At 42.1% G+C, this 135,267-nt stretch overlaps 1 protein-coding gene across 1 annotated transcript; it reads right to left on the reverse strand.

Moving 5' to 3' along the window:
• Nucleotides 1-36,235: 36,235 nt before the first annotated feature.
• On the reverse strand, nt 36,236-98,671 carry LOC124622881 (myrosinase 1-like). Its single transcript, XM_047148674.1, has 11 exons — nt 98,488-98,671; nt 87,300-87,433; nt 80,571-80,705; nt 75,637-75,759; nt 70,392-70,575; nt 68,812-68,906; nt 64,030-64,177; nt 61,250-61,398; nt 46,657-46,791; nt 37,065-37,171; nt 36,236-36,362 (listed from the first exon to the last, which is right to left on the reverse strand). Exons 1-11 carry the CDS (start codon nt 98,669-98,671, stop codon nt 36,236-36,238), a joined length of 1,521 nt encoding a protein of 506 aa, XP_047004630.1.
• Between the last annotated feature and the right edge of the window lie 36,596 nt (nt 98,672-135,267).

The raw sequence follows: 135,267 nt of genomic DNA on the forward strand, positions 1-135,267 counted from the left end.
GAGGAGATTGTGGCACAACTTGACTAGAAGGAGGGATCGGTTGGTAGGGCATATTCTGAGGCATCAAGGGATCACCAATTTAATATTGGAGGGCAGCGTGGAGGGTAAAAATCGTAGAGGGAGACCAAGGGATGAGTACACTAAACAGATTCAGAAGGATGTAGGTTGCAGTAGTTACTGGGAGATGAAGAAGCATGCACAAGATAGAGTAGCATGGAGAGCTGAATCAAACCAGTCTCTGGACTGAAGAACACAACAGCAACAACTGTTTCACCTTGAATTTCAATCCTACTCTTGAACTTCTCATTTCCGTCATTGTTTCCCAGGCGTGTGGACTCAATAGTAGAAGGAAAAGACTATATCTCCGTCTTATACCCGTTTTAATTCGAGCACTTCGTTCTTGTTCTTCCACTCTTATTGTTCCCTCTTGGCTTTGCTACGTATTGTATTTTGCCTCTCGTTACGTATAGCTTATCCGTGTTTTTCTATTTCGAACGTCTTCGACCCTTGAGCGCTTTTCCCAGGTCGACATGTCCTATGAAAGGGTCTTGATTTTTCTTCAGTCTTGCTTCCATTACCCACTCCAACGTCATAACTGCCTCTCCGGTGCCCTTACCTTTCCTAAGGCCAATTTGATTGTAATCTGACAATTCGTCAATATTTCCTTACTTCTGTATATCATTCTTGTCAGCAGCTTAGATGCATAAGGTGTGAAGCAGATCGTGCGTAAGTTGTTGCACCTATTTGCTCTTGCTATCTTCGGTATTGGGTGGATAATATTTTTCTGACAGTTGGATGGTAAGTCGCCAGTCTCATACATTCTATACACCAACATGAATACTTGGTTTGCTCCCATTTCCCTCAACGATTTCAAGAGTTGCGACGGTACGTTATCTATCCTTCTTTATTTGACCTTAAGTCTTTCAGAGCTCTTTCAAATTCTTACTCCAATACTGGATCCCCTACGTCTTTCTTATCAACTCCAATTTCTTCTTCTATTAAGTCATCAGACAAGTCCTCCACTATATACGGTGTTACAAAAAGGTACGGCCAGACTTTCTGGAAACATTGGTTCAAAATGGTTCAAATGGCTCTGAGCACTATGGGACTTAACTTCTGAGGTCATCAGTCCCCTAGAACTTAGAACTACTTAAACCTAACTAACCTAAGGACATCACACACATCCATGCCCAGGGCAGGATTCGAACCTGCGACCGTAGCGGTCACGCGGTTCCAGACTGTAGCGCCTAGAACCGCACAGCCACCCCGACCGGCCAGGAAACATTCCTCACACACAAATAAACAAAAGATGTTATGTGGACATGTGTCCGGAAACGCTTAATTTCCATGTTAGAGCTCATTTTAGTTTTGGCCCCATGTTCTTCCACCTACGCTCAATGGAGCACATTATCATGATTTCATACGGGATACTCTACCTGTGCTGCTAGAACATGTGCCTTTACAAGTACGACGCAACATGTGGTTCATGCACGATGGAGCTCCTGCACATTTCAGTCGAAGTGTTCGTACGCTTCTCAACAACAGATTCGGTGGCCGAGGTATTGGTAGAGGCGGACCAATTCCATGGCCTCCACGCTCTCCTGACCTCAACCCTCTTGACTGTCATTTATGGGGGCATTTGAAAGCTCTTGGTTACGCAACCCTGGTACCAAATGTAGAGACTCTTCGTGCTCGTATTGTGGACGGCTGTGATACAATACGCCATTCTCCAGGGCTGCATCAGCGCATCAGGGATTCCATGCGACGGAGGATGGATGCTTGTATCCTCGCTAACGGAGGACATTTTGAACATTTCCTGTAACAAAGTGTTTGAAGTCACGCTGGTACGTTCTGTTGCTGTGTGTTTCCATTCCATGATTAATGTGATTTGAAGAGAAGTAATAAAATGGGCTCTAACATGGGAAGTAAGCGTTTCCGGACACATGTCCACATAACATATTTTCTTTCTTTGTGTGTGAGGAATGTTTCCTGGAAGTTTGGCCGTACCTTTTTGTAATACCCTGTATAGACCTACAGTGTAATCACACCACCTGTTCCCCCTTTCCTCTGCTTTAACAGTGGAATTTCCATTGCACTTGTACTTTTAATTTCGCCAAAGTACGTTCCGACTTTTCTGTAAACTGAATCAGTTCTTTCGACGAGCTTTTCTTTTTCGACCTCTTCTCAATTTTCCTGCGACCTTAGGTGCGCTTCACATCTCACTTATTTCATTCCTAGAATATTTGTATTGCGTTATTGCTGTGTTTCCCCAGTAATTTGTGTACTTCATCCGTTCGTCGATCAGTTGAAGTGTTTCCTATGTTACGCAACATTTTTTCAGAGTTACCTTCCTTATATGTATATTAGTCTGCTCCATGTCTGTGATTGCCTTTTTTAGAGATTTCGTTTCCACTGAACTGCATATTCTGGTCTTCCTTATCGCACTATCCTGAGCCTTAATGAATTTCAGAAGCGTCTCATCACCTTCACGATATCAGTGTCCCACTTCCTTCCACATTGGTTCTTATGTATGATTCTCTTAAAATTCAGTACGATCTTCATCTTTACTAAACGACGACCTGAGTATCTACTCCTAGGCACGCCTTACAATCCAATATTTGATTTCTGAGTCTCTATTTGAGCATGATGTAATCCAGCTGGAATCTTGCTGTGTCTCCAACTCTTTTTCAAGTAGAGCTCCTTCACTTGGGACCGTGACCAGAGTACTCCCTGTGAACATGTGGAATTTATTGAAGAATTAAGTGAGTCTTTGCTATCCCTCATTCCTGCTGCCTCTCCCGTATTCTTCCATAAGACTTTCCACTATCCTTCCACTACAGCCGCACTGCAGTCCATGGCTGTTAGATTTTTATCTCCCTTTAAAAATTGAATTGCTCGTTCAACATCCTCATAGACACGTTCTGTCTCTTCCAATTCTACTAGCCACATCAGCGTGTATACCTGAACTATTGTTGCTGCCGATTTTGACGAGAACAATGATATCACTTAAACTGTACACAGTAGGTCACCTTTCTATTCATAACGATTCCTACTCTCGTTATGCCATTTTCTGCTGCTGTTGATGTTACCTTGTATTCATATGTCTTCAAAACTGTTTTCTTTCCATTTCATTCTGATAACCCCAGTATATCTAGACTGAACCTTTGCATTCCCCATTTTAACTTTTCTAGGTTTCCCACTACGTTTAAACGTCTGACAATACATGCTGTGGCTCGTAGAATGCTCTCTCTTTTTTGGCTATTGAATCATTTTCTCATAGTGAGCTTTTACTTGGCAGTCCCAACCCTGACATATGGATGGGTGCCAGTCCAGGATCTTCTGGGAATGAAGAGATCATCATGACACTTCTTCAACTACAGGGCACATGTCCCGCAGATGAAAATGATGTTTCTTTCATTCAGTGGTTTTCATTGTCTTATCACGACCTTTCCGTCGATCATCTCTGATTGTTCTGCCTTTTGGGAGAAATTGCTACACCAAGAGTAAGTGAGTGGCCTGAAGCATTTTCTGCTCCTGTCCCGTCTCTGACAAGGCCGTTGGCAGAGCGAGAGGGTCTTCTTATGCCAAAAGTCTTCGGCCACCATTGATGACGATTTTTATTCAGAATTTAAGCAGTAGCTGGATTCAAACCCTATAACCACGACGTTTTCATTACTACTCAAAGTCGCTACCCATAGACGAGATCCTATAGAGCGAATGACAGCACTTTTGCCGAAATAATATCTGGCAACAGAAAATGATTATCAGATACATGATGTACGATTATCGTTTGTGGGAACCGATAATCAGGAATAACGAAGTGAATGAGAGAGGTATACCGAGTTGTTTGAACATATTCTCAATGCCCAAAAGAGCATTAACAGAAGAACAATATCCAAACTAATTCACAGTTTACCATAAAAAAGTTACACATACACACGACACAGACCCACTTAGACACATACACACACGGTGAAACACTTTCCCATTCCCAACCTCCCTCCATCCCTATCCTAATACCCAGCTCTACCCCATGCCTCTTGACTACACCGAAGAATAGCCCTAAAGCATGTAAACAAGATTATGCGCAGTACAGGTTATGTGCAAAGATGTGTTTAAGTGTGACACATCAATTGCAAGAAAGTGCATTATCTACATTTAGTACTAAGGTTGGAACTTAAATAGTGGTAACCATTTATTCACAGCCAATACAAAAGAGTTACATGTTTGCACCTGATACTATCCTCCAAAGTAGTCACCAGCGTTGCGTAGAAGCCGTTGCCAGCGATGTGGAAGGCGTAGTATACCGTTAACAGAGGCTAATCTGTTGATGGTGTGAATTGAGCGGTGTACTGCCTGTCGAATCTCTGGGACAATTCTGAAGCGAATGCTACAAAACCAAAACTGAAAGGCCAGTCCAACGAATGGCGTCATTATGGGTCGCTGCGAAGTTGAAAGTACGTCAGAGCCCCAGTATGGTGAAAGTTATGATGATTCTCGTGTACGACAGTGATGGTGTTATCCTAACACATTACGTTCCTTCACGGCAGACCGTCATTGCACAGTATTACTGCTTGTTTTTTGAGCATCACCTGCGACCAGCTTTGCGAGAGAAGCGGCGACATTTTCTGCGCAACCCATCCATCATTTGGCACGACAATGAGCGGGCGCAAACAGCGCAAGCTGTGGGCTGCTCTGTTCGGTCGGCAAGACTACGAAGTACTGTACCATCCACTATACTCCCGGACTTAAGTCCTTGTGACTTTGGTTTCATTCCGAAGTTGAAGGAACCATTTCGTGGCATTCGCTTCAAAGCTGTTCCAGAGATTCGACAGGCAGTAGACAGCTCCATTCGCACCATGAACAGAAGAGGTTCCGCTAACGTTATACTACTCTTCCACATCGCCGGCAACGGACTCTACACAACGCTGGTGACTACTTTGAAGGACAGAAACAGGAGCAAACATGTAACTCTTTTGTGTAGGTTGTGAATGCATAGTTGCCACTATTTAAGTCCCAACCCTCGTATGTATACAGGAACAAATGGATGTATGAATATATAGAAATAAAAATATAGGTTGTAGTCTTACATTTTCTACGTTTATTTTTCAAACTAACGTATTTCAGCTTGTAATCACTTTGTTAACTTCAGACACGTTTTCATCATTTAACACTCCTATCGCTATGGTACATGTTTAAATTTATAGAAAAAGTTTTGTCCCGGACCAGTACAGTACCTAGATATTTGTGTGTCTGAAAGATACTAATACTTAATATGAAATTTTGATTAAGTTACAGTCTTATTATACATGTAACATGGCTCCATTAACAATCATTAAAGAAATTACAGGAAGCGTACCAAATAAAGAACGTGTTCTTTTCAAAATGTGAAAACAAAATGTATTTAGAGAACTGTTTCGGTAATTTTTTTAATGAAATTTGCAGGCAACGTAGATACACACATGTCAGTTGGACAACTGAATGACGATGGGTGGTACGATTAGTTGTTAAATGGAGAACCCAAAGCAGAGACAAGTGATCCATCTGCGTCAACGACGTCTGATCCAGGGGAGACGACGACAGAAGATCCAGACGTGTCGACACCGCCGGACACGGCGGCAGCTCGGTGCTGACTGTGGGGGCGATACTCGTCACGCTGGTGGTCTCCTGGGGCCGGTAGGGGCGACCCCAGCGGTGGCGCCCTCTGTTGCCAGCTCTGCTCTCTCCATCACCACGAGCACCTGTGAAACCCTGATAACGCTACTTTCAGAACATTCATAGAAAGTCTTGTGCCCTCAATAAACCCTCTTGAATTCTGACCTGTATCTCTGCAGGCTCCTCAGGAAATCTTACACCTGCACTTCATTTCAAATATTGTAAATAACTACTATTTAACAAAATATGTTTTTTATACATTAATGTCTACAGTCTTATAGGTGTGGCCACCTTTACTACACTTTTCAAGTGCCAGTCACTAACATTCTGATAGAAATGGTTTTCTTTCAAGGCATGTGAGGTGTGTGCCGCTTACCCTTGAAAATTATCGGATGAAATGACTTTTCCAACTTTTTATTTCTTTCTATTTCTATAGATTCCTTTTTTATGACAGGAAAATTTCAATTCCATTAGTGCGACTAATTCAGCATAATATGCATGTGATTTCCACTGCAAGAAGTAAGGCAGGCTTGCTAATACTGTGCGTGACCTAGTCGCCTCACGCACTAAGCACACAACTGCATTCCAACTGAGAAGGGCGGAGGATAAGATGAAAGCTCACAGCCATAGATTTACAACTATGTAGCCACCACTAAAAAGAGACGTGTAGCTTCCTATGCTTGTTTAAACCGCTTTCAAGGAAAAATATAAACTGTGTAGTTCTCATTACCATACTATAATTCTTTATAATATTGATAATATTTCCCGCCATATCCCCTCTTTTCTCAGTTCAGTAATGGTATCACACACTGTAAATAAAAAAAATCTATCTTTCTAAACTGAATTTTTTGTATGTATCAAACATGTATCACTTACTCATGCTAGGCATCTTGAATGGTATGTAATACAAAGAGAATTATTTAATTATACCTGTTTCGAAATGAGATTACTAGTGATTCATGCTTCATTTCAATGTCACTGTTTCAGTTTACAAATAACAGATTGCAGTTTTTACATAAACTGATTTTTATGTGATGATACCTACATTTTCTTTTAAAAGTCATTTCCTACGTGTAGTACCTTTGGCCCCACATACATAATGTAAACGCTTTAGCAATATCTGCCATGCATTGCCGTAATTTCAACCAAGTCCATCACTATTCTGCTTCCCTTATTCTCTAAACTACACTACCCACAGAGAGGATCAGCATTGCACTTCGCACTCTCAAAAGCTCTCTCCCCAAAACACAGGTCACTAACAGTCCCCAAATGATTAGAAAAATGGAAAATAGTAACTCCTTTGGGACTACTACTGAAATCGCTATACACAGAATGGGGTAGGACAAGGAAAACATAGAAGTGCAAACCCAAAATAGCAGATTCGTTTGTCATTTGAATGGTTACATTACTTTAAGCACCACATCAGAGCATGAATAAATAAATAGGATAATCACAAATATTTCTGACTGATGAGGGGAGGCTAATTAGTTGATTACAGCAATAATCTGCTTTAACGAATGATTTTACCTCAACAAGAGGCAAACATAGTACCTGAATAAATACAAAGCAGCAAACAAAAGTTTCCTTTCCTTATAAACGAGAAAATGTTCAAAGGACAACAGCAAAGACATTTATTGTACTATCTAAAAAAACGTCACTTAAGACCTTCAGAGGATTTTCGGAAAACTAATCACCTTTCTTTAATCAAACAGGCCCTCAACACAAGGGGGAAACCACTGCCAAAATGAGCATAAAATATACTGAAAATTTTTTCGAGTACCAAACCAACGAAATAGATAAAGGGTGTCGACACGTAAGGCAAGTACAGTCCCAGTTTAGGCTCAAACCAGTAATTGTGGTTGAATGATTTGGGAGTATTATTGTAATGTAATAATCAAGACAGTACCCTGTGTTTAAATGAGTAGAAAAAACTTAGCTACCTGAAATTCATAACAAGGGTAATACAAACACAGTCTAAAGGAGATAAATAACTTGAAGTAAAACTTCAAATAAGGTTCCACAGATCAGAACATTAAGTGGTATTGCCTCTACTTAAATTAAAATTTATTAAATGGTTCAAATGGCTCTGAGCACTATGGGATTTAACATCTGAGGTCATCAGCCCCCTAGAACTTAGAACTACTTAAACCTAACTAACCTAAGGACATCACACACACCCATGCCCGAGGCAGGATTCGAACCTGCAAGCGTAGCGGTGGTGCGGTTCCAGACTGAAGCGCCTAGAACCGCTCGGCCACATCGGCCGGCAAAATGTATTACCAGGCAGCGCAAACCAGAGCGCGTAGGCAGCCACGAATGCACCTCAAAGGCAGCCAATGAACACCACGGCGGTGCGGAACTGGGACAACTCCCCACGGCCATTGGCTGCTGGAAACCAGGCCGCGAAGCTCAGAAGATTAAATAGGACTGTTAACAAAAACCACTTAGGTGAAACATAGGCCAAACAAACGTGTTAAGGAAATATTAATGACCACCTTCTCGACATGGTCAGCATAAGGCCTCTTAAAATGACGCCAAATTCAAATGTTTATCTTAAGCCAAGTTTACAAAATATTAAGAATACGTAGTAGTGGCGAAAGCAATGTCTCTTAAATCATTTAGCTGAACAAAATTTGATACAGAAAAACTTAACAAATGCCCAGAAAATAGCAGCCGATAGTAATTCAGCCAAAGCATACGGCAAGGTACCTTCTGTGAAGCAAAAAGTTAAGTAAGGAGAACGATTAGTTTATCTTTATGAGATGGCGTCTTACAAACAATGCTTCCTCCGTGGTCTTTGGACGTGGAAATGTACAACACAATTTTAGTGCATATATTAAGTACAGGAAATTTCTGTTAAAAAAAAAAATACAATAAAACATTGACTGCAAAATCCTTAAAACCCTCAATACCACAATTTAACCAGGAAAATTTTTACCATGGCTTATTGCCGACACGCTTTCCCAGAATACTGCGTCACAAGAAAGCCAAGGGCCGAATCAGTGGGAAATTCTAACATTAAGATTGACCGCTGAATTTTGTCTTTCACACTGTGTATAGCAAATACAAGTATACTGCAATTAAGCTGTCACTGGTACACAGAAATCCCCAAAACAGGCACATTTATATATACAGCCAAATATTATACTAATCAGAATAAATCTGAAGCAATAGAGCCTTAGCTCAGATAATTATACTGAAACAAATATTTCACTAAGCCACCAAATCAGGCAATAAAGGTAGGTGTATTGTAGCGTGAGAAATTCTGACCGTAAAGGCACAATGTGGCGGATATTTGATAATCCTGGAAACATCCAATGCGGCTCCCAGCACGCAGTCTCACACACCATGGAATACCAAAGCTGGCCGTCAGAGGGTGCGAAAGGAAGAATTTCGTACTCAGCTCAGTGTCGTAACTGCGAATTCACCAGTTACACCAAGTGTTGATGCAAACAGAGCTAATGGCCGACTAATCCCATATGTCCGGAACTCAATCCATAATGCCCTCAAGTCCGCTGCTACCCGCTGCCCCACCTACACTGCTCAAGGCCTATTTTAGGACTCGCTCTGCCATAGATAGTCAGCGTCAAGCTGCAATCTATTTGCACTGCCAATAGTAGTGCCAGTGAATAGGGCCTTAAATGAAGTCACGCGAAATCGATTGCGATCCCGTCATGGCTCAACCTCACCACTCAAAGCGAAATAATGCCTCGTTTTCAGGATTGGAGGGAAAAAGAGGACAGGCTGATTAGTCTGTTTCACCTGATTAACATGAACATTAAAATTTCCACCAGTAGCTAGAATGCGAGTGAGTAAGTTGACAGGACACAAAATTCTAACAACGGAGCAATGACCCACAAACTGAGGAGCTAGTTTCCCAGTATTTCCATCATTCTGTTCCCCTCCCACGCTATAGTTCCGAACGAAAACCTTACCCCCATATTCCCTCGAAAGGGGTGTCTGCCTTGATTATAGCATCTACCCTGATGTCGATGGACTAAGTCAGTTTTCCTCGTAATCATTTCCCAGTATAGTTTAATCAGGCAGATACACTCAGGCAAAAGTCGTTTATATTCCACAGATTGGCAAGGGGAAATTAAGACGGTAGGAGAATAGAAGAAACGCTGGATCCACCTTAGATGCCTCATGCTGCTCCGAATTGATCCAAGGGAGACAAATAACTCACTTGGTCTGATGCCTTAAGATTCCGGTTAATCCCTCAGGAGGGCTGAGGCTGATAGGGGGTTGCCGTAATATGCTTAATTGCAATACTAAAACCAAAGTGCTTAAACTCACTAGAAATACAGGCGGGAGCATTATCACTCACAAGAGCCTTAGGTAGTCTAAACCAAGAAGAGATATTAGCAAGATGACGAACAGGGAGTGAAGCAGTGACTCCTCTGCTAGGAAGTAACTGAAAAGACCTAGAAAAACCATCCACTATTACTAGTATGTAATGATATCTCCCCCAGCCCAGGGAAGGGAATTTCTGTTGCGTTTACCATTTTTACACAATTCGCATTAGGAAGGCCAGGTAATATGACAATGCACCTTAGTAAGGGTCTTATGAAGACACAAATGACCACCCAACAATGAGACAAGAGGGTAAACAAATCGTAGCCTCAGGTAACGTATCCATCTCACGACATAAAATACCATTTCTTAAAAACTAACCGGCAACAACATCCCAAACGAACACATGCTATCTAACAAATCCCAAATTAAAATCCTGATCCTGCTCAACCGTGATATCCAAAAAGAGTTGAGGTATCTCAGTTAAAACATATAGACTGGTGAACCGGTCACCAATACACAGCCTTCAGGTTTTTGAGTGAGGTCATCAAACATGTGGCTACGCACATCAGCAGTCTAATTATTGGAGCACCTTATATGACAAACTCTGAAGGCACATGTACGAACGGTCCACCTTGCCACCCTGCCGATCGTCCTAGGGCATGCCAAGAACGAAGGCTTTGTTGTCGGTCTCCAAGTCAAATTCCCTAGGCTCGAGATAGAATTTAAATTTCTATAGAGAAAATAAGACATCCAATGGCTCTTACTCATAAACCGAGTGCTTAAGTTCCGGACCTGCTAATCTCCTCGAGGCAAAAGCTAAATGGCGCGGCACTGGAAGCATCAGTCTGCACTGTAACTCTCCAAAGTCCGGAGTAGCCAATACATGAGGGTTGTTGAGAGCAGTCTTAGTGGCTTCAAAGGGGGATTGTTGATTCTCCGCATAGACAAATTTTCCTCCCTTTTTAATCAGATTATTAAGAGGAACAGCAAATTGACCCAAATTAGGGACCAATTTCCGAAAATACTTTGGCATACCAATGAATCTGGCCACCCCTTTTTTATTCTTTGAGGGAAGAAATTTTCTCAGATAGGAAGTCCGTTCTTGATCAGCCCTAATGTTGTTGTCGTGGTCTTCAGTCCAAACACTGGTTTGGGCAGCTCTCCATGCTACTCTATCCTATGTGAGCCTCTTTATCTCTGAATAACTGCTGCGACGTACATCCTTCTGAACCTTCTTACTGTATTCATCTATTGATCTCCCTCTGCGATTTTTACCGTCCATACGTCCCTCCAGTACTACATTGGTGATCCCTTGATGTCTCAGAGTGTGTCCTATCAACCGAAACCTCCTTTTGTCAAATTGTGCCATAAATTTCTTTTTTCCCGAGTTCTATTCAGTATCCTCTATTAGCTACGTGATCTGCCCATCTAATTCCCAACATTTTACTGTAGCACGACATTTCAAAAGCTTCTATTTTCTTCTTGTCTATACTGTTTATCGCCTAGGTTCCGCTTCTATACATGGCTACACTCCACACACACACTTTCAGAAAAGACTTCCTAACTCTTAAACCTATATTCGACGTTATAAATTTCTCATCTTCAGAAATGCTTGTTTTGCAGTTGCTAGTGTATATTCCACGTCCTGTCTACTTCGGCCATCATCACTTAATTTTCTGCCCAAATAGCAAAACTCTAGTCCTCAAATGCCGTAAAAGTAGGTCTGCCTTTCCTTAACCTATCTTACAAGCTAAGTCACAGTGTCCGCATTGCCTCGCATATTCCTATATTTCTCCGGAATCGAAACTCACCTTCCTCAAGGCCAGCTTCTGACAGTTTTTCCAATGATCTGTAAAGAATTCGGATTAGTATTTTACAACCATGGCTTTTTAAACTGGTAGTTCGGTAATTTTCAAACCCTTCAGCAACTGATTCCATTGTAATTGGAATTATTACATACGTCGATTAGTATTTTACAACTATGGCTTTTTAAACTGGTAGTTTGGTAATTTTCAAACCCTTAAGCAACTGCTTCCATTTTAATTGGAATTATTACGTACGTCTTGAAGTCTGCGGGTATTTCGCATGTCTCATACGTAATGCACACCTGATTGAACAGTTTTGTCATGGCTGGCTCTCCGGAGGCTATCAGTAGTTCTGACGGATTATCGTCTACTCCTGGGGCCTTGTTTCGACTTAGACCTTACAGAGCTCAGTGAAATTATTCTCGTAGCATCTTACGTCCCATCTCATCTTCATTTCCTTCCACTTCCGTGTCTGTAATATTGCCTTCAAGGACATCTCCCTTGTATATACCTTCTATATACTGCTTCCACCTTCCAGCTTTCCCTTATTTGTTTAGAACTGGTTTTCCATCTGAGCATTTGATATTCATAAAGTTGCTTCTCTTTTCTCCATAGGCGTCTTTAATTTTTCCCTAATGAGATATGCCTCTAGATCCTTCCATTTGTTCTAGCCGTTCCTGGTTAGTCATTTTGCACTTCCTGTCAATCTGATTTCTTAAACCTTTGTATTCCCTTTCGCCCGCTTCACTTGCTGCATTTTTATACTTTCTCATTTCATCATTTAAATTCAATTTAAGGATATCTGCTAGGCCTTGTCTTTTTATCTATTTGATCTTATGCTGCCTTCATTACTTCACCTCCCGAAGCTACCCATTCGTCTTCTACTGTATTCCTCTCCCCTGTTCTATTCAACCGTTGCCTAATGCTCTCTCTGAAACTCTCAGGAACCTCTGGGTCTTTCAACTGATCGTCGTCCCATCTCCTTAATTTCCTACCCTTTTCCAGTTTCTTCTGTTTTATTCTACAGTTCAAAAGGAATTTTAAAAAAAGTTCAAATCTGTCTGAAATCTTATGGGACTTAACTGCTAAGGTCATCAGTCCCTAAGGTTACACACTACTTAACCTAAATTATCCTAAGGACATACACACACACCCATACCGGAGGGAGGACTCGAACCTCCGCCATGATCAGCAGCACAGTCCATAACTGCTGCGCCCAAGACCGCTCAGCTAATCCCGCGCGGCCACAAGAAATAAATTGTGCTCAGAGTCCACATCTGCCTCTAGAAATGTCTCACAGTTTAAAATATCGTTCATAATCTCTATTAACATTATATAATTAATCCGAAACCTTTCGGTGCCTCCAAGTCTGTTCCACGTTTACAGTCTTCTTGTGTCATTCTCACAACAAGAGTCAGACATGATAAAATTATGCTCGGTGCAAAACTCTACAAAGTGGCATCGTATTTCATTCCTTTCCCCCAGTCCATATTCATCTACTATTTACCTTCTCTTCTTTTTCCTACTATCGAATTCCAGTCCCCAACCACTATTAAGTTTCCGTCTCCTTTAACTATCTGCATATTTTCTTTTATCTGATCACACTTTCCTTCAGTATCTTCATCATTTGTCGAAGTAAGTGGCATTTAAACTTGTAGTACTATGGTGGTTTTGGGCTTGATTTTGTGTTTATAACCCTGTACACACCCGTTCCTCCTGCCACCGAATTTCATTATCGCCGACTATATCTAACTTCAACCTATGCATTTCCGTTTTTAAATTTTCTGAACTACCCGCCCGATTAAGGGATCTAGCATTCCACGTTCCGATCTTTAGAATTCCAGCTTTCTTTCTCTTGATGACGACATCCTCTTGAGTAGTTCCTGCCCGGAGAGCTGAAAAGGGAACTATTTTACCTCCAGAATATTTCACACAACAATATAGACCATATAGTAGAGCTGCACGCCCTCGGGAAAAATTACCATTGTATTTTAAGATCACCCAACACATGGTCCAAAAGTTGTGAAAGAACTGCAACCCATTTAGCCATGCCAAATGGCAGTATATAAAATTCATACAGAATCCAATCCATACAAAAGCAGTAACGGGCGTAGACTCCTTGCTTAATGCAATCTGATAGTAAGTCTGATTTAAATCATGTACAGTAAAATAGCAAGCACCAGTAAACAATGTGAAATAATTATTGAGATCACGAAAGGGAACTGACTCCAAAATAACTTTTTCATTAGGGGCTCGATAATCGACTGCCGGCCTATAACCATCGCCCTCTCCGTTAGGTGAATCATATGGGGAAGTCGATCACCTAATCATCCCGCAGCATATCACTGGCCTTTCTTCTTAATATTCTCGTCTTAGGGGGTGAGAGACGACACGGACTATACAGTACCAGGATGTCGTCGGCCAGACGGATTTAGTATTAAATTAGGTCTGTTACTCCCAATATATTAGTCAATATATCGGCAAACAGTTGTAGAAGAGCCGTCTCATTCCGAAGGCTCTGCTTTCAAAGAACTGATATTACTGATAAAATGAGAAAAGGTCATTTCCTCAGACGGACGAAATCTAAAGAAAAAGGTATTGCTAGCAAAATCTAAAACCAAGCAAGTCTGTTGAATGAAATCACATCCAAACAACAAGGGAACAGACAAGTTTTTAATGAAAATGAACCTAAGAGGACAAGAAAAATCACAATTAGGTAAACTGGCGCGTACCTCACCCATCAGAGGCAACTCTTGCCATTGGTCACGCAACATCTCTAGGAAGAGGCGCATCTAGGAGGCATCCTACACAAATTACGAAACTTGGAATATCAACCATAGTAGAGGAAGGAAATGAAACTTCCAGAATCTAGAAGTGCGTAAAGGAGTTCCTGGTTAAGCCCAATACAAACAAATGGAAGAGCACATTTATTAAGAGAGAGAATATGCGCAAAATGAGCCGGTAGTTTACTCGGTAGAGGCTTACGCCGCGCCTTATGGCATCAGATGTTAGGTGTAGCACCACGTCTAACCTGGAATTCGGGCACAACACTGCTACTGGCACCACACTGAAAACAACGTTTATCGGTTAATGAATCAGAAAGCAATTGCTGTTGATTACCACTACGGATACAAGGTTCAGACTGAAAACCTTACCCCAATATCGTCGCTCGTCTGAAAATCTAACTACTTCAACAGCACCAATGAACACATTTAACTCAGAAAAATTCGTGGGTTTGTTCGAAAATACAAAACGCGCCACATCTTCAGGTCGCATGCCTTTAAAAATGTTCGAAATAGAGTCATGTGCGGTAACCTTCCTATTCAAACCCGAAATAGCAATGTGAACACGCTCAAGATACTGACTCAATGTCTCGGTAGATGCTTGTACCTACGAATAGTGTACCCGCTCAAGTTCGTTATTGTACGAGTCCTGAGCTGACTTAGAGAACCTCTCCGACAAAGGATAAAGTAAGCAAAGTATCACAGAATGCGATGAGTGCAAGACATCAGCATGAAATTCAAATAGGACAAGTACTGACACCTGTCGAACTTCATCTAAGTAATCAACACATAAATCGGAAATACCACTAAACTATGATTGGGTTAAGTAATTTAGCAAATGCATCAGAGCCCAAACACACAAGACGTCGAGAATCGATCTGTTTTAAATCTAGTGAATGACTGTTGGCTGAACTACGGTGTTCTAAGCTATCCCCTTCACTACCATAATTCAGTGAACCACTCCTAACTTGTAGATCTTTCACTTGACTGACAGCTGCTTAAGCCTCCCTTTGCTGATCACTAAGCTTAAGATAATTGAAATCAGAAAGGCAGTTACTCGAATGAGCCAAATAGGCTTGGATCGTACTCAATTGCCTCTAAGTAGGTTGACTGTCTTCCAAAGATTGCAAATTACAAGACACTTCTTCCAAAGCTACAGAAGCAGTAGAAATACCGGCACCTATCCCTCCAACGGTGTCAGGGGCAGCGTGGAAAGATTTATCCAGCGCTGCGCACAACCTGGCCGCCAGTTTCAGGACGCTGTCTTTCACAGAAACGCACCTTAACTTTAATTCATACTACCCGAAATTCATATTCCAAAGGCGATATACTCCTTTAAGTGAAACTTTAAATAAGATTCCACAGACCAGAACATTAAGAAATATAGCCACTATTTAAAATTTGTTAGTAGCCACGCAAACCAGCACTCTAAGGCAATCACGAACGCGCCTCAGACGCTGCCATTTAACACCAAGGCGATGCATAATAGCAACAATCCCTATCCACCCTCAGTCGCTGAAAAACAGGTCCCGAAGCTCAGAAGACTAAGCAGGGCTGCTAACTAACAAGCATACGCCAAACAAACAAGTTAAGCAAATATTAATGGCCTTCTTCTCGACAAGTGTCACCATAAGACCTCTTAACAGTTCGCCCAGTTTCAAAAATTTGTCGTTAACCAAACTTACAAAATATCAAGAATCCATAGTATTGGAGAGGGTAACGTCTCTCTGGAAAACTTAATAAACGCCCAGAAAATAACGTGTGACAGTAATTTAACCAAATCACATGGAAAGGAACCTTGTGCGAGCAAACAATGTAACGAAAATGACAAGCTTGCCTCTATGACGTGCTACTTAATAACTAGATCTTACAAGCAATACTTCCTTCCGTGGTCTTTAGACGGAAATCTACAACACAGTTTTAACACATATATTAAATACAGGAAATTTCTGCAACAGCAGACGAAATATGAAATATAAATTACAGGCAAAATACTTAAAAACACTTAGGATCACAGTTTAACCTCCAAAAATTTTGCCATGGCTGATTGCCAAAACCGTTCCCAGAATATTACGGCACAAGGAAGCTAACGGCCATATCAATGCGAAAATCTAACACTAAGGTTAACCACTGAATTTAGTCTTTCACAATGCATATAGCCAACACAAATACAATACAATGAAGCTCTTAGTGGTACTCAGATGTCCCCAATACCAGCACAATTATATATACTGCCAAATATTCGACTAATCAGGAATATAAATAAACTGAAATAATGGAGACTTAGCTCAGATAATTTACTGAAACAAATATTTCAGAAAGCCATCAAGTTCAAGCAATAAAAGCAGGCGTATTGTAGTGTGAGAAATACTGACAATAAATGCACGATGTAGCAGATACGTGATAATCCAGGAAATATCCAGTGCGGCTACCAGCATCACACAGGTATTTTGAAGGAGGTTTTCTTTCGATCAGTTATTGCAATATGGTCTACAAATAAGGCACTTGTAATTCCTTGAGTGAAGACTAACTGTCTTTCCATTAGTTGAAGTTCTGTTAATCTTTTGATGAGTAAGAACTGAAAATGAGAGTTATGTAGATCTTGGTTACTCGTTGAAACTGTTCTCAGAGCCATCTTAGAAAATTTCACGTTCATTTCGACCATTTAAATCGACAGAAAATTGCAAACACAGCCATTACTTCAGACTTTTCTTTTGCAAGTTACGGATCGCTGGATGGTTGATTAAAAGAGAAATCTGAAATCTACAGTATCTGTTTAAATCCTTGGCCAAGTTACGGAAAGTAGCAGTAACATTCTAGCAATAGTACAACAGCTGTTTACATTTCATTTGTCCAGTACAAACTAAAACATACCACAAATACATCGCCTAATTGCACGGTCTATGTATTACAGCGTAGTTACGCTACTAATTCTTGGACAAATATAATTATTAGTTTTAGGATCAGCAATTGCCATAATCCAAGTTTATGCCTTCTAAGTTTTAGAAACTCTGTATTTTAGAGAAGTATATTAAACTTGTGCTAACAACTCGCTCAAACCACCCATTTCATCGGTCACAGAGTCAGCCAATAGCAGCACAGAACGCTTACAGCCTAACCTTATTTTGCTACTGAACGTCTGGCATAAGAAGTCACTCTCGTCTGCCAACAGCCTTGTCAAAGGGGGTGGAGGAGCTGGCTGAGCATCCAGGTACTCTTTGGCCCTTGCGGTGGGAAACTGCCCCTACAAAGCACGAGAATTAGAGACGATCAAAGACAATATGATGCATAAGGTGATGGAATTCTCTGCATCAACGACACATAACGTGTATCCATAGGGTATGCTGTCTGAAATGAAAGACTTGTTATGATGACAACTTCTTTGGCAAAAATTGGGAATTAGCGCTGATTAGAGGCTCGGGGAGGAGACCAATGGGAAGTGACAATGAGAAAACGCTAGAATAACCGATGAATCTGCAACATTATACGAGGCGGAGCCTGAAATGTCAGATATTTGAACGTAGTGAGAAATCTACAAAATTTGAAAAGCGAAATGCAAAGTCACAGTCAAGACATATTGGGGAGGGGTGGCGGCGCATCCGGTGAAGTGAAATGGAAGGAAAATATGGATTTCTGGTCAGACGAGTGCCGCCCACAGCAGCTGAAAATGGTGTTACGAGAGGAATAGGAAAGTAGGTCATAGAGTGAGCTACTGAGAATAGATTAGTGATAGGGTTGTTCCTCATCAGCTTCGACAGCAAACCAAAACCTACAACAATAGTACAGGTAAATTCCAAGGTTGCAAACAACAGACGAAGAGACAGAGAATGTACATTAGGTTACTGAATTCACTATGTAAAGGGAAATGTAAATATAGTATCATGGGGGATAGGAAGACGGTCGTAAGAGAAGGAATGGAAGAAAACGTTACGGGACAATATTGGCTTGGCAGTAGGAATGAAAGATCAATCGAATTATGCATAAAGTTTAGGTGGTGATAGCGAATACACTGTTCAAGAATCTCAGGAAGAGGAGGTATACTTGGAAAAAGATCGGACACTAGAGGATTCCAGCTGGATTACGGAATGGTCAGATAGAGATACTGGATTGTAAGGCGTAACCCAGGAGCAGACAGGGACTCGGTTGACAATTTAGTAATATTGAAGAGTGGTCTGTAGTTTAGGAGACTCATAGAGAAGAATCAGTGTGGACGAAAGTGCGATACTAAGGAACTGTAGAATGGTGAGACGAGTTTGAAGTTGTGGACAGTGCAGTAAGGAACACTACAGTAGGCAGCTGAAGGTTAGTGATCGTATATGAAATGGCAATCATTGATGTTACAAGGGTACAAGGAAGATGAATCTGAAGACATATTTGGTAACTAGTCGCTGAAATAAGGAGATATAAAAATATTAAAGAAAATTTAAATACACTAGAGAGAAATAAGAAAGAAGCGCAGGGCAGTCAATGTGAAATAGCTGCAAAAAGACGTGAAGAAGTCGAACAAGAAATGATCGTCGGGAGAATAGACTCACCATAATTTAGAATAAAAAAAGCCCTCGCTAAATGCTAACATTAAGAGGAAAGAGTGGACTGAAGTCTTTATGAGGGGGAGAACTTGTCTGATGGCTTAATATAAAACGAAATAGGAGTCGATAAAGAATACGAGGCGCGGCTAGAAAAAAACCGGACTGATGCTGGAAAAAACATTTATTTACAATTATTTACAATTTCATGTTATCTCCTTCAATGTACTCTCCTCTTCGGTCTCTACACCGCTCCATACGAATTTTCCACTGTTCATAGCAATGCTGCAGATCATTTTCGGTAAGTCCATACATTTTCTTTTACTGCTTCAACAGTCTCAAATCTAGTTCCTTTCAAAGCTGACTTGACTTTAGGGAAAAGAAAAAAGTCACAGGGGGCCAAATCAGGTGAGTAGGGTGGATGATCTAAGATGGGAATGTTGTGTTTTGCCAAAAACGTCTTCACTGACAACGCACTGTGAACTGGGGCATTGACTTGGTGAAGGATCCATGACTTTTTTCTCCACAAATCGTTCCGTTTTCTCCGTACTCGCTCACGTAGGGTAGCCAGGACGCTAATGTAGTAATGCTGATTCACTGTTTGTCCCTCTGGTACCCAATCAATGTGCACAATCCCTTTGATGTCAAAAAAAAAAAAACAATCATCATTGCCTTGAATTTCGATTTTGACAATCGTGCTTTTTTTTGTCGTGGAGAACCAGGAGTTTTCCAATGCATCGATTGGCGTTTAGTTTCGGGATCGTAAGTAAAAAACCACGATTCATCGCAAGTAATAACATTTTGTAAGAAGGTGGAATCACTTTCAATGTTTTCCAGGATGTCAGAACAAATCATTCTTCGGCGTTCCTTCTGTTCAATTGTGAGACACTTTGGAACCATTTTTGAACACACTTTGTTCATGTTGAAACTTTCATGAAGAATCTGCCTAACACCTTCCTTGTCAACTCCTCTTAACTCAGACACTGCTCTGATTGTTAAACGGCGATCTTGTCGAGCAAGTTTACCGATTTTTTCAATGTTTGCATCAGTTTTTGCTGACAATGGTCTGCCAGTGCGAGTGTCATCACTGGTGCCTTCGCGGCCATCCTTAAATCGTTTAAACCACTCAAACACTTGTGTTCGCGATAAACAATCATCGCCGTACACTTGTTGTAACATTACAAACGTTTCATTTGCAGATTTTCCTAGTTTGAAACAAAATTTGATGTTAACACGCTGTTCTTTCTGTACACTCAACATTTTCCGACGCACAGACAAAACGTCAACTACTTAAGACAGACGCCACGGGCAGACTGAGTGCAGGAGGCAGATGAAACTCGAGCAGTAGGCGGAGCGAGAGTCACGTGACAGGCCACGCGACTTTCAGCCTTATTGCATTCGTTTTATTGTTTCACCAGTACTAGTCCGGTTTTTTTCTAGCCACACCTCGTACATGGGGGATCCAGTATTAGTCAGACAATAAAATGACTTGAGATCCAGTGATGCAGAAGGGACGGATCTAAATTTTTAAATGAATTGTGAGAAGTGGCATCTAAACAACTTTTCAAGTTGGTGCGTAGAAACTGTGAGACGACATATCATCAGATATTCAGAAAAAAAATCATCCGCACATAGCAAGGCCAAATAGGTGAGAAAACTACTGCAGAATCAGCTTAACAGCTCATGCTCCAAGCTGCTGACAAGAATAGTATACCGAAGAACGGAAAAGGAAATTGGGGATGTGTTAAGTGACGATGAGTTTGACTTTAGCTTTAAGAAACGCATAGGGTTATTGTAGCAACATTCTGTTCGATACATTGAAGTCGTTTGTGAAGTGCACATTTGGTCATGAAGATGTTATGCGCTTGGTGCATAAGTTAAGTAAATGGCTGTTTACGTTGCTGTCGCCCTCCCACTGAACTAAAACAGAAGAACATGTCGGAAATGTTCCGATTTCTCCCTTGGAACTTCATTTTCTAGTGTCCACAGCTCCAATCACTATCTGCAAATCACAATATATTAACTCAGATACGAACAGTGAACTAAAAAAAAAATCGTGATCGGTAAATAAAGCCATAGCAACAGGAATACCAACTTGCAGAGTAAAAACGCTACTAACTTACGGAACAGCCTTATGTAAATAGAAAGTAGTGTTGCCGGCCGGAGTGGCCGTGCGGTTCTAGGCGCTACAGTGTGGAACCGAGCGACAGCTACGGTCGCAGGTTCGAATCCTGGATGTGTGTTATGTCCTTAGGTTAGTTAGGTTTAATTAATTCTAAGTTCTAGGCGACTGATGACATTAGAAGTTAAGACGCATAGTGCTCAGAGCCATTTGAACCATTTGAAAGTAGTCTTGTCGAATAACGAGTAACTTCAGAATTTTTGATGAAGGAAATTTAATTGCATTTGAAGAATTACTTTGTGCACCAGGACGCACACGACCCCCGGGCGTATAACACGTGGCACATTAACACACTTTCAGTGGAAGATTTAAAAGATATGGAGAAATGCTTAAGTTGTGACAATTCTATAAATTCCGCTACACTAAGCCTTGCAAAACGAAGCAGAAAATAGTCAAACATTTGTAACACGTTATCACTGAATACAAAACAGAAAATGACGCCTTGATATACAAATCAAGCAAGGCAGCGTCTTCCCACATGCGACCCATGTCTGTGTGCGCTCAAACTAAACATCCCCAGTAAAGCTTGCGACGTGTTCGCTCCTGGTTGACCAGCCATAAGCGGCTCATCAAACTGCTTCCTCCTCCACTCAGACCTAGTATTGCAAACAAGAGTCATGTTTTATGAGGTCGACTACTCGCTACATAACATATTTTTACAGTGTCTGACATTTAGAATACACAGAATAAAATCACTTTTGATAGTTACTATAACTTTCAACAGGCTTTCCTTTAATTTTAAGGGAGGTTGTTTTCACTTCACTGTATTCTGAAGTTGTCCTTCCTATGGCCATTTCGTTTTCGAATAGGAAACTGCAGTGCCTGTTTCCGAAGAAGTGCGATGCAATGTTCCTTCGACACCCCCTGATGTACTAAGGAACAAGCACTGTGGCGACTATAACTGCTATGAAAGGCGTGAAATGTATTCGCAGTTGCGAATATAAACCACCTCCAGCTGTATAATGTAATGACGACAGTAAAAATTTATGGCGAACTGGGGCTCGAAACCGGATTTCCCACTTTAATTTTGTTTTGTTCCTTTTTTTAATTTTTTCATAAAATGACAAATTATGTTTTTCGCACCAAATGAAAAATATGCCTCCTCTTCTGCAATTAAGTCTTTTTTTGTTTGATCAGAAAAGACTGAAACTGAGTAGTGCAGTTGTTGCATCAAATTGGGAGCTAAATGCATGGAGGGGACTGACAGAACTTAGTACATAACTGATGACGCAGCAAAATAATGAATAAAGTATGTTGGTAAGAAAGCCATGAAATGATAGAATCCGTACCACCAGTAACGTGTGCATTGTGCCCTGGACTGGAAATAAAAACAGCCAAGTATCGTTCCTCAGTTAACATGAAAAATTAAAAAGGAGCACATACCGCAGGACAGTGCAAATGGTCATGGAGAAACTCTCCCATAACTTTATCAAATGGTTCAAATGGCTCTAACCACTATGGGACTTAACATCTGAGGTCATCAGTCCCTAGACTTAAAACTACTTAAACCAAACTAACCTAAGTACAGTACACACATCCATGCCCGAGACAGGATTCGAACATGCGACCGTAGCAGCAGCGCGGTCTGAAGGACCTAGAACAGCTCGGCCACAGCGGCCGGCTAACTATATCATCCAGATATGACTTCTCATTCTGTCTAAGGAATATCCTACAGTGAATTGTGCACTGTTCTATCATCATCTTTTAATTCTACGCTACTGGCCATTAAAACTGCTACACCAAGAAGAAATGCAGATGATAAACGATTATTCATTGGACAAATATATTATACTAGAACTGACATGTGATTACACTTTCACTCAATCTGGGTGCATGGATCCTGAGAAATCACTACCCAGAACAACCACCTCTGGCCGTAATGACGGCCTTGATACACCTGGGAATTGAGACAAACAGAGCTTGGATGGCATGGCACAGGTATACTTGCCCATGCGTGCAGCTTCAACACGATACCACAGTTCATCAGGAGCAGTGACTAACGTATTGTGACGATCCAGTTGCTCGGCCACCATTGACCAGACGTTTTCAATTGGTGAGAGATCTGGAGAAGGTGCTGGCCAGGGCAGCAATCGAACATTCTCTGTATCCAGAAAGGCCCGTACAGGACCTGCAAAAAGCGGTCGTGCATTATCCTGCTGAAATGTAGGGTTTCGCAGGGATCGAATGAAGGGTAGAGCCACGGCTCATAACACATCTGAAATGTAACGTCCACTGTTCAAAGTGCCGTCAATGCGAACAGGAGGTGACCGAGACGTGTGACCAATGGCATCCCATACCATCACGCCGGGTGATACGCCATTATGGTGATGACGAATACACGCTTCCAATGTGCGTTCACCGCGATGTCGCCAAACACGGATGCGACCATCATAATGCTGTAAACAAAACCTGGATTCATCCGGAAAAATGACGTTTTGCCATTCGTGCACCCAGGTTCGTCGTTGAGTACACCATCGCAGGCGCTCCTGTCTGTGATGCAGCGTCAAGGGTAACCGCAACCATGGTCTCCGAGCTGATAGTCCATGCTGCTGCAAACGTCGTCGAACTGTTCGTGCAGATGTTTTTTGTCTTGCAAACGTCTCCATCTGTTGACTCATGGATCGAGACGTGGCTGCACGATCCGTTACAGCCACGCGGATAAGATGCCTGTCATCTCGACTGCTAGTTATACGAGGGCGTTGGTATCCAGCACGGCGTTCCGTATTACCCTCCTGAACCCACCGATTCCATATTCTGCAAACAGTCATTGGATCTCGACCAACGCGAGCAAAAATGTCGCGATACGATAAACCGCAATCGCGGTAGGCTACAATCCGACCTTTCTCAAAGTCGAAAACGTGATGGTACGCATTTCTCCTCCTTACACGAGGCATCACAACAACGTTTCACCAGGCAACACCGGTCAGCTGCTGTTTGTGTGTGAGAAATCGGTTGGAAACTTTCCTCATGTCAGCACGTTGTAGGTGTCGCCACCGGAGCCAGCCTCGTGTGAATGCTCTGAAGAGCTAATCATTTGCGTATCACAGCATCTTCATCCTGTCGGTTAAATTTCGCGTCTGTAGCACGTCATCTTCTTGGTGTAGCAATTTTAATGGCCAGTACTGTAGCTTCTCCTGCCAGTGATGATCCAGCTGCACAGAGGGTCCTGAAGTGCATTGCATGAATAACTGGAGACGTATTTTCTGGTAATAAATAATTCAAGAACACTCTTAATCGCAGGAGTGACACAAGCAGCAGCCGACCAATGGTGTAAACACCCAGAAGATGACCCCTACGTCGGGATGAAACCGGTTGGCGGTATTATAACAATAATAAAGGAGATTAAGACTGTTCTTGAATTATTTATTAATCATACTAATCGCTGCTTCTCTCCACAACCATGTTGTCCAAAAAGTATTGTCTGTTCTTGAGTTACGTATGATCTTATACTGTCGGTCATGCACATATTTCCAGACGTCCAATGTGTTCTTAGGGCCGTCGTGAAAAAGAAAACAAAATACTCCGCGTGTCTGCAAAACCAGGATCAAAAATGGTTCAAATGGCTATGAGCACTATGGGACTTAACTTCTGAGGTCATCAGTCCCCTAGAGCGTAGAACTACTTAACCTAACTAACCTGAGGACATCACACACATCCATGCCCGAGGCAGGATTCCAACCTGCAACCGTAGCGGTCACGCGGTTCCAGACTGTAGCGCCTAGAACCGCTCGGCCACTCCGGCCGGCGCAAAACCAGGTCACAGCATTAGTGTGGGTAGGCTGGTAATGTGTCTCGTTCGGGAAGAATAGAGTTTTAGGTGCAACATGATTTAGTGTCACTCGAAGAAAGTACACGAACATTATTTTGCTTCACCAAACGTCACACTGCCACCTACGCGACTCAGCTAAGACGGTGTTCATCATTGTTTTGTAGTGAACAGCCGGTGCAAAGTGGTGAACCCGCCATGTGGATCGCGTGTAGCCTCGATCTGTTCATCTGCTTGCCGCTAACCGTAATAAACCACATCGCATTGACGGTGATGGCCAGTGTAACATGATGGATCGTCCACCTCACCACGTTCGAACACAAGTTCGGGTCAGACTGAGACTTTCACACTGCAGCGGGGCGTGCGCTGATATGAAACTTCGTGGCAGAGCACTTGCCCGCAAAAGGCAAAGGTCCCGAGTTCGAGTCTCGGTCCGGTACACAGTTTTAATCTGCCAGGAAGTTTCATATCAGCGCACACTCCACTGCAGAGTGAAAATATCATTCTGGAAACATCCCCCAGGCTGCGGCTAAGCCATGTCTCCGCAATATCCATTCTTCCAGGAGTGCTAGTTCTGCAAGGTTCGCAGGAGAGCTTCTGTAAAGTTTGAGAGGTAGGAAGCGAGGTACTGGCTGAAGTGAGGACGGGGCGTGAGTCGTGCTTGGGTAGCTCAGATGGTAGAGCACTTACCCGCGAAAGGGAAAGGTCCCGAGTTCGAGTCTCGGTCCGGCAAACAGTTTTAATCTCCCAGGACGTTTCACAAATTCGGGTGCTTTCTGTCAACCACGTTATTTGGCCACTCGCACTGCGTAATACTATAGTCTGCCGGTGCCGTCGCTATTCGTGTCGCTGACAGAGCGAGTCGGACATAACGAAGGTCTAAATAAAGGACACCGATGTTCGTACAGCGGTGCCGTTGTTTGACGAACGTGCTTACAAATAGAGCGGCCGCCCTCTCTCGGACATGGACAGGCTCAAGTCCTGCCCTATTCAGACATAGTGTAAGCAGGCTGCTTAGGTTGTTATGTTGGTAACGCCATGTAGCGCTCTATATGAAAATCACCGACTGTGCTGTGTGCATCTGTGGCTGGTTTGCATTGTTGGAATATTCGCCATTGCAGCGTAGGGCAGTTGGCTGTTAACAGCGCGTAGCGTTGCGCAGTTGGAGGTGAGCCGCCAGCAGTGGTGGATGTGGGAAGAGAGATGGCGGAGTTGCGCACGCTGTATTGCAGTAGTTTGTGAGGTAAGTGATTTGTGAAAGGTATAGGTTATTGTTAGTCAGGGACATTCTTGTGTAGGGATTTTTGAAAGTCAGATTGCGTTGCGCTAAAAATATTGTGTGTCAGTTTAGTGTTGATCAGAATAAGTAAAGAGCGAGAGGTCTGAGTACGTTCAGTTCTGCTCAGCTGTTTGAAAATCAAATAACGTAAGGGGTTTACCAGCACAGTCATTCAATAATTTTGCTAAGGGGTCGTTTCAGTAGGATGAGAGCTCGAATCTTATCCTGAAAAGAATACCGGAATTCACAGAGGACCAAAAAGCGAGCTAACTTCATAGGCAGCCCTTAGTAGAATGTCCAGTGCCCGTACTTGATTTGCAGGCAATCCCTGTCCGAACATTTTGTAAAAGTCGTCTGTAGTTTTGAGCAGCGGGTGCGTCGTATATTGTCAGTAAAATCAACGCTGAGGCATTTCTTGGTCACTGAGCAGTAGGGGTGACACTGCCAATAGGCAGCATGACCACGATATTCACAGCCATTGCTTTGGTGACGTTGATACGACTACCCGAGACGATGCCATATGTAGCGACCCAGTCCGCTGAGTTACCCGTATCGTCGCCGTTGCGGATCACAATCACCATGTTGTCCGCGCACGCTTTACATCGGGATGTGTGACATCGTAACATCGTACCCGTTGGTAGTTGCCGCAAGCCGCATAATAGTGGTTCGAGGGCCACAACATAGATCACTGTAGAAAGAGAGCAGCCTTGCCGTACAGATCGACAAATCGTGAGGGTTGGCGAAGGCGTCCGTTGGCGATTACCTTAGAGTTCGTGCCACGGACGAGTCACATCACCACGGTAATAAAAGGCTATGGATATCGCATATGTAGCTTTCAAATAAGACCCACGTGATAAAGGCTTAACTGAAATCAACTGTCGCCAACGCACCCTTCAGACATGCCCTCTCTCCGCGATCAAGTCACGCTATTCATTGAGTGCAGTTTGAATGTTATTCTCATCTCCAACCGACGTTCGGTCGGTTGAAAATGTGTAAAATTTGGCGTATACGGGCTTCCAGCAGTCTAAGAAAGATCTTGAGGTCACAAGTCAGGAGCGTCAGCGGGCGGTAATCTTGTATCCGTGACCCACCGGACGGATTGTTGAATTGGTGTAATCATCCACTCCACAAAGGTCGCAGGGAGCGGCACGTCTGCAGACTTTAGTTCGCGAAGTTCGCGACAGATGTCCGTTCATCGGGTGGCCAATAAACGTTTAAATTTCAGGTGAAATTCTAAGGGAAGGCTGTCATTCCCCGGAAACTTATTTGCTGCTCATTTACCAAAGGAATCTCTTGCAAAATTTCTTGCAGCAAATACGCCTCCATTGCCGGGGTAACAGCGTAGAAGAATCAACTACTAATCCCGATGGATGAGGAGTCTGAGCTGAATAAAGCTCTGAATAACAGTCGTGGAACGCGTTGCCTACGTATTGTTGTGAGGACAGATGACGATAGTCCTACAGTCAGTTGACTGTATCAGCGCTCGTCAGCGGCGTTTAGTTCACGGTCGTTCACTTTCTATTCTGAGTCCTAGATCAGGCTACCGCCACCGCTATGTGTCTTCGCGTACGGGCAATGGTCTGAGCCTTAGCGCGGTTAAGCTGCCGGAGATGGCGTCATGTTACCACAGTCCCGCCGTACCTTACAACAGAAGTGAACCGTACGTCTGCGCCAAGCTGCGTAATTTCGACCATACCTTATTAACGTTCGTCGCAAAGCCGGTTTAGGGTAGTCTAGCCACCAGCGCATCGTCGTAGGATTTGCACGGAGACGGATTACACAAAAATGTCAAATATCCTCAATGGCTTGGCGGTAATCTGGATAAGCCAGGCGAGCGGCGTTTAACTTCTACTAACTCTGGCCAGTCCACACCTGTTGTCGACAAAGGGTGGTGGCCCGTATTTAGGCCGAGTGGTTCAGAAGGCGGCGGGCCACACTTCCGCATCGTACGTCTCAGCGCCGAGAGCACGTGGAACATAAATGCGGTTCATGCGACTGCAAGAGTGACACGTGGAGTGTGGAAACTGAGGTCGATGGCAGCGAATATTTTCCCAAGTGTCCACCATCTGCAGGTCCCGGATTAGGGTCCGAGTTCCAGGCACGGATTATGTCGAGGCATGTGGTCTCTAGACGCTAGGACGCAATCCAAGTCATTCCCGAACATTTCATGGTCATAGCGGCTATGGTAGAGCGACGCGACCTCTTCCGTAAAGAAACATGATCATTCTCGACGTCTGCCCGTTCTATTAGGTATGTATTTATTATTAAGCCTCATATTCAGAACTGTGAGTGCTATTCTTCGGGCCCTGTGGTACAGTGAATGTCGTCCGCCGCTGTACCTTCCTATAGAAGTATAGCAACGCAGTAACCTTCGAGAGAGGCGTGGGACACGCATGTGCTCTAGCCGTACATGCCTGGGAAGTCGTCGACGTATACTTCATGGAGAAAGACTATACGATGCCAGCAGCGATCAATATGTCCTGAAGCAAGGATAACTTAGTGCGTGTCCGTATAGTGCTGATGTTAATAGTCGCCACACGATACGTTTGTAGTCTGTTCATAACACACGTGTTGGCCATCAGCACAACCGAAAGCAGTGTGGGCTCGTTACGTCAGGGTGTCTCACTGCGATCATAGACAGTAACAAGGGATCAACACTGATGGGGTGAAATCACTCGCTTGGTGTCGACGCGACGAGTTATGAATCTTCTTCACAATTGTCCGCCCAATCGACTTGGCGATGGATGGGATATCTCAGCTGTGGCTTTTGGCACAACTCCGCCTGACTGGGGGGTGGTAATTTGTGGGGGATATATCCAAGCGATCCTGCCTTACAGAGCGGTTGTAAGGACTGAAGACGTCGATAATGCGATCTACAAGGTGTGGCGCGATAGCGACCTCTGTATCCCCGTCACCACCGTCGAACTGTCCACACTCTTTTTCAGACGTTCGCAGCAGACAGTCGTCTGACAGAGCTCGCCGCCGTTTCTTGTGTCTCCACGGAGAACGCTGTTCGTAGACGTTTGTTCCAGTATCGAATGTGGGTAGATCTCTGCAACTGTTCTGTTCTCGGGAAGAGAGGATGTATCGGCACCACCTACGTGTCAGTGTCCATCTTCTCATCTGCACCCCCCTGCAAAGTCAGCCGTTGAGTGTCTTCTGAATGGGGCGCCGTCATAGTGGATGAGTCCAGTACTTCTGACTCCACCATGTTCGTCCTGTCGGGAGCGTCTGCCTGATGAGTACGGTCGTCTTCGGATGGGGCGGCGTCCGTGTAACAGCCGCGTGGTTGAGGCGGAGGGTCGTGACCGTAGCAGAAGTCACAGTTTCACCAGTCGGGATATGAGTAGTCCGCTATTGTAGGCATGCCGACCCGTTATGATCTTCTTGGCCACAACCGGAGTAATTGGATGGTAAGTACACGGCTGTCCTTCGAACATAGTAATCGCCCTACTGCAGCCGATGACAAAGAAGAACGGCATGTATTTTGAAAGCTAAATTTTAATCTGTCGTACTCCGTTGACGATTGGATATGTTGAAAAATTGGTCTACTTTTCGGCCATGTGGTTGACTACTTTGCCATAACGTTGGAAATCAGAGGTGATGCTGTCCGCTGGTACTTCGAACGGGAGTTCGTAATCTCGTAGCGTACAGAAGACGAGTTCCACGTGGTCGATAGGGCTTGCCCCAGTACAGCTATCGGATTGTTTGAATTTGCGATTGTTCGTATTTGCACACACGATTCTGTTTCACAGATCTTCACTGACTAACTTGACGTAAACGACACTGCTCACAATAGAGAGGTGGACACCGATTATGTCCTGCGAATCAGTGTTAACGTCAAACTTCCTGATAGATTAAAACTGTGTGGCGCACCGAGATTGGAACTCGGGACCTTTGCCTTTCACGGGCAAATGCTCTACCAACTGAGCTACCCAAGCACGACGCACGGCCCGTCCTCACAGCTTTAATTCCGCCAGTACCTCGTCACCTACCTTCCAAACTTCACAGAAGCTCTCCTGCGAAACTTGCAGAACTAGCACTCCTGGAAGAAAGGATGTTGCGGAGACATGGCTTAGCCACAGTCTAGGGAATGTTTCTGGGATGAAATTTTCACTCTACAGCGGAGTGTGCGCTGATATGAAACTTCCTGGCAGATTAAAACTGTGTGCCGGACCGAGACTCGAACTCGGAACCTTGAAATTTCATTCGTACTTGTAAAGGCACATGTTCTAGCAGCACAGGTAGAGTATCCCGTATGAAATCATGATAACGTGCTCCATTGAGCGTAGGTGGAAGAACATGGGGCCCAATCAAGACAACACCAACAATGCCCCCAAACGTTCACAGAAAATCTGTATTGATGACGTGATTGCACAACTGGGTGCGGATTCTAGTCAGCCCACACATGTTGATTGTGAAAATTTAAAATTTGATCACGTTGGAATGAAACCTCATCCGTAAAGAGAACATTTGCACTGAATTGAGGATTGACACATTGTTGGATGAACCATTCGCAGAAGTGTACCCTTGGAGGCCAATCAGCTGCTGACAGTGCCTGCACACGCTGTACATGGTACGGAAACAACTGGTTTTCCCGTAGCACTCTCCATACAGTGACGTGGTCAACGTTACCTTGTACAGCAGCAACTTCTCTGACGCTGACATCAGGGTTATCGTCAACCGCATGAAGAATTGCCTCGTCCACCTGCCACAGACTGCACACAGCACAGTCAGTGATTTTCATACAGAGCGCTACGTGGCGTTACCAACATAAAAACCTGAGCAGACTGCTTACAAAACTACAGTCTTGGATGATGTTAGACTCTTTATTGTGTGACCACTATGTTCTTACCAGACTTATCTGATGTCAAATACAGTATTTCATGATAAATTAATTTTTATAACTTATTTATGATTACTGCCACCAACATGTTTATACGTCTTCCCAGACAATGTGTCGCCTTACATCGCCCTCAATGGCGGGAGAGATGATCCCTAGGGCCACCCTTTATACATATACAGGCGTCATCATTGACCATTAATATGATTACTTTAGTACATTGTTTGTTTGTCTTTCATTCAATTTGTGCATATATGTTACACTATGCCCATTCGTAGGCAACAGTCTTGTCGCAGTGGATACACCGCTTCCCGTCAGATCACCGAAGTTGAGCGCTGTTGGGCTGGTTCAAATGGCTCTGAGCACTATGGGACTTAACTTCTGCGGTCATCAGTCCCCTAGAACTTAGAACTACTTAAAACTAACTAACCTAAGGACATCACACACATCCATGCCCGAGGCAGGATTCGAACCTGTGACCGCAGTGGTCACGCGGTTCCAGACTGAAGCGCCTAGAACCGCACGGCCACACCGGCCGGCCTGAGCGCTGTCGGGCGTGGCTGGCAGTTGAGTGGCTGCCACGCGCTGTTGCCATTTATCGGGGTGCACTCAGCGTCGTGATGCCAACTGAGGAGCTACTCGACCGAATAGTAGCTGTTCCGGTCAAAGAAAACCATCATAACGACCGGGAGTGCGTTGTGCTGACCATACGCCCCTCCTATCCGCATCTTCGTATGAGGATGACACGGCGGTCGGATGGTCCCTATGGGCCACTTATGAAGTGCATGCTGGTTGATACTCACTCTTTTCTCTTTGATTTATGATTGCATTTGTACCAATTATGACGTATGTAGTCTACTCATGCAGTAATTTATTGGGCCTGTACCACACCTATCTTACCCTAATCTGTGTACAGACCGACGCTAAATTCTAGAGGTAAGGAGGGATCAATGAAAGGTGGCAAACTTTATGGGCTATGCACTGGGGGTGTAACGCCCACATCAATCGCCACTTTGCATTTTTGAGTATTAATTAGGGCAGTAAAGACGAATAGCTCGGAGATGACTAAGGGATCAACAATGAGAATGTACTGCACTGCTTTAAGTGCTAATAATTTTTGTGGATAGAGTTTCGTGCGGGATTGTACTCAGGGTGCTAGTGGCGGGAAGCCAGCAGGGTGAATTTTGCAACCTCCAGCACCCCAGGAGGTGGTTGTTGGCACCGCCAGTTCAGTCTCCGGCGGCAGGGCTTTTATGCCATCCGACAGGCAGGCGTCACTTCCGGCAAAACACTGCAAGGCAAGCGGAATGTCTGTTCAAAGTGAATAACGAATGGAGACGCTGTTTCCCCCCCTCGGCGTGTCGCCCTGGGCTCACGAAATCGTCGCAGGCGACAATACCAGCAAAGAAAGTACCTCCACGAATCCCCCATTCCATATTTTTTAAAAGTGATACAGAGGAGGTGAATGTGTCCGGTTACACACTGGCGCCAAGATAGCGTCTGGAAATTTTTTCAACGGGCGGCGACTCCCACAGGTGACCGCGATTGGTCAGATCGACGTGACGTAAGCGATGTTTCCCGCGCACTCATTGGTGAAAAACAGTTGCGTTTGGACAGCCACAGCAGTGGAGCGGCACGCCGTACTAGACTTTTGGTAGAAATAGGTGACTTGCGTTTCAGGTCTGTTGGATATGGACACAGTACTCTGTACCGGACGATAATTGTGGAGTAGGTGTGTACCTTATCCGGAACTACGGATAATTTCGCGCAATTGTGTCGTATGTGTGCGCCGCTGTAGTTGCAGAGGCATCACACCTGGTTGGTATCACAAAACGATGAGAACAGCCGGCTGGGGAACCTGTCGTGAAGTAGATTAGCAGAATAGGTAACTTACGCAGCTCCAGCAGTAACACGATCAGACTCATAGAAGTTAAACTGGTGGCCATTGAACGACTGAGCGTCGCAGCACATTCTTACATTATTTCTATGATTTGTACTGATGGAAAGAACGTGGCCTAGAATCTTGTGCTCTCGTTCAGTTAGAGGAAAGTGCCAATCCACATTGATAGGTTTTATAGTTGTAGATTAGTGTTATACTCCTTCCTCTTTATTAAGATATTAATTAGTCCACTCTCAAGAGGCATCACCTCATTAATTCAATTTGATAGTATATGTATTCGTTAAATGGAATTAATCTGATTATCTTTCCTGATATTTCAGACTACCTACATTGTCACACCAACCCTATCCTACAACCTAGTCAAAAATTTTGGTGGGGTTAACTTGATGTTAATAATTTACATCCATCACTACTTCCTATGAGACAAGCGACCTAACTCAATCTGATTCTTTAACAGTGGCCTGTACTGCATAGTCAAATGTTACTACGCGCACAAGAATAGGAATTGGGGGGGGGGGGTATTTCTAATTGAATTGCGAGTTCAGTAAATAGGTCATTTGCATATCGCCCCATGACAGCAAAGGAAACTCGGAGGTTGCTTCCCAAGGTACCCAAATCACAAATAAAAAATAATAAATTCTTTGTTCCTATGCAACAATATAAATAAAACCACCGAAGGGAGCGAAGCAATGTTAAGTTTTTAAAACCAAAATGAAATCATTATATCTGTATACCTTAGGCCGGTGTTACATTATCATATTTCTTTGTCAAAGCTGATGTGTCTAATGCTTATGTCAAAAATATCTGATGGTGTAATTGGGAACTTTGTCAGATCTCGCCTGTAGTCAAATAAATATGACCAAATCTAGGGCCTCACAGTAGATTTTGTTGTGTTGGCAGAAGAGCCAACACCGTGTTACTCGTGGAGGCCGAAAAGCACGCGATTTAGCTCACGCAGGTTGGCGTGAGGAGGGAAGGACTATACTTACGTGAGGTCTGGAACATGACAAGAAGTTAGAATTCAGAAAGCGGAATTAATTAGTTTGACACTTAACTTTAATCCATTAATGATGAACGTCGCTCTTGAAGGTACATGATTCACAATATCAATATCAATAGTAACTGAATATGGCGCCTTGCTAGATCGTAGCAAATGACGTAGCTGAAGGCTATGCTAAACTGTCGTCTCTGCAATTGAGAGCGTATGTAGGCAATGAACCATCGCTAACAAAGTCGGCTGTACAACTGGGGCAAGAGCTAGGGAGTCTCTCTAGACCTGCCGTGTGGCGGTGCTCGGTCTGCAATCACTGATAGTGGCGATACGCGGGTCCGACGTATACTAACGGAGCGCGGCCGATTTAAAGGCTACCACCTAGCAAGTGTGGTGTCTGGCGGTGACACCACAGATTTCATCATAAAAGTCGTTCGTCTTCTGTTCAGTGCAATGTGAAATGTAATCGCTTGGATCGCTAGCGTCGCTACAGCTATTTTTCGTCTATGTAGTGTGTTTGCAAACAAGTCTTTAAAGTTGGTTTGTTGCTTCGACTCTTTTTTATTTTTTTTAATAAACTCGCTTCGACTGTGGTGGGGGTTAGCAAGGGGCACGGTGCGTGCTATTAATTATGTGTTCATGGGCAGGTGAAATATGTAGCAGGTGACTTCATGTCCACAATCACAGCTACAGCTAACCATTTCTACATGAGGAAACATCCAAACAGCTTTTTAACGAGGCGGAATAGAGGATGTGGTCACACTCTAAAACAAAAAATTCTTTCTTAGCTTTCCATCCTAGTTTGTCTATTTTTGAACTCTGATTCCCACAAGTTAAAACGCGTTCATCTATTTCGTACCATGTATTAATTTTATATTTGCTGAAACACTAATTCCATTAATTAAATTTAAAATTTACAAATAGTTCTTCCTGCCCATGTAGTGTACAAAACTTTTATTTACCTTCACATATACCCCCTTCAGTACTTTATAAATCACTTCACATGTGTCTGGAATCATTTTGATAAATGTGCAATGTGATATTTGAGTGCTGTGTTGTAAACTAAAGCAGCTCTCTCATGTATTAAGAAACCGCGTGTTGCAAATACACACACAGTGCAATTTTGGTGCTAGAAACTGCAGCGCGTAATAACAAGATGTCGTCCCCATCTTGAAAACTGACGGAAAATATGACGGCAGTGTAATACCCCTTTATAGCGCCATGTCGAAGATTTTTGTCAAAGAAATTTGACGAATGTTTGATCTTATTTCTTTGTCAAAGAAATATGATATTGTAATTACGGCTATAGACAATTCACTATTAGTTTGTGTTCGTAAAGATAAGATTTTGGCGCTTAATTCTGCCTCTGGTGTAAATTTCTGAAAATATATTTGTCACTAAGCTAAAAAAACTAAAAGTGCCATCTGTTGGTTTTCTGGTTTACTGCGCTGTGATGATTAAATCCTGAACTTGTAAGCTAAACAGACGATTTTAGATACCTTTTCCTTCCGTGATCTGGTTTGGATGATTACTCTTAGTTACGCTCGAGACACCTGTGTAAACTCTATGAAAATTTGTCATGCAATTTTGGAGATCAGTGTATCCAGAGAAACAGACAAATACGACAGTTTTAGATAAAATTTTAAACCACTATATCTTTTTATTTCATCATTCAGTTTTGATTAAGTAAAGCCTGCATTTGGCCCAAGCTACACTCAATTTCCAGAATGAGATTTTCACTCTGCAGCGGAGTGTGCGCTGATATGAAACTTCCTGGCAGATTAAAACTGTGTGCCCGACCGAGACTCGAACTCGGGACCTTTGCCTTTCGCGGGCAAGTGCTCTACCAAGTTTGGAAGTTAGGAGACGAGATACTGGCAGAAGTAAAGCTGTGAGTACCGGACGTGAGTCGTGCTTCGGTAGCTCAGATGGTAGAGCACTTACACTCAATTTACCTGCAAAAATCCCATAAAAATTTGTTTCGAATTTTTTGCAGATTAGCTAGTTCAAACAGACAAACAGACATACGTGACAGTTTTACATTTTATTACAGGCATAGAATAACACATGCAATACAACAACAAAGAAAAGCAAACATTCCTTTTGTGTGAAGTTATTAGTTATCAGTGTAGTGGCAGTTAATTCCATTTTTATTTTTGGAGCATTATTACATACATTAAACTTAACAGGTTAAAGACATCGTTACGAATTAGTTAAAATATTCCATTGGTAGCTCATTGCTAGAGTATATTTGAGCTAGGGTCTGAACCGAGTCTTTAGCTGTCCTCGGTCGCGCATCATCATTGAAGTCCACGTAGTAGAGTCCAAATTTGGCCCTGAAACAAAATAAGAGACAAATAACTCTCAAAGATAATCAAATCTCGCCGTTCCCACGAAAGTAGACAAGAATCAAGTCAGTGAAGAAGTCTCAGAAACTGAGAGAAGGTGAATTTCTTCGCTAAGGTCGCCAAGATTCCCGATTACTGGTTTTGGTAAGCATCGTTGCTGTCTGAAGACCTCGATGAGAGGTTATTACGTGTCTCCTGTACCAGCTGTACAAACCCTCTTTCTAAAACATTGCCAGGTATGTGAGGGACGAGATGAACGACGCATCGACAAGTCAGGATCAAAACAACAGTATACAGAATAGTTTTAAACCTGACTTGCCAGCGCACCCCTCCTCTCATCCCTCACATACCTGGCAAGATTTTAGAAATAGTATTTGTACATCTGGTATAGGAGACATGTAATAAACTTTTATCGGCGTCTGAAGTTGGTAATCATGCTTACCGAACCCGGTAATAGAGGATTATTTGCAAGTGATCTTGGCTATGAAGTTCTCCTTCTTTCAGGTAATTAATACAGATTGCTCCTTACCACTCAAGATGAGTAAATTAAAGACTCAAAAAGTTTTGCCCTGTGTATTAAGAAGAAAGAGGAAGGAAAGCGTGTTGCATAACCACGTCATAAAACTGCAGTTTAACAGAATATCGATGGAAATGTCGGTGTAAGTATCGAAGCAGACAGGCAGAACTTACGTGTATCCCCATGACCACTCGAAATTGTCCATGAGAGTCCAGGCTGTGTAACCGAAGATATCGATGCCATCTTCGTTAATTGCCTTCAACATCTCCGCCATATAGCTCTGAAAGCAGTAGTGAGAAAATTCAACATATTTTCGTCGTTTTAAATGACATTTTTCCTTCTTAATGTAATACGACGTACTTTAAATTAATGAATATGAAGTTGAAAAGGAAAAAATAGTTGCGAAGAACTAAGAAAAGATTGCCATAAAGTTTTACGATCATAATTATACAGACAGTGGAGGAGTTCCTAGATAGTAGCGCACAGTATGTCATTCATAACAGAGAGTTATCTTCAAACACAAACAGGTGTACCCAAAGGGAGTATTGTAGGACCACTACTATTCACGATATATAGTGTATAGGTACAGATACTTCAGATATTTCTATTTGTACAGTCGTATTGCACCACTAGGTGGACTACACCTTTTAGCGTCCATGCATCCACCCTTCATCACCCGACCTGTTACCCATGAGAAAATAAACGTTAATGACTTGCACTTGCCAGATGTACTTGGAGGTACTAAACAACCAAAAAACATATAACCTGTAATTAGTAATATGCAAATGACGTAAGTGCTGATGTAATATTGTTCGGTACACTATCCTCAGTCACAAATACAAAAATGTGCACTGATACCTTGTACATAAATGACCTAGAGGATAACGTCAGTACTCCCGCGAGGTATTTTGCGGATGAATACAGCCAAGACGAAAAGCTATAAAACTGTAGCGAAATGCAGTCAGACCTGAACAGGATCGACGCTTGATGCAGGGATTGGCAATTGACCCTCAATAATAACAATAATTAGACAGAAATACTCATTATTGTACAAAATACTTTATTCCGAGATTATATACGACCGGTTCCGCAATATTACAATCGCATATTGAGGGAAAGATTACAATAGCGCGAAACCGCTAACTTGTTATCTTCGAATAGAGTTTTTTCAGTCATCCGTCTTGTGACAGGTTTAATTTGACTTCCTCTGCAGTTTTTACCCACTTCTGCTCCAATTTTAACCACAGAAGTTATTCCGTGATCTCTTAACACGTGAACTACCATCTTGTCACCTCTTCTTGTAAGTGTTTTCCATATATTTCTTTCCTTGCCAAATCAGCCAAACTCCTCATTGCATACGTTATCAGTCCACCTAATTTTAAACATTCTTCCTTAGCACCACATCTTAAATGCTTCGATTTTCTTCTGTTCCGGTTTACCGACAGTCCATGTTTCACTACCATACAACGTTGCGCTCCAGACGCACATTCTGGTTTCAAACCAACAGATTGCTGTTGACAATGAATAATCCATCTACTTCGTGACCACCAATCCTGATATTAGGTTCTTCGGTCCTCTCATTTCTGCTGCTTCTCATTACTTTCCTCTTCTTTCGACTTAGTTTCAGTCCATATTTTGTACTCATTAGACCGTTCATTCCGTTCAACAGAGCCTGTATTTCTTCTTCAGTTTCAATGAGCACTACAATGTTATTAGCGAATATTATCATTGACATCTTTTCACCTTGGATTTAAAATCCACTGTTGAGTTTTTCCATTATTTCCTCATTGCTTCTTCGATGGATAGATTGAACAGAATGGGTGAATAACTACATACCTGTCTTCAGCCCTTTTTAATTCAAGCACTTCGTTCTTGGTCTTCCACTCTTATTGCTCTCTTTTGGTTCCTGTACATATACTATATTACTCACATTTTCCTATAACTTAACCCCATTTTTCTCAGAATTTCGAATATCTTGCACCATTTGACTTTGTCGAACGCTTTTTGCAGCTCGACAAACCCCTTGAAAGTGTCTTCATTGTTCTTTAGTCTTGCTTCCATCATCATCATCTGTAACGTCAGAACTGCCCTTTGGTGCCCATACCTTTCCTGAAGCCAATCTAATAGCCCTCTGACACATCCGCTATATTCTTTCCAATTCTTCTGTACATCATCCTAGTCTGCAACTGGGTGTATAACTGTTGAGCTACCGAGCGAGGTGGCGCAATGGTTAGACACTGGACTCGCATTCGGGAGGACGACGGTTCAATCCCGCGTCCGGCCATCCTGATTTAGGTTTTCCGTGATTTCCCTAAATCATTCCAGGCAAATGCCGGGACGGTTCCTCTGAAAGGGCAAGGCCGACTTCCTTCCCTAATCCGATGAGACCGATGACCACGCTGTCTGGTCTCCTTCCCCAAACAACCAACCAACCAACTGTTGAGCTGATTGTACAATGGCTCAAAGCCAATCTAATAGCCCTCTATCACATCCACTATATTCTTTCCAATTCTTCTATACATCATCCTAGTCAGCAACTGGGTGTTTAACTGTTGAGCTGATTGTACAATAGCTCTGGCACTTGTTAGCTCTTGTAATCTTCGGAATTGTGTGGATTATATTTTTCTGAAAATCAAATGATGTATCGCCAGACTAATGGATTGAACACACCAACGTGAATACTCATTTTATGTCCACTTCTCACAGTGATTTTAGCAATTCTGATGAATGCTATACATCCCTTCTGCCTTATTTGATCTTAAGTCTTCCAGAGCTGTTCGAAATTCTGATTATTATACTGGATCCCCTACCTCCCCTTATAGACACCTTCAATGCACTCTTTCCACCTATCTGCTCTCTCCTCTGCTTTTAGAAGTGGAAATTCATTGCGCTCTTTAAGCCTTGCTTTTAATATGATCGAATGCCGTTTTGAATTTTCTGCATGTCGGATCAATCCTTCTGGCAATCATTTCTTTTTCGGCTTATTCACATTTTGCATTCACGCATTCTGCCTTAGTTTCTCTGCGCTTTCAATTTCTTTTATTCTTAAGTGGCTTGTATCACTGCATTCCTGAATTTCCCTGAGCTTATTAGTACTTCCTTCTTTCACTGATCAACTGAAGTATTTCTTCTGTTATTCATTTTCCTTCTTTGTGCCTACGATTTTTCCCAACTTCTGTGATTGCCATTTTTAGAGATGTCCATTTCTCTTCAAAGGATCTGCGCACTGAGCCAATAATTTGTGGAGTATCCATAGCCATAAAGAAATTCAAGCGTACTTCTTCATTCCTTAGCTCTCCCGTATTCGACTTCTTTCCGCATTGATTCTTTCTGCCAAGTCTCATGAACTTCAGTCTACGCTTCATCAATACTAAATTGTGATAAGAGCTACATCCGCGCCTCACAAGCCAGTATCTGATTTCGGAATTTCTGCTTGACCATGATGTAATGTAATGAAATCTTCGAGTACCTTCTATACTTTTCCGAGTATACATCATCCTCTTGTGATTACTGAACATAGTACTTGTTGTTAGCAGCTGAAATTTATTGCAGAACTGAATTAGTCTTTCTCCTCTATCATTCCTTGTAGCAAACTCATATTCACCTCTAACCCTTTCTTATACTTCTTCCCCTAAAACTACATTACGACCCCCATGACTGTTACGTTTTCATCTTCCTTTACGTACTGAATTAAACGTTCAATAACCTCATATATTTTATCTGTTCATCTTTAGCCTGCGACGTCGGCTTGTATACCTCAACTATCATTGTCGGTGTTTCTTTGTTGTCGATTCTGATGAGAACAACTCTAGCACTTAACTCGCCACAGGAAATCTTTCTCTGCCCTGCCTTTCTATTCATAACGCTTCCTGCTCCGTTATACCATCTGTTGACATTATGCTATACTCACATGACTAGAAGTCCCTGTCTTCTTTAAATTTGACTTCAGTGAACCCCACTATATCTAGACTGGGCGTTAGTATTTCCTCTTCAGTTTTATAACTCCCCTACCACGTTCAAACTTCTGACATTTCACCCGCAGACTCGTAGAACGTTATCCTTTCGTTGGTTGTCCAGTGTCTTCCTGATGGTCGCCTCCCCCTCGGCAGTCCCCTCCCGGATACCCGAAGGGGAGCTCGTCCGGAATTTTTTGCCAATAGATAGATCATCTCAAAAGTTTTTCACTTACAGGCCACATGTTCTGTGGATACACGTTATAGGCCTTTAACGCAGTGGTTTCCATTCCCTTCTGCATGTCGTTGATCATTACTGATTCTTCCGCCTTTAGGGGCAGTTTCCCACCCATAGGGCAAGAGAGTCGCCTGAACCTCTATTCGCTCGTCCATCCTCCTTGACAACACCGTTAGATTTATCAGGATGACTTCCTATGCCGGAAGTCTTCGGCCGTCACTGCAGAAGATTTTTATTCAAACTTTAAGCTGTGGTCGGTAGCGAACCGGGGACCGAGACCATTTTGTTTACTAATGAAAGACGCTTCCCCTAGCCCAGTGGTTCCCAATAGGTGGTCCGCGGACCCAGAGGGGTCCGCAAGATGCTTTAAGAATAAAAATATATATTAAATATATTTCGTATGATAACAGATTTTTCGTTTTGGCCGCTTCCTGCATGACCACAGCTTTAGCGAACGCCAACTTCTGCGTCTAGCTTCTTCCTAGAGTGTAAAGAGACCGGCAGTGAGCATGAGCAACTTCTTATTCATACGGAAGTAAGATGGCTTTCTCGAGGTAGGGTCTTGTCAAGATTTTTTGAACTTTGAGACGAGGTTTGTGTCTCCCTTCTTGACCCAAAGTACGCGGATTTTCTGATGAACTTCTCATGGCTTTGCTCAGTTGCGTTCTTAGCTGATGTGTTTGAACATTTGAATATGTTTTACTTGAGTTTGGAAGGAAAAAGTGTAGACATGTTCAAAGTTGAGGATAAGATTAGTGCTATGGTCAAAAAGTGTCAGATCTGGGCGTCAAGGATAGAAAATCACTAACTAACTTTTCTATTTTAAAACAATCCTTGGCGTCATCAGAGGAGAATTTGCCAGACCAGTCAAGATCATTTTAGCCGAGCATCTACGCAGCCTATCCACCAATTTTAGATAGTATTTCCCTGAACCTGACCCTGACGACAGATGGATTCGGAATCCCTTCAGCTGTGAAGAAATAGACAAAATCCAACGCCTCACTGAATATGAGCAAGATCAACCTGTGGATCTGTCCAGATGTGGTACGATGATAAACATTTTCATCGGTGATAAAATTACAAACTTCTGGGCATCGGCACGGAAGGACTACAAGAAACTTGGAGATAAGGCAATGAAAAATATCCTTCCATTTGCAACCACATATCGGTGTCAGCAAGTAGTTTCTTCCACGTGTTTCATGAAAAACAAACACATCAATCGGCTCGACATGCGGTCAGATTTCAGAGTGAAAGTTTCAAGTTTGGAACCTATTATTTCAGAAATAATGAACTCAAAGGTCAGATTGAACTCATCTCATTAAGAATTGAAAATAAATACTAACTGTATAATGATGGAGTACTCTGTTATAACTGTATTTTTTCAAATAAATAATACTTTGTATGAAATTAGTGTTTTCTTATATTTCACACATGTCTACTCAATGCAATCTCAAGTGTAGTACACTTGAAAGACCAATACCCTCAGTTTAAATTTTTGCCTGTCATTTTCAGTTCATACTCAATTTTTATTTTTTAAGGAGTTTGTTATACTAAATACCCAGATTTGAAGAGAAAGATTTTGAGCAATAATCATAAATTTAACAAAAACAATGATGGCTAAATGGTTCAAATGGCTCTGAGCTCTATGGGACTTAACTTCTGAGGTCATCAGTCCCCTAGAACTTACAACTACTTAAACCTAACTAACCTAAGGACATCACAGACATCCTTGCCCGAGGCAGGATTCGAACCTGCGGCCGTAGCGGTCGAATGATGGCTAAATTGGAAAAGTTTTAAGCTCAATACTTTTTCTATAATCAATATGTCAATGTTCTTTCTAAGTACCAAATATAGAAAACGTAAAAAAAGACTCTTAATTTGGCTTTTTAGGTACTTGATACTTTGATATGACAAGGTACCAATCATGCTCGATGAGGGGGCCCTAGCCCATGGTTGCAAACTTATAAACAGCTAATATGGTTTCGAGAAGTTTTTTAGAAGATTTTAACAAAATGTTTAAAAGAACTTTTTAATAATATCGTGTAGTTACAGCATGGTATAATAATCACTGGAAATGCATAAGGAGCGAGTTCTAGTGGAACGATAACATAAAATTAATAGCAGGTTATGTACATGGTTGACTGAGTTTCATTGGAAGAATCCGCAGGGAGTGTTGTCCACTCAGAAACAAAGCAGATTTTTTTAAATCTCAGACTAGCCTATTAAACACTGTTGTAATTTCAGACCTGCTTGCCGTCGTTTTCTGAACACATTAACTCGTGACTGCCTATGTGAGTGCCATCATACATCAATCATACCTCATTATAGAAGACTTAAGCTGTATTTGCTGTGGATAGGGAATTGTGTGGACTACCATTTTGCACTGAAATAAAATGTTGTTTGAGAGATAGCCCTTATATCGATCTTCTTTCCCTCGACATACAGCTACCTTAGAGGAGAATGATTGAGATAAATGTAGGGTCTACAAGGTGATGGTGTAGAGAACGGCAGTTGACCTTTAACATAAAGAAATGTAATATTTTCCACATACGTATTTGAATATTAACAGTCACATCAATCTAAATGTATAAGATACGTATTACAAACTGTAAGTCATTCACAGTATCCAACGGAACTATGATTAAAGTTCTCCACCTGTCAGCAGGTCCCTTAGCCCATAGGAGGGATGCGGATTATCCAAAGCTGAGCAGCGCGATTTGTCACTGGTTCGTGTAGGAGGGATGCGAGAGAGATACAAAGAGACAGACAGAGGGAGACAGAGAGTTATCTATTTGCTCATCTGATTCCAATGGCGGGCGCTACGAGATATGCTGTACAGGATGTGCTCAAAGTTTTTCCAAAATCAAAAAAATTTTTCCTGAGGAAGTATGTTAGATGCAGGTATGCTGTTTGTTGAAACAGCTAGCTTAAAGCATACAGTTTCTTTTTGTCTTTTTGGATACACTTTCACGTGTGATCCAGCGATTGGCCGTAGAACATATAGGGTGCTCAGTTTCTCTATATGTCTCTGCCTACACCTCTTCCGACACCGCCGTTAGAACATCGCTTATTCGTACCCTAAGAAATTATGCAACAAAAACTGGTGAATCGAACGCCTTATGTTTAAGAAAAAATACAAAAGAAGTCAAGATGAGTTATGTCTGCTGAAACTGGTGGCCATGATGTTCGACCGTCTCCAGTGATCCTTCTGTTTGGAAAGGTTTCATCCAAGAAATGGCGAAAAAATTACATCCAGTGTGCACGGTCGTGTTGAAATACTACCCATTTTTGGAAGAGATAGTCCGCAGCTCGTGGTCGTGCGGTAGCGTTCTCGCTTCCCACGCCCGGGTTCCCGGGTTCGATTCCCGGCGGGGTCATGGATTTTCTCTGCCTCGTGATGACTGGGTGATGTGTGATGTCCTTAGGTTAGTTAGGTTAAAGTAGTTCTAAGTTCTAGGGGACTGATGACCATAGATGTTAAGTCCCATAGTGCTGAGAGCCATTTGCAAGAGATAAAGAAATTAGATGCTTTCAGAATACATGCAGAGGTAAATCCACAAAAACTTGGTGAGTTAGATAACCAACAAACTGTGCCGCTGTATCTAGCATAGTTACATAAATATAAATTTCTGTAATCAGGGAAAGACTTTATGCTCCTTCCGGTGCACCACAATGAGGTTTACTATTGAAATTGCGAAAGTGTGCATGCTAGCTGTACATCTCAAACTATTTGACTATCTTTGTTCCCGTAGTACATGATGGACTTCCATACAGTAAAAATTTTATTCATGGCTGTCAGTCAGCAGCCGGAAAGCACGTTTTAAGAACAGAAATATTCTGTTGTCAGATGCACAAATTTTTTATTAGATTAACTTCTTGACCAATTTCGGCAAATTAATTTGCCATCCTCAGAAGATATTACAATTAAGGTTACATCGGAAAGAAATCGTCAAGCAAATTCTGGAAGATGGAGTCCTTCGTTAAAATAATATGTGATATGTTAGTGTCGGTTGCGCGTGTTCTCACATTTTCAACAGGACTCATACTTTCTTTAAGCACGGAACAAAACGAAAAATTAAATATATTGGGAAAGCAGTTCAAAGAAAAGGGCATCATACGTTATCTATAGCCTCAGCGAATTTCGAGTACATCATTACTGTTACTCCCAGCTTCAGTTTGCAACATTCTTGGTGGGTGATTCTTCCTAAAGATCCTCCTATGCTTCCTCCGAGTTTATGTGTCGTCGTGGTTACGCCTTTCAGCCAGTATATTATTCTGCTGTAATGTGCAGATATCTCGTCATATCTCCAGCATTTTTACAAGTATCCCCCCTCCCCCAGCGATTCTGAGAAATGTGTTAACTACTACTAGCAGAAATTTACACCGAACCTCACTGAGTCTTTCTTATTTCCCACAGTTGTTGCCGACACCGTATTATCCCACAGCGCTGTTATCCGCTACTTCACCTATTACAGTGTTCAAGCCTCCGATTATTAGATTTTCGTATCCATTTAAGTGATGAGATACGGTATCAGTTCCTTCATACACACTTTATATATAGCAGTCTTCTGTTTGTGACTATGCATGTATATCTGTACTACTGTTGTTGGTTTTGGTGTGGATTCGATACTGATCAGGAAAATCCTCGATGAAATTTGTGGCCGGCCGTGGTGTCCGAGATAGGCGCTACAGTCTGGAACCGCGCGACCGCTACGGTCGCAGGTTCGAATCCTGCTTCGGGCATGGATGTGTGTGATGTCCTTAGGTTAGTTAGGTTTAATTAGTTCTAAGTTCTAGGGGACTGATGGCCTCAGAAGTCAAGTCCCATAGTGCTCAGAGCCATTTGAACCATTTGACGAAATTTGTACACTCCTCGTTCAACTTGTTATTTACTGTATACCGAATCCTCCTCCCATAGTAAAATTTTTGAACTGGTTTATTAACCTGTGATGGTATGTCTTTCCATTCTTACCATTTCACTTTACTGTCTGCAAATAGATATGAAATCTATGTTAGTATATCCTTACTACATTTAGACTTTGTAAATTTCGCTCCCACTCTCGTTGAACCACACCCTATTTTGATTTTTATTCTTTTAGTAGGCACTTCTTCCTTTGAAATTCCCTGTGGGAGATAAGAATAGTGAATGGGGCTTTACAATGGACTCGATTGCCACTGGAGAGGCCATCGCGTTACTTTTTAAATTATAGACATGATTTCCGGTGGTTACAACTTATGTATCCTTAACTGAGTGCCTCCTTATGAAATTGATTCTGACTATTTCGTTTTTGTAGGCAGTTTTATAATCCACGACCCCCAGAATCGCCTTCTGATCCTCCGCCCTCTTTGACAATGCCGTTCACAGATCGACGATGGCTGCTTTTACTCTACCATGGTTGAAGATTTTTATTTATAATGTAAGCAGTAGCTGTGTTCGAACCCGACACGCAGGACCTGTGGATTAGTAGTCGAAGATACCATCCCTATATGACGATGAAAGTATTATAATAAAAACGGTCTATAAGGATAAGTTGCAGAACAGAAGAAAATATTTTGAATCTAGCAATAACTTACGGTAATATAGTTGGTACGGTTCACATCGTTCCACTCGCCATTGTCTGAGTATCCATTCTCCGTAACAAATATGGGATATCCTGGGTATTCATTAGCAATCCAGTTGAGAAGCTTACGGAATCCCCAGGGAGCCACCTGTTCAAGGAAAAACAGGAGAAATTTTTGCTAAAGTAAATTTATTACATTACTTAAGATACAGAAAATCAATAATCTTACAATGAAACCCAAAAGACATCTAAGTAGGCTCTCATATATTGTTCACCAAGTGAAACACAAACAGATGGAGGTAACTAGAACCAAATTTTACTGGCGTCTCAGGAAAAACAAAAAGTAAGTTCTTTTTTGCTTGCATTAGGTCACAACTAAATAAGTATCAAGCAACGTACTGTAAATAGCTAAAACTATTCAATACTCACCCCGTGACAATAAATCCGCGTAGTCTATGGAGCGTCTAGATTTTAATGTCGTTTACATTCTTTATATGGCATTTGAACAGGGCGTAAGGGATTGTAGTGAAGGATAGGCGATTGCAAACTGAAACGAGCGGCATTACCCTATTAATCTAAGCAGTCCAATTTAGCGTTCCATTAACATGCAATCATCGCAGAGTGTGTCTGTTAACTTCCTCTAAAGCTTGGTAATATATAACCCGTTGGTGGCACATATTTCAGTTACGAACTTTTCCTTATTATGACGTCTGCTGAAGGGAATTGTACCACTGGTGCAGTTGACCTTATGTACACTATCCTAGGTTTATTACATATTAATTTTCATCAGAAGGAATTACCGCCAGTTCACGGCTTTGAACATTTCGTGAGAATAAGGAAAACTTTGTAACGTACTCACTTCACTTACGTGTAGAACTGTTTTCCTTAAGCCAATAATTTTAATAATGGAAGCCCTAATAGATTTTATTTCAGTTCATTACAACGACGTAAATTAATGTACCTAATTTCTTTACAAATAGCAACAATGCTCTAAAGGAGGAATCATCCCTCACGCTATAAATAATGTATGCTGGAGAGAATGCCTGCCACAAATACCACTCTGGTCTGTAAATGAGTAAACATTTGGAGTGTAAAATGTTATGACCTGATGACTACGGCCTCGTGTCTGAACTTCGCTGTATCACGCACCATAAATTTCTATTTCTGCAATATTTTTGTAATGAACGCTGAAGAAAGCACCTCAGCAGGCATCTAAAACGCAGACTCATATTTCTGGATGAACGCTGTAATGTTTATTGAGGAGTCATCTTGGTTACACGACTAACTTCCACAGAAATAGCCATTTTCGAGTATTTAAGCAGAGAAGTGCCATAGTCATAAAATGGTACCTGAATTACACTGCATACTACCGTTAGCGATGGTTATAACACAAGTGCTGTTCCTCGTTATAGGTCACAAACAATGCACTTCAGACTAACTCTCGCACCCAACTATACGCTGGAACTGAATAACAGACTGTTGCTGATTCTTGACGAATCATCTAACAAATACATACACTTACACTGTCTCAGAATTTAATGAAAATATTTCTAATCTCCCATTTCGACTACGATTTTCGGGATGTTTCCTTTGATCATGAAGTAAATGCTGGAACAGAACTTTTGCTTCCAAACATTCTTATTTGGGATTCCTTCTGCCCCCTAGTTGCAGCCCGTTGGGATATATGGTTGAAAAGATGAAGTCCTACAACACCCCGGCTTGCGGCTACGAGTTGAGAATAAGAGATGTAAACAAAATAAATACAGATATACTAAGATGGTATCTGTTCTTTCGGACATGTCCGAAAGAACAGATAATTAGAATGAAATTACAATGAAATTACAATGTCCGAAAGAACAGCTATCATGTTAATATATATATATAGTTAAGGCTCACCGGCCACTTGACCATCTTCTTCCTCTGTGCGAATGCACAGACAGTGCCCGAACTCTTACGGGAATCGGCAACGCGCTGTGAGTAATGAGTATAATAGGCGGGGGCACTACGAATGTAGTGCGGGACAATACGTTGAGAATGTGGGTTTCGCGGGAGGCGTGCCAGAGATAAATCCTTGCAGTGGCGCTATCCTCTGTGTCCTCGGTGGCTCAGATGGATAGAGCGTTTGTCATGTAAGTAGGAGATCCCGGGTTCGAGTCCCGGTCGGGGCACACATTTTCATGTGTCCCCGTTGACGTATGTCAATGCCTGTAAGCACATAAGGGTGTTCATTTCATTGTAATTTCAAAAGAAATACGTTGATGACATCAGACTGTTTGATTCAAGTACAGAACAAATTTCAACAGCGAGTGTAACAACTTAATTAGGCAAGTTTAAAGAAAGTCCTGAAAATCAGTTATATTAAGAGTACTATAACTTATAGCGACCATATAGAAAGGGAAATCGCACAAATTAATAATGAATTCAAGGAACAAAGTTGAGTTCCATCTCACTCCCCCTCTCTGTCACGCGGGGGCCCGCCATCCGGTGCAAGTTTCTTCAGGTGAAGCCACTGAGGCGACTTGTGTGTCGCCGATGATGAGCGCAATACAACACCCGGTCGCTGATTGGAGAATATCCCCAATCCTGCTAGGAATCGAACCCAGGCCGCTTCGGTTGGCATTAAACCTGGATTTTCCCGCATATAACGAGGAAAACGAAACGTTCCATAGTTCTCCGCGATGCCGTGGTGTCGCGCGAAGTCTCAAGCTCATCTGCAATTCCATGCAATACATACGCTCCTAGCGATTTGCTGAGAGAGATATTCACCATGTGACGTTTTTCACCGTTTGTTACGAAGGAAATTTTTATGAATGAGCCCGAGTCAGTGTTGAGTACTGCTACACTCACAAAACGGTCATCATAATACTCGTTAGCCACGATGCGTGCGATTGTCACTACTCCAGCTCCAATGATACAGGGTGACAGTTATTGAACTACATGAAATAAAATCGTCGTAACATCTGAACGGTTTATATTAGGGCGTACAAACTGCATGGTTGGCCGCGGGGCATGATGGCAATTAGTATGCGCTGTATGGTTTGGGTTTGGGACGAATCCCACCTTCATTTGGTTTTGTTAGTCAAGAATCAAAACTGGGGTATTTGGAGGACTGAGAATCCGCATTTCGCGATAGAGACGTCTCACGGTGACTTCCGAAAGGTACGTGAAGGTTGTGGAAGATGATTTAATCCCCATTGTCCAAAGTGACCCATATTTCGACAAGATGTGGTTCATGCAAGACGGATCTCGACCCGTTCGAAGTAGGATTGTGTTTTGATGTCCTGGAGGAGCACTTTGGGGACCGCATACTGGCTCTGGGGGACCCAGAGGCCAATGGCGTGGGCCTCGATTGGCCGTTATACTCTCCGGATCTGAACACATGCGACTCCTTTTTGCGGGGCTATATTAAAGACAAGGTGTACAGCAATAACGGTTTGTATTATGGTGTTCCAACTGCATGGTTGGCCGCGGGGCATGATGGCAATTGGTGAGCGCTGTATGGTTTGGTTCATTTCTGAGGTGAAAACAGCCATTCAGGAAGTGATCGACAGCACAGCTGTTCCGACACTCCGGCGGGCCATGCAGAACTTCGCTATTCGTCTGCGCCACATCATCGCCAATCATGACAGGCATGTCGAACATGTCATAACCTAAATCCGAAAATCAGTAGTGACGTTTACATGTTGAATAAAGTGTGTGCATGCCTTAGTTTGTAAATAATTTACGTTTTTTTCACATAGTCAATAATTGTCACCCTGTAAGTGCCCTGTACCAATACAACCGTATTCGGAAATATTCCGAGGGTATATCAATGGACTGGTAAACGTAAACAGCTAACAGTTAATACATCACTTCCCTGCTATTCCCCTGGGATTCTACGCAAAGCAAATCAGTGTAACAGTTGATTGAAATGTAGGTTTACAGCAATTCCAGAATCAGTTTTCCACCCATAAGGACGCAGTTTATTAATTTTATTCAGCCCACTTCAGATTCGTCTCTTCCCAATAAATACCTACAGCGATCTACTATATCCGCGACTTAATACGTGGTCACAATACTGACATAAATAAGAGTAAACCTGATCAGAATTACACGCTTCTGCACCATAATGCACATAAGATCTTTTCAGTGTGGAAGTTTCGACCAAAGTGAATCACAAACTTTTGACTTAAGAAGGCTACACGAAAATATATACTCTGTAAGCCCCTGTACAGTAAGTAGCAGAATGCTCTTCGCAACACTATGAACTAAACAGACGAGTCGCGAGTTCGCACGTTTGGAAATGACGCAATATTTTGAGGGTACCGACGCTCCGATGCATTTGCAGACTATGGAAGGTGTAGTTCAGTCCGGAGGTAGTTCTGTGAAGTCTTGGGGTTTTGTGCGTACGATGACTTGTGTTCAGTCATTTAGGTTACAGTGCCACGAACCAGAATGTTTGTTTCAACGTTCTCCGTGGCAAAGTATTTTTCTAGCTTTTGCTACTGATGATGAATAGTCTTCCAAGATGACAACAGCCGAAATCAAATGCCTGCATCCAGAAGTTCCTGGTTTGAGGAACTCCCAAGCACGCTATGGCACTGCAACTGTCCCACTAAACCATTCGATCATAATATGTTCGAGAATGTATGGAAATATATGTAACAGGGGATAGCAAGTAACAGTCAACATATCACAGTCTGGTACCTAATGATCAATGAGTTTTGCGTACAAGGTGGGCAGCAATCTGCGGCTATTTGCTGATGACGTTGTGTTGTACGGTAAGGTGTCTACGTTGAATGACTGTAGGAAGATGTGCAAGACGTCGTAGACAAAATTTATAGGTGGTGTGATGATTGGCAGCTAGCTCTAATATGGAAAAATTTAAGTTAATGCAGATGAGAAGGAAGAACAAACCTATAGTACTCGGATACAGCATTATTAGTGCCTTGCTTGACCCAGTGGAGTCCTCTAAGTATCTGAGAGTAACGTTGCAGAGCCATATGAAATGTAACGATCATGTGAGGACTTTGAATGGGAGAAATTTAGGAAAGTGAGGTTCACCAGTAAGGGCCGGCTGGGGTGGCCGAGCGGTTCTAGGCGCTGCAGTCTGGAACCGCGCGAGAGCTACGGTCGCAGGTTCGAATCCTACGTCGGGCATGGATGAGTGTGATGTCCTTAGGTCAGTTAGGTGTAACTAGTTCTAAGTTCTAGGGAACTGATGACCTTAGAATTTAAGTCCCATAGTGCTCAGAGCCATTTGAACCATTTCACCAGTAAGGGAAACCACACATAGGACAGTGGCGTGGCCAATTCTTGAGTACTGCTCGAGTAGTTGGGATCCGTACTAGGTCGAACTGAAGAAAGACATCGACGCAATTCAGAGGCGGGCTGCTACGATTGATGTCGGTTGTTTCGAACAACACGTAAATATTACGGAGATGCTTCAGGAACTCAAATGGAGGGGAGAACACATTCTTTTCAAGAAACACTACTGAAAACATTTAGAGAACCCGCATTTAAAGTTGACTGCCGAACGATTGTACTGCCTCCAACATACATTGCGGGTAAGCACCACCAAGATAAGATACGAGAAGTTACGGCTCTTGTGGAGGCATATGGACAATCACTTTTCCCTGGCTTTATTTAAGAGTGGAATAGGAAAGGAAATGACTTGTAGTGTATCAGGTACCCTTCGCTACGCAATGTACGGTGGCTTGCGGAGTATCCATGTAGATGCAGAGTGGCTTCAACTAGATGTAGCATGCTTCAAGGAACTTGTCGACTCTCTTGATATCCCAATTTAGGACTCTATAAAGGCTAGGATGTTACATCGTCTTAGTGTGGTGCTCCTGGAAATAACTAATTTCCCTCCAGTGTTCTTAGATTCTCTTTCTTACAAACTTATTTCTCCTTGACAGTTTAGGTCTTGTAATACAGCTACCCCACAAGTGCTTGAAAGTAGCTCGATATTCTAGTAACTGACATGTCACTGTCATCAAAATTAGCCACCCTTGGAACTGTTCATTGCAGTCTACTGGTGATTCATAGTTAACCACCAAATCTCCACTTGTAACTGTTGAACATCTTTTACATCGTTTCCTCAGCTATTAGTCTTGTATGTTACCATCGTTGGTGGTTTATAGGCAACACAGGTGCTCAAAGTAAGTGTAAGGTACAAATTATTTTATAGGCTGACATTACAAGGACTTGAATATTTCGGAGATAATTATTTTAAGAAAACAAGTACCTAATGAAGCACGAGGAAGAGCACTAGAACAGTCATTATGATGAGCTATCAAGCTAATGCAGTAATGAGAGCACGAGGTCACTTCACTCCTTAAATATTCCGAAAATAAATGACAGTGACCTGAAACACAATACCTTAATCTGCTCTGTAATAAATTTTTTGTGTCATCAGTTTTCTAGCTGGTTCGATGGGGCCCGCCACGATTTCCACTCCTGCGCCACGTCTTCATCTGAGAGTGGCAGTTGTACTCAGCGTCACTATATATTTGTTGGGGATATAACAAATATATGTCTTCCTTTACTGTTTTGTTTTTTATGGCTACCTCTTGTTCCGTGACTGCTGTTCTATCATTCTTTCCTTTCTCTTTGTTATAGTTTTCCACATATTCCTCCCACTGATGATTCTGCGTAGAGCCATTTGAGTTCTTATCCTCTCAGACCAGTTCACTTTCAGCACCCTTCGTAACATCACTTCACTAACACTTTAATTCTCTTTTTTTTCGTTTTTCCCTCAGTGCAATATTCACTTTCATGCAATGTTGTGCAATAGACATAGATCCTCAGAAATGTCTTCCTCAGATGAAAGCCACTGCTCGGTACTAGTCTTCTTTCAACGAAGAATGTTTTGTTTGCCTTGCCAATCTGCTTCTTAATTCATCCATGCAGAATTTTTCAACATCAGTTACATGCTTCCCAGGTTTGATGTTAGGTTTACACATAATTGATTTTCCTACCCACCATTACTTTTTTCTTTCTTTCGTTTGCTCTCAATTTATTTTCTGGACTCAAGTGCCCGTTCACACTGTTCAACAAGTCTTTTAACTACCACTCACTAAGAATAATGTCGTTATGCATCTTATGATTAGTATCGTGTCACATTGAACTTTGATTCCACTCCTTAATCTTCCTTTCATTTCCATCATTGCTTCCCCGATGTACAGGTTGTAGGGAAGAATGCATGCGTGCATTACCAATTTTTAATCTGGATACTTGCCTTTGGTCGTCCATTTTGATTGTTACCTACTCCTGCATGTATTATCCGCTTTCGCCTTTAGCTTATATCCATTTTTCTGAAAATCGTTATACTTTCTCAAACTGTTTTTATTTTGCAGACAAATCCCATCAGAGTCTCTGGACTCTTCTTGAGCCTTACTTCCCATTATCAAGCATGTCAGAACTGCTTCATCTGTGCCTTTAAATCACCAAAGAGAGGATAACGTTCTACGAGTCGGGGCGTGGAATGTCAGAAGCTTGAATGCGGTAGGGTAGCTAGAAAATCTGAAAAGTGAAATGCAGAGACTCGATTTAGGTATAGCAGGGGTCAGTGAAGTGAAATACAAGAATTTTTGGTCAGATGAGTATAGGATTATATCAACAACAGAAGAAAAAATGGTTCAAATGGCTCTGAGCACTATGGGCCTCAACTTCTCAGGTCATCAGTCCCCTTGAACTTAGAACTACTTAAACCCAACTAACCTAAGGATAACACACACATCCATCCCCGAGGCAGGATTCGGACCTGGGACCGTAGCGGTCGCGTGGTTCCAGGCTGTAGCGCCTAGAACCGCTCGGCCACCCCAGCCGGCAACAGCAGAAGAAAATGCTATAATGGGAGTAGGATTCGTTATGAATAGGAAGGTCGGGCAGAGACTGTTTTAGTGTGAACAGTTCATTGATAGGGTTGTTCTTATCACAATCGACATACTGACAACGATAGTTCAGACACACATGCTGACATCGCAAACTGAAGATGAAGAGATTGAGAGAGTATATATATTGCAATGGCAATATGAGGATATTGAAAGGGTAATACCATACCTAAAGGGAGATGAAAATCTAACAGTCATGGGGGAGTGGAATTCAGTTGTAGGGGAAGGAGTAGAAGAAAAGGTTACAAGATAATGAGAGAGGAGAAAGACTAACTGAGTTCTGTAATAAATTGCAGCTTGTAATAGCGAATACTCTGTTCAAGAATCACAAGAAGAAGAGGCATACATGGAAAAGGCCGTGTGATACGGGAAGATTTTAGTTACATTACATCATGATCAGACAGAGAGTCCGAAATCAGATTCTGGATTTTGGATTTTATGGGGTATCCAGGAATGGATCACAATGTAGTAGTGATGAAGAGTAACCCGAAGATTAAGAGATTTGTCAGGAAGAATCAATACTCAAAGAAGTGGGATACGAAAGTATTAAGAAATAACGCGATACGCTTGAAGTTCTCTAAAGCTGTAGGCAAGCAATAAAAAGTACTCCAGTAGGCAGAACATCTGAAGAGGAATGGACATCTCTAAAAATGGCAATCAGAAGCTGGGCCGCGCGGGGTAGCCGTGCGGTCAAGGGCGTCTTGCACGGTTCGCGCGGCTCCCCCCCGTCCGAGATTCGAGTCCTCCCTCGGGCATGGACGTGTGTGTTCTCCTTAGTGTAAGCTAGTGTAAGTTAGATTAAGTAGTGTGTAAGCCTAGGGACCGATGACCTCAGCAGTCTGCTCCCATAGTCCTTACCACAAATTTCCAATTTACAGGAGCTGGAAAGAAAAACATATGTACAAAGAAGGTAACTGCAAGGAAACCAATGGTAACAGAAGAAATACTTCAGGTGATCGATGAAAGTTGGAAGTACAAAAACGTTCAGGGAAATTTAGGAAACTGAAATAGAAGTTGCTCAGGAATGAAATAAACAGGAAGCACAGGAAAGCTAAGACAAAATGGCTGCAAGAAAACTGTGAAGAAATCGAAAAAGAAATGATAGTCTTAAGGACTGTCTCAGCTTATAGGAAAGTGAAAACAACGTTCGGTGAAATTAAAACCAAGGGTGGAAAGATTAACTGTGCATTGGGAATTCCTCTGCTAAATGCAAAGGACAGAGCGGATAGGTGGAAAGAGTTTATTGAAGGCCTCTATGAGGGTGGAGAGTTGGATGATGTGATAGAACAAGAAAGAGAAGCTGGTTCAAAAGAGATGGGGGATCCGGTATTAGAATCAGAATTTAAGAGAGCTTTGCAGAATTTAAGATCAAATAAGGAAGAAGGGATCGATAACATTCCATCAGAATTCAAAAATGGTTCAAATGGCTCTGAGCACTATGGGACTTAACATCTTAGGTCATCAGTCCCCTAGAACTTAGAACTACTTAAACCTAACTAACCTAAGGACATCACACACATCCATGCCCGAGGCAGGAGTCGAACCTGCGACCGTAGCAGCCCCGCGGTTCCGGACTGCAGCGCCTAGAACCGCAAGACCACCGCGGCCGGCTCCATCAGAATTTCTAAAATCATTAGGGAAAGTGACTACAAAAGGACTATTCACGTTGGTGTGTAGAATGTATAGGTGTGGCAATGTAACGTCTGACTTTCGGAAAAATATCATCCACAGAATTCCGAAGACTGCAAGAGCAGACAAGTGCGACAATTAACGCACAGTCAGATTAACAACTCATGCATCCAAGCTGCTGACAAGAATAATACACAGAAGAATGGAAAAGAAAATTAAGGATGTGTTAGATGATCCGTTTGGCTTAGGAAAGGTAAAGGCACCAGAGAGGCAATTCTGACGTTGCGGCTGATAATAGAAGAAAGACTAAAAAAAATCAAGACACGTTCATAGGATTTGTCGAGCTGGAAAAAGCGTTCGACAATGTAAAATGGTGCAAGATATTTGAATTTCTGAGAAAAGTAGTGCTAAGCTATTGGGAGAGACGGGTAATATACGATATGTACAAGAACCAAGAGGGAATAATGAGGGTGGACGACCAAGAACGAAATGCTCGGATTAAGAAGGGTGTAAGACAGGGATGTTCAATCTGTACACCGAAGAATCAGTGTTGGAAATAAGGGAAAGGCTCAGGTGTGGAATTAAAATCCAAGGAGAAAGCATGTCGATGATACGATTCGCTGATGACATTGCTATCCTGAGTGGAAGTGAAGAACAGTTATATGACTTGCTGAATGGAATGAACAGTCTAATGAGTACAGAATATGGACTGAAAGTAAATCGAAGAAAGACGAAAGTAATGAGAAGTAGTAGAAATGAGAACAGCGAGAATACATCAGGATTGATGGTCACGAATTAGATGAAATTAAGGAATTCTGCTACCTCGGCAGCAAAATAAGGAATGACGGACGGAGGAAGAAGGACATCAAAAACAGACCAGTACTGGCAAAAAAGGCTTTCCTGGCCAAGAGAAGTGTAATAGTATCAAACATTTGCCTTAATTTGAGGAAGAAATTTCTGAGAATATACGCACAGCATTGTGTTCTAGTGAAAGATGGACTGTGGAAAAATCGGAACAGAAGAGAACCGAAGGATTTGAGATGTGATGCTACAAACGAAAGTTGAAAATTAGGCGGATTGATAAGGTAAGGAACTAGGAGGTTCTGCGCAGGATCGGAGAGGAAAGGAGTATGTGGAAAACACTGACAAGGAGAAGGAACAGGATGATAGGACATCTGTTAAGACATCAGGGACTGACTTCCATGGTATTTGAGGGAGCTGTAGAAGGCAAAAACTGTAGTGGAAGATAGAGACTGGAATACATCCAGCAGATAATCGAGGACGTAGGTTGCTAGTCTGAGATGAAGTGGTTGGCACAAGAGAGAAGTTCGTGGCGGGCCGCATCAAAACAGTCAGAAGACTGATGACTCAAGAAATAAGTAAATAAAATAAAGAGCCGTAACAGCTATTAAATGATCCTGTATTGACGACCTGTTTTCCAACTTATAGCTGCATCCTCAGGTATATGTAACCAATGCATATAAAATCCAGATCAATGTAAGATGGACGACCCAACAGTCTCTCGATTTGTCTCAGAGCGTTCAGTTGTCCATTTAACCCTGATCTGGATTTTATATTAATTGATGATGTATACCCGAGAATGTAGCTACAAGCTGCGAAGACGTTTGTTACAATAAGTAATTGTTTAACAGCTGTTGCTGATCTTCATTTGTCAAGATGTAAATAAGTAATAGCTGCATATTCAGCTGACTTTTACAGATAACTTGTTTTGTATGTCCGCTGTTCTTATTAGAGGTTTGTGCAAGTTCGGCCGTTCATTTACATAATAAAATGGAACACTTACAGTCGTTCTCCCGATGTTATTTATTATATTGCCACCAGTTTCGGTGCTTCAGTACACCATCTCTAGGCCTTAACTGATGCTGAGGGGTGTAACACCTCCGATTTATGTATCCCGCTCGATCGGGATCTGAATAGCAGCCCAAATAAATATTAATTAATGTGACCGTGTACCTAATGGGGCTGGCAATCGGATTTGACTGCTACGGAGTTGTTACATTCCATTTTGTCCTTCTCAGATGCTGTAATAATGAAATGTCCGGTGACAAGAAGAAACGCCAACACAGCTTCACTAATCAAGGACCTACATTCGTCTCAAAAATACAAAAGGAAAGAGACAGCCACTGCCTTCGTCATACATATTTAATTACGGCTAATCTCAGCACAGGCTTCCTCGCTATTCATTATTGTCACACGCAAATTCAATCACTGCAATCCAACACTGCACTCCAAATGATGCCGGCGCGGTAGACGCGAAACCACAAATATCGGCACAAAAATATCACTGATCACTATCGTAATTGTACTTCTTCACTTTCCCGTATTATTCTAACACAAAGGGGTTAAACCGCGGCGATGGCCACTCCCTTTGTCGGTACAGCCTTGGAATATAGCAACCGGCCTCCACACGGCTCGGCCCGCAACCTGGGAACTGACTCCACTCACACTCGCTCTCGCAACCCGACACTATCGATTGTTTTCCCCCTCGTCCTGTGCCGAGTGCAAACTTATAGTAAGGGCCTACGGACCCCTTACAGGGGGTTAACTCCAATCGTATACATGATTCATCTATGGGCAACATCTATGAACTGGTTTTACATACTACCTGTAAGAAATACCAAGTTGTATACGACTGGAGATAAGAAGATGGTGTATTGAAGCACCGAAACTGGTAGCCATGCAAGAAATAAGATCGTGAGGTGTTCCATTTTATTATATTTACTGACATAGGTCCATATTGTAGTATTCTCGAGAGACAATCCACTGCATTCCGCGAATATTTGTTACTGTTACGAAGAAGACTTTTTATAAAGTATGAAGTATTGCTACTGTTGGATATTAAACGTAGTCGTGTACACACGTGAATCAACTGTCCTTACATCTGCCTCCAATGACATAATAACTGTCTGCTTGAATGTAAAACGGCAAAGTAGGCAGTTGTACGCTAAGTGATAAATATACGACCGATCTAGTGTTTCTATAACATCTAATAACCTGCTTTGGCCTCTAGACTGCGGCATGGAGATGCCACTATCTGTGTCTTTGAGACTACAACAGCCATATAAAGAGAAGAAGAGAGGAATATTGAACATCCCGTCGATGATGGCGTCGTTAGACAAGGAGCACATTCACGGATTGGGGAGGATGGGAAAAAGAGTGAGCAGCGTCAAGGCCATTCTTGCATTTGCCTTAAGAGGTGTAGGGAAATCACGGAACATACAGAACTGGATAGGCAGGTGGATATTTGATGGGTCCTCCTCTCGAATACGAGTCCCTTTTCTGGCTGGGCCGTACTGCTAGGTTATTTAACGGTAAGTTCGATCAACATACGGGTATTACGGAAATATTGGGTGATCTCAAATGAGAATCTCAGCAAGGTTGAAGACGTTCTCCTCGCAAAAGACTTTTCAGGATATTTAGACAACTGGCATTTGTTACACATTGTAAGACTGTTCTACTATCACCAAAATACACTCGCGTAAGGACCGCGAAGACAAAATAAGAGATATCATGTTCGTACTAAAGTTCCGTTTTCCAGTGGGACAAAAAGGAAATGACGTGGTACAAGACACCCCCGTCTTGCATCATATAGTGGCTTGTGGAGTTGTATGTAGACGCACGAGCGGGGTTAAATATGTAATGCTGCACAGTTTTTTCCTTGGTCAGTTTCGATTGAAAAGATGCGCAATTTGCTGTGGGACATTGTGGAATATCCCGCTTTACCACCTATAGTTTCATAAATTCCCGATAGGATGATGCACTACGCGTAGATTACGAAATGTCGTCTGTAACGGAGATGCTTTCCATGTCGCTGAATTTCTTTTGCGGGAAAACCAGAGCATCGCAGATATTCTTAGGCGCTTTAGAGACCTGGCCGTGAAAGAAAGCACGGTGAGTCGTTGGGCGAAGTGTCTGTTACTATCGCAACAATGTCGCACAAGCCTACTCGATCTCCCACGTGCCGACAGGCCGCACACAGGAGTGACTCCTGCTTTGTTGGAACGTGTGGACATTCTCTTTCTAGGTGATCAACGAATCACAGTAAACTACCTCATTGCATAGCTTAACGCCTCTATTGGTGGAACTGACACACACGTCCACCAGCTGAGGTAACCACAGTTGTGTGGCCTCTGAGTTCCTCATCGCGTAACAGAAGACCGTAAACAGTAACGAAGCACCGTCTGTTTAGCGCAGTGTAGGCTGCACTCGTCGGCTGAGGTGGCCGAGCGGTTCTATGCGCTTCATTCTGGAAACGTGCGACCGCTGCGGTCGCAGGTTGGAATCCTGCCTCGGGCATGGATGTGTATGATGTCCTTAGGTTAGTTAGGTTTAAGTAGTTCTAAGTTCTAGGGGACTGATGACCTCAGATGTAAAGTGCTCAGAGCCATTTTTAGGCTAGCCTCTGCGGGAAGAAGTGCGTGGATAATGGGGAGCCTATTCTTGCGGCAAGATGTTGGCTCCGACGTCGACCAGTAGGGTGGAACCATGCAGTCGTGTATGTCCTCCCAATAAGGTAGCAAAGGCGGCGTAATGCCATCGGACTGAAGGAATGGTTTTTTGGCCGAAAGCGTGGGGAATAATATGGTGAGTTGGAATTTTGGATAAAACAAACCTGCTTTCAGAAACAAATGTCATGCACTGCTTATTGGATCCCGCTCGTAGATGTACTGCGCCATCTGGTTCAGTGCTTGTAGGTAACATTTTACTAAAGTATTTAGTTCTGTTACCGTTGGATTTTAAAACCTGGTCTCTAGGTAGTTTAGTTTGCAAAGCACGCTTCATTCGAGACGATATTACAAACATCCACAACACACGTTTGGGCTGATGAAAACCACATGCTTCCTTTGATATGGCAGAGACATACTATTTCAGTTTTAGCTTCCATGTGTCCTATTTCACCTGAAGAGTGACAAAATATCTATCTGCTTGTTGCACGACGCAAACTATTTTACCCATCATTCACATGACACTCATAAACGTGGCTGAAGAATTAACAGACAACCGTGCGACAACATTAATTACCTACAGAGTAATGTCAGTTTAATAGATTTGAAATAAAAAAGTAAGAAAACAGCATACCACTAGCCACTCAGTGGCGGCGTGAGGGAGAGACTGGTTGAGGTACAGCTCAACGCCAGTGTCATACTCCTTGGACGGAACGGCACCAACCACTTTATTCCTGGCGTGCGATGTGGCGTAGTGGTTGAGACCGAAGAAGTCGGACGTTCCTGTAGATCACAAGCAGGTTGTTGCATCACACTAGAGGTCACACGCGTACATCAGTAACTGTGTAGTAATTTTATACACTTGTATAGAAACCGGATACACTACACGAATACATAATCTGTACAGTGTGTCTTTCCTAAAGTCGTCAAGCTTGTTTTTTTTCTGGTTTTTCGCCAGATATTTGCAATTTAGTTTTTGCGATGTTTAGCTGTAGTCAGCTGCCTATCAAGTCTTTCGTACGATGCACAGCGCTGACAGAAAGTCTGGGTTTGTTTACAGTTACGAGCAAAATGAATTTTAAAGTGGGATTTTAGTGTCGATTCGAATGAGCGGTTTCACATTACGATAGTACAACACTCATTTTAGCAATACGTTTTAAACACGAAAACACGAAAAATAAACAGCAATTCAGCAGCGACTCAGTTGCGGTTGCAGTCAGCGCGGACCAGGGTGGCGTTCTCACTGCTGGAGTACTGATTATTCTTCGTGTTTTACTACTTCTATTAACACATGTTGATAAAACGAATATCGCACTGGACTAATTTGGACCAATGAATAGAATGGACACGTGAAATTCCGCTTTAAGAAAACACTTCGCTCCTAACGGGAAACAGACAAACAGTTTCTGTGGACACTGATCGTTGCATGAAAGACGTGATCGGCAGTATTTGGTAATATATAGCCCGTTTTTCATTTTAAAATGTATATGGGACCACGCAAACCACTGCAAATGCTACAAGTGGACAGGGCGTTTGCTGTTCTCTCGATAATAGTGTCGTGACATTAACAGTGGTTAATAATGGCACACCTGCACTTGCGCGTACGTCATATCGGGGAAATAGTTGACTTTGGGATCTGTGTTTATTAGGATTATTTGCTTGCTTTATTATTGTCCACCCGCCCCTTTCGTTTACTCCTATAATATTTTGCGGCTGATTTCTGAAAAATTACCGTAAGTACAAGTCAGCCTATTCCTAACGAACTGTTTTACGATCTAAAAAGTAAGTCAAAACGTAAATAACTTAATTACAGACCACTGATGATGCTTTAACTCAATAAAGCGAAACTCGCCTGGTGAAAAAATCACATATTTTTGCAGTTGTAACGACAGACCAAAAATGCCCTCAAGAATTATAAAGCAACTATGTACACAGTGACCACACAAACGAAGAATTTACGAGACGATAAGGCACGCTGTCAGAAAGTGCATCTGTAAGACAATGGATTGTGGACAATAACACATGTGGAATGGGTTGGCCTGCGCATAGTCCCAACATGAACCCACTGTGACACCTTTGAGATGAGTTAGCACGTCGACTTTTCTCCAGACCCCAAAGTGCAGCAAGACTGCCTTCTACAATTTCGTCTCATGATGAAGGACGAGCTGCCATTCCTCCAGGTCATTGAAAGTTTTATCAACTGAATTCAAGTGTTCATAGAGGCGAAGGGTAGATACATCTCACATTAGACTGACGTGACGAAAGTTGTGAAACACTTCCTAATATCGTGTCGGACCTCCTATTGCTCGGCGTAGTGCAACGATTCGACGTGGGCTGGACCCTTCTGTAGCCTTTCATAATTGAGTAAGTGTCCCTGCTACAGGATGTTGTGCGCGAACTGACTTCTCGATTATGTCCCATAAATATTGGATGTGATTCACGTCGGGTGATCTGGATGGTCAAAATATTCTCTCGAATTGTCCAGAATGCTCATCAAACAAACGTGAAAAATTCTGACACATTGTCATCCACAAAAATTCCATCCTTCAACGGCTGCAATTGGTCTCCAAGTAGCCGAACATAACCATTTCCAGTCGGTGATCGGTTCAGTTGGACCCAGTCCATTCCAAGTAAATACGGCCATACCATTATGGAGCCACCACCAGCTTGCACAGTATCTTGTTGACAACTGGGGTCTATGGCTTCGTGGGGTCTGCGCCACACTCGAATCCCACCATCAACTGAAATCAGGACTCACATGACGAGGCCACGATTTTCCATTCGCCTAGGGTCCAACAGATATGATCACAATCCCAGGAGAGACGCTGCAGGCCATGTGGAGATGTTACTAACGGCACTGCTGCCAAAGTCCACTATCGCCAGATCCCGCCGTACTGTCCTAACAGATCCGTTTGTCGTACGTCCAACATTGATTTCACTCAGTGTTGCTTGTCTGTTAGCACTGGCAACTGTAAGCAAACGCCGCTACTCTCGATCGTTAACTGAAGGCCGTCGGCCTCTGCGTTTACCGTCGTGACGGGTACTGCCTGAAATTTGGTATTCTCGGCACAGCCGTGGCTCTGTGGATCTCGGAATGCTGAATTTCCTAACGATTTCCGAAAAGGAATGTTCCACGCGTCTAGCTCCAACTGCCATTCAAAGTCTCATAATTCCCGTCGTGTGGCCACAATCACGCCGAAAAGCTTTTCACATGGATCACCAGAGTACAACTTGAATGCCTTGGGTACGCGACATTATCGCCATCTGTATATGTGCATATCACTATCCTATGACTTCCATCACCTCAGTATATTGTCCAGTAATAGGTATGCGGATAGTTTTGATCAGATAGGGTATATCAATATCAGCAGTGATACACGCACGCACCGCGTAATTACGAAGCAGCAAGCTCACCTTTGATGTAGGCGACCTCATCGGCGGTGAAAGAGGGCAGCCTGGAACGTGGTCTTCCCTCTGCAGCGCTGTTGGCGTCTATCCGCTGCCGCATCACCGGAGGGTAGTCGCCGTCCGAGCTGAAGATGGGGTGCGCGAACTCTCCCAGCTGCGTCAGGAGGAGACACCATTATGAATATCAGAAGCTAATCGATACTTGCTCTCAGCTTTATTGTAAATACAACGCCAATGAGACGACAACGTTCAGCTTGTCATTAAAAACTCGTTGTTAAAACTTTTTTTTTTTGTTACCTCTGAAACTGCGTGAAATCATGTCGTCCAATCAGAAACTGAAGAGATGATACCAGAGATAACACCAGTTAATAACTATATAATCCTGTTGTACGTAATAACAAATCAAGCGCTGAACAAAAAGGAATAAAATGCGCATTAAAAATTAAGCGTCACATGAGGTTGAACGCTCTAATGATGCCTTTCCCTGGTTTTCCATAAGATGAGATCACATGGTGGAGAAGCACTAGAAACTTTTAATGTACGAGTATATACGAAGACTGAAGCAGAAGCAAAACAATCTATACCGAGGTCAGGATTCGAAACTGCGTCTCCTGCTCCCTTGGCAGATGAGCTAAACACTGCGCCACCCTGGCATAGTGGCTTTGCACATCTACGCAGTTTACAATGGCATGACTCCCTCCTCAATTCAAATTTCCATTCAGGCTTCAGCCAACTTCGTATTTCCCCTAAACTCAAACAGCATTGGTGAGACTCTGCAACTATACTGGAACAGCACCTCAGCATGGAATGAAATGGGGGATCTTTCTTGATGCCCAAGTCTAGATGGTTTTATCATATGAGACAATACAGAAAAGGAAGCAATAAGATAACTGAAATACACTCACAAATTCAAGCACTCTTACTGGTATATATCCGTGATGTAACACCGCGAATCCAATTAAATTCGTTGTTCCGTCAGTCTTTGTACTGTAAGTGAAGGGTAAGGGATTCCCAGACCATTCTTCTGAGGTCACAGCATAACTGGCATCTCCTCGTCTGGCTATATGAAGAGACTATAAACATCAAGGTGAGTTGTGTGAACCTTGTGTTTTCCCCAGCATATACGCAGTTCCAGTTGTTTAACAGAATGAATCAAACGGTTTTACAATGGGCTACACATTGTGAAACGATGAAAAATGTATAATCCATAGATACTGGGATTAGATGTACTTTGGTTCCACAGATCTACAGTGAAGGGACCCTCAAAGGTGAAGAGTATGTCATGAAAGTCGAAACGCACAATGTATTTTACAAAAAAAAAAGTAAGTGTACAATAACTGAGGTGCATGTAACTATTCATAGGGTTTCATTAAATGAACAACGTTTATATGAAGTTCCGGTCTGGTTCGACATAACAGTGCAACTAAATACATTGTGTGTGTCTGTGTATGTGTGTGTGTGCGCGCACTCGCCCGAGTGTGTGTGTGTGTTTGTGTGTGTGTAAGATGGCTAAAACGTACATTATCGGAACGTATTTATCATGGATACCACGAGGCAGCGCAATCACCGCGATGAAAGGGCCTTGCTCCAAATCGTCCAGAAAATAATGTTCCTGCAAAATCTCCATCTGAAGGTGAGTCTGCAGTGGCTCTAAAACTAGTTACTGTTGCAATAAATTTCATTAAATTCAACAAGCTAGTGGTGGCATATTACACCCACATAAATTGTCAATTTAAATCACAGTTACAGTTCACCATTCACAATGGACATAATGAATGTCTCCTTTTGCTCTCATGGTCATTTCATAGTCTTTATACGCAAAAAATTAATATGTAGCGCAATTATTCTTGGTGTGTACTCTTTCAGATTTTAATCGTAAGCCTCTCGGTATCGCACAGCGCCACTCTTGTAGCTTTGTTGCTGGAGTTTGATCTGACGCACTCAGGCTTGTTATGGGAATTCGTGACTCGACCACCTGCTCCCCTTTAGATATTTCCAGTTTTCCTCTTTGGTTCTTTCCAGTGGCTACGGTGCTTCCATTTTACTGGTATGCTCCTCTCAAAGATGTTCTTAAAATGTCTTCGCAGCTTGGAGAGATACTTCATGGACCTACGTTTATAGAGATGAGGCTCACGAATGAGACTACTACAAGTCTGGGTTGACATTAGTCTCAGTATGTAGCTGCTCATGGGAGCATTGCTCTCGATCTTCCAGTGTCCGCCCCTCTCTGAAAGGATGCGCACAGTCGTCATATTTCACTTTGAGACAGTAATAAGGAATTAAACTCCAACACGGATACTTTCGTGTTTGGCTTACATCCTGTTTTGAGGCAGTGTCAAGTGATTGCAAATATTCATGATTTTCACTGAAATCATCTTCAGAAATTAAAACTAGTGACAACAAGACAGGGGCAGCAGAGTTAAGAAGTTTCCAGACGACACACTATCTTTTGGTGGGCGTGACAGGCTATCACGGCTGAGAAATTTGCATTTTTACAGCGCTGCGGCAACATAGATTTAATTTCGTGCTTTTCTGTACATATTCGGATTGTTTCACTGGACAGATTGTTAAGCAAGTCATACTGTGACGTAGCTCGTCAGTCACATGTCGCTAAGCGACGGTAAATATAGGTATTGCTGTTTTACTTCTGAAATTTTCTGAACGGAGGAACTGGGTGATTGAAGTCTGGAGTACTGAGCTCGTTAAATTTCCCGTTACTGGAACATGGTGAGAAACGCCTATTGCAAGCTTAGGACGTTGGTTGGCCGAGGAGTGGGTTTTAGAGGGCGGGGTAACGTAAGTCGCCTTTCCAGAGCGGTGTGAAATAGAAGTGGTCGGTGGTGGTAGTCACAAACGCCGTTGGCGTTTCCTAGAAATACACGCAGAGAAACAACCACCGCCATACTATTGTATGCAGTGTAAGAACAAGCTGCATTTTACTCCCAGACGAATTTACAGTCAATTGTTGTGAAAGCCCGTCCAGTACCAAAACCTACAGGGCTTTTGGGGGAAATTCTGTGGCCTTCCCTTGTGATTTTAAATGTGAAGAGAAATTCTCGAATGTCACGGTGTCAAAACTCGGGATTCCTCCCCTCCACCTGCAGTGGGTAGGAGTAGAGAAGAACATAGGAGAGGTCAATCAGAGTCGCGTTCAGCGACGTAGTGTTCGCCGTTCTGGTGACGTCTCGTCGCGGAGATACCACGAGGTGTCCCTCCTAACAAGGCCCTTCTTTCGCTATTATTTTTTAGTGACTATGGGGGGTCAGCATTTGCACTGATTTTGCTCTGGGTAACTCACAATTTTCGTATTTATTTTACGACGCGTATCTCCTTTTTGTAGTGGACTTCTTGTATTGGGGTTGCCAGTGTATCTTCTCCAATATAATTGCATTTGTGTACTGCTCAGACTTTGAAAGATTATTGGCTTGTTGAGTATCAGTCTTCCATATAGCATTCAGATGTCTTCAGAATTTGTTCATTCAGTATAGGCAGGAATTTAGTCTCATGACTGGATATTTATTTCTATTTGTAAATCCATGCACAGTGATTTCATTATCGATGACAAGGTGAATTGTTAGTATAATTTCCCTTGATCTGTGAATCGCATTATTTTTTAATCAATAAGTGAAGGATTAATTTTAACGAATATAAGCGTTTTTCTGTTCTACAACAATTTGATGAGGCGCTAAATAGATATCATACGGCTCTATGCGCTTGAACTGTGCAGTTGCTGCGTCGGCGTTACGGTGTAAAACAAGTACCATTATCCGTAACATTTTTTGATTAACCAGGAAAGATAAGTGTTTAATTCCTTTCGTTTATGAAATTTGGGGGTTTATTTGTTGGTAATTAAACATCACCTGCATCTGCAATAAGCATCGTGAGTGGTTATCATTGATAGTCTCGTTCTGTGGTGTTGTACATCTACAAGGTGTCGAACAGCTCGTAGAATTAATCTTGTGCAGATGCCGCATCTCTGACAAGCAGCTTGCGCTCACAACTGCCGAACACCAGACCGCTCACAGGAACCACTTAAATACCATAATATTACAATACTATTGCAAGACAGGCTTTGCGGCATATCAGGTACACACTGATGTTAATACTAAGAACATACCAGAAGGGGTTTAGTATTTGGTATTGGTATTTAACTGTAGATGGGTAGACCAATGACAGTCATAAATGCTGAGAGAACGCGCAAGAAAATTCCGTCAGTGACTAGCTAATTGCAGAAGCCCAAACAGGCGAAGGATAAGGGAGTAAATCGGCATGTTATCCTACCTATTTACAAGTATGGTGAATCACATCCTTTCAGATCCACTGTCTTCTAAACCACCTGTCAGGTTTGCTACGAAAATCCCTCGCTGCACGGATAAAGTAAAGCAGATAATTGTACGCCACGAGCATCCTAGGCTTCTGCTAAGCATCGGTATGTACCGCTGAAAATTAGCGTTCCTAGGGAGTGTGTCCGAATCTTTTTTGGTTCTCAAGAAATTTCTCGATCACATGTCATTATCGATATCTCCCATCACTAATTAGTAGCAAAAGGGGATTTTTATTAAAGTACTGAACTGCGTGTTTCCTTAAATGGTACGCCACAGTGCGGCTTCAGAATCCATCATATGAATGTGCGGGACTGTAATAGCGCGGGACTTGAGAATTGGTGTCTGAACGCTGCTGCGTGTAGTTTCATATCTCACATGGCAGCTCTCTGCGTGCGTCAGTCTGCAAATATAAATGACAATATCCTTGTATCCTGTAGCTAAAACGAGGAAATTGTAACTATACCTGGAACTGCAGAGAGCGTTCGGAGGCCTCTTGGTCTTCTGCGGAGTCGGTTGACGGCTCAAACCAGTTGCTGTCCAGTGTGATGCCAACATAACCTGTAACATTTGACTCGTTTGTAGAATGTTTGGCAGAGAGAGAATGGATTAATCAGGTTTGATGATGAACGAAACGACCTGAGAAATCGGTTCTATACTCTGTGTACAAATCACTGTTCCCATCACTACAGAGCTTGACGAAACACAGCAATATATAGTCAACCGCACAAACAAAAACGAAGTGTACCTGTGTGCAAAGATCGCAAAGGAGACATAAATATTTAGTCACACATCACACGAGGTATCAAGGGTTAAGGATTGAAGTTTTAGAACTACTGAAATACGATTGGTTCTCATGCAGTGGGTGCTGGGATATGTTAGATAAACCTATATATTGTCCTCGTCATCTTCAGGGAAGTCGCGGTTTGGATGGTGGTCCGTAGCACACGTCACGGACTGACGTTAGTCTTCTTCGTCGCGCTGTGCGCTGCGGAGGCGTGACGACACGTGGGTTTTCAATGCGGGCGCGGTTCGCAAATTCCGGTTGTTGATGTCAGCGGTCCTGTAGTCGCGTTGCAGACGAGTTATTGAATCTCTGCTGAACCGAAAACAGCACTTTGTTGTACATATCCACTGAACGAAAGTAGCAATTTATTGTTCACTACTGGGGTAACGAAGGGTACAAAGCGATGGAGGCGCACCATTCCAAGAATGGTAAACGATTATATTTACAAGTCGCTATCACTTACATCAGTGTCCTGTAATAAGTATGGAAACAACTTCAGATTCACTGCTTTATAGCGCTTACGAATCATCACGTCAATCTTGAGGCAACCATAGCGACTGATACAAAGGATTCCAGAATGAAATTTTCAGTCTGCAGCGAAGATTGCGCTGCTATGAAACTTCCTGGCAGACTAAATTTACGTGCTGGACTGAGACTCGAACTCGGGACCATTGTCTTTCACGGGAAAGTGGTCTACCATCTGAGCTACCCAAACACGACTCACGACCTGTCCTCGCAGCTTTAATTCCGCCAGTACCTCGTCTCCTACGTTTCAAACTCCACAGAAGCTCTCCTGCAGACCTTGCAGAACTAGCACTCCCGGAAGAAAGAATATCGCGGAGACGTGGCTTAGCCACAGCATGAGGGATTTTTCCAGAATGAAATTTTCACTATCCAATGGAATATGCGCTGATATGAAACTTCCTAACAGATTAAAACTGTGTGCCGGACCGAGAATCGAACTCGGGACCTTTGCCCTTCGCGGTCAAGTGCTCTACCATAATAGAGATCGTTGCACTCTCAGCTCTAACTCTGGCCAAAAGTCCGAGTAGAAGAGCAAGTGGGACCCTTCCTTTATCCTGTCCAGTGCAAGGTAGAACCTGATATCCCAAGAAAGAAATGAAGGGCTTATTTCAATATTGGTGCATTATAGGCAGAAAAATGGAGGTAATGGACTTGTACCACTATTGAAATAAGCTCTTCAGATGCAGTCTACATCTGAAAACGGATAGTGAATGTTGTGCGAGACTTATACTCACCTTGCTGCGTCGCCTTATACTGGTCCTGGTACAGATGGTAGACCCGTGCGTGCGACTTGAGAACGGTGTGTGCCGTGAGGTAGTCACCGATTCCTGGGTTCGGCATACTGGGAGCGTGCGAATACATGTTGGCGTAGCCGTAGCAAAACGCAGCCGGCTCATTGAAAGTGATCCACCACTTTACCTGTGCACAAAAGCGCAACCCCACTGAGCGTTACGAGTTTCGTATCAGGAAGCGACTGAACTACACAAGCAGATGTTCAGTGAATTACCTGAATGCTAAAAATGCAGCAGCGAAAGCAACAGAATTAATGATTTGGAACAACGCAGTAGAAGAAGTGGTATGACCTTTACAAACATAAGATCCATAATGCTAATCAATCGCCTTCCCTAGTACCGCACGAACAGAGAGGCCCAAATACAAAGACTAATGAAAGTATCCATGCATTTTTTGGAAATATTGGAGAATAGCCACCAAATGCACGTTATGTGAAATATGTGTAAGAAGGACTATAAGACCAACAGCGAAGGGCTTCAATTAAAAGAGGTGCAAGGCAGAGAAGCAATGTTCAGTCTGTACAAAGAACAAGAAAGTAAGGAAATAAAAGAAAATTTTTCGAGTGGGATTAAAATGCAGAGTGAAATGAACTCAATGCAACATTTGTTGATGTCACTTCTAACTTAAATGAAAGTGAGGAAGAATTATAGGAAGCCTGGAATGAACAGACATCTGAGCACAAAATATGAATTAAGGGTAAACCGAAGAAAGACGAAAGTAATGAGGAGTAACGTAGATGACAGTGGCGCTGAACGTAGTATTAGTATTGGGGGCCTTGAAGTACACGTAGTGAAGGAATTCTGCTACTTTAGAGGCAAAATAATTCTTGTTGGACAGGGCAAGGAGGTGATTAAAAGAAAAACAGCACAGGAAAAGAAGGCATTTCTTGGATAAAAGATGTCTACTAGTTTATGAAACACAGGCATTATTCTAAGAAAGAGAATTCTGAATATGTGTGTTTGCTACACAGCATTCCATGGAAATTAAATTCAGCCTGAGAATAACGCAAATGAGGAGAATGGAACCGTTTGTAGATTTGATGCTATAGAAAGATGTTGAAATTGAAGAGGACTGATACGAAATGAGGATGTTCCCCGTGGAATCGGTGAGGTAGCTTCATTGAAAAAATTCATTTCATTAGATAATTAACAATAAATTACATTAGACTATCTGCACTCTATATAATGAAGACTTAATATTGTTGACGAATTTTTTAATTTATGAAATATCCGTGTCATGTTATCTTGTCCCTAAGCTTATTTGTTTAACCCTGTGGTGCCGTTGTCCACAGCACTGGAAAGCTGTTAATGTCGCTTCTTTGGTGTTTTTAATCAGTTTTGAACACGGCTGCTTGGTTTAGTGACCGTTTATAAATTAAAATTCAAACAAATGAGCCCTCGGCCACAATGTTTTAGTCTTATTTACCAGGTTTGACCACTTCTAAGAGGGCCTTCATCAGAATTTAGACATTTAAAGGGGTCTATAACATAATCACAAATTTATGGGAAGAAAAAAAAAATTTATATAAAAAAATTTAAGTACTGACTAACAATACAAGACAGAGACGGTACTTACATGTCACGTATAAAATAAATAACATACCAGAAGGGCTTTAGTCACAAAAATTTGAAAAGGAATACCTAAATTCTGATGAAGGCACTCTTGGAAGTGTTGAAACCTGGTAAATAAGACAAAAAATTGTGACCGAGGGCTCATTTGTTTCAATTTAAATTTTTAATCGTCCTGAGGGCTGCAAATATTGGCAGAGCACAGCACCAGTAGAGAATATTCACTGGAGTGAACTGCGTGCATTTTCAGCGTCAGGAATGATTAATAACGCCAAGGAAGCGACATTAACGTCTACTGCAGTGGACAAGTGCACCATCGGTTTAGTAGTCTGGAGGATGGCTGTCTGTAACGTGACTCTAGTGTCGCCAGGGTGCTGTCTGATTTTGCCTCAGTTATTTGCCACTATATTCAATTTGTGCAGTTGTCTGATTTGTATGTTTTGACAAGATACGTTGTGTCTACGTCTTTCATATACCATGTTGATAAGCAAGCCAACTGCTTTTCTTGCTGTACTAATGTGTTTATTTGGAACCGTGTTTCGGCTTACTGGGAATAACTGAATAGCGTCCACGGGAGAGACTTGTGCTCAGTAAATCAAACATTAGTTACAGAAAGACTTTGAACAGACGTCCGCCCCCCTAGCTGAATGGTTAGAGTGACAGATTGTCAATCCTCTGGGCCCGGGTTCGATTCCCGGCTGGGTCGGGGAATATTCTCCGCCCAGGGACTGGGTGTTGTGCTGTCCTCATCATCATCCTCATCGACTGCAGGTCGCCGAAGTGGCGTCACATTGAAAGAACGGTCTGCCCGACGGGGGGCCCTAGCCATACGATTAAATAGATGAATTTGAACAGATATAAATCTTTGGCCATAATATTAAGTACGAAATATCGAATCGACCTCTCATCACTCTTGCTATGAGCCAAGCGCGTTCAGTTAGCGCTGTTTGGTCGAAAACTGACATTTTGGGGCCGTGGCTGCTTACGAAATACATACCCATTCTTGCAGAAAATAAAACAGCGACCATCAAATCAACCCCTTTTGACCAAACAACAATTTCATTACGTAACGAAAACACTTGTGTGAATATACAAAATGTATGAACGTTGCACTGAAAATTGTAAGGAACAACCACTGTAATGTATAATGGCAGTTCAACTGCGGTACCAGGTTATGGAAAAGAATATGATCACTGAAACTGACTTCTTCACGTGATATCATGGCCAATAGATTCTGTTTGTGTTGACAGAATCATTGTTTTTAACGTTTGGATTTCCACACAGTATAGTCTCTTGTGGATGCTATTCAGTTGTTTCCTTATGATGAACCAATAAGACGGAAACCGTTTCAAAATGAACAAAGTAGTAGTAGAATGCCACAGTTCGTTTGTTTTAAATATGAAATTGCTTCACCAAGAAGTGGCCGAAAAACCCATTAATATTTTTCACATTTCTTCGCTGATATTAACGATGCATAATGCTGTTTCCTATCCAGTTGTTAATATCGTATTAAACTGACGGAACAAATCGCAACCCCAAAAAGTGATTAATGTAGATCAATTATATTTCGACAATTAATCTGTCTAGGTCACATATTTCAGGGATTAACATTACAAAATCACAGGTTAACGTAAGCGCGAGATAACCCATTGCAAATGTGTAAAGCTGGTACGTTAATAACCGTTGTAGTCGCCAGAATGCTGAATGCAACCACGCAAGCGTGCATGCATTGTGTTCTACAGGTGCTGAATGTAAATTTGCGGGATGGAGTTCCATGTCTGTTGGAGTTGGTCTGTCAATACAGGGGCATTTAATGCTGTTTTTAAATGACGCTGGAATGTCGTTCGATGATGTCCCGTATGTGCTCGATTGATGACAGAACTGGTGATCGTGCTGACCAATTCAATACGTAGACGCTCCTTACAGCTTTTTGGATTACAACAGCCATATGTGGACGTAAATTCCCGTTGGGAATCCCTGCTGGAATGCTGTTCATGGATGGCACAACCGGTGCAATCGCCATATTAACGTATAAATGTGCAGTCAGGGCGCTCGGGAGAAGCACGTAAGAGCGGGGTGGCGCAGTGGTTAGCACGCTGGACTCGCATTCGGGAGGACGACGGTTCAATCCCGCGTCCGGCCATCCTGATTTAGGTTTCCCGTGATTTCCCTAAATCGCTCCAGGCAAATGGCGGGATGGTTCCTTTGAAAGGGCACGGCCGACTTCCTTACCCGTCCTTCCATGATGCGACGAGACCGATGACCTCGCTGTTTGGTCTCTTCCTCCAAACAACCCAACCTAACCCAAGCATCCCAAATTGTCCTCGCGAATTGACACTGGCAGACAGAAGCACGTGAGTGCTCCTACTATCATACGAAATGGCAACCCTGACTGTAACTCCCGTTGTAGGTCCAGTCTGTCTAGCACACGAACAGTTTGCTTGCGGGCCTTCAAGTGGCGTCCTTCTAACCAACACTCGGCCATAACTGGTACAAAAATCATCAAAAAACGCAAAAGACCTCCACCCTGTAGTGCAATGAGCTCTCACTTGACCCCACTGAAGTCCACATTGCGGTGGTTTGGGGACAGCGCAATCCACGCTTCAGGCTGTCTAGCTCGCAGCTGCCCTTGAAGTAACGTATTTTTAACAGTGTCACTGCTGTAGCAATTACTGCTAAAATTACTGCTAAAATTTGTGCTGCAGATGCATTACGATGCACCAGAGCCCTACGCCGAAGACGATTGGCCGGCCGGAGTGGCCGAGCGGTTCTAGGCGCTGGAGTCTCGAACCGCTGGACCGCTGGACCGCTACGGTCACAGGTTCGACTCCTGCCTCGGGCATGGATGTGTGTGATGTCCTTAGGTTAGTTAGGTTTAAGTAGTTCTAAGTTCTAGGGGACTGATGACCTCAGAAGTTAAGTCCCATAGTGCACAGAGCCCTTTTTTTTTTTTTTTTTTTTTTTTTTTAAACTGTTGTCTTCCCTCTCGGTAGCGGTAGTTCCAGGTGGCCGTCCGGAACCCGGTGTTCTTGCGACCGTACATTCTCGTGACCACCGCTGCCAGCTATCATGTACAGTGGTTACTATCCTGCCAAGTCGTTCTGGAATATCGCAGAAAGAAAACTCCGTTTCTAGTAACCATGTTACATGACCTCGTTCAAACTCAGTGAGGTAACGATAATGGCGTTTCTGTCGCCTTGAAGGCATTCTTCGGTAACATCAGTTCACTTTGTCCAGTATGAAAAGCAACTAACGCTCACGACCGTTACAGCGTTTCTTTAAAGCAAACCTAATTTGCATTCTCACAGCGACGCTGCGAGCTCCATTCTTATGCGACTGACGCCAAATGTGAACAGATATCATTTTTAAGATGTAAAAACACGCCTACCAAATTTCGTTTAGGTCGCTCAACTCCTCCTTGGTGTTGCGACTTTTTTCCGTTACTATACTTCCTTCTCTCATGTTTTACCTTTTTGACATGACGTCATGATAGCGAGTCATCAGGGAAAACTGTAAAATGATGTAACTGTTATCTTGACAAAAATTCTGTGTGTAAATGGTAAAACTGGTCGTTCACCTCTATATGGACTTTACGTCCTATATTGTATGAAAATGTTACCCTGTCTCCAAAGTTATCGAACAGCACTCTTGCGTACTCGACGAAGTAGTCAGCCACAACGGGGTTTGGCCATCCTCCGATGTACTGCAACATCTGGGGGAGGTCCCAATGGTACATCGTCACCTGAAAAAACGTGCCAAATGGAAATATGTTTGCTTTCTCTAAGTTCCATAGCTTACGAATGTAATATAAAAGGTACTTACTGGAACTAAAATTCTAAGAACGGTCTGAACTTAGCTGTATACCTGTGTTACTGAGACGATTCTGTATTTTATTATTTATCGTACGATTTTACAAGTACTCAAAAGTATCTACAATCAAATGGAAATGTCCAAATGTGACAACCCGTCCAGAGCACTCTGAGTCACTCAGTGTAGAGTCCTCATATCAGCGTCAATGCTCACAGTGGGCATTCCTTAAGAATATGTTCTATTATGTAATTCTACAGGCTTTCGTGGCCGTTGTCACTGAAGTTAAAATCTTCTGGATTATTTGGCCGCGGCATATTTCTACTAACGCGATCGACGTTTCGATCCCTCTGATGCGATCTTCCTCAGGATCCTATGGTGTCCACTTCTGCTAGAACACTGTTGAGATCGACGTTCTAGCAGTAGTGGACACCATAGAATCCTGAGGAAGATCCCAGCAGAGGGGTCGAAACGTCGAGCATTTTAGTAGAAATACGATGCGGTCTAACAACGCAGAAGATTTTAACTTCAATGTTCTATTGTTTGCTACTCCAAGCCGCCGTCGCAGTCAACAGATCAACGGAAACCCGACTTCTTCTGGCCTTCATTCTGTGTACCTTGTATATCCATGAAATGCCAGACAAGGACTTCATGAAAATCTCGCATGCAGAAGACTTACTCCCAGAGTAAAGACCTTATGCAGTGTGAGAATGTGCTGATAAGCAATCTGACGAAACTGAGTGATTACTTCAATAAATGATGACATATTTGAAACCGAAATATAACTGTTACTGCGTTTCACCTAAGTAATATGGAAGCTTAAAGGAAGCAACAAATGACTTCGACGTAATCGAATAAATGATGACATATTTGAAACCGAAATATAACTGTTACTGCGTTTCACCTAAGTAATATGGAAGCTTAAAGGAAGCAACAAATGACTTCGACGTAATCGAAGTACTGCAAAACTACACAGCCCTTTGTACCTAGGAGTCACTCTAGGTCGGTTCGTGACATTGAAGCAGCATAAGTAAGAAACTTGGCTCACTAGTGAATCTACTTCACGAGATTGCCGGAAGCAGTTGGGGTGCGTACGCCCATATATACGCTCTTCTACTGCTGGATATTTCGCTCCTCTGTAGGGAAACAGCAGTTGTGGTAAGAACGCCCATATTCTACGGGATTCGCATAGAATATTACTGCACAGTGTATATCAGAAAACGTTTGGTGTTGTTGAAAAACGCTGCAGGTGTAAGGAACAATAACACACGTGTTGTACGATAATCATCAAATGCATTCGCAACTGCGAATAAGGACAACCATCAGCTATAGAATGGAATGGCGACAATGAAAATCTGTGCCGGGCTGGGACTGGAATACGGATTTCCCGCTTATAGCGAACGGTCGCCTTAGCGTTTGGATATCCATCCGTGACTCACAGCCAGACCAAAACTTCCACATGTCGTCAACCATGCGTGTACGACCTGTACTCGAACATCTATTATGTGTATTCCCGTACAGGTCAGGCGTTGTACTTGAAAGTCGCTTGGCCGGAATAGGCAGAGAAATACTACATTGCAGTGCCTGTGATATTCTGACTCCGATGCAAAGTTCCTTTGGATATGCATCAATGTCCAAAGGAACAGGAAGCTGACTATTGAGTTACCGAGTGCAATGCGGCCCTTTCGTACAGATGACTCTATTTAGCACTAATGAATGACATCCCTGACGAGAAAGATTATTCTAGCAGCATATACAATGGCTTTCTTTTCAGTTCTGTAACATATTTCAGCATTTTAGTACAAAGTAAGAGGATGATCGTTTACTTGACGGTTATGTGTTACTGAAAAATTATGTGTTGTGAGGACTCCCAGATCAATTTGTCTTCCCCTAATGCCCAGTGAGCAACAGATTGGTTTAGTGATTCCTGTCCTTGTCAGATACGGACGACCAGATCAATATTTTCTTAAAAAGTGTCTAGACCGTAGCTACTACTAAAAGTGATCGAGACATTTTCACTGAGGTTGGTGGTGGAGATCATGTGAAAGACATTGCATTGGTTTGAGTATACAATTTTGGATATCATACGTTTGAGCTGCTCGAAGAGGCGTAATTATAACTTCCTTTCACTGAGTAATATAACAAGAAGATCTGTAAACATGGTGTCACAAATAAAAATATTTGTATTAATTTCTCTGTTAAAAATTCGGGCTTTTAATTTGATCACCCACTCTGTAAGAGCAATGCCAGCGTCACAAATGAAAAACAGAATGATGAGCTAAGGTGTTAGTTTTCCTCGTTGTTACTGCTCCATCTACGGATTTTATTCATGCATCTGACAAGATATGTTTTTTTTTTCCAATGCCATAATTCACGTGCGTGAGATATCTCATACCTTCACTATTTCTCATATCTTTTTATTTTATTGGTTTATCTATTTAAAGAGATGAGATGACGATATTCAGGCCCACTAATCGATCTGACCAGATTTCTATTCATATAATACTTTTTACGTCACAGTTACTTAAATAATTATAAATAGTAACAGCTATGTCAGTAATATACTTGAAAAGCTGATTCCAATTTCCGATGTATCCAAGACATTTGTATTTCAGGTATATCGAAGTCATTTGTAGAATAACATTGTTAAGAAATAATAACAATAACAACAGGTACAGCTGATAATAGTAATAATAATAATAATTGAAATAATAATGACAACATAGCACAGTAAGTGCTAAAAGAGAAGACTTCACCCAGACAGCAGCAGATAGTGACTCTCTGAAATGTGAAAGATCAGGTGGAAAAAGAGTACTGTGCAGCAAGGTGTGCATTCAGACCTCATTGGTGATTTAATGGGGCATAAATTGCCTTTGGAGATAGACATACAATTCTCTACTACGAGTGAGAATTCATTCCGGTTTCTGCTATTTTTTACAGAAAACATCGAAAGTTAACGTATCTCCTGAACTGGACTTCGATTCAGAACCTTCTTGTAGACAACCTAGTAGGTAGGGTAACCACAGATACGGGTAGTCTTCTTGGGGATTAATAAACCGCTTCAGCTGTATGTAGTTCTTTATAATTGAATCACTGCCTGTTTCGTGGCACTAAAAGCCACATGTTCAGGTGAACATACGACTGAAACATTAGAGCGGAAAAGCTCGGAACCTTTTTACACGACATTCGTTGTCCGTCTGAACAAAACACCACTAAAGGTATGAGTATGACAGGGCACGCTGCCGCGTCCACTGTTTGTGATACGGTATACTTCGGGAAGCGGACCCATCCACTATATTAGAATCCGACTGTTTCATTCTATGACATACCTCCTTTCGGCGGTATTTTGTTCTGATTGACAACGAATGTTGGGTAAAAAGGTTTCGAGATTTCCCGCTCTAATATTTTAGTTTATGTTCACCTGAAGGCGTGGCTTTTAGTGTCACGAAACCGTTAGTGATACTATAAGAAAGGACTAAATACAGCGGAAGCTGTTTATTAATACCCAAGATGCTTTCTTGCAGAGGTAAGATAAATTACATGACTAATAAATTTATTTACATTCCAGAGATACTATATTCAAACATAAGGGTAAATTTCCACAGTTTCATTCCATCATTCAGAGATGGTGAGATGGATAATTTCTAATTAAAACACGACGGGAAAATAATGCGTAGCGGATTCCATTTGGTATGTTTCAAGTGGCTTAAGACTGAATAATACATAGATGCTTCTCAAGAAACACATAAAATTAAGGACGTCATTAAAAGAGTTCGAAACAAAGAATGGAACTACTGGTAGCAGCGAGGGACAAGGCTCCCATCTGCCAGTAGCTCTAGTGAATTCTGCGTAGACCTGTAGCACTATGTACTTATATTTCTGTAAATTGCCCTATTTAAAGTATGATGTAGCTGCGAACTCAATATGATTTCTATTGATCTGACGGAATTACATTTTTGTGGAAACATATGAGCTTCAACTTTACCTTCAATAAAGATAGAAGCTGAACCGATGAATTATAACTGTTACTACTGCAAGAACTTTAACGCAGCTCCCCAGCTTACTGGACAGACGTGCTAACCACTACATCACCATAGCAATGTGGCTATCATAGCTGCTCTGACTCCCCTACTTCACTTCCCTCCATAATAGGAACTTCAGTTCACACCTTCAGCCCATTTCCCCCATTCTTAATCGTCAGTATTGTCGAGGCTCTCATACCCTGGAATAGCACCCCAGCTTTTGTATGTAGTAAACAGCAGAGCTGAGTTCACGTCCTGCCTATGGTACAAATTTTAATTCACTGCTTTAGCTTCTGTCCTTATTGGAGATAACGTTGAGACTCACTTGTCTCCACGAAAATGTAATTCAATCAGATCAACAGATCACCTGTGCCTGAGTTACAGGTAAGATTCCCTATTAGGTACAAAGGAGGACTGCTATTCCAATGTCTGAAAGTCTCGGCAATACTGACTGTTTAAGAAGGTGAAATGGGCTGAAAGTGTGGAGTGAAACATGTATTAGGGCGGGCACTGGAGGAGGATAGCCTATACATCTGTGGCAGCCACAGTGCTACGGTAGTTTAGTGAACATCTGCCTAGTGAGCAGGAGATCCAAGTTCATGTGCTGGTCGTCGCAAAAACTTTAATTCATTCTTCAGCTTCTGTCCTTATCGAAAATAATACAATTTTTGCCCATGGATTAAATAAGGAAATATGCCTTATTGTTAGTTCTTCGAACACTTACCAGAGGTGTGATCCCGTTCTGCAGCAACAAGTTGATGAGGTTGTTGTAGTAGTTGATACCTGCTTGGTTGATGTTGTCAACGTCTCCACTCGGTAAGATCCTCGACCACGAGATGGAAAAGCGGTACGTGTTTGCCTGCGCAGATTGTAATGAGTCACGTATGAGGAGCATTTATAATTTATTTCCTTATTTTATTTTTAAGGTATCTAATCATTAGAATCACTCTAGTTTCGCCATTACAGATGTATATCTAAATAATAGTTTAATGTGTAAATAAGCCTTTTTGTAACAAGGGGAAGGGGTTGTGAAGTCGAGATGGCTTTATTTCGTGAACACTTCAGTGTGAACCTTAACAACACGTACAGCCGATGGACAAAAATAGCATCACTTCAATAACTTTGACGGTCAAGGCAATCCTCAATGATGTTTTCGTAAGTGTTAAAGACACAAAGCGCTAATTTGCAACTAAAATAATGAGTGTGCGATACGAATATGAACTGCACACACACACACACACATACACACACACACACACACATAAGCACACGCAAACGCAGAACTCAAGTACGCGTAAACAATTATATATGACGTTACCGTCAGGCGAATGCCGAAATCGGTAACCCTCTGCCCGCTTCCACCTCTCCTGATAAATAGCTGAAAAGAGTAGCGAGTCTAGAAGACGTCGTTTCTAAAATAGTCCACTCTATTTCTTGGAGTATGGAAAAAGATCTGCGAATAAATTGTGTATGTGGGGTGGAGGGGGGGGGGGGAGTTTGTGAACTAATAGCAGTATCAACACACTACCATGATAGGCACAAGGTGTGGAGAAGGACCACGATTTATCCTGAGTTATGAATTATGTGATACCTGTTGCAGTCACATACAGCCATATGCTCGAACGCTACATCAAGATTTCCACAGTATCTTATAGAAGACACCACCTAAAATTGATGAACAATTCAACTGGAATTACAAACTTCAATTCAAAATCGTCGTATACCAGCTCCATCAGCCATTGTGGATGCAATACCTCAGATTACAGCCACGAAGTAAAAACCCGACAGTAAGCGGAGGCTTACACTTATGTGGCGAACTGATGCGAAAAGCTATTAGGCTAAAAGTATGTATTGATCTTCTCTATTTGAAACTAAAGGCTAACTTGTTACTTAACAAATCCAAAGTTATTATTATTGTTATTTCTGCCGTTGACACCAAACGCATCGCTCGATTAACATTCTTCCTCTATTAGTCTTTTCATCCTTGACGTTAATTGTGTAGCGAATTCCACAAATATTCAAAATTGTTTATAACAATTTCAATAATTATCAACCTATAATTTTGGGCACACTGATTACTTCCAAATTTTATGGCACCTGATGTCCGTTATAATTCGGCGTACGCGTGAACCTACTATGATCTCTACTTTACTTATTACTGGCCAAGAGCTGCTTCTATTGCATTGATTTCAAAACTTGTGGACACCATATGTTACTGCATATATTTATGGACTGCCACTTATCCATATTTACTTGGAGGCTTGTGAGGTCATATGCTATTAAACGTTTGGATATTTAAAAACCTTTTTGTCGCACAGTAAGCGTAGTAACATTAGTGGGTGACCCCATATAATGACCCTGAAGTGTAACTCTGTGAAACCTGTTTTCTCAATTTTCATAGTCAGCGAACTGTTTTCAACCTCCGGAAACAATAAGGTATCAGTACAGGAGTCGTTCTCTGCAGTAACTAAATTGGTTATGTTAAGTTATGTATACTTAACGGATTTAAATACGAAAATTACTTGCAAAACGAGTTTAGACGAATACACATTCTACTTTTAAAAAATCCAATCCGCTTTTATACAAGATCACAGTATGCTATTGAGCGTAGTAGGTCATCCTGGTGGAATTCGTAATATTAGCACTGACACTATCACGATCCTATAGTGTGGTTCATATGTGATAATTTATTGCTGAATGAATTTCCTTCAATGGCAAACGTTTTTATCCCATGAAGTGACCAGCTTGGTCCCCTACTCGCAATCCCGAGAGAGAATACCTGTCGATAATGAGACTACGTTTGAAGTCCATTCTGGGACTTTAAGTTGCTGGAACAGCGGAAGTAATGAGTGGCACAAAGCTTTTGACAACACACTGCCTACCTCACAGAATCACTGGATCGCTGTGTAGGCAACACTTTCACGCAGTATTTTAGTAAACAGCATAACAGCTACGAAGCTGGCCAAGTCTCTTGTTGCAGAGATAGCAGCACGGCAGTGGGATTTACTTCCCATTGTGCCTATAGAAACAGTGACGTGATGTACCGTGTTAATGCGTAGTCTTACCCAGACGCACGGGTAACATGACCGCCCAGTATCCTGTGATCCACTTACTAGATAACTAACATGATGACGGAGGTGACAGTAAAACTTTTGGTTTGGTCACCACGTTGGTGCGGGCGTGGAGAGGCCCCATCTCTAAATATAGAAACAGTATTAACATCCTATGATCAGATGTTACTTTCACAATACTGAACTGTAATATAATTTGCTGCTTTTAGAATTCTTATCAGTTCGAACATAAGGTGTCCATCTCGAATAGTGTTTCATCTTTTATTGATTACGAGACAAGTGATAAACAACTTTTTCTTGTTTTCAACAAGATTTCTCAATCCGTTAGCATAGCTACTTTCCTGTTTTTTTCCCTAATCCGAAGTAAGCCGGTTACGCAACATCCCACAGATACTTGCGAAGAAATCCTCACTGGCTATTCTGAGCCACAGACGTAGCTTGCTCCAGTAGAGCACTTTATAAATGATTAACAGTATGACTCTATTTTCAACGCTATCGCGAATGATTTTCATTTAATTTGATAACACTATCCATTTAACTATTTGAACATCGCTTCGATTACTTCACGTATAAATCAATTGTTATGACTGTAGCCTATGTGAACAACATTGTCAAGTGATATAACCATCTCGCTTTAATCGTTTCAAATAATATTGTCTTATACTATATTTCTTTACGGGAAAGGAACAGATAAATTTTTTGTGGCCTTCAGTTCAGAGGATAGTTTGATGAAACTCATCCTCCGTAAGTCTCTTCATCTCTTCATATGTACGGCAAAGTAGATCCTCTGGAACCTTGTTACTGTAGTCAGACCTCCGTCTTACCCTACATATTTTACCCCGACACTTCTCTCCATTACCGTACTTGACGAAATATTAGTTCGGCCGAAGCACAAAATCAGTAGTGCAGCGCCTAAATCAGTTGCCTGTAAGTGCTGAACGTCTGTGTAGAACAGTGAACTGTCCAATACATGAATAACTTTGAACACCAGATGATCAAATCCAAGCATGTGGGTGGTAGCCGAACATTTTCCTCGCAGTCGCGAGAAGGGACCTATTAATTTATGTTTTGCTCGGAGTATTCCAGATGACGCGCAATGTGACCTGCAATGTAGTCAATATGCGTAAACGACGCATCATATTGGGTCAGCAACAGTTTCAAATTACTCACTGACGACTCCATTGCCTATCTATTTCAGGCTTATCCCGAACGTCTGCCTTACTGTAGCCATGTTGTAGTATATTAAGCGGGATGTGAATGACAAAAAGGAACTGACGCCCAAAGAAATGCTGCGAATCGATTAATTGCTTTTGCGAAAAGTTTTAATTGGGCTGAAATTAATGCTCATCTAATGGCACCGTTTCTATACGCTCCGTTTGGATATATGCGTGCAAAAATACGCACAAAAACACGTTCTTCTGGGACACTTATGATGCGCGCCACTTCTATACTTTAAACTCGCACGAATCGATTCAGGCTCTTCACGAAAGTAGATAAATATATAGCGTCCAATTCCTTGTCGAAATACGGTGATTTAAAGTTGAGCTACAAGTACCACGTAAAATTCATTCTTCAGTGAACTGAATGTGCTGAAACGGTTTAAAGTAAATCAAATTAATACAAATGCTTTCTACGATAAAATAGAAAACTCACTGTCAAAAATCTAGCTTCATTAGGATTTTACGTGCAAAAAACGCTTTTTGTGTAAGTTTTTTTATGCTCGCCGATTCTATGTTTCAAACTTGTGCGAATCAGTTCAAGTTTTTTAAGAAGGTAGGCAAATTGACGTTATTAATGCTCGTCCTGTTGTTTTGTGAAAGCCTTATCCGATGCACGATACAGGCAACACAGTTCGAAAGACGATAAAAGATCCTACACCAGACCAGTCGTACATTCTCTTGTTTTCAAATTTGCCAAAGTTTTCCAGTTTTCCCACAGTCCGTGTTTCACCACCATACAATACTGTTCGACAAACGTACTGAAATTTCTTCCTCAAATTAAGGCCTCTGTTTGATGCTAGGAGACTTCACTTGGCTAGGAATGTCCTTTTTGTCAGTGCTAGTCTGCTTCTTACGTCTTTTTTGCTCCGTCCGTCATGTCTTATTGTGCTGCCTAGGTAGCAGAATTCCTTAACTTCTTCTACACCATGATCAGGAATCCATATATTAAGTTTCTGGCTATTCTCATTTCTGCTACTTCTCAATACTTTCGTTTTTCTTCGATTTATTTTAAATTCATATTCTGTTCTCATTAGACTGTTCGTTCTATTCAGCCTACCCTGTCATTGACACAGAGGTTAGCAACGTTATTGCGAATCGTATTGATGATATCCTTTCACATGACATTTAATTTCACTCTTGAAATAGTCTTTTATTTCCGTCATCGCTTCTTCGACGTATAGTTTGAACAGTAGAAATGAAAGACTACATCCCAGTCTTACACCATTTTTAATCTGAGCACTTTGTTCTTGGTTATCCACTCTTATTGTTCCTGTACAAGTTGGATATCACCCTTCTTTCCCTATACCATATCCCTGTTTTTCTCATAATTTCGAATATCTTGCACCATTTGACATTATCGGACACTTTTTTCAGGTCAAGAAATCTTATGAATGTGTCTTGATTTTTCCTTAGTCTTTGTTCCACTATTAACCACAACGTCAGAATAGCCTGTCTGGCATCATTACTTTTCCTAAAGCCAGACTGATTGTCATCTTGTCATTCTCGTATATGTGATTGTTGTCAGTAGCTTAGGTGCATGGGCAGTTAAGCTGATTATGCGGTAATTTTCTGGTCTCTCCTCTGCATTTCACACTGAGAATTCCAGTTCCACTCTTATTGTTACCGATCTTGCTTTTAATTTCACAGATGTATGTCTTGATTTTTCTATATGCTGGCTCAATCTTTCCGACAACAATTTTTTTTCGATTTCGTCACATTTTTCGTGCAGTCATTTAGCCTGAGCTTCCCTACACTTCCTATTTATTTCATTCTCAAGTGACTTATATTTCTGTTGCCTGCTTCTCTCTGAAAATTATTGTACTTCCTTCTTTCATCGGTTAAATGAAAAATTTCTTCTGTTACTCATGGTTTCCTCGCAGTTATCTTCTTTGTACCCCTGTTTTTCTTTCTATCTTCTGTGATTGCCCTGTTTAGAGATGTCCATTCCTCTTCAACTGAACTGGCCACTGAACAAGTCATTATTAAAGTATGTACAGCCTCAGACAACTTCCAGCGTTTATTACTTAGTATTTCCGTACCCCACGCCTTTGTCCATCTATTCTTCCTTACTATTCTCTTAAACTTCAACCTTCTCGTCATAAGAAGTAAGTTGTGATCTCAATGTGTACTCGATACTGGCTACGCCTTACAGTGCAGTATCTGATTTCGGAATCTCTGCCTGACGAAGATGTGATCTGACTGAGATCTTCCCGTATCTCACGGCCTTTTCAATTACATCACATTCTCTTGTGATTCCTGAACTGAATATTTGTTCGAACTAGTTGAAATTTTTGCAGAACTCAGTTAGACCCTCTCCTCTCCCATTGCTTGTAGCATGTCCATATTCTTCTGTAACCATTTCTTCCACTTCTTCCCGTACAACCACTTTCTCTCTTTTAAGTATTTCAGAGTCTCCATGCTAGGATCTCAGTAGATCGGTGTACCCCTTACGACAGCGCGGCAGGGCTGCCCAGATAATTTCATTGATAATCTTTGGAATAAAAGTTTCCTTGTTACCACGAATGTCTACTGGGTAAGTTCAGAAAATAGAGATAAGAGGAAGACTGCTACAGTTATTGTGACTCTATAGCATATATCACGTAGATAAGAGTAAGTTACTGGAGTTTAAGATACATACCGTGCCTCATAATATTTATCTTATTCAATACGCCCATGGGAAAAGGTACAACATGGTTAACTGTGTGTGTTGACTCTTCAGAAGGGCATGTAATACGCCATCGAGAAATAAAACAGTGGTTTTAGACAGATATCTTCTACATTGGTAACGAAGTCGATGAAACAAGTATTAAGAAAAGTGTGATAATGGATGACAAAAAAGAAAGAAACAAAGTGCGTCTAGTTCGGCCGGCCTGAAATATGGCATATGCCTCACACCTGTCACAACATAACCTCATGGCGAGTTCTCGTGGTGCTGCAAAAAATCGCCAGTACTCGTACCTTACGAAACTTTTCTGAGTTATGCCTACAACGTAAGGGTAATGTTTTAAACATCGAGACTCTTAGTGGTTGAAACAAAATTCTTATGAGTGAAGTCAAATTCCATTTTCTTCTTCAGAGTAACAGTCACAGTCCAATACGAGGTATTTGTTGATATCGATAATTGTAGTACTGCTCAGCGACCGTTTATCAATTGATACTTACTTTCAAGTTCTTGAGGGCCTCAACGTCCTCTGCATACTTGTGGTATGAATCACACGCCACGTCTCCGTTATCCCAATTTGCGGCATAGTCCGGGTGCTCGTGCAACATATGGTCCCATATGTTCTCACCTTTGCCTGTAAGCAAACACATGGAACGTCCGAATAAAGGCAAACAAAACAACTCTACCAGTGCAAGAAGATGGAGGTGTTACAACACAATGACAAATGCAACGAAAGGTGAAGAGTAAAATATGCAAGACTGACATTATATACAGTTACAGGAGCACATAAAGAGCAGAGTAACACGGGCAAATAATAGCGGGAATTCGTGGACACTTCGTATTAGCCTTAATGCGGAATAAATTGTGTGAATGTACGTTTGGAGCGTATACATCTATGGATGTGAATCATGGACTGCGAGAATCGAAGGATTTGATATGGGATGCTATTAAAGCCTGTTGAAAATTGAATGTGCTGATCAGATACGAAATGAGGAGGTTCTCCACAGAATCAGTGGGAAACTCTGACAGGGAGAAGGAACAGGACGACATTATATGAGTTAAGACATAAGGAAATGACTTGTACGGAACAAGAGTAAGCTGTCATGTAAAAATAATTTTATTCCATCTTGGTGTTGTGGTACAGCAATCTTCTCTTTCTCCAATTTAAAAAAAGCAGACGCTGGTTGCACAGTGATCTTTATTAGCTTAAGAGTTAATAAAGAACATTGTACAACTTACGATTGTTTTTAAATACACTCCTGGAAATGGAAAAAAGAACACATTGACACCGGTGTGTCAGACCCACCATACTTGCTCCGGACACTGCGAGAGGGCTGTACAAGCAATGATCACACGCACGGCACAGCGGACACACCAGGAACCGCGGTGTTGGCCGTCGAATGGCGCTAGCTGCGCAGCATTTGTGCACCGCCGCCGTCAGTGTCAGCCAGTTTGCCGTGGCATACGGAGCTCCATCGCAGTCTTTAACACTGGTAGCATGCCGCGACAGCGTGGACGTGAACCGTATGTGCAGTTGACGGACTTTGAGCGAGGGCGTATAGTGGGCATGCGGGAGGCCGGGTGGACGTACCGCCGAATTGCTCAACACGTGGGGCGTGAGGTCTCCACAGTACATCGATGTTGTCGCCAGTGGTCGGCGGAAGGTGCACGTGCCCGTCGACCTGGGACCGGACCGCAGCGACGCACGGATGCACGCCAAGACCGTAGGATCCTACGCAGTGCCGTAGGGGACCGCACCGCCACTTCCCAGCAAATTAGGGACACTGTTGCTCCTGGGGTATCGGCGAGGACCATTCGCAACCGTCTCCATGAAGCTGGGCTACGGTCCCGCACACCGTTAGGCCGTCTTCCGCTCACGCCCCAACATCGTGCAGCCCGCCTCAAGTGGTGTCGCGACAGGCGTGAATGGAGGGACGAATGGAGACGTGTCGTCTTCAGCGATGAGAGTCGCTTCTGCCTTGGTGCCAATGATGGTCGTATGCGTGTTTGGCGCCGTGCAGGTGAGCGCCACAATCAGGACTGCATACGACCGAGGCACGCTGGGCCAACACCCGGCCTCATGGTGTGGGGAGCGATCTCCTACACTGGCCGTACACCACTGGTGATCGTCGAGGGGACACTGAATAGTGCACGGTACATCCAAACCGTCATCAAACCCATCGTTCTACCATTCCTAGACCGGCAAGGGAACTTGCTGTTCCAACAGGACAATGCACGTCCGCATGTATCCCGTGCCACCCAACGTGCTCTAGAAGGTGTAAGTCAACTACCCTGGCCAGTAAGATCTCCGGATCTGTCCCCATTGAGCATGTTTGGGACTGGATGAAGCGTCGTCTCACGCGGTCTGCACGTCCAGCACGAACGCTGGTCCAACTGAGGCGCCAGGTGGAAATGGCATGGCAAGCCGTTCCACAGGACTACATCCAGCATCTCTACGATCGTCTCCATGGGAGAATAGCAGTCTGCATTGCTGCGAAAGGTGGATATACACTGTACTAGTGCCGACATTGTGCATGCTCTGTTGCCTGTGTCTATGTGCCTCTGGTTCTGTCAGTCTGATCATGTGATGTATCTGACCCCAGGAATGTGTCAATAAAGTTTCCCCTTCCTGGGACAATGAATTCACGGTGTTCTTATTTCAATTTCCAGGAGTGTAGTAAACTGTGGGGTATAAAACTGTAGAAGGTGAACTATATTGGAATATATCAAACAAACAATTGAAATCGCTTTGTGTAGTGCTGAGGAGGCTGCCACAGGAAAACACGTCATTGAGGCCAGCATAAAACTGATCTTAAGACTGATGACTCTTCCGCCACTTCTCACCAAATAAGACAAACTGAATTCGTGAAGCCTGAAATTGTCAGGGGGAGACGGCGATCTCACTGTGGTTTATCAAATACAAGAATTTTAAAGTAATAAACTTTTAATGCCTACACCGCAAAATTTCCTATTATAATTAAAGTACGATAACTAGTTTCGATTGTAATGAACAACCATCTCCAGATCGTTCAAATTGCAAAAATCAGTGAAATACACTGGGGAACACCATTATCCGTTACCATGCAAAGACATGCATTCGTAAATACGAATGGAATGACAGAACGTATTTAAAAAACATCACCGTGAGCAAGCCACATTGCAGATCGTAATCGCGCAGTATGACGACAGTAAAAGAAAACGGGCAGTTGCATGAGTAAAAATTGTATCGAAAGCTCATTATGCAAAGGAACCTTTGCATATACTGTTCTCAGTCTAATCCTGTTGCACTATTGCAAATTATGAGTGAAAACAGGAGACGCAACGGTTCCAAAACCGGAACCTTTGCCTATATTGTTCTCATACTAATAATTGCTAAACTGTTGTAAATAACAAGTTTTGAAATTATTTTTCCTCATGCAACTAGTCATTTTCCTTTATCGTCGCTATCCTGCAAGATTATGAACTAGATAGTGGCTTGTTTCCTGTGATATCTTTACACTACGTACTGTCATTGTCTTCGTATTTATGAACGTTTTCCAAGTATTTATGAATGTTTTCCAATGCGATTTATCGCTTTTTTACATGTTCCGAAGATGATTTTACATGAGAACCGAAACTAATTATCTTACTTCAGCTCTAATTTGAAAATTACGGTCTAATCATTAAAAGTTTTCTACTGCGAACAAATTTTTTATTTGTGAAACTAAATTCTTTGAAATGAGGTTTCTCCGTTATTTAGAAGGATTGCAAGATGAACATTGATATTAGCAATTAAAGGTCGAGTCAGTTACAGGAGATATATAAGCTGAAGCGATTACGTCCACACTGTGGAAGGTAATAGAATCACTGAGTTGCGCTGCAGTATGATCCCAGAGTGAAACGAGTTGCTGGTGTTAACAGTTCTGAAGCACAACAGGTCGATAAGTAATGTCATTCCATGATGTCAAACCATGATATCAATGACGATGACGATGATAATGATGATGATGATGATGATGATGCATATCGTTCGTATTTGCAGTGTACCAGAACACAGTGATGTCGATAAAATTATACCCAGGGTGATCGAGGTTACAGTATCACTTCAGGAGTATTTGGAGAACATAGACAGGGCCTCATGTTGAGAAGCGGTTCTCATTTTATCATGAAAAAGGCCTTTTTTTCTTTCCGTAGATGATTTCCGTGAGATACTGGCCGTCTTCACAATTTGTGAGAATTGATAAGGTACATTCAAAATCAAACGAATAGGAGGTTGTAAAATAAAACAACACTGTTGCTTACGAAAGAGGGTGTGGTCCGTATAAAAATATTTAGGCCCCAAACTTGCCGCTAGAGAGACATGGATACACTCCCACGTGACGACAGAACGAGCACGTACACGCATCAACCTTCACTGCGGTCAGTCGTGCTGGAAACAATGGAGGCCTGAGAAGGAAAGCAAAGGGGAGTAGTGCGTTTCCTAACAGCGCAAGCAGTGCGGCGAACGGAAATTCAACAATCAAGGGCAGAAGTGTACGAAGAGCACTCCATATCCGTTGCACGGGTGAAGACGTGGCACACGTGATACGTGGAAGGACGGACGTCGTTGGCGAATGAAGCACAATCTGGAAGACCACGCCCCATTACCAATACCATTGTCCAGCGCGTGGAAGCCCCGATTGTCGGTGAGTTAAACGTGGGAGCCACGGCCCCAGAGATGGGATGGAGTGTCGGAAATGCAATTAACACACAGTTCTCTGCCTACGCTTGTGTAACCCTGGAATTTCCGTTCCCCGCAATCCTCTCGCTGTAAGGAAACGCACTAAACCCCTTTGTTCTTCTTTTGAAGCCTCAATTTCGCTCTTTATAGAACTACTGATCCAGCAGACGGCCGACATGTGCACGAGCTCCCTCTGTCGTCGCGTAGGTCTGCGCCCATGTCCGTCTAGCGGCGAGTTTGGAGGTTCATCTCTCTTATAGGGACCACATAATCCCCCGTAGATAATAGCATTATGAGCCATTCAGTGGTTTTAATTTTACAGCTTCTAGCTCGTCTATTTTTCAATGCATCTTATACAATATTACATAAGTACAAACGAGTGTCCTAACAGTGCAAGTAGGAGCTACTACACTGTAGGTATAATAGATACAAGATTTGTGTTTCGGTCAGGTTGGTTTCACCCTTTACTGATGTGCCATAAAATATGAGCGAGCTACTTTCGTCTCTTGGACAGTGCAGACGTGTCACTAAGTTTTCCTTGATTTTCTTCCTGAAACTGATGGTCGGTACGCGGTTCTGGTTAAGCATAACAGCGCAATCAGGTTAGTGCACTGCATAAAGCCGAAAAGTAGCATTCCAGCTACAACACCTGAATGGTCACCAGGAATGGACGGTGGCCATTATAGCGTTGGAGGCGGCCTGCCGCAACAGAAAGATGTTTGTAATGGATGATTGTTTTCCCAGTGCCTGCACGGTTATCTACTTCCCGCTGTGATTTTTCAGTATTGTCGAAGACTTCATTCGCTTCACAACTGGAATTCAGTTCTGTGTGGAGATTCTTTGTTGAGAGTAGTTCATTGCTAATAGTACTGCTACAAATTTGGTACAAGGGCGTGAGTAGTCTGCCATTTCATTTTCAGCAGTTGAATACGAGTGTCTGTATTCAGCCAGGACCACTTGCATTGGAAATGAAATGAACGTTTGGCGTCATTGGCCGGGAGGCCCCTTACGGGGCAAGTCCGGCCGCCTTGGTGCAGGTCTTATTACATTCGACGCCACATTGGGCGACCTGCGCGCCGGATGGGGATGTAATTATGATGAAGACAAAACAAAATCGAGTCTCTGAGCGGAGAAAATCCCCAACCCAGCCGGGAATCGAACCCGGGCCCATTAGGACGGCAGTCCGTCACGCTGACCACTCAGCTCTCGGGGCGGACACCACTTGCATTGAAGGATATCAAGATGTCCAAAACACATGTTGAAATGTAGTAGAAGATAGTCTGCAGTTAGAGTCTCAAAAAAGAGCTGACATTTATTCTAACACGAATTAGAATATTTGTGAAAGATGGGCCTGCATTTGTGAATTTTGACCAAAATGCGCTTATTTAAATCCGGCAGTGCTTAGACCATTTTTTTAAAAATGTAGCTTATTCGGGGCGGGGTGCACTCAGCCTCGTGATGCCAATTGAGGAGCTACTCGACCGAATAGTAGCGGCTCCGGTCAAAGAAAACCATCGTAACGACTGGGAGAGCGCTGTGCTGACCACACGCCCCTCCTATCCGCATACTCAACTGAGGTTGACACGGCGGTCGGATGGTCCCGATAGGCCACTTGTGGCCTGAAGACGGAGTGCATTTATTCGGGGCGGTGACTTGTTGAAGTATGTAACCAGTGAGTCCACCACTTCACATCAGAAAGGAAACAAAATCTCGAAGCTGTAGCTGGAAGCCATGGCCTTGCATCAAAAAATGCGATTTCATCTGCCTTAGAAGATACGACCAGAATTTCTGCCATACAGAAGGGATTCTTCATATCAGTTACCTCGAAGAGGATGAAACTTTCCAAGGTCTGATGATAAGATAAATGGAAAAAATACGTGGTGAGACTGAACTGAAAAATAAAATGAGAACATCTTTCTTCAGAAAGCTGAGCCCGGCAGGATCATTAGAGATAGTACCTATCGGATTATCCAGCTAACAGTAAGATTTGACACCCGCCACCAAGTAAAGTGGTTCATAGTTTGAAAAGATTTGAATTTCGATAAAGTTTACTTGCACATGTATGTATAACAGAGCTACAAAAACGAAATTCGTGTATGACAGCTTCTCGCTTCAAAAGTCCTAGAGTTGGCTGATCTGTAACCTGATTTTATGTTTTTAGTTTATGAAAAACAGCTATTCGCTGTAAGGTGGGGAGCTTGTCCCCTTGGTTTCGAATGTTATCTTAGCGCTGAAAAGAAGTTGCAGACCTTGTTATTGAATCATAAAAATCCGTTTCTAACATTTATGACATCACAGACTACTGACAGAAAACATTAGGAACAGCGATGAAAAACTACGAAAATGATGCTTTTGTCAGTAAAGGTTGCAAGAGTCTCGCGCTATGTACCCCTGCAACCACATTCGCACATTGTATTCCTCTTCCACGTTATTCAGTTCTCGATATTTTTGACCCTCTACTGGGATTACCTTCAGGGTTCCACTGGTCTTCCAAAGAATCTACTGTCAATGACAACACCCACGAAAGCTGACAGATTTATGAAAAGAAATAAAAAAAAATAGCATCTCCGTGGTTCATCACGCTTACACCGTGCGCCAGTGTCTCTAGACTTGGTAATGGCCTCAATTCTTCAGGTATGTCATATGCGGCTGAAGCTACTCATTGATGATTAGATTCCTTAGAGTTACCAGATAATCCCAGACATCTTTGTGGGATTCAGACCAGCAGCGTTACATGCAAATGATACAAAACTTCTCGTAAACTTTGGACAGTCTGCACTCAAAAATGAAAAAATCGGGCAATTTCAGTCATGGGTTCACTGACGCATCCTTTCTTTGAAACTGCCACGCTCAGTCGAGATCAAACATGGAACTTATGAGTGCATGGATGATGTCACCTTGGAAGACGGGAGTATCCCAGAGTACAGCTCATTATGGAGATGTACAGGAAAGGTTACGGCAGCGAGATTGTTAAAGAGTACATGCTGGATAATTTTTACGGTAACCTGAGTGAATGACTCAAGTCATGGTAGGAATACCCTTCGAAGGACCACGTTCACCCTGAACCACACCCTCTACACATTTCGGAATAAACGCATGTTTTGGTCGTCTGTGCACTTGACGCTTTCCATCATTTGAAAAGATGAAAAATCGAGACTCATTCGACCACACTACACGTCTCCAATCAGTTACTATTCTGTCTCTGTGTTGACTGTCCCACTGCACACATGGAGCTTTATGTGATGCGTTGAACAATGGCGTTTTGCGACGTAGCAGGCTCCAACTTTCGCTTAAACGCATTTCCGTTCGAAATGTTCGCTCAGAAACCGGTTGATAAGCACCTGGATTAGCTGAGAGCAGCATTCCCTGACACAGGACTCTGTTTCCTGTCGGTTGGGGTCTTTTTACAGTCACCGTTCATACGTAGCATTACATGCAAACGGTTCATCACTTCTTGTAGACACGCGTGACAGTCTGCATTCAAACACAAAAAAATCCGGGAACTTCAGTCACGGGTTCACAGGCACATTTGTTTCTTCGAAACTGTTACTCTCGATCCGGGCATGCGATCTGCACATGTAAGGCAGGCGCAGACTGGATCGTAACCTATCCCCCTTTCGCGGGCAGGTGCTCTACTGAGTCGATTGTTCAAGCACGACTCATGAGCCGCCCAGTACCTCTCTCTTACTTTGCAATCTTTTTTTAAGGTTTTCTCCTACATGGCTTGCAATACTAGCACTCCCAGAAGATACTGCGGAAATGACTTTCACATATTTTAGGGGATTGTTTTCAGACTGACTTTAACTTTGCAACAGAGTGTGCTGAGTATGGTTGGATATTTCAGCACGTCAAGCAATTTCCCGCCAGTCACAGTAAGCCACGCAGTTTTAATGTCCTTGGCACTTTAAGACTCATGCATATCCCGCCCTATACTGGAAGTTTAGTCTGGGGACAACACCATCTGATCAGTAGTATTTGGACACCCCTATGTAATGCGAAAAATAATAGGAGATGTCACGAGAGAGAGACCTGCCAGCATGTAAAGAAGCGTTAACAACAGAGTGGCTCTGTCAGGAGAGCTCAGTGATTTGGAACGTGGATTGAATAACAAATCCATCTCAGACATTTCATCCCACAGCGGACCTCATGCACTGACAGTAGAGCATTGCGGAGCGTGGTTGTAAGAATCGCATTAAATCAGTGAAAGTAATCACTCTCGAGTTTTAATGTACCATCCGCATTCCAAATTGCACAACGACCGTTCTTATGGATTAAAGGGATACAACAGCGCCTCACAAAAGCCACACATTTCTGCACTCAGTACTGCGCGATGCTTAGGTGGTGCAAACATCGACGCCACTAAACTGTGGATGACTGGAAACGACTGACCTGGAGTGTTGAATAGCCGTTATACCCTGTGGAGGTCCGTTGTAAGAGTGAGGGTATGGCGATTGCCTGGAGGACTTTACCTACCATGATCTGCACTGGCAGCAGTAAAGTACGGAGGAGGTGGTGTTACGGTGTGGGAACGTATTCGTGGGTAGTGTGTGGTCCGCCTCTGGTGCTTAAGAAAACGCCAAATGCAGAAGAATACGAATACTTTTCACAGCATTGTATACTGCGGACAGTAGAGGAACATTTAGGACGCAATCGGGATGACGACGGTTCAATCCCGCGTCCGGCCATCCTGATTTCGTTTTTCGTGATTTCCCTAAATCGCTCAAGACAAATGCCGGGATGGTTCCTTTGAAAGGGCGCGGCCTATTTCCTTCCCCCTCCTTCCCTAATCCGATGAGACCGATGACCTCGCTGTCTGACCAACAGTTAGGAGACAATGTTTACGTTACGTGACAACGTTTCGTCATAAAGCAGCATCTGCGAGACAATGAATTGTAGATAATGACGTTCCTGAAATTTAGTGGCATCAACCCAAGGGAATGAGTAGTAATTTCGACTTCACTCTAGACGCTAGCGTCCAGAACCACCACCCTCTCTGGTTTCGGCTCTTTACTCCGAAGTTATTCAGACATCTCATTGAAAGTGTCCCCAGTATTGTTGCCTGGATACCTTTTATTTACATATTTAACCTGATGCGGTGAAGGTCATCAGGCCTTCTCCTACATCGGACTATTGTTTCACACGTACAATATCTTTTCTACATCACAGTTCCCTAAGAAATACAATTTTAATATAAAAACAATATTAAAATGATACGAGTGTCTGAAGTGGCAATGTGAGTAAACAGTATTACGAACTAATAAAGTTAGTTCCGGCAGTACTTGTAGTACTGGAGCTAGTACCACCAATTATGATAATAGTATAATAATAACAATGATGTCAATAATAACAATAATAACAATAATGATAGTGCAAAAAAATGAATTTATAGATGTACAGGTAGATGATTTCTGTTGTGGCGAGTACTGCGGTAAGGAAATTTAAGGAGACTGCGCCACTGAAGATTACTAGGGAAAGAGGAAGATCTGGTTGGAAAAAGGATGTGCAAGGGTTATGAGCGGGTACAGGAAGAATGGTAACCCGTATTGTTACTTCAGTAGATATGCCACTAATTGTCTTTTGAAGGTGGAGATATTATTCAGTCCACTAATATGATGCGAGGAGACATTCCAGAGTCAAGTTCCTGGCAATGCCAAGAACTTCGAGAAAGTGACTGAACGATGGAACGGGACATAACGGATAGTGCTGTGATGGGAACGGGTATTTCTGCCATGTCGATAAGACCGAAGAGAGATATGAGAAACAGTGTACGTTCCGAAGACGGTGGAGAAGACAGCGGTCGTGTATATGTCTGTGTCTGCACACAGACTAGCTGTGCATATGATGGTGAAATAAAATCAAAGAGTCGAACATTAAAGATATAGCGAACACAGCCATTTATAAATAGTTCCAGGCGCAGCGAACTTTCCTGACAAAGGCATTGCAGGGTAACATCGCTGAGATCAATAATTGGAAGTATAATTATTTGTAGAAATTTCTTTCACAGATCAACAAGGATTAGTTTTTTATATTTCTTTAAGGCTTGGAGAGATGGTGATGCCTTCTTGCACATTGTAGTTGTGTGCTTAGTCCGATTCAATGGTCCACTCGCATTACTGCTGCTAGATTCTTTGCTGAAGGAGAGGAGTTGGTATTTGTCCCATTTACGATTAACGATGGTAGGAATTACTGGTAAATCTGGCTAATGAGACTAGAATATTAAAATTCATGGCAAAACCTTCAGCTGTTATTTATTTTGCCCAATTAGCTGATAGTTTCGGTCAATGGCCGTTATCAAGCTTAGGAGGTAGGAGAGGGCCTGATGACTTTCACAGCATCAGGTTAAATATTTAAATAAAAGCTATCCAGGCACCGGTAGGAAAGTTACACCATGATTTGAACAAAAGTAATTTGCTCTTTTAAGGCCAGCCTAGCAAGTAAACAATTTCTCACAATAATAACTCTGTACGATGGTTTTCTTTAAGAAGCATGTCCTCATCGACAGCTAATAAGACACTCAGTGACCAGTGAGTGTCTCTAGATATAGTTTGAGCTATACCCTGTGCCCATTGTGATTGTGCAGACAGATCGGTATTAAGATTCTCAATATCTTTCTCCAGATTTATTGGTTTTGCTCGAAGATTCAATTGGATGCCATCAACGTACATTGCAGTAGGACAAAATTGAAGACTCATCATTTACATACAACGAAAAGAGCAGAGGACCTAACAGCGAGCCCTGGGGGACGCCTGATACCTTTGCTCATATATATACCTTTGATCATATATATATAACCACCGATAACTATGACGTCAACAGTGGAGAGTCGCGTGACCTCTCAGCATAAGGTCTACACTCTATCTCCAAGGAGCCCACTGTTCTCTTATGTGGGGATAACTTATTCATACAGTGGTGTAAGTTGCAACACCACTGAGAATCATTATTGGTGCGAAATGCCGCGTGAAGCCGTGGGCTAACTAGTGGCCACTCACCGTCCTCGTTCCAGGCACCCTCGATCTGGTAAGCTGCCGTAGCTGCGCCGAACATGAAGCCGTCGGGGAACGTGTTGACCGCGTCTGCCCGCTTGATGCGGATGGCCGACCGGTTGCCCACGGCGGCCGCTTGGGCCACCACGAGCCCGGCGGCGAGCAGCAGCAGAGTCCTCGTCGGCACCATCGCTCTCTTTGCCCGGAAGCCCCAGTGCGCTTATTCCTGCATCGGCTACCGTTTATAGCTGGTGGCAACCACAGATTTCCCGATAACCCTGGCAGCGGCGATTGGTCCAGCGCTATCTAATTATAGGTTGTAGCGTCCGCATGCTCACTCTGACAACCGTATCTCTAGCTATTCATCTTTTGACTAAATCCCATTAATCCTATTTGTGTGTACGTGGTGGTTAGGGGCGGAGAAAAGGCGGCTTTGTAAGTAATTTCTTTTTACTTAGTGCGTGCGTTTTCCAGTTGTATCCCTATGTACAAAAAATACATGGAAGATCTTCGTCCCCGCCCTGGTGTATAACACATATACACACCAATTTACGAAACCAGCTACAGTTAACGTGTTCTCACAACAAATAGGTGGGAAAATTTGCGAGACATATTACAAGAACGTAGCTAACAAAAGTTAGCGAACCAGTGTGGACAGCAGAAATAACAGAGGAATAAATAGTTGCGGTAAGAATTGTGCTGGGCAATATGTTAGTAGGTTGATTTGGGTGGAGGGACGAAACAATGAGGTCATCCGTTCCACTGGATTAGGGAAGGAAATCACCGTGCCGTTTCAAGGGAAGCATCATGGCATTTTCCTGAAGCGATTTAGGGAAATCTTGGAAAATCTAAATCCGGATGGCCGGAGGCGGGTTTGAACCGTCGTCATCCCCAATGCGAGTCCTAACATGTATGAACAGGTGAAATACCCTCACATTTCAGGAACGTAATAATTCAAATCCCTAAACAATCAGGTGGTGACAGATGAGAACATTACCTAGCTATCACTTTGATAAATCATGGCTGCAAAATACTGGCACGAATTCCTTGCATAAGAATGGGAAAACTGGTAGAAGCCGACCTCTGGAAAGATCAGTTTGGTTTCTGGACAAAAGGGAGGGAAACATGACACAACACTGTCTCGGAGACTTAAATAAAGGTTAAGGAAAGGAAAACCTACATTTATACCATTTGTAGACTTAGAGAAAGTTTTTAACAATGTTGACTGGCGTACTCCCTTCGAAATCCTGGAAGTATCAGGCTTAAATACAGGAAGCGAAAGGCTGTTTACAACTTTCACAGAAACCAGACGACAGTTATGTGAGTCAAGGGGCATGAAAGGGAAGCAGTGGTTGAAAAAGGAGTGTGGCAGCAGTAAAGCCGTAAAGGAAAACAATGGAAAATTTGAAGAAGGAATTAACGTTCATAGAGAAGAAATAAAAACTCTGAGTTTAGCCGATGGCATTGTAATTCTGTCAGAGACAGAAAAGGACCTGAAAGGGCAGTTGAACAGATTGTCTTGAAAGGAGTATATGAGAGCAAATCGAAAATACTGAAATGTGATCGAATATTTCAGGTGATGTTGAGGGAGTTAGATTAAGAAAAAGTTGTAAATGAGTTTTATTATTTGGACAGCAAAGCCACTGACGAAGTACAGAGGATATAAAACGTAGACTGGCAATCACAAGAAAAGCATTTCTGAAGAAAAGAAGTTTATTAACTTCGAATATAGATATTGTAGGAAGTCTTTTCTAAAGGCATTTGTATGGCGTGTAGCCATCAAACTGAAACATGATAAACAGATTAAAAAAGAAGAGAACAGAGACCTTTGGAACGTTGGGGTACAGAAGAATGCTGAATTTTAGATAGTAGATCGCTTTACTAATGAGAAGGCACTGAAAAGAAATTTGTGGTTAAACTTGACTAAAAGAATGAATCGGTTGATAGGACACTTTCTGATACATCAAGGGGTCACGAAGTGAAGTGAATCTCAGAGGGCCAGGGATGAAAACAGTAGAGGGAGGCCAAGACATGAGAGGTCAATAGATGAATACATTTAGCAGATTCAGAAGGATGTAGGGTGCAGTAGTTATTCGGAGATGAAGGGACTTGCATAGGACGTAGTAGCATGGAGAGTTGCATCAAACCAGCCTTAAGATTGAAGACCAAGACAACAACAACGAAGATAGTCTGACATTAACATACTACAGAAATATCCAAACACCAATAGTTTCATTTTAGGCTCAACATTTCATTTAATATACTATACAGGGTTATCCCGTTACGATGCTCCAAACTTTCAGGTACTGGATGGTTGTAATTTAAGTGCAGCTACTCACAGAGGTCCAGTGTGGACTGTTATTATCACATGGCAACGAAACTTGGTTTAAATTCTAATGCTTTAATGCCGAATTGGTTTACACTGGGGAAAACTAATTCCAATTTTGGCCACCAGGTGCAAATCGTTAGGAGCTTTATAGCCAGGGTCCTCCAAACAGTTCGGCATTTTGACGGTATAACGAGCCAATTGGATATACTCGTAATTTGGCGTAATATCTCTCAAGAGGGCAACCAACAGCTTTATCAATCAGTGCCAAGCCGATTAACTGCTTCCGTAAGGACCAGAGACGGATCGTCGCGTTATTGACTTTCTCAGTTTGTGGAGCTCTTTCTCTTGAATAAATCATCCAATTTTTCTGAAACTGTTATCATTTGTTTGTCTGTACATGTACATCACATCTGCCGAGTTCCGTCTCATTCGGTTAATTCCTTCGTGCTGCTACTTTCGTTTTGTCTCTGTGCGTGTTTGCTCAATGAAATTCGACATAGTTAACCTGGAGCACTCGATCTTTTTGAAACACACTACATATGTTCACAAGTGTATAGATTGCGTTTGGCAGATAAATTACACATAAGAGATTTTATTTCGAGATATTATTTCTAAGGATTCATCTTAAGAACTAAAGACTAATTTTCTTGTTAGAGAAAGTAAAAGTCAAGTCATCATAAAGAGTTCATTGTGGTCTTTGATTGACTGTTGTCATTTTAAGTGACTTAAGGATCATTAATTACCTTTTTGCGAAACTGACAAGTCTTTATCAAGCATTTGTTTTGGTCGATGTAAGTGACTGCTTGTTTTCCTTTCGCAACAAGAAAAATTCTATGCTGGATCATTAGAGACAAAGCTGTTAGCTGTAATATTTCGACCAAACAAGATTAATATGTTTGTTAATAAAAGAGATTCTTACATTCGGTCTTATTTCTGTGAGGCCACCATAACGAACAAAGGACTTACCAAAAAAATAACAATACCAAGATTTACACAAGCTAATGTACGTCCTAATACCTAATACCTTTTGAGAAACAGCTTGAATGTACCTAAACGTCCGCAAATATTTTCTTTGGAATTAAATGAGTCCACAGTCGAAGATCAAACAACGTCCCATCCATGAGATGCAGCCTCCCCTTCAGTAATTCCTTGATTTGCAAGATGACACAAGGGCAGTATTACTTTGTATAGGTGACTTGCTGCAGCTGTACACACCTGATGGTTATAAAAATGCTTTTATTCAGGCACAAGGGAATTTTATTAATCTGATCAGGGATCCGGAATATCCTCAAAATAAGACAGAACTTATGACGTCAAAACAGTGGAAGTGTCTGTGATACTATCCGTATGTCTCAATAGAAGTAAGGGACTCGACAAATTCTTGTACATTAAAGGTATCCTCGCGTACTACATGGGCACAGATGATCTGGAGGTTGCGCTGAATATGATGCACAGTCTTGCCAGTGGTGACTGTTCATCGACACTACGCCTCGGAGTAGAAACTTTATGCACCATGGTAACAAGTTTCCTTTCATTCCTATTACGTATGTTAACGACAAAAAAAGGGACATTTACAGTTATGAAAAACATTCTGATACAAGTACGTTGCTTCAGTTCAAATGATAGAGCACAGCAATCAGTCATCTTTCCCTTGCAGGTTTTATTTGGCAAATCTAGATTTTTGGTAGCCCCTATCCATTATCAATGCATTTCGTAGTGTCAATGCGTGTTGCTGTACGTTAGTCCTCCGATGTTCGTGCTTCTGACAGAAGCCTGAAGCCCGAAGAACAGGTGACTGACGTAGTAAAACATGATACTATGAAATACATTAATAATAGCTAGGCACTACCAGAAATCTAGATTTGCCGAATAAAACCTGCAAGGAAAAGATGACTGATTGCTGTGCTCTATCATTTGAAAGTCATAAAACAGTCGTTGAGTGCACCCACGTTCCTAATGGAAGGTAACCTGATATGCTGTTTCAAATAGCAAGGGACAATTGTGAGGATTTTTCAAGTTACAGTAATATTACGGCTACAGCTGGGCTGTTGTTCCCAAAGTTTTCCCTCGACACAGTATATAAGAACGGGGCTTACGAAGACTATTATAAAAGTTTTATATCTAAATTCACATCCGTCACAAGTACCGCGGCTCAGCGTCGATGAAGCATGTGTATTTATCAGTTCACAGATCAGATAACTTTCTAAAGACGTTCAGTTGGAATTAGTGTTAAATGGAAAGGTGAAAATAACGTGTAAATCCTTTAAGAATGTTTTCTGAGAAACTCCGATAGAGAAAATTTCAAGCAACTTGTAGATGATTTGATGCAACTGTATCAACAGCTGCAATGTAATACTTGCAGATTTCCTAATAATAAACAAGTCTGCAGGCTTTCGTGATCTTTGTCCATTGCGGTAGGACCTTGTACAGCACTAGACATCTGTCAGTATTTTCCACAGAATTGTTCTAGTTTCCCCAGACGGCTCAGTGTACAGTCGTGCTCAAAAGTATCCGAACGACCTGAATTGCATTTTGCCTGATTCACATGCAACCCACATAAAGCAGCTGTCTAGCAGGTCCTCTAATCGCTCTTTGGTACAGTCGTTTGACTATTGAAAATTGCTCCAACAAGTCACCACTGGAAAACTCGGATCTGTATCGCAATAATTCAAGATGTAATACCACGATACTACAAATATCAGGGAACACCTTATCACAGATAACACTGTCCTTAAGGTTTGTAAGCTCACATTTATTGCAATAAATGACATACCTGAAATGTTACCACTCTCATTATTACGTCAGATAGGTAATGCACGTAGTAAGTTCGTCGTGTTCATGATTTCCTCTTCAAAGTAACATACTGTACTTGTTATTTAACACAAAATGACATTAAAAATTCAAGTTATTCACGAGCCGCTAGAAGAGAATACGTATGAACTTCAAATGACACGACGAACCGTCTCGTTCTGCATTTGGATTCAAACCCAGGTCATGCAGACTAACGTTTCGTGACTGAGGGAAACTAACAGTCATTCCTGACTAGGCATACAGAGAGTGACATACCTGACAGTATCAGTTAGCAAATATCAACTTTAAATTACATAATGTAAACATTTTTAACGGACGCGAATTCCTACCCAGCATCTATTGTCCCTGTTAACGAACTACGAGAGATGTTAAATATTGCTTCTTCACAAGTAACTTACTTGAAATGCCGTGATTTAAAGCTTTGTGTTGGACAGGGATTCGAACCCAGAACCTAATTGGATTGTTATCGAAGCACAATCAACTGTGACATCTCGGATTTTCTCGGCAGTAGCTACATGTTTTAACTGAAATGACGAGACGAAACATTAATTTTTACCTTCTCAGGACTCCAACCCGGAACCTATCGCTGTTATATTCTACAGAAAACGAACGTTAAATATGGGTTTGTTACATCAGCAGCGGCATGTGACCATGTTTGAATTAGAAATAATGTGACGAAGTGTTCAGTGCTGACTGGGAACCGAACCCCACACATACCGTTGTTGACTACACACAAAGAGACATCAGCTACAGAATTTTCCTCCACTAACAGCTCGGAATAACATCCTTGAACTTACAGTGATCTCTCAAATGGTTCTGTGTCTCACTGGGGGTAAATAATGTCAGATATCGTTAGTGTTGACAACAAATGAAAATGCATTAAACATTGAAATTATTGTCCACAAGCAGATAGTTGTTCTCATGCTAGAGCTTGATAATACATAATGAAAACTTTAGTGCCGGGCCAGCATTCCAACCCATTCACGCGCAATATGTGGAGATGTTGAGGAATCTGCAGTTTTGAACAAACAACAAATTGTAGTCCAGCTGTATTGTCACGACGGGATCAAATTCCGCGTTAAGGGCGGTCTGAGTAGCATTCCAAGTTCAGAACCAATTTTATCGACATACAGAAGCTCAAATAAAAGATGGAATAGGGGTCCTGTGACCCGACATAGCGTTTGTTTCGTCACTAGATATAAATAACTAGCATAAGAAAGGTTGCTGGTGATAGAATTCCCACATTTCGCCACTCCGGACTTCATTGTGGTTCAACCTAACGTCTACTTGGTAGAGAAGGAATATCATGTTTAATGTGAATTTCAGACCACAATGCCATTATACCATCTTCACTTGGCGTAGCCAGAAGGGAATAGAATCTGTCTCTCCCCATTAAAAATTATGGGCAGAAATTGGAATCGAACGCGGACCCTCATCTTAGGACCGTATGATCAATCCAGCAGACCACGAAATCATCTCCTGTATGACTCATTTTTCTATCATAACACTGTTGCGGCACAATCGATGAGAATTCTGACACACAGGCCCCCTGTAGTGGTTTGCAGCATTTTCAGTACATTCATTTACTTAATTGACCGAATCGCCACGAACTAGCTGCCTCGGCTACCCACTCCATACATTCGACTCTATTTTGTCATCACCGAAATAAAATCATGTAACTGCCACCTACACAGAACTGCCAACAGTTTAGGATGCAGGAATATAAATAGAATGTGTCTCTTTCCATTTGAGCTACTCTATTGAGCAATCTGCTTTTTCAAAATGTCCTGCAGTGCACAAGAAAAGCTGTAACTGTCTGCCTCTGAGAAGTCTAGATCCGGCCATGTGCATTATCTCACAACTGTGGAATGCGGGAATTCTGGAGGAACTGTTGTTGACTTCTGGAAGAGTGTAGCTAGATGACAGCTAGTAGCGTCACGGTGAGTATCACGTACCGTAGTTAAGACGTCGCGAGTTCTATTACATTCGCTGCTACATTTTTTACAATGCAGTTCTGCTGTCTGCTGAAGTTACCAATTTAATAGAAATTTGAACATAATTCCCTTCAATTCTCAACCCAAAATATCAGCTTGTGGAAAAAAGGCTAACGTCTGCGACATTTTGTTCTTTTCAGGTTTAATAGATGGCCAGGCAGCAGATGCATCTCGCAACTTTTGTATTATGTATGAGGAGAGCGCATCATGCCAAAATAGTCAGAAAAGTACTTTCTACATTAGCTGTCGTCTGGTAGTGGCCTTTTATTCTTCTTCAAACCTTGTTTGACAGTTTTAACACAGGACAAATTTTCTATATGCATGTAATCAATAAACTGCATGTGCAATGTCAGACTGTCATAGATAACTTCAGAGAATTGCCATATACCGTTGATGATTATTTTCTCTCTCATGTTTAGTATTTTTTTAACAACACTAAAAGAAACCTTACGAAAATTGTGAACTGTATTATAAGAAATGAAATAAAACTACCCACAATAACCTTATGCCGAAAGTCTGTTTTGATAAAACTGAGTATCTGTACACAAGCGTGCCTCTATCGGCACGATTCAGTAAATTACTACTCACTTAGATTTCGATTTTTTTTCTTTCTTTCTTTTTGGTTTGCAAATGTAGCAATTCATAAATAAAGTTATGTATTCCTAGAGACCCTAAATTTGCTTGTCAGCAGCGGAAAGAGGCGTTACCTGTTGTGCAGCATTGTAAGTTTTCACCATTGCACTATGAGCTGAAAGTATTTTCTTGCGATTTCCTTATCGATGTTTGATATGACTGCTTGTAGCTCTTTCAATGAACGGGTAAAAAAGTTGCATTCAGCGAACATTCAGCGAACCATAACAGACGCTTTTCCAGAGGTCAGCGCGTCACCACACAGATAGCGAAGAGGTATGTGGTGTGCATTCCTCTTACGAGGCCGATAGTGGCTAGAACTCGTAAACCGCTATTCAAAGGACAAGTTCAGTTCCGATTTACAAATGCAACGACTTTGCTGGGCTGAAAACCGTAAATTTACAACCTTTTGTTACACCTCAAGCGATAATAACTTAGATTATTCAATGGAAATGACAGAAAAATCAAGTGAACTTTGAGGCTTTTTTCCGTACACACCAGGAAGTAATTCGTCGATCACAGAGTTGCCAAATATACCTTGCCTTGTTGCCAAATCTCAGTTGCAGTACTAGCAGGAAGAAGACGAACCAATGTGATCCTACAGCGGGCTGGGAAGTGACCATAATTGGCCTCTCAAAGACGCGGCTGCTACTGCCTGGAAAACGTAATGCGTCTGATTCGCATTTCTGTAACCAGGTTTAGGGACTGGAGCGTAGTTACTAATAATACTCAGAACTGAATGAATACTAAGCATCATAAATCAGTAACTGTCTTAGATGTTTTTATATTTCTTTCGTAACTGTACTCAAAACTAAGAAACCCATTCACGGACGTTTTCGTGCCTTACCGATAGTCGAGCACACCAAACAAATAAAAGAAAAAAGAATGTGTGTGTGTGTGTGTGTGTGTGTGTGTGTGTGAGAGAGAGAGAGAGAGAGAGAGAGAGAGAGAGAGAGAGAGAGAGAGAGAAATAAAGATAAAAAAGAATGAGAGAGAGGGTAAAAAATTGTTGTAAAGAAATTGAATATCGGTATGTAAAGAAATCTTTCATTAAAATAACACATACCACATCATTACGAATTGTCTTATTCATGATCTATGTAACAAGTATTAATCCAATCTAATCTAATCATATCATATAGATGTCTAGGCATGAAGAGTCATGAATTACCGAAATTTTCACCAATATCAGTAACCAAATCTAAACTTGAAAATAAAAGACAGGAGTTTTTGTAATAAACCGGGACACCTATCAAGACCATTTCATCCCTGTTAACTAACCACGAAAGATGTCTGTTAACTAAGTAAAATCAAATGTTACGTATCGTTTTTTCTTACCAGCTGCTAGGTGTTTGAATCTAAAATAAGGATACAAATTTTTGTGCCTGAGCCACAATCGAACCGTACTCCTATCGTTCTTCTTTATCGTCCACGAATATAGCTTAAGTATCAACTACTTACTCATCAACAGTAAGATGTATGCGTGTTTGACCAGAAATTGTTGGCAACACATGAGGAGACATTAAAAATACACGTTAATTTTCACTAGCAGGCTGGTGTGCACGTGATAGGGCTTCAAATAAAATTATGAATATTTTTGTACAGGATCAGGAATCGGACCCACATACTTACATGCTTACTTATGGAGGAGACCTAGAGAAGACTGCAATCTTGGAAAAAGGAACGCAATGATTGAACTATATTGTTCCGAGAGATTCAGGTCCTCGAATGAGGAGATACGAATACGAATCATAGTCCAGCACCAAATTTTTCAACGTCTCTAGTTCAATCAAATACAAGTAAAATAAGAGCCCTGTTCCTTTGAATGGCTATCTGTTCATCTAATAAAATAAAAGTTTGTAATGTAAGAAAGTTTACTGGCGACAGTATTTCTATTTACCTCCGCCTACGTCATTTCCAGGACCAAACCGTCTCTGTCCACTTGGGAATGGAGGAACGTGATGTTTAATGCGGATTCTGGATTATTACGTCTCTCTCTTGAGGTTACCAGAGGTAAAGTAAATCTGTTGGTGCCTCTTAAAAGTAAATGCCTGAACCCACGCATTTCACTTGTGATAGTTCGTTCCACCAGACCATCGTGGCCACATTTCCCAGCCCCAGGAGTGTGCTGTAACGGATTATGTGCTTAGCTTACAAAATTAGTCACTGTGCAAAATGCGAGTCTAATAAATGATTAAGTAGAAGCAAGCCACTGACGCGGAGATTATGCTACTCTCACGTCAGCAGGATGCAAAGACTCTTCTAAGCATCATAGCCTGCATGTGAGCCATTTTGAAATTTTCACTAATTCAGGGAATTTCTTAGTTCAAGAAAATCAACAGTGAAGTGTGAAGTTACCCGATAATTCAATTATTACCGTCATTATTACTATCATTTTCTTCATACTGCTGCTGGAACACATGTGCTTGAAGATCATTTAATGCCTTTTGGTCATTATGGAAGAAGTTTCCCAAGAACAGGTTCTTTCCCTGTCTACGGAATCCTTTTCATGTTAATATCAAACTTCAGCAATTACTCGTAGATTGCATTAAAATTAAAGTAATTGATGAAGACGTTACTTGATAACAAAAACGCGCTGCTTTTCTTCATTTACTTGCGCCTAGAAATGGCAGTCGAATACTGTCAAACCATAAGCCTAGGGATCTTACCGCCTTCCGAAATACGTCGCTGTCAGTTCTTCCATATGATTTGGTCGACGTGACCTGTTTCAAGTTGTGTAAGACAGAGAATGATTTAGAAAATCAATTGTTTTCCTTTGCAATAAATAGAAAGATTTTCATTCTAAGCTATCCAAGTTCAAAATTTTCTGAATATTAGTTCAAATTTAATATTCGCTTCTATAATGTAGGAAAGTATTTCACAGTTGCAAAACCCGCATCCGACTCATTGTCCTTACACTTAGTCGCTGACCATAAATTCCAGCTCAGAGTGACACCAGTTTAAGTAACCCAATGTAGCGAAGACTGTTTCCCAGTGCTCTTTCTCATCGGAAAATATGCAATTCACTCATTGGGCTCCGTGAGTACACTGTAACAGTAATTTCCGTGTGTATGCAATACATACGGATTGTAGAATTCAGTGGTGCTCTCTCCTCCACTTCTGTATACAATATGCCTGACCTAAACGGGCCCTTTATCATTACAGGCCCTGGGCGGTGCAACATCATACTGACAACAGTAATGTGCTTATACTGACCACCTCACTGTTCGTTTTACCTGATTTTGTAATCATTTAAGTAAAACAACATGACCTTCCATTGGGAGACATTTCGTCCCCCTTTTCCTCGTGTGAAATTTGTCAGTAAGCTTTTTGCCTTCCAACCAGCGAAATGCGGCAGAGTACTGCCGGTAAACGATTCACAAACCACGATTTAATGCCGTTAAGACGATTTCTTTAAACACTGGCGTAGCTGAAGGAATTTAGTTTCTTCTTAAATCGTCTTACGCAGCAACATTCACAGATATCTCAAATAGGAGAAGCTCTTTATCCAGGTACGAAGAATGTAAAACAAACTTCCCACAGTTCGTGTCAGGTTGATCTTTTCGTCTAATAGCGCTGCGTAAGTATTTTGTCTAAGAAGTATCACAAGTAGTGTTCCTGTAGCTATGGGAATCATTGGTTGAAAAAGAGTTTAACACCAGGGGGTACAGCACTGCTAAATATTCAAAATGATTTTCAACTTAAGTCTGAGTTCATCCACAAACTGAGGCGTATTTATAATATTGAAGCTAGACTGTGAATCCTTGTCTTCCTTGAGTGGGCATCGGAAGGAGGGTAATCCCAAAAGTAATGTCTCCTAAGGAACGCGCAGGTGCCAACGCAAGGCACAAAAGAGAGATTCTTAATTTTAATGCTAATAAGAAACCACAGTAGTAGCTGCATAGCGGCAAAGTGATAGAGAGCTAGAGAACGGATGCGAAGGTCTCAGGTTCAATTCCTCGTTAAGTCCACGATTTTTATGTGCCATTTTACACTTATTTCCCGTCAGGCAGCTTTTGTTGATGTGAAAAATGCCGAGTTGCACTGCGGTCCGAAAACTACGTTTAACTGTTGGTTCCCTTAATAACTGGCTAGGTAAGTCAACTCAAAGGTCGGGGGGAAGCAACGGCATACCACCTCCAACAAGACCGCGCCTATTAAAGCACTGTGGTGTTCAAACTACTCTTCCAACTGATGACTACTTTACTTTCTATGGGTTCTAAAGTTAATGATCTTCGGGTTATTATTAACATTTTTGTGCTTTCATGCTGTAGCTTTGATACCAGTAAAAGTAAGTAACCGGCCGAGCACTGTCACCGGTCGAGTTGTCAAGGTGGCAGACGACGATGCTGTCGACCCCAGTTACAGTCTTGGTCATGGCTATGTTTCAATCGAATACCTCCATGCGACTTTCTGCGTATTTCAAGATATACTTTTATACACTTGGTACGCATCCAAATTGATATCTGATAGCGCTGTATTTATCAGCATGAATCAGATTTGTTTCCCCCTGCAATATATCGGACAATACGTCAGTGCAGCGAGATTTCGTTTGTGTGATGTGCATGGTGTAAGAAATATTTGTGTATTGCTTGCTTCTGTGATAGGTTTCACCCCACTGAATGCGAGCAAGCTCACGAATAGACTGTGTATAACTGGAATTACGCAATAATACACTTAAAAATTGTGATTTTGCATTATGTATCCCAGTGAAAATAACACTTAGCAGGTTATATGCCTACTTGCTTATTATTCGCGCTTCTTGATGCTTTCCTCAAAAAATAAAAAAGAGAGACAGAGAGAGAAAACAGTAATGTATTTCAAATATCAGCTCGGTGACGCCATGTTCGTCTCGTGATGTAAAGCAAGGATAGTTGATAGGTAATATCTCGTTGTACCGGCGATATGTGTGGCTACAGGGTTCTTTCTTTTCTCTCTGCAAACAACCAGAACAGAATTCAGTAACAAAGTGGTAAGAACACCTATGCAGTGGGCCAATTAAACACTCAGCTTTCATAGTTATTTTGTTAATCGTCTGTAATGCAGTAACACCCTTGATTACTGATGAGTTATTACTATCATTTTTATTGTTATTCGTCACCTCGCAACAGCTTCCCTATCACTCGTTGCTGCCGATGCATGTAGCGAATGGATCAGGATAAATGGAATATGGGATGTTTCGTCACAGAGAATATACACATTTATGTCGGCGTCTTGTGTTCAGGGTAATATGAAAATCTCAGTAAGAGAAGACGACAACGGGATGCCGGTGATGCAGGCAATAACACGAAACTATTTCTCTCGACTTAACACCATGACGACAGATAAATTGGCGTCACACTGTGTTTTGATTATAATTAGTTAGCCTTTTTGGGACCTCGTTTTAATACCTCGTGGGAGCAAGCATAATATTTTGCTTTTTGAACACCGAACAATAACACACAAAGATAGTAGATGGAAGGATACAACGAAACAATCAGACTCATGGGTGTGGATGCAATTCATCACTAGAAGACTAAACAAGGGGGAAACATTACGAAAGTAATGAATACCCTGGTTAGTATACATTATTTGTATAGATCTGAAGATGAAAAAGCGCAGATCTGCACAGTGCCCGCATCTGCACTTTAGTTTCTGTCTTAATGGCTATAATTTTTAGTTTATTCTCTTCTGAATTTTCAAATGAATTGATTATTACGTGGTACAGAATAATTAGTTAACTATGTTTCCTACAGCTTACATTCGCACCAACATTTTTCTACATTCTCGTGCAATTCATTAAATTCTGCTTCTATAATCACAAGACTGCACATACATGCAATCGATTTCGAGGTGCAAAGTGTTTGTAGTTGATTTCCAAAGACTTTTTATTGTACTGAAATAATCTTTTGTCACAAAGTAACAAGGTAAGTCTTTTAATCGTATATATTTTGTGGGAAACTGTAATCGTGATGGAAGATTGCACACCTGAATGTTTGACACAACGGGTAGGAGAAAACGCTGCATATTAACCAAACTCCGCGCCTCCTCTCTGTATCTTCCTATGAAACGAGCACGGGATTCTCCTTCTACAACGATACAGAGCTGTTTCCAGCACAGCTGAGAACTGGCAACATCGTCACAAACGTTTGGTAACACTGCGACAGTGCAATCACTTCCGCGTGTGGTACTGAATTGACTCGCTAAATGTACTTGATATTCCCTTTCCATTTGAATGACTCGTGCTATATAATCCTCATATAATCTAAGACACTGAGACAGAAAATTCAGTTTCTTGGCTAAAGAAATGCTATTCTTCACATAAGTGAGAACTTTTATTACCTTTCACGATGCAATATGAGGCAGAGCGACAAACACCATGATTAGAGTGGCGTGCTGTTAGCAGTGTGTCCGTAGTCCCTTGGTACCGCCCATACCTCGTGTCGCAACGGCTCAATGAGTCGTCAGTCCAAACAGTGGTACGGGACAGCGGGTGCGAGATTTTTTCTGATTTATTTTATGGGGCTGCGAATTTCCAGAAAAATTGTGTAACTAAATCAAGAGAAAACCTTTACACATCAAAATTCTTGGTAGCTCGACACAAGTAAGTTGTATTACGGTATATCGATAATTTTTACTTATGGACCGTCTGACAGCAACTGAATAAAACACAAATTTAGTGTCATACGCGTATCGCCTTTATTTTCTGCAAGGCATCATTTTATTGTATACGTGTGTGTAAAGGCCTTCCGATGCCCACTCAAGGAAGACAAGGATTCACAGTCTAGCTTCAATATTATAAATACGCCTCAGTTTGTGGATGAACTCAGACTTAGGTTGAAAATCATTTTGAATATTTAGCAGTGCTGTACCCCCTGGTGTTAAACTCTTTTTCAACCAATGATTCCCATAGCTACAGGAACACTACTTGTGATACTTCTTAGACAAAATACTTACGCAGTGCTATTAGACGAAAAGATCAACCTGACACGAACTGTGGGAAGTTTGTTTTACATTCTTCGTACCTGGATAAAGAGCTTCTCCTATTTGAGATATCTGTGAATGTTGCTGCATAAGACGATTTAAGAAGAAACTAAATTCCTTCAGCTACGCCAATGTTTAAAGAAATCGTCTTAACGGCATTAAATCGTGGTTTGTGAATCGTTTACCGGCAGTACTCTGCCGCATTTCGCTGGTTGGAAGGCAAAAAGCTTACTAACAAATTTCACACGAGGAAAAGGGGGACGAAATGTCTCCCAATGGAAGTTCATGTTGTTTTACTTAAATGATTACAAAATCAGGTAAAACGAACAGTGAGGTGGTCAGTATAAGCACATTACTGTTGTCAGTATGATGTTGCACCGCCCAGGGCCTGTAATGATAAAGGGCCCGTTTAGGTCAGGCATATTGTATACAGAAGTGGAGGAGAGAGCACCACTGAATTCTACAATCCGTATGCATTGCATACACACGGAAATTACTGTTACAGTGTACTCATGGAGCCCAATGAGTGAATTGCATATTTTCCGATGAGAAAGAGCACTGGGAAACAGTCTTCGCTACATTGGGTTACTTAAACTGGTGTCACTCTGAGCTGGAATTTATGGTCAGCGACTAAGTGTAAGGACAATGAGTCGGATGCGGGTTTTGCAACTGTGAAATACTTTCCTACATTATAGAAGCGAATATTAAATTTGAGCTAATATTCAGAAAATTTTGAACTTGGATAGCTTAGAATGAAAATCTTTCTGTTTATTGCAAAGGAAAACAATTGATTTTCTAAATCATTCTCTGTCATACACAACTTGAAACAGGTCACGTCGACCAAATCATATGGAAGAACTGACAGCGACTTATTTCGGAAGGCGGTAAGATCCCTTGGCTTATGGTTTGACAGTATTCGACTGCCATTTCTAGGCGCAAGTAAATGAAGAAAAGCAGCGCGTTTTTGTTATCAAGTAACGTCTTCATCAATTACTTTAATTTTAATGCAATCTACGAGTAATTGCTGAAGTTTGATATTAACATGAAAAGGATTTCGTAGACAGGGAAAGAACCTGTTCTTGGGAAACTTCTTCCATAATGACCAAAAGGCATTAAATGATCTTCAAGCACATGTGTTCCAGCAGCAGTATGAAGAAAATGAATAGTAATAATGACGGTAATAATTGAATTATCGGGTAACTTCACACTTCACTGTTGATTTTCTCGAACTAAGAAATTCCCTGAATTAGTGAAAATTTCAAAATGGTTTCACATCGAGGCTATGATGCTTAGAAGAGTCTTTGCATCCTGCTGACGTGAGAACAGCATAATCTCCGTGTCAGTGGCTTGCTTCTACTTAATCATTTATTAGACTCGCATTTTGCACAGTGACTAATTTTGTAAGCTAAGCACATAATCCGTTACAGCACACTCCTGGGGCTGGGAAATGTGGCCACGATGGTCTGGTGGAACGAACTATCACAAGTGAAATGCGTGGGTTCAGGCATTTACTTTTAAGAGGCACCAACAGATTTACTTTACCTCTGGTAACCTCAAGAGAGAGACGTAATAATCCAGAATCCGCATTAAACATCACGTTCCTCCATTCCCAAGTGGACAGAGACGGTTTGGTCCTGGAAATGACGTAGGCGGAGGTCATTGTAAATACACTCCTGGAAATTGAAATAAGAACACCGTGAATTCATTGTCCCAGGAAGGGGAAACTTTATTGACTCATTCCTGGGCTCAGATACATCATATGATCACACTGACAGAACCACAGGCACATAGACACAGGCAACAGAGCATGCACAATGTCGGCATTAGTACAGTGTATATCCACCTTTCGCAGCAATGCAGGCTGCTATTCTCCCATGGAGACGATCGTAGAGATGCTGGATGTAGTCCTGTGGAACGGCTTGCCATGCCATTTCCACCTGGCGCCTCAGTTGGACCAGCGTTCGTGCTGGACGTGCAGACCGCGTGAGACGACGCTTCATCCAGTCCCAAACATGCTCAATGGGGGACAGATCCGGAGATCTTGCTGGCCAAGGTAGTTGACTTACACCTTCTAGAGCACGTTGGGTGGCACGGGATACATGCGGACGTGCATTGTCCTGTTGGAACTGCAAGTTCCCTTGCCGGTCTAGGAATGGTAGAACGATGGGTTCGATGACGGTTTGGATGTACCGTGCACTATTCAGTGTCCCCTCGACAATCACCAGTGGTGTACGGCCAGTGTAGGAGATCGCTCCCCACACCATGATGCCGGGTGTTGGCCCTGTGTCCCTCGGTCGTATGCAGTCCTGATTGTGGCGCTCGCCTGCACGGCGCCAAACACGCATACGACCATCATTGGCACCAAGGCAGAAGCGACTCTCATCGCTGAAGTTGACACGTCTCCATTCGTCCCTCCATTCACGCCTGTCGCGACACCACTGGAGGCGGGCTGCACGATGTTGGGGCGTGAGCGGAAGACGGCCTAACGGTGTGCGGGACCGTAGCCCAGATTCATGGAGACGGTTGCGAATGGTCCTCGCTGATACCCCAGTAGCAACAGTGTCCCTAATTTGCTGGGAAGTGGCGGTGCGGTCCCCTACGGCACTGCGTAGGATCCTACGGTCTTGGCGTGCATCTGTGCGTCGCTGCGGTCCGGTCCCAGGTCGACGGGCACGTGCACCTTCCGCCGACCACTGGCGACAACATCGATGTACTGTGGAGACCTCACGCCCCACGTGTTGAGCAATTCGGCGGTACGTCCACCCGGCCTCCCGCATGCCCACTATACGCCCTCGCTCAAAGTCCGTCAACTGCACATACGGTTCACGTCCACGCTGTCGCGGCATGCTACCAGTGTTAAAGACTGCGATGGAGCTCCGTATGCCACGGCAAACTGGCTGACACTGACGGCGGCGGTGCACAAATACTGCGCAGCTAGCGCCATTCGACGGCCAACACCGTGGTTCCTGGTGTGTCCGCTGTGCCGTGCGTGTGATCATTGCTTGTACAGCCCTCTCGCAGTGTCCGGAGCAAGTATGGTGGGTCTGACACACCGGTGTCAATGTGTTCTTTTTTCCATTTCCAGGAGTGTAGAAATACTGTCGCCAGTAAACTTACTTACATTACAAAATTTTATTTTATTAGATGAACAGATAGCCATTCAAAGGAACAGGGCTCTTATTTTACTTGTATTTGATTGAACTAGCGACGTTGAAAAATTTGGTGCTGGACTATGATTCGTATTCGTATCTCCTCATTCGAGGACCTGAATCTCTCGGAACAATATAGTTCAATCATTGCGTTCCTTTTTCCAAGATTGCAGTCTTCTCTAGGTCTCCTCCATAATTAAGCATGTAAGTATGTGGGTCCGATTCCTGATCCTGTACAAAAATATTCATAATTTCATTTCAAGCCCTATCACGTGCACACCAGCCTGCTAGTGAAAATTAATGTGTATTTTTAATGTCTGCTCATGTGTTGCCAACAATATGTGGTCAAACACGCACACATCTTACTGTTGATGAGTAAGTAGTTGATACTTAAGCTATATTCGTGGACGATAAAGAAGAACGATAGGAGTACGGTTCGATTGTGGCTCAGGCACATAAATTTGTATCGTTATTTTAGATTCAAACACCTAGCAGCTGGTAAGAAAAAACGATACGTAACATTTGATTTTACTTAGTTAACAATCCGATTACGTGTTGGGTTCATACCTCCGTCACAGAACTTCATACCATGCACTTCATCTTTAAAAGCATACACACTTTGTTGCTTCTGAATGGTAGTATATCAGACATCTTTCGTGGTTAGTTAACAGGGATGAAATGGTCTTGATAGGTGTCCCGGTTTATTACAAAAACTCCTGTCTTTTATTTTCAAGTTTAGATTTGGTTACTGATATTGGTGAAAATTTCGGTAATTCATGACTCCTCATGCCTAGACATCTATATGATATGATTAGATTAGATTGGATTAATACTTGTTACATAGATCATGAATAAGACAATTCGTAATGATGTGGTATGTGTTATTTTAATGAAAGATTTCTTTACATACCGATATTCAATTTCTTTACAAAAATTTTTTACCATCTCTCGCATTGTTTTTTATCTTTATTTCTCTCTCTCTCTCTCTCTCTCTCTCCCTCTCTCTCTCTCACACACACACACACACACATACACACACACACACACACACACACACACATTCTTTTTTTTCTTTTATTTGTTTGGTGTGCTCGACTATCGGTAAGGCACGAAAACGTCCGTGAATGGGTTTCTTAGTTTTGAGTACAGTTACGAAAGAAATATAAAAACATCTAAGACAGTTACTGATTTATGATGCTTAGTATTCATTCAGTTCTGAGTATTATTAGTAACTACGCTCCAGTCCCTAAACCTGGTTACAGAAATGCGAATCAGACGCATTACGTTTTCCAGGCAGTAGCAGCCGCGTCTTTGAGAGGCCAATTATGGTCACTTCCCAGCCCGCTGTAGGATCACATTGGTTCGTCTTCTTCCTGCTAGTACTGCAACTGAGATTTGGCAACAAGGCAAGGTATATTTGGCAACTCTGTGATCGACGAATTACTTCCTGGTGTGCACGGAAAAAAGCCTCAAAGTTCACTTGATTTTTCTGTCATTTCCATTGAATAATCTAAGTTATTATCGCTTGAGGTGTAACAAAAGGTTGTAAATTTACGGTTTTCAGCCCAGCAAAGTCGTTGCATTTGTAAATCGGAACTGAACTTGTCCTTTGAATAGCGGTTTACGAGTTCTAGCCACTATCGGCCTCGTAAGAGGAATGCACACCACATACCTCTTCGCTATCTGTGTGGTGACGCGCTGACCTCTGGAAAAGCGTCTGTTATGGTTCGCTGAATGTTCGCTGAATGCAACTTTTTTACCCGTTCATTGAAAGAGCTACAAGCAGTCATATCAAACATCGATAAGGAAATCGCAAGAAAATACTTTCAGCTCATAGTGCAATGGTGAAAACTTACAATGCTGCACAACAGGTAACGCCTCTTTCCGCTGCTGACAAGCAAATTTAGGGTCTCTAGGAATACATAACTTTATTTATGAATTGCTACATTTGCAAACCAAAAAGAAAGAAAGAAAAAAAAATCGAAATCTAAGTGAGTAGTAATTTACTGAATCGTGCCGATAGAGGCACGCTTGTGTACAGATACTCAGTTTTATCAAAACAGACTTTCGGCATAAGGTTATTGTGGGTAGTTTTATTTCATTTCTTATAATACAGTTCACAATTTTCGTAAGGTTTCTTTTAGTGTTGTTAAAAAAATACTAAACATGAGAGAGAAAATAATCATCAACGGTATATGGCAATTCTCTGAAGTTATCTATAACAGTCTGACATTGCACATGCAGTTTATTGATTACATGCATATAGAAAATTTGTCCTGTGTTAAAACTGTCAAACAAGGTTTGAAGAAGAATAAAAGGCCACTACCAGACGACAGCTAATGTAGAAAGTACTTTTCTGACTATTTTGGCATGATGCGCTCTCCCCATACATACACTCCTGGAAATGGAAAAAAGAACACATTGACACCGGTGTGTCAGACCTACCATACTTGCTCCGGACACTGCGAGAGGGCTGTACAAGCAATGATCACACGCACGGCACAGCGGACACACCAGGAACCGCGGTGTTGGCCGTCGAATGGCGCTAGCTGCGCAGCATTTGTGCACCGCCGCCGTCAGTGTCAGCCAGTTTGCCGTAGCATACGGAGCTCCATCGCAGTCTTTAACACTGGTAGCATGCCACGACAGCGTGGACGTGAACCGTATGTGCAGTTGACGGACTTTGAGCGAGGGCGTATAGTGGGCATGCAGGAGGCCGGGTGGACGTACCGCCGAATTGCTCAACACGTGGGGCGTGAGGTCTCCACAGTACATCGATGTTGTCGCCAGTGGTCGGCGGAAGGTGCACGTGCCCGTCGACCTGGGACCGGACCGCAGCGACGCACGGATGCACGCCATGACCGTAGGATCCTACGCAGTGCCGTAGGGGACCGCACCGCCACTTCCCAGCAAATTAGAGACACTGTTGCTCCTGGGGTATCGGCGAGGACCATTCGCAACCGTCTCCATGAAGCTGGGCTACGGTTCCGCACACCGTTAGGCCGTCTTCCGCTCACGCCTCACCATCGTGCAGCCCGCCTCCAGTGGTGTCGCGACAGGCGTGAATGGAGGGACGAATGGAGACGTGTCGTCTTCAGCGATGAGAGTCGCTTCTGCCTTGGTGCCAATGATGGTCGTATGCGTGTTTGGCGCCGTGCAGGTGAGTGCCACAATCAGGACTGCACACGACCGAGGAACACAGGGCCAACACCCGGCATCATGGTGTGGGGAGCGATCTCCTACACTGGCCGTACACCACTGGTGATCGTCGAGGGGACACTGAATAGTGCACGGTACATCCAAACCGTCATCGAACCCATCGTTCTACCATTCCTAGACCGGCAAGGGAACTTGCTGTTCCAATAGGACAATGCACGTCCGCATGTATCCCGTGCCACCCAACGTGCTTTAGAAGGTGTAAGTCAACTTTCTTGGCCAGCAAGATCTCCGGATCTGTCCCCCATTGAGCATGTTTGGGACTGGATGAAGCGTCGTCTCACGCGGTCTGCACTTCCAGCACGAACGCTGGTCCAACTGAGGCGCCAGGTGGAAATAGCATGGCAAGCCGTTCCACAGGACTACATCCAGCATCTCTACGATCGTCTCCATGGGAGAATAGCAGCCTGCATTGCTGCGAAAGGTGGATATACACTGTACTAGTGCCGACATTGTGCATGCTCTGTTGCCTGTGTCTATGTGCCTGTGGTTCTGTCAGTGTGATCATGTGATGTATCTGACCCCAGGAATGTGTCAATAAAGTTTCCCCTTCCTGGGACAATGAATTCAAGGTGTTCTTATTTCAATTTCCAGGAGTGTAATACGAAAGTTGCGAGATGCATCTGCTGCCTGGCCATCTATTAAACCTGAAAAGAACAAAATGTCGCAGACGTTAGCCTTTTTTCCACAAGCTGTTATTTTGGGTTGAGAATCGAAGGGAATTATGTTCAAATTTCTATTAAATTGGTAACTTCAGCAGACAGCAGAACTGCATTGTAAAAAATGTAGCAGCGAATGTAATAGAACTCGCGACGTCTTAACTACGGCACGTGATACTCACCGTGACGCTACTAGCTGTCATCTAGCTACAGCTCTTCCAGAAGTCAACAACAGTTCCTCCAGAATTCCCGCATTCCACAGTCCTGTGAGATAATGCACATGGCCGGATCGAGACTTCTCAGAGGCAGACAGTTACAGCTTTTCTTGTGCACTGCAGGACATTTTGAAAAAGCAGATTGCTCAATAGAGTAGCTCAAATGGAAAGGGACACATCCTATTTATATTCCTGCATCCTACACTGTTGGCAGTTCTGTGTAGGTGGCAGTTACATGATTTTATTTCGGTGATGACAAAATAGAGTCGAATATATGGACTGGGTAGCCGAGGCAGCTAGTTCGTGGCGATTCGGTCAATTAAGTATATGAATGTACTAAACATGCTGCAAACCACTACAGGGGGCCTGTGTGTCAGAATTCTCATCGAGTGTGCCGCAACAGTGTTATGATAGAAAAATGAGTCATACAGGAGATGATTTCGTGGTCTGCTGGATTGATCATACGGTCCTAAGATGAGGGTCCGCGTTCGATTCCAATTTCTGCCCATAATTTTTAATGGGGAGAGACAGATTCTATTCCCTTCTGGCTACGCCGAGTGAAGATGGTATAATGGCATTGTGGTCTGAAATTCACATTAAACATGATATTCCTTCTCTACCAAGTAGACTTTAGGTTGAACCACAATGAAGTCCGGAGTGGCGAAATGTGGGAATTCTATCACCAGCAACCTTTCTTATACTAGTTATTTATATCTAGTGACGAAACAAACGCTATGTCGGGTCACAGGACCCCTATTCCATCTTTTATTTTAGCTTCTGTATGTCGATAAAATTGGTTCTGTACTTGGAATGCTACTCAGACCGCCCTTAACGCGGAATTTGATCCCTTCGTGACAATACAGCTGGACTACAATTTGTTGTTTGTTCAAAACTGCAGATTCCTCAACATCTCCACATATTGTGCGTGAATGGTTTGGAATGCTGGCCCAGCACTAAAGTTTTCATTATGTATTATCAAGCTCTAGCATGAGAATAACTATCTGCTTGTGGATAATAATTTCAATGTTTAATGCAGTTTCATTTGTTGTCAACACTAACGATATCTGACATTTTTGACTCCCAGTGAGACACAGAACCATCTGAGAGATCACTGTAAGTTCAAGGATGTTATTCGGAGCTGCTGGTGTAGAAAAATTCTGTAGCTGATGTCTCTTTGTGTGTAGTCAACAACGGTATGTGTGGGGTTCGGTTCCCAGTCAGCACTGAACACTTCGTCATATTATTTCTAGTTCAAACATGGTCACATGCCGCTGCTGATGTAACAAACCCATATTTAACGTTCGTTTTCTGGAGAATATAACAGCGATAGGTTCCGGGTTGGAGTCTTGGGAAGGAAAAAGTTAGTGTTTCGTCTCGTCATTTCAGTTAAAACATGTAGCTACTGCCGAGAAAATCCGAGATGTCACAGTTGATTGTGCTTCGATAACAATCCAATTAGGTTCTGGGTTCGAATCCCTGTCCAACACAAAGCTTTAAATCACGGTATTTCAAGTAAGTTACTTGTGAAGAAGCAATATTTAACATCTCTCGTAGTTCGTTAACAGGGGTAATAGATGCTGGGTAGGAATTCGCGTCCGTTAAATATGTTTACATTATGTAATTTAAAGTTGATATTTGCTAACTGATGCTGTCAGGTATGTCACTATCTGTATGCCTAGTCAGGAATGACTGTTAGTTTCCCTCAGTCACGAAACCTTAGTCTGCGTGACCTGGGTTTGAATCCAAATGCAGAACGAGACGTTTCGTCGTGTCATATTCTCAACTAGCTGCTCGTGAATAATACTTTTAATGTCATTTTGTGTTAAATAACAAGTACGGTATGTTACACCGAAGAGGAAATAATGAACACGACGAACTTACTACGTGCATTACCTATCTGACGTAATAATGTGAGTGGTAAATAAATGTGAGCTTACAAGCCTTAAGGACAGTGTTATCTGTGATAAGGTTTTCCCTGATATTTGTAGTATCGTGGTATTACTTTTCATCTTGAGTTATTGCGATACAGAGCCGAGTTTTCCAGTGGTGGCTTGTTGGAGCCATTTTGAATATTCAAACGACTGTTCCAAGGAGCGATTAGAGGACCTGCTAGACAGCTGCGTTATGTGGGTTGCGTGTGAATCAGACGAAATGCAATTCAGGTCGTTCGGATACTTTTGAGCATGACTATACATCCACAATTTTGAAACGGATATGATGCGACGTAACAGTTCAGATCTTACCATTACTATAACGTACAATCTGCGACGAACATGATTAGCGCTTACATTATGATATTTCACTGATGGATCAAAGATATAAAAGAGAACGGAGTGCTACAATGTTCGTGATTGTTGCTTGCTGGTTAAGAGCGGCGCTACTGCAACATATTAAAAGATGCAGGCCAAAAATAGCCACTCTTACCTCATTTTTTTTCATCTTTCCTAGTAGCATATGTTAAAATATCATTACTTAAATTGGTACCCTATCAATAAATTTAAGCTTTATTTTCGGATATTGTGGACCATAAACACGAAGATATTTTAATATACCTTTCTGTTTTTCTTCTTCTTTTTCTTTTTCCCCTCTTTGGACTACGTTAAGTCAGTTATTTCGTGTTGTTCTTTCCTCTGTGCCTGCTATTTCTCCATTCCATTTGACCTTTTTCTTTCCTCCTCTTTAGAGCTAATGGGTTTCGACATAATTTTAATTTTGTCACGAATCTTTATTTTCTCGTCTTTAGTACTTAACTGAGCTGTTCTCTCGAGCAATGACATTCCTGCAAATTTTAATTCTTCTAGGTCTTTTTCATTTTCCGTAAACCGACTAAATTTAGTTATGTGGATGTAGAAGAAACCAAAACTTCGTTTCACCGTCTATAGTTTATTGTCAAACGATGCCCGTAAGAATTTAGTCCCTTTTTCACATGGTATCTGAGAGTGTTTAAATTTGTTTGAAGAGAATCATTTTTGGTGTACACTATTTATTAGCCTGAAATTTGCTATGATTTTTGTTAAATTTTTCTTTCTTGCAATTCTAATTGTTCTCTCTTGCCTTCGTGATTCATGATGAGAGTTTCTGCTGTTTACAGTACTTCTGGCTTGATCACTGTTTTATAATGGTTGATTTTGGACCCCCACGAGAAGGCTTTCTTGTTGATTGTCTCTTTTGTCAGTTGGAAGGTCATTTCAAGTTTGTTTTTCCTGGATTCTATTGTCTTGTGTTCTGTTGCATTCGAATTAATCTAGTCCCACTTTACTATTTCTGTTTTATGTTCTTAGATATTTAGGTCTTTATTTAGGTGTTTGTCATGATTTTAGTTTCTGCCAAGAAAATGTTAGGACCTCTTTTAGCTGCTTGTTTCTCTAGTTCAAGGATTTGTTTCTTTGCTTTCTGCGTCAATTCAATAAACAAGGCCAGATAATCTGCAAAGGCAATACAGTTGATTTTGCGGTTCTTCTTTATTCAACCGAGTCTTATTCCGCTCCTTCTACTTTTGTTCTATTCTCTGATTACTTTCTCAAGAGAGAAATACTATCCCTATGCGTTACTCCGTTTTGTATTTCGGGCGGGTCTTGTACTTCGTCTCTGAATTTAGCTTTTGAAATGTGTTTGTAATAGGAGCTTTTATTATGTTACTTGCTTTCTAATTGAAAACGAGTTCTTCTATTAGTGATGTTAGGGATTCTCTATCAACCAAATTACATATCTTCTTGATATCAATGAAGTAAATTACGTATGTCTTTGTGCTTGATTTGTGGTATTCCAAATGTTTTTGGGGTTTAGTATTTGTTCAGAGTGTATCTACCCTTTCTGAATCCTCACTGTACTCTCCCTGTTGCAGATGATCTGGCACTGTTTGCTCAAACAATGGAGGAACCAGAGGAGCAAATTCTTGATCTAGAGAAACAAGTACCTAAAATAGGTCTTAACATTTCGTTTGGAAAACCTAAAATCTTCTCTTCTGTATAACAACTAACTTTATAAAATTTGTAGTGGAATATAATTTGTTATGTTTCTTCAGGTTCTGCGACGCAATTAACGATCCATTGGATTTCCGGCGTACAAGTGTAGAGAAACCATTTCTTGGTCTGATATAAGGACGAAATACAACATAGTTCCTATGGTCACACACTCGAAGTCTAGTGGATCAATATAATGAGACTTTTACTATGCAAAGGTTCTTTCCGGTGCAGATAGTTAACGGTGTTGTATTACATAAGAACTGCATTGCGATATGTGTTAAACCTCAGCTCCAACGCACAGCCTCCACTTAGTTTGAATTCGTTTGTCGTATAATCTAGAAATGAAAGAGTGCTGTTCATTTATCATAGGGTAATGCATGTTTTAAAGAGCCTTTTTTGTATGCTCTACAGGAAAAGTTGATTTTTTTCAATATCGAGATTTTACCTTTCTTCGTCATTTTTTACAATGTTTTCTTTAAACATACAAGGTGTTTCGTGAGACACTGCTGCTGAAGAGTGTTTACTCGTGTTTTCACTAAACTGTGTGATGCAAGTACAATGCCCAGCAGTCTCACTTCATCTAAACATCAAAATGAACAGTGTAAGGATAAAGTGGAAGACATTACTTAGTTGCAGAAAGCAGTCCCTCAACAAGCACCTGCAGCGTTTCTACATGTGTCAAATACAAAAATATAGCAAATACTATTTAAGCATGATCTCTGTCCTCATCATATACAGAGGATTCAACGCCTTTGAAAATGAGATGAAGGTAAACGATTGGCTTGTCGTTGGTTAACTGAAAATTGACGAGTAATCCTTTTAATACCGTATACTGATGAAGCCAATTCCTCTCCTAAAGGTATGAATAAACCTCGTAACTATCACCGGTGGTCCGATAAAAACGTATGGATCAGTGGAGACACATTTTTCCAGAACGCTGTCTGTAAATTTGTGTTGTGGTGGGATAAACAGTTGATTGGATCTGTTCTCTTACTGCATCGTCTTAAAGGTCTTCGTAATCTTGTAGTCTTTTTTGAAACGAGCTTCCATCATTATTGGAAGAGATTTCTTTGGCTACAAGGATGGGTGACGAGACTCCGACACGTTCTAGTCAGAACATATCGTGCGATGATAACATTCTCCGGAAGGTAAGAGAAATTGCTATGCTCCTGGTCTATGAAAATAACTGGATCAGACTCATTTATACTTTTGTCTGGGGGAGTGGTTGAAAGGCGGAGTGTAAAAATGAAAAGTAAACATCAGCGGAGAGTTTTGGTGGCTGGGATTATGAATAGTGATGACCCTATAAGAGAATGCCAAGACGAAATCAGAGGGCCTACACGCGGTGTTGTCTAGAGAATACGAAAATGCATTGAAGTAGAAGGTGCAACTGAGGGGAAAATCTACTTTGAACTTAATCATTTGCCTTTACTCCACACTTTTTGTATCAGTTGGGCTTACATTCTAACAGTTGTATCTCTGTAATCAATAAAAATTAAGCACATTTTATATGGAATGTTTCAATCTAATTATTCTGAAGATATTCCTGTGAGAGATTTCTATATTACTAATCGACTATACCGCTGCACGGAGCACGGTGCTCGTTCGTCGTTGCAAGTTGCCTATTTAATTGCTTCCACGTCGACAGATACTTGTTTCTCAATATGCGTACAATTTCTGACCGAATTTAAAAATTTTAAATGCTTTCACATTCTACTCATTAAGAAGTATAATCCTATGTTACAGATTTAGAATCGTAAGACAAGCATTTATGTGTACATGTCTTTGAGGCAGCATAGCTAAGGGCACACAGATTACGCAGACTATATTCATTCAGTGTTAGAGAATGAGAGTACTTAGCAACTTAGTCCGAAGGAACTTGTAATTCGCAATTAACAGGCACCGAAATATCGTTTTTGTCTGCCGAGAACGGGAAAGCGACTTTCAGGTTAAATGTCTCTCCATTACGAGAATAATTATAATGGGTGTACGAGTACAAGTTTGTAGACACATCGTTGACGGCACACGGATGTTTGGGTCTGTCCATGAATCGTTCTCGCATATCCAAACGGTATGGCGACTGCTCGCGGTAAGCGGTGAATTCGGGTTCGAGTCCCGATTTGGTACAAATTTTCATTGTCGCCATTCCATTATACAGCTGATTGTAGTCCATATTCGTAGTCACAAGTACATTTCATGAATTTCATGAAGACTGTGATCACCACAGTGCCTGTTTCTTGCATCCTAATTCGGAATGACATAGGCACTGCAACGTCGTAACATAATTCTCACAGTTGTCGGCTCTTTTAGTCTTGGTAATTATGTGGATTCTGTTTTTCCAGAAGTGTGATTGTATATCACCAGTCTCATACAATCATACAATCTACGAGCCAATGTGAGTAATCGTTTTGTTGTCACGTCACCCAGTGATCGTAGAAATTCTGATGGAATGTTATCTATTACTTCTGCTTTATTTGATTTTAAGTCTTCCAAAGCTCGTTTAAATTCCAGTTCTAATGCTGGATCACTTATCTCTTCCTTATCGACTCCAGTTGCTTCTACCACAACACCAGATAAGTCCTCCCCTCACTGAGACCTTCAATGTAGTCTTTTCATCGATCTGCTCTCTCCTCTGCAGTCAACAGTGGAAATCTCATTGCACTCTTATTAAAGTTACCGCCTTGTCTTTTAATTCACCGAAGGTTGTTTCGATTTGTCTACATGCTGAGTCAATCATTCCGACAATCAATACTTTTTCGAATTCTTCACAATTTTCACGTAGTCAATTCACCTTATCTTCACTGCGCTTCCTATTTATTTCGTTCCTAAGTGACTTGTGTTTCTGTATTTTGAAATTCTGTGAACATTTTTGTACTTCTTTCTGTCATCGAACACTTAACGTATTTCTTCTGAAACCCATGATTTCTTCGTAGTTACCTTCCTTGTACCTAAGTGTTTCTCTCTTCTGATATGTTTCTCTCCAACTTCTGCGTTTGTCCTTTCTAGAGGGGTCCATTCGGTTTCAACTGAAGTGCCAGATGAAGTATTCATTTCTGCACTATGTACAGCCTCAGAGAAATCCCGGAGAATCTCTTCATTCCTTAGTACTTCCGTATCCCACTTCTTTGGTCATTGATTCCTCCTGACTAGTCTCTTAAACTTCAGTCTACTCTTCATCATTACCAAATTGTGATCTGTGTTGACATCTGCTTATGGTTACGCCTCACAACCCAGTATCTGATTTCAGACTGCCTGCTTGACAATGATGCAATCTAGCTAAAATCTGCGTGTATTTCCCAGCCATTTCGAAGTATACGTGCTCCTCTTGTTGTTCTAGAAGAGAGTACTTGCTATTACCACCTAAAATGTATTGCACAACCCTAATTAGTATTTTTCTTCCTTCATTCTTACCAAAGACTGTGTTTTATCGGCAGATAGAAAATGCAACACATCTCCTAAAGAGACTTCCAAAACCATGACTGTCCATCATCGCGTTATGGGGCTCATGGAGGACAACGAAGAAGTTCAAAGAGGGGAAGGTCGTTACGTGTTATCGTGTTTAGGAGACAGAGTGTCATAGATATGATAAGCGATTTGGCGTTTCTCGCTGGGGTGACAATATTTCGAGAAATTTCAATTTGCAATTGCTTCCTTCAAACGAGAAAACATTTCGTTGACTCTCACCTACGTAGATAGAAATGAGCATAATAATGAAACAGGTGATATCAGACTTTGCACGATGGTCCTCAGGTGTTTGTTTTCTCCACGTGTTACTCGAGAGTGGAAAGATGGAAAAATATTCTCAGAGCATCTCGTGAACCTTCTGCTAAGCAACTATGTGTGAAGTGCATACTAGTTTATACGTATAGATGCAGATGCCAGAAAAGAAGAAAGCTAAAGCAAGTTAGCGATTTCATAAAGTTTCAGAGCTATTTTAATAAAATGAATATATTGATTACTGTGCGACTTATCAGTTCGGCAGAAACTCTTGCAACAAAGGCGAGCATAAATAAAATAATCTTCAATTGTAGAAATTTGATCAATAGGTGTCTAATATAAAGCGTAAAAACTAAAATAATGTACATTTCGTACGATGCATTTAAATACAGTGAAGAAACTGAAGAAAACCGTCAAATTCAGAGTCAGTTTACGCCCTTTCCTTTTCCTGGGTCGACTGCCTACAAGCGAAACAGTGAAGAACACATAGAAAGTGCCAAATAAAAACTAAAAGGGAAAGAAAATCCTACGCATCACAAAGGAATTATTAAAAAAGTCGGTAGATGTGATTTAGATGTGTAGACAAACGATTACAATTTCAGAAAAATTGGATAATTTGTTCATGAGAAAAAGCTTCACAAATTGAGAAAGTCTATAACACATTGGTCCTCCTCTGGCCTTACGCAATCAGTTATTCGGCTTCGCGTTGACTGATAGAGTTAATGGATGTTGTGCTGAGAGGTACCGTGGCAAGTTGTCCAATTACAGCGCTAGATCGTTAAAATTCCAAGCTAGTTGGAGGATCCTCCCTATAATGCTCCAAACGTTCCCAGTTGTGGAGAAATCTGGGGATCTTGGCGGCCAACGTAGGATTTGCGAGGCACCAAGACAAGCAGTAAAAACATTTCTTATCTTCTGGTAAAAACATTCCCTGTGAGTGGGCGGCAGGCCTTATCTTGCTGAACAGCATCCCAGTATAGCTTGTCTATATGGGCAACAAAACGGGGCGAAGAATATCGTTGACGCAACGATGTGCTATAAGGGTGCACGGATGACAACCATAAGTGTCCTGCTATGAAATGAAATGGCATCCAAGACAATCACTCCTAGTTGTCGGGCTATATAGCGGATAACAGTCAATTTGGTACCCCTCCGCTGTCTGAGGCATCTCCAGAGACATTTTCGGTCTGTAATATCATTGGCTTCAGTCTTGAGTCCCGCGTGAACTGTTCCCCAATGATCACCGAAAGGCCGGCCGTTGTGGCCGAGCGGTTTTAGGCGCTCAGTCCGGAACCGCGCGACTGCTACGGTCGCAGGTTCGAATCCTGCCTCTGGCATGGATGTGTGTGATGTCTTTATGTTAGTTAGGTTTAAGTAGTTCTAAGTTCTAGGGGACTGATGACCACAGCTGTTAAGTGCCATAGTGCTCAGAGCCATTTGAACCATTTTATTGAACCACCGAAAGCGTGTCTGGAGACGTCCCAGATGGTGGTTGGGTACCAACCTGTCACCCGCCATACGGTCCGACAGCCAAGAGTGATGGTTCGGCGTGCCATTTCTTTGGTACTCATCCGCGGTACCCTTACAGCACACCGATAGGCTGACGATGTTGTATGCCCCGTTTTGTTACCCTCAATGACAAGCCGTCCTGGACTTACATTTTAGAAAGATAATGCCTACCCGTGCGCGGTGAGAGTTTTCACTGCTTGTTTTAGCGCATGCAAAACCATACCTTGGCCATTAAGGTCTCCGGATCCCTCCACAATTACGAAACTTCGAGGCATTATGGGCAGAGCCCTCCAACCAGCTCGCGATTTTGACGATTTAACGCGTCAGTTGGACAGGATATGGCATGATATCTCTCAGAAGGACGTCCAACAACACTATGCCAAGCCGAATAAATGGTGGCACAAGGAGCAGAGGTAAAGAAACCTGTTACTGACTTGCTCAATTCGTGAAGCTCTTTGTCTTGACTAACTCATCCAATTTATCTAAATATATAACTATCTGTTTATCTGCACATGTACGTCGCTTCTACCGATATTCTTCCGATTAGGAATAGTTCCTTCATTCTACGAAGCTCTCTATTTTTTATTTTTATTTATCTGTTTATTTTTGGTTTTGGAGTGTATGCTGATACAAAACTGACGATTGTCTGACACGTATTAGACTTATCATTCCCAAAGTTTTCAGTCAGCAGAGCATCATTTCTGAATGTATGCCACATAAATTTGAAACGTCCCGTTAGAAAAATTAATGAGTTACTGTGCTGATAAACCTCTTACATTATTCGATTTTCAAACAGCTGAGCAGAACTGTACGTACTCAGACATTTCGCTCTTTACCAATTCTGATCAACACTAAACTGACACACAATATTTTTAGCGCAACGCAATCTGACTTTGAAAAATCCCTACAAAGGAATGGCCCTGACTAACATTAACCTATACCTTTCACAAATCACATACCTCACAAAAATCTTCGTTACTCGAACTACTGCAATACAGCGAGTGCCAATACTGACAGCTAAATAAAAGATTCTGACTACTGAAGGCACTAACTACTGATAGGCATAGTTAGCAAATGAAAGATTTTGATAGAGAACAAACAATGCATTTACCTTAATAGTGTTCAAAAGTCATTATATATACATATATATATATATATATATATATCAGTTCATCATATTCAGTATTAAAAATTTACTCTTTCTGATGGACACACGTCCAGATCATCCGCTCTCAAACCTCTGCCATCTCTCTCCCCACATCCACCACTGCTGGCGGCTCACCTTCAACTGCACAACGCTATGCGCTGTTAACAGCCAACTGCCCAACGCTACAATGGCGAGTATTACAAGAATGCCAACCAGCCACAGACTGCACACAGCACAGCCAGTGATTTTCATTCAGAGCGCTACGTGGCGTTACCAATATAAAAACCTAAACAGTCTACTTACAAACTGACTGACGAAAAGAAGATGATATCGATGGAAACTCTGTAGCAGCAGAGCGGTAGAGATTCATCGTCTAATCGACAGCTAGGTCTTTAGGTACAGAGTGCAATCTCTGGTTGGACAAAGATGGGGAAGGAAATCATTCTAGTCTTTTTAAAAACATAAGTTGCCGTCATTCACCTTTGTTGAAACTATGGGAAACCTTAATCAGGACGCTAATAATTTTTGACGTCACTATGGAGCACAGCGACGGTACTTGATATTCTAATAAAAGAACTGTCCAGATTTCAAAATGGAAAAAGTAAGTAATTTTAATTCTGGTTACCAGCATAGGTCTATACGACCATCCTCAAGCCAAGGCTCCAAATGGCGAGGAGCCACTCCAAGAAGCCGTTGTGTAGTACCGACTGGTACCAATGACATGCGGTGACTAGAAAAATAATTACGATCTGCACCAGTATTTTAATCCTGATATTCCCGAATTGTAGTCGAGAGCCACACATTGTGTCACCCTCAGTCGGTAACTGCTGGAGAAATTACTGACGCCTGTGGTACAGTTTCTTTCCCGTGAAATTACACACCTTCTATCGAGCACGCGATATAATATTCACAAATGTTTTTCTTGAAATTATCTTGATCACATTCCGTGACCATAACTATGATACTTTAATAAGGTGAATGGCTCTGTCGCTGACTGTTCAGTAATGAAACTGGCTGTTACAAACTTTTGTGATCAAGACACTTTCAACAAAAACATCTGAAATGTTTTATGTTATCGATCAAGACAAAGCATGAGATCCGATGTTCCCAGTTTGATCTAATTTAGCATGGGCAACCAATATGATCACTTCGCACGTACAGGACGGTTGTAATTTAACTCTCACTGCTTGACAAATCGTGAATGGAAAACTATTCACCGCATGGGCATCCAATTTCGTAGGAATGATGTTCAGACTCTATGATGCAGGCTTGCGATATTAATAGTGTTAATGTCATGACTTGCCGTTTTGCGTTGGTACTGGACAACTACTTTGGCGAAACTCGGATTACAAGAAACAACTACATGCAGCTAGAACAGCAAACGTTACTGCGATCTGATTCGCCCTACTCTATGGGAGAGAATTGCTTTGGACTCACATGTTTTCATCCATGACTGGGCTCCACTAACATTGGTCGTGAGGTGACTCAGCTACTCCGTAACACATCCGTAGAAAAGTGTATCTGGCCGATCGTGCCAACTGTGTTGCTACTAAGATTACCACATGTTAGTCCCTGTGATCTCTGTGTGTGGCGTTACTTGTAGGACACACGTTGCAGGTTGAAGATGAGCGTAGGAAGGTGTTTGCCCACCTTTCACCTGATGTATTTCTGGCAATACTAGAGCAACCCATCGTGGCTGCAGATGGTCGTCATATTGAGCAACGTTTGCAAGCAGGAGCGTAAGTTTGGTACGCAGTTAACAAAAGTTACTCTCTCGTGTGGTAATTGAAATGTATTTCTTTCTATGGTTTGTTCACTATTTCTATTCCACATGTTCTTACAATGTTTCATTGTCCTACAATCACTCGTTCTTCATAATGGCTCTACCAAGTAGCGAAAGTTCAATTATAGGTACTCTGCATGCCTCGTTTACCCAACGAACTGTGACTGTCATTGATTGTAATGGAAGATATCTATGACAGTTACCGAAATATATTTGCGGCCGATGGAGACTAGGCTGAAGGCAGATGAAGTTCTTTGATTTATACTTCTATTTGCTAAAATTTTGCAGCCGCACTGAATATGACTGAAAAACTGCAGTATTGAGAACGTGAGTATAAAACATAAACGGCATTTCATGTCACTAAATAGAAATTTGACGTAATGTGCAAAAAGAGTGAAATGGATCCAAGAGAGGTGAGCGAGTGAGCCTACTTTCAGTAGAAAAATTTCACGAATAAATTTTGACACAAACAGTTAACGTGAAGCACACAATGGTAACCTGAGTATATTTATTTATTCAATTAATCATTTACAAATGATTAATCATAGACGGTTGATGTTCCTCAGACTTATTGAGTCTCACCATAATCTACAATAATCATGTAGGTTGAAATAATGACTCAAAATTTTTTAAATGCCAGGATTCATGCTCAGATCTCCTGATTACTGAGCAGATGCGCAAATTTTTGCGTCACACTGCTACTACGGCTACCAGAGCTACGCGGATTACCCAAGTACGTCTCCCTCCATGATAGGTTATGCTGACGTTCTTCTCTGACCAACATGACCCCATCACCATTCAATTCACTTCCTGCATAACGGACAACAGTGAATGCCCAGCGTTACCCACAAACCTTGACCACTCTTCGCCAAGCGATCAAATCAAAACGACCAGACAATCTCAACCGTGGGGTCATTCTGCTCCATACGGCCAACACAGTCGCGGCACTCCTGCGGAAATTCAAGTGGGAGGTTATCGGCCACTCTCCATACGGCCCGGACCGCTCTCCCTGTGATTACGCTATTTTTGGTCCTCTTAAAAAGGCTCTGCGGGGCAAACGATCCACCTCGGACGACGACGTCCACCTGTACGTGCCGAACTGGGCAACATCGCAGCACCGGGAATTTTATGAGACAGCCATTCACCGCCTTATGTCATAGTGGGACATGTGTCTCAATAGCAATGGTCAATACTTCTATCATTCAGTTTCTGGTTTCTCTAATTATGCCTTCGGCTCGTTTATTTTTGAACACCCCTTATACTAACGATGTTTATGAGACATGGTGAGTCTCACCGTTATGTAGAATAACGACGTAGGCTAAAGCAATTAATCGAAACTTCTACCACTGCATGGATTTGAAGCCAGGTTTTATGCTCACTAGGCAGAGGTGCTTACTGTGGCGCTACATTGGCACCACAGGGGGATGTATTACTCTAGTATGTCTCCCTCCCCATTCCAGTTCACGCCTTAGCCGATTGCTATTCCCTTTCTAATTTTGAATTTGGACTGCAGAGACTCTCCAATATCGAAATAGCACCTTCGCAACGAGTGAAATGAGATTAATCCTGTCTGTATTTCAGTGTAGGTGACATATTAATCGTATGCACTTGTCATTCCTGAGATATACTGAGTCTCACCTTTGTCTAGAATAATGATCTAGGCTAAGTAACGAATTAAATTTTGTACCAGCACCATGATTCGAACCCAGGTTTCCGGCTTACTAGGCAGACGCATTAACCATGCACCGCAGTGGCACTACCATTCCAACAGCTACACTGATTACCACCCTATTATGTCTCCCTCCCTAATACAAATTCCAGTTCACCCCTCCTCCCGTTGTTATTCACCTTGTAAACGCACATCTGTACTGCAGAGGCTCTCCTGTATTGGAATAGGGCGATATACTAGGCTATTCTGGGCAGCTGTAATACCTCAAATGCCAGCCTGTTGCTACAGTTAGTGTACCTGCCTAACAAACAGGACAACCCAGTTTCGAAACCTAGTGTTCAAAAAAATTTTAACTCATTGCTTCAGCCTGCACCAATGTAAACATCTGATGGTGCAACAGTCAGAAAAATATTTAAATACAGAAATAATTAAAGCTTCAACATACCAACATTTTTTAAGCCTCCTTGATTAAAGCACACAATTTAACATGAAAGTCTATCACTCAACGCGGGGACGAAAAGCTGGTTGTGTAGGGGACAGAGGTGGATCAATGTGTTAATGACTTTTTCAATTTGTGAAGCTCTCTGTCTTGAATACATCATTAAATTTTTCTGAAATTGTAATCGTTTGTCTACTCATCTTAATCACATCTAACAACTTGTTTAATAGTTCCGTTGTGGCTTGTCCTATTTTCTTTCCCTTTTAGAGTGTATTTCACACTTGCTACATGTTCTCCACTGCTGCTCTTGCACGCAGTCGATACAGCAAAAGGAAAGGGCATCAACTGACTCTGAATTTGATGGTTCTCTGCAATTTTTTACTGAGTTTAAATGTCTTCTACGAACATTATTTTAGTTTTTACAGTTTACATGAGGCACCTATTGATCAATTTTCTAAAATTGAAGATCGTTTTATTTATCTTCGTCTTTGTCGCAAAACTATGGAGAGGCCTTAGGTGCTGGACTTATTACACACTATTTTGCCGACCCGATGTGTTGCACAATAATCAGTATATTAATTTTATTAAAAT

Source organism: Schistocerca americana, chromosome 7, assembly GCF_021461395.2.
Source record: "Schistocerca americana isolate TAMUIC-IGC-003095 chromosome 7, iqSchAmer2.1, whole genome shotgun sequence".
NCBI lineage: Eukaryota > Metazoa > Arthropoda > Insecta > Orthoptera > Acrididae > Schistocerca > Schistocerca americana.

What these genes read in the sequence shown, in the direction of transcription:
- LOC124622881 (XM_047148674.1), bottom strand. Translation starts at nt 98,671, where the DNA reads ATGGTGCCGACGAGGACTCTGCTGCTGCTCGCCGCCGGGCTCGTGGTG. An exon ending in GGGTGCCTGGAACGAGGACG is followed by an intron (nt 87,434 to 98,487) that starts GTGAGTGGCCAC and finishes GTTTGCTTACAG; the next exon opens with GCAAAGGTGAGAACATATGG. An exon ending in AACGCTCTCTGCAGTTCCAG is followed by an intron (nt 64,178 to 68,811) that starts GTATAGTTACAA and finishes CTCCTGACGCAG; the next exon opens with CTGGGAGAGTTCGCGCACCC.